This window comes from Schistocerca gregaria, chromosome 5 (assembly GCF_023897955.1).
Source record: "Schistocerca gregaria isolate iqSchGreg1 chromosome 5, iqSchGreg1.2, whole genome shotgun sequence".
Lineage (NCBI taxonomy): Eukaryota > Metazoa > Arthropoda > Insecta > Orthoptera > Acrididae > Schistocerca > Schistocerca gregaria.
Genome location: NC_064924.1, coordinates 183,192,867 through 183,337,045, shown reverse-complemented (window position 1 = coordinate 183,337,045; position 144,179 = coordinate 183,192,867). Strand labels below are relative to the sequence as shown.

Below are 144,179 nucleotides of genomic sequence, written 5' to 3'. Positions count from 1 at the left end.
AATTGACACAGGGCGAAGATGTGATAATGAAAGTTTAAAAAAAAGTCCAGTATGGATACGTCCGCAAATTATCCGCTTGTGAGATAACTGCGGAATATGCTGTTAGTAAACACTACTGACTTTAGCATGAGCTGTTCTTGTAGTTCGTACAAATATATTTGAAATGTAGTCTTTTCGATTAAATATCCATCTAATTAAGTTCAAATTTCATACCTAGACCACCTAACATTGAGTATTGATGCATGACAGACCATAGGCAGATTTTGCTGGTGATACAAAACATATGGCACGTGATAGGTCGAGCATATCCTGTACCTTGGCCTCCGAGGTCACCTGACCTCAGTCCTCTGGATTTTTGTCTCAGGGTGTAACACCTAATTTTGTATCTGTATCGATATTTCTATGTCAATATCTAGTATTGCTTATGTATAATGTTCTATCTGTCATCGGAATTCTTTGCCTATGTATACATGTTTCAGTTATATTAATTTCTCAACGATGTTGTTTAAATTATGCGTGTGGATTCAAATAACTACTGAAATGATTTTTATGTAATGTACTATAAATGACTTGGTCTATAGTTAGGGAACGCAGGGTTGAATGTAAAAGATGTAGGGAAGCCCCACAGCTACGGAAGAAGCCTGGTGGAGTGGAAAAGGTGTGATCGGCTCGCAAGTGGCAACTCGTCCTTTGTGACGAAGGAGTCTGGGGTTGAGCAGTGCCGTGGTTAACACCTCGCTAGCAGCAGCGGATAGTAGTGGCTCATATTTCAGGAGTTTTGAGGTCAGAAGAGCTTAAGGGCAGTACTTATGGGCCTCGGGTGCTGAATTTGGTGATACCATTATCATGGCTTGGTTTTTGGGCCTATAAAAATATTATTTCGACGCCAAGAAGATCAGTAATAGGGCGAGGTCAACAGTACTGCCACGACTGCATCCCCGGCAGGTTAACAGCCACTGGCCACTGCAAATTGCGCCACCACTGCCACCAGCCTTCCAATAAATTGTTTTGTATTTGGAACTCTGTAAATGGACCAGGTATTTGTGAAATTCGCTTAATTTTAATAATAATCGTGGTGTTTCTAAAAACTATCTCACACCCGTGATTAACGCAAGTCACAAACCTGGATAGGATTCCCATCCTAGTGACTTTAATTCCGAGTGTACTAATTTATTATATAAAAAATAGCTGAACTTGAATTTAACGTTTTGTTGTCATTTGGACAGCCAATTATGGTTTTGAGTAGGTCAAAAGTCTGCTTATGAAAGCACATTTGTTATTTATTGAGTTATTGTTTGTTGTGCTTTACTTAGCTAATAATTAATGATAAGAATACTAACCTTTTCTCATATATACTGGTGCAGTTTCGTTAATGAGCATGGTTCTTCAAACCATGAAAGGCTATGGGTACTCATGGACCAGCCTAGTTACTCTATGACGCAATGCAAACGCTACTTCACAGACTGTGTAGTTAGATTTGCATTCTATTTAGTTGCTTCAAACAGGGGTTAAGAAAGAACTTTTTACTGTGTTATCTATGGATAAAATGGCTCTGAGCACTATGGGACTTAACATCTGAGGTCATCAGTCCCCTAGACGTTAGAACTACGTAAACCTAGCTAACCTAAGGACATCACACAAATCAATGCCCGAGGCAGGATTAGAACCTGCGACCGTAGCGGTCGCGCGGTTCCAGATTGAAGCACCTAGAACCGCTCGGCCACAGCGGCCGGCTGTCTTATCTATTCTGATGCAAGTTGGTTAGTGCGCAGGCACAGAGACCCTGTATTAGGCAATGGAGTTATAGATAACGATCATTAGTAGACTCTCTGATTTAAATTCTGAAATATTTCAAGCTTTTCCCTGTTCAGTATTGCTACTAGTTTCATGTGTGTCGGTATTTGGTTTAATAAACTGTTGCACCCAGTTCTTGAGAGGGATATATTGCTGTTTACTTCCTCATTGGTGGCCATTTGCTTATTTGACTTACTAGTTAGTAGCATATTTATTTGCAAGGATAGGTCACTGTGTTGTAGTATGGACAGATATAGGGAAAAAGTTAGTGTGTGTCAAGGAAGGATACGTTAGCGTAAGCACTGCCTTCTGCTTTATCATTTTGCGTGGCACAAGAATGCGTAATTAGGCTGGCGACCTGTTTTAATATGGAATGTTACAACCTGCTTTTGTGCTGGGAGAGCGTCTGTTCCAGACCCACCGTTTAGTATTGTTTATACTCTGCTGGAGTACTTCGGAAACGAATCAAATTCTGATTGCTCTGTTTTCATTAGGTTATCTCGCGGTCACATCTTAAAAATTCCTCGCAGAGGTATAACGTTAACACGGATTGTCGTTTAAGGTAGTCGGTGGTAGCGTTACAAGCGGTCACGTCAAAAGTGAAGTGTTCAGCACTCCCGTTGATAGTGTTGAAGAACTGGAGCAGTGAATTGTTCTATCTATTCAAGATTCATGAGATGATTTGGAAGGGTTTAAGAGAACGTCGCAAAAATGTGCACTAAATTATAACACGTAACTTGCTGAAGTAGTACTCTATTTATTGCTGAGGTAGGCATTTGTTCGAACTTCAGCTCAAGTAGATGGAGACTCAATCGAAAAGTTTATACCTCAAAAGCATTTTTAAACTCAGTGAGCATTCGTAATCAAACATTCGCAGTTATCTCGCAAAGGGCTTGTTTAAGACCTATGTTTACTGATACGGTTTTGCTTCTGTTACTGTATACATTCATTCGCAGCAGGTTCTGCTTTTAATTAATTATGACACACTTTGTAGACAAATTTTGAACTCTCAGCCCGGCGCTCCAGAACCGGCCACTTGGGTCGGTAGGGCCTTAAACCAGTCCTGCCCGTAACACGTTTGGAACGTGCGGTCTGCTTCTCGAAACCTGAGTCGTGTGTGGCATGCTGATGTAAGTGTTTCAGATAACCCCGCCAAGGGGGCCTCATGTCATAACACGATATCTCTATTATTGTTTTTTCGCACTTTATTCTCAGAAGAGCATTGCAGTGTGACGAAAGACGAGAGACGTATCCGTGCAAATATCGTGTGCTCCCTTCTACCCATTCCTCCCCACCTCCCCCTTTTCCTTTACTTCCCTTACGTGCGTGCCTCAGTCGACCGAATTCACAACAGGAAATCAATCTCTATTATAACGCAAAGAATAATAAGTGCAACTTGTTATGTACTTTATTAGCTTGTTGATGGCGTGTCACAGAATACTAAATTTCTGATGAATTAATACGAGATTTGCACATTGTAATTTTGTACGTGGTATGATGGCGACAATCTCGTTTCATTGGCATCGTCATTAGTTTCTTTGGAGAATTTTGATAGTTGGGCACCTTTTTGGCCTGTTTTACTTAGCCGGCCGGGGTGGCCGAGCGGTTCTAGGCTCTACAGTCTGGAACCGCGCGACCGCTACGTTCGCAGGTTCGAATCCTGCCTCGAGCATGGGTGTGTGTGATGTCCTTAGGTTAGTTAGGTTTAAGTAGTTCTAAGTTCTAAGGGACTGATGACCTCAGAAGTTAAGTCCCATAATGCTGAGAGCCATTTGAACCATTTTTTAAGTCTGGAATATGCTTAATACCGGGATGCTGATCCATATTACGAATAACAACCGGCCGATGGTGAGAAAACCAAATGAAGTTCAGTAGAAAAAGCACAGGTGTTTTCAAGAACTGCAGTCGAGACTTTACCACACAAAAGACATGGCGTTCACCGTTCATTCCTGTGCCAGGCTTGGGAGATTTAAAGACGGTGTATCTAACCATGTTTACCAACCAAGGCGGCAGGAAACAGGTCTAGTCGAATTCCAAAGTGCACCCAATACCGCAAAGGCAGAAGGAAGCGGCGACTTTCCAGTTGGAGTAGGCGCGCTCCCCGAGGTAAACATCCGCCATCCAAACGCAACGAGCGGATCTGCACAACTATACTCAGTTCATTAAAAAAAAAAAAAAAAAAAAAAAAAAAAAAAACTGATGTAAACGTTACACCATGTATTCTTCCGCGTTTGCTTGAATCTCATCGGATTTCGTTTCACGTGGAGTGGAAGCCAAGGTGTATCTAGTAGAGTCAAGCACGGTCTTAAGGATACATTTTTTGCTGTGTCACACACACATACACTGAGCGATAGCGCGGGGCAAGAGCTTTATTGGCTCATATAACTTGGACAGCACTGACCAGCCAGCTAAGCTACCTAACCTGCAATGATGTGAGCAGTTGCACTTCAGATGCAACAAAAAGGCGAGCGGAGAAACAATATAGCTCTGATTTTTTTAAAATTTTTTTTTACGAGAATGAAATAATAGTCGCAGAACTCCAGCACTACCACACTACTTCTTAGGTGACCAGACGAAAAGTACAAAATGATATCTCTCTCGCCCAACTTAGTATTCCAATTTCAAACAAGAGTGATAAAAATTCCTAATTTAAACATGGGTAATTTTTCTGAGCCAGCTATGTGTCCTGCAAAAGCATACTGCAGGGATTTCACCGAATTGTTTAATGAATACTGAAGCCACTGAAGGCATTAATTAAGGTCGTCTGGTAATCTCTTAGTTCCTTCCTTATCCGGTTCCGAGAAATACATTTCAGTCCTGGATCTGTCATTTGCTGCGCTGATGAACAAAAGAATCCTGGAAGCCACCCAGGCGCCGCATTTTCTTCTTTTATGACGTGCCGTTCTATATCCCGCCAGCATGCGGCAGTGACATGAGAAAAAGCTGCTTGCGTTAGTTCCAGTAGTCCTGGCAGCTTAACAGTCTTGTTATTTCTGTCGACAAATCCATTAACTTGGCCCCAGATCAGCTTTGTTGGGTTCATATTGTAATGGTACAGCGGCAAATGTAAAAATACAGCATTGGTATGGTGTATGCTCGAAGCTGTGAAACTGATTGTTTTTCATATTTCTACGACACTTACCACTCTGGTTCGTACGAGACTACATATGTGGTATAAAAAATAGACATAGTCCACATAAAGAGTATTTCATTTTTCATTTTTATCGTAAAAATTAAACTGTTATCTATTATTAATTGCCGGCCGGAGTGGCCGTGCGGTTCTAAGCGCTACAGTCTGGAACCGAGCGACCGCAACGGTCGCAGGTTCGAATCCTGCCTCGGGCATGGATGTGTGTGATGTCCTTAGGTTAGTTGTTTAATTAGTTCTAAGTTCTAGACGACTGATGACCTCAGAAGTTAAGTCGCATAGTGCTCAGAGCCATTTAAACCATATTTTAAATTAATTTAAGCAACCTTTATTAACAATCTTTCATAAGATATCGGTAATGAAGAATTTATATTTGAAATGAAAACAGGAATTTTGCGTGCAATATGTAATTAGAAACAAGAAGACGTGCATTATTCGTAAAAATAATTATTAATTTTACAATTGTCAGATGTAGGTATTACAAACTGAACGAAAAATAGGGATGAGTGAGGCGTGAATCGAACCAGCGATGCATGAACTGCAGTAATTTTTCAATCTACTGCGCTACCGATTCCGCTATATATTCGATGGGTATTTGTATTACGACTGGGTCAAATGCACTCCCTCGGGCAACTTAAAAGCCGGTTTTTCTTGTAAATTTATGAAATACATTAAGAACAACATAGTTATCGGCACTTTTTAACCGTGTTCCACAGGCGTGTTTCACCGCGGAGCAGGAAGCAGCTCAGCCATTTTCATACAGCGTGTTAACAGCACGACAATCAGTCACAACAGTACAGAGACTTTGACTGTACACGATTTTTGAAATCAAAACTACATTGCTAAAGCGTTATTGAGAAAAATATTGATGGCTGTTAATACATTTGAATATCTTAAAGCTTCTTTTAACGTAACTTTGTAATAAGATATCTAATATAATTAGTAGGGCCTACTTCCAAGAGGTTAACAACACCAGTGTACTTATGCTACGGCTTCGGAGAAATCAAAACATTGTCCACATATTCTTCTTTTTAAAATAATTGGAAAGCCACGATCACTTCAATATCGTTTACTAGATGACCGGTTTCAGCACTCTGAAGGTGCCATCATCGGACCTGTGAAGGTATAACATAACAGATTTGAGGGACGGCTTACATAGTTAACTATATACATTACAATTACAGAACCACAAACCTGAAAATGGATTAACATTTATAAAACCATATGAACATCATGGCACATGAGGCAGACCATCTGATAAAATCATTGTCACAACCAATAAAAAATAAAAAAACTGCTCTCATGGTCTTTCTTTCCATAAAATACAGAGTGTGTGAGGAATGTTTCCTGAAAGTTTGGTCGTACCTTTTTGTTGTTGTTGTTGTGGTCTTCTGTCCTGAGACTGGTTTGATGCAGCTCTCCATGCTACTCTATCCTGTGCAAGCTTATTCATCTCCCAGTACCTACTGCAACCTACATCCTTTTGAATCTGCTTAGTGTACTGATCTCTTGATCTCCCTCTACGATTTTTACCCTCCACGCTGCCCTCCAGTACTAATTTGGTGATCCCTTGATGTTTCAGAACATGTCCTACCAACCGATCCCTTCTTCTAGTCAAGTTGTGCCACAAACTTCTCTTCTCCCCAATCCTATTCAATAACTCCTCATTAGTTATGTGATCTACCCATCTAATCTTCAGCATTCTTTCGTAGCACCACATTTCGAAAGCTTCTCTTCTCTTCTTGTCCAAACTAGTTATCGCCCATGTTTCACTTCCATACATGGCCACACGCCATACAAAAACATTCAGAAATGACTTCCTGACACCTAAATCTATGCTCGATGTTAACAAATTTCTTTTCTTCTGAAACGCTTTCCTTGCCATTGCCAGTCTACATTTTATATCCTCTCTACTTCGACCATCATCAGTTATTTTGCTCCCCAAATAGCAAAACTCATTTACGACGGCAAGTGTCACATTTCCTAATCTAATTCCTTCAGCATCACCCGACATAATTCGACTACATTCCTTATCCTCGTTTTGCTTTTGTTGTGTTCATCTTATATTCTCCCTTGAAGACACTATCCATTCCGTTCAAACACCATGTATAAAATTGAAGTCATCATACGAAACTACCACTGCTCACCTAACACTGGTCGGCATTACTACTGCCCTATTCCTCGCAGGCTTACCTGCTGTGTTTTTAGCTGTTCACAACCGGCTACCAGATAGCGCTGTCCCAGCAGCGCACACACAGCCCCACGGTATAACCACTCATTACTACTGAAACACAACTTTACTATAGCTGCTTGTCACATACCCGTGCAAAGTCCACATTTGAGCTCACATTTTCTGTACATGTGGTAGTTTTCGTGGAATGTATGTCACATACTGGCCGTAGGTGCCACTTTCATCTGTATACTATTCATTCTCCTGGTAGCTCAGTAGCTAGCCAGCACGGTAGCTCAGCGTGTTCGGTCAGAGGGCTGCGTGCTCTCTGTAATAAAAAAAACTGAGTAAAGGGACCAACGATCAGTTTGAACGGATGTCTTGTGACGTCCGCCCCGATCAAACACAAAGAACTATATCGAAAAAAATGAGAAAAAAAAAGTGGTCATCGCGATGGAATGTCATACCTAACGGCCCGGGTTCGATTTCCGGCTGGGTCGGAGATTTTCTCCGCTCAGGGACTGGTTGTTCTATTGTCCTTATCATAATCATTTCATCCCCATCGACACGCAAGTCGCCGAAGTGGCGTCAACTCGAAAGACTTGCACCAGGCGAACGGTCTACCCGACGGGAGGCCTTAGCCATACGGAATTTTATTCTCTCTTTTGAGAACTCTTGTTAACAACTGGGAAGCAACATTATAGGCTCTGCCATTTTGCTTCACATCCACTCGTCTTAATTTTCTCAGTGGAGGAGACGATATACAGTACAAAGGCCGTGAATGACCTCTTCATTTTTATTTCCTCCTTCTGTCAAAAAAATCAAATCCTGAAATCAAATTTATTTATTTAGAGTATAGTGACTGACAACGACTGGCGTGAAGTACCATGTGTGTGCTCAAAGATAGTTCACTTCCCCCAATGTGTGGGAGAAACTGATGGGAAGCATGTAGTCCTACAGTGAGAGTTAATTTTACAATTACGAAGGGTCATTTAACACTGAATCACTTGCATCGTTGACGCCAGTTAGAAATGTTTGTACGCAGATATTGCCTGCCAAAGAACAATTACAGATGGCAGTTTATTTGAGAACAGACCCACAAGTAAACTAATGTTAAAAAAAGAAACTAAACTTGTCACAAAGAAACTACCTTACGTTTTCGTGCATAAAGCAATCCCGAACAAGACATGTCCAAGATTCAAAAGAAAAAAAATTGACTACATCTTATTTAGTGCTGGAATGGGTGTAGATAACACATTCAGTATTAAGGCTTCGGTTTTTCGTGTCTTTGGAAGACCTATGTTGTTGCAACCTCAGAAGATACGAACTGTCAGTCTTGCAGCTGCTTGTCCCGTTAATTTCTTAAAGTGAAATGATGATGGAAGGAACCAATAGATGCAAAAAGGAAGATTCGATTCGTATGATTTACAGGCAGATCAGATGACCACAGGAACATGGAGACGAGATGACACTGCATCCATTGTCACTGCACCTCAGAATATACCAAGGAAAGCTTCTAACGTACTTAAACAAATTCGACAAGAGTTTGCAAATTATTTTTCAAGCTAGCAAAGAAATTTACCGTGGCAAAATAACTAGGGATGATCTTTATTGTAAAGTATAAGATACAAATAAAGATAATAAATCATAGTTTTGATGATGATGAAGTCCATTACTCCTCCACAAATCGTAGGGGACGACGCGGGAGACCAGCGCAGCTGTACTAGGCAACGTCGTAGCGGAGGTGGTTCGCCATTGCCTCCCTCCGACCGTAATGGAGATGAATGATGATGATGAAGACGACACAACAACACCCAGTCATCTCGAGGCAGGTGAAAATCTCTGACCCCGCCGGGTATCGAACACGAGACTCCGTCCTCGGGAAGAGAGAACGCTACCGCGAGACCACGAGCTGCGAACAATCATAGTTTTTGTACGTCATTGTACACAGTGTGTCTAGTTTCCTTCACCTCTTAAACATCATTGATGATGATGACATTTGGTTTGTGTAGCGCTCAACTACACGGTCATCAGCTCCCGGTAAACATCATCGAGAAATTGGAAGAGCGGATAGCCGAACGAAGTGGTTGGCAGAGAGTGTTCGCACTACAGCTTTTCACTCCCTTTCTCTTTTTCCGTCGATAAGTTACGACAAACGACCTTGTTTTCTTTTCTATGCAGTACCAAATGCAGCAAAACGTCCTGTTTTTTTCTTGCTGTTCTTGTACTGCTTGTTTCCTCAGCCTGGTGCAGCGATAGTAACTCCAGAGTCTAAGGCTCTTCAGTCCGGAACCACGCGGCTGCTACGGTCGCAGGTTCGAATCCTGCCTCGGGCATGGATGTGTGTGATGTCCTTGGTTAGTTAGGTTTAAGTAGTTCTAAATCTAGGGGACTGATGACCTCAGATGTCAAGTCCCCTAGTGCTTAGAGCCATTTGAACCATTTTCAGAGTCTGCTGCCTCGACTGCTCCATTTTCTTTCGGTAAGATTTCCTACAGCAAGCGAAAACGCAAAACTTAACTACTCGGTACAGCAGACTACATAACGCGACATATAAATATTATAGATCGCACTTATAACGCGGCCGTCGGAATTTACTATTTACAGGGTGTCCGCAATTAGTTTCAGTTTCAAAACGTTGCAGAAAGAGAACCACTGCTCAGAATGACGTCAGACCTGAACAGCATATTACTAACGCAGAGGGAAACGTCCTGGAACGAAATTGAATTAAAATTTTATCACTAGATTCACGCCTGTCGCGACACCACTGGAGGCGGGCTGCACGATGCTGGGGCGTGAGCGGAAGACGGCCTAACGGTGTGCGGTACCGTAGCCCAGCTTCATGGAGACGGTTGCGAATGGTCCTCGCCGATACCCCAGGAGCAACAGTGTCCCTAATTTGCTGGGAAGTGGCGGTGCGGTCCCCTACGGCACTGCGTAGGATCCTACGGTCTTGGCGTGCATCCGTGCGTCGCTGCGGTCCGGTTCCAGGTCGACGGGCACGTGCACCTTCCGCCGACCACTGGCGACAACATCGATGTACTGTGGAGACCTCACGCCCCACGTGTTGAGCAATTCGGCGGTACGTCCACCCGGCCTCCCGCATGCCCACTATACGCCCTCGCTCAAAGTCCGTCAACTGCACATACGGTTCACGTCCACGCTGTCGCGGCATGCTACCAGTGTTAAAGACTGCGATGGAGCTCCGTATGCCACGGCAAACTGGCTGACACTGACGGCGGCGGTGCACAAATGCTGCGCAGCTAGCGCCATTCGACGGCCAACACCGCGGTTCCTGGTGTGTCCGTTGTGCCGTGCGTGTGATCATTGCTTGTACAGCCCTCTCGCAGTGTCCTTGGCAAGTATGGTGGGTCTGACACACCGGTGTCAATGTGTTCTTTTTTCCATTTCCAGGAGTGTAGCTTTACCAGCAGCGTGCGATCCTTCATGGAGACAGTAATGCTACGCGCAAACTAACGGCCGTGTGCCTGCGTCTATTGGCTTAGTGATCTGACGCTTGCAGTGCAATCTAAGGGAAAAATTTTCGTTCAGTTTTATTCTATGACGTTTCCCCTGCTTCAATAATATGCTGTTCAAATCTGACATCATTCCGAGCAGTGGTTCTCTTTCTACAGCGTTTCGAAACCGGCACTTTAAGTACGGACACCCTCTACTTCAGTAGCAAGCGGTGTAAACTGAGAATATGGGTCTCACAGGACGCGTGATAGGGTAGTCCATGTTGTTATAGTGACCACTGTATCTGGATGGCAAAGTGGTCAGGTCAACTATGTAGTACGCAAGAGACCCTGGTTCGAATCCCGGTCCGACACAAATTTTGAACTTGCCGCATTGACATGAATCAATTTCAATCGGCAGAAAATGTCTTTAATTACCTTGTGTCTTGATTTACTTTTTAATTATATCGATTTATTAAAATTTTGAACGTGAATGCATCGGATTATCCATCACCACGTTATAATAAAATTTCAAGTACACACGGTAATTATATTTCACATTAACGTGCACGTACTGATAATTTGAAATTAGAAAGAAATAAAACACTTAAGACAGTTGAAAAGGTTGATGTAGGTGTTTCTAACAATGTAACATACAGTAGCACTGAATGAAATTGTAATCGAGCGTCGTGACAAATATGGTAATCGCTCACACAAATATACGCTACCCTCCGTAAGTTTGGAAACATCGAGTAATTACAGACAATGGAAAAGAAATACAGTTTTTTTCAAATGTTTATTAAGCTCAAATAATATAGGGGAAGATGCAACAATTAAATTATCGATTCCTCAAAATAGCCATCCTTTGCTTTCATCACTTCCTTGCACACACTCGACATGCGCTGCGTCAGTTTTGCCAAGGTTTCAGTTGGAATTAATCCCCATTCTTGCTGCATTACCTCTCACAATTGTGACCCACCCATGATTTCCCGTTTTCGGATCCTCCTGTCCAGTTCATCCCACAGCAGCTCGATTGGATTACAATCAGGGGATTGGGGCGACCATTTCATATTTTTCAATATTTTACTAACCTCTAGAGACTTCACACACTTCTGACACAAGCGAGATGTATGTTTCGGGTCGTTCTCTTGCTACAGGACAAACCCTTTCACAATCAGACGCAAACCAGTCTCTTTGCAAGTCGCTGGAGAATGATAATCCTTTTGGTTCAATTTTCCATCTATTTTAACCAAATCTCCGACTTTATTCTCTCCAAAGGATTCCCATACCATCACAGAACCCCCTCCATGCTTTACAGTTGGAATTACGCACTGAGGATTCAAGCGTTCAGAGGGTAAACGGCGTACAAAGTGACGGCGTTTACTTCCAAATATTTCATCAGTGAGTAAGGCTCTTTCCCAATCCCCCACTGTCCAATGTTGTGGTGTGTTAGCCCACTGAAGCCTTTTCTTCTTATTAACAGGGCGCAACAGTGGTTTCCTTGTTGTTACATAACCTCGAAGGTTGTTGCCTGCCAGGCGTCGTCTCACTCTTGACTCACTCACCGGTGTATCCCTCGTTGCGTTTAGTTCAGGAATCAATTTACGGACAGTTTTTAATCTGTTACGTTTACTGGTCACTACCAAAAACTTTTCATGGCGTTCATATATTTTCCTGGGTGCTCCTGAGCGAGGACGATCTGGATAGGAGACTGTTTCTTGATGCTGGTGTATTGTTTTGACAACTCCGCTGATGGAAATCATCAGTTTCTTTGCTATTTGTCGGGCACTATTGCCTTCTTGGTGCAAAGTGATTATCATCTACATCTACATCTACATCCATACTCCGCAAGCCACCTGACGGTGTGTGGCGGAGGGTACCCTGAGTACCTCTATCGGTTCTCCCTTCTATTCCAGTCTCGTATTGTACGTGGGAAGAAGGATTGTCGGTATGCTTCTGTGTGGGCTCTAATCTCTCTGATTTTATCCTCATGGTCTCTTCGCGAGATATACGTAGGGGGGAGCAATATACTGCTTGACTCTTCGGTGAAGGTATGTTCTCGAAACTTTAACAAAAGCCCGTACCGAGCTACTGAGCGTCTCTCCTGCAGAGTCTTCCACTGGAGTTTATCTATCATCTCCGTAACGCTTTCGCAATTACTAAATGATCCTGTAACGAAGCACGCTGGTCTCCGTTGGATCTTCTCTATCTCTTCTATCAACCCTACCTGGTGCGGATCCCACACTGCTGAGCAGTATTCAAGCAGTGGGCGAACAAGCGTACTGTAACCTACTTCCTTTGTTGTCGGATTGCATTTCCTTAGGATTCTTTCAATGAGTCTGACATCTGCTTTACCGACGATCAACTTTATATGATCATTCCATTTTAAATCACTCCTAATGCGTACTCCCAGATAATTTAAGGAATTAACTGCTTCCAGTTGCTGACCTGCTATTTTATAGCTAAATGATAAGGGACCTATCTTTCTATGTATTCGCATCACATTACACTTGTCTACATTGAGATTCAATTGCCATTCCGTGCACCATGCGTCAATTCGCTGCAGATCCTCCTGCATTTCAGTACAATTTTCCATTGTTGCAACCTCTCGATACACCACAGCATCATCTGCAAAAAGCCTCAGTGAACTTCGGATGTCATCCACCAGGTCATTCATGTATATTGTGAATAGCAACGGTCCTATGACACTCCCCTGCGGCACACCTGAAATCACTCTTACTTCGGAAGACTTCTCTCCATTGAGAATGACATGCTGCGTTCTGTTATCTAGGAACTCCTCAATCCAATCACACAATTGATCTGATAGTCCGTATGCTCTTACTTTGTTCATTAAACGACTGTGGGGAACTGTATGGAACGCCTTGCGGAAGTCAAGAAACACGGCATCTACCTGTGAACCCGTGTCTAAGGCCCTCTGAGTCTCGTGGACGAATAGCGCGAGCTGGGTTTCACACGACCGTCTTTTTCGAAACCCATGCTGATTCCTACAGAGTAGATTTCTAGTCTCCAGAAAAGACATTATACTCGAACATAATACGTGTTCCAAAATTCTACCCGTGATTCATGAGGAATCTCTCACTTTGTGGCCATTTTCAATTACTTCCGCGGCATGTTATACCTTTATGCAAACGCAACTACAAGTGAACAGAAGTGTAAACAACGTACCACTACATAGCCATGCAATCTACTCGCGCCACCTGGCGTGTTTAGTAGAACTGCTTGGACAGGTAACGTTGGTTTACATAAAACGGAGGAATACCAGTATGTTCCAATATGTATGTGTATGTACAATAATTAAGTGTACAATACTGTATGTGGCATTATTAGCCGTTAATTGAGTCTGCTATTCCGTATTGTAACCAATAACTCACATAGATACCACCCATCTTGCTCCGTTGTAATACGCAGCATGGTGATTCCAAACTTATGGGTGGCAGTGTACGGTGAACTATACTACCAGCAGTGAATTAATATAAATATTTATACAGATGATACTACGCACTTTATAAATCTGTTAATTTGCTGGAATGGCGGAACAGCACGTTTGTAAAGGAACCTCACACTTGAGTGCAAAAATATTTTACGATGATGGGTTGAAAAAAAAGCTAATAAAAGAACGAAATTGTCTGGACCATATTTAATTCTTGAATTGTAGAACGTGAACGAAACGAGTTATCGAGAAACTGCACTTTACAAAAAATCAGATTTACTTCGACTGTTATTGAAGAAGTCGTGGAGCAGTGACAAGCAAACAGCTTTCATAGTTCTCCCTCATTCCTTCAGTTGCAGTGTTACGTTGATTAGTCCATTGTGGGGGACTTCCTCTACTGGTATCTCTGTGTATAACAACATTACTGCACTCATGCTCATAAATTACGGACAATTGCAGAATGTGGTACTACACAACGTGGCACTACACAAAACTGGCGCTAATAGCATAGGCACATACGGAACACACAGACACAGATCTGTAAGACCACGGTATTGGTGGTAAGTTGAGAATACCGTCCCGAAATACATGTGCTACAAAACGCCACTGTTTCCTGCGCATCAACCCCGACATCAATATGGGATATGGTCACCATGCACACGTACACAGGCCACACAACGGGTTGACATACTCTGGATCAGGTGGTCGAGCAGCTGCTGGAGTACAGCCTCCCATTTTTGCACCAGTGCCTGTCAGAGCTCCTGAAGTGTCGTACGGGTCTGAGAACGTGCAGCGATACGTCTATCGAGAGCATCCCAGACGTGCTCGATGGGGTTTAGGCCTGGAGAACAGGCAGGCCACTCCATTCGCCTGATATCTGATGTTTTTAGGTACTTCTCCACGATGGCAGCTCGGTGGGGCCGTGCGTTATCATCCATCAGGAGGAAGGTGGGACCCACTGCACCCCTGAAAAGGTAGACATACTGTAAGGTGTCAGGCAAATCCAACACCTTCCATGAAAACCCTGACATGATAAGCAAATCCAGTAGTATGTCACATAGCTCCGAATAAATCGTGACATTAAATTAACCAATGTAATACGAGTAACGAGTGAGCAAATGGAATACCACAGACTAACACAAGAATGCCAAAATGCATGTCATACCTTCCCACCATGAGACAGATGCAGTTTCGAGGGGAAAAACGAGGGCAGAAGCCGAAAGCAGAACCGTGTTAAGCTAGAAGGCCCTACGATAAAGGACGGACTGGACACCCACGTCACCACCTAACCACTAGGACAACCCCAGCTGCAAGTTTTAGCGTGAGACTTTTTCGCGTCTCTGTTACGTTAGGACCACCCCCCAGCCCATGTTAAAAGATAGAGCCCTCCAGAAGAACAGTGTAGATCTTACGATAACACTAAAGGACCGCACCAGCTGCAAGTTTTAGCGTGAGACTTTTTCGCATCTCTTTTATGTTACAAACTTCAAAAACATTGCCCTATCACAAAAAGTATAACGTTTATCATTGGATAGACAGAATTTTTGCAGGCGGAGATTAAGGTTAACATTGAGACCCTGATTGGTCAGATGGAAACACAGCCAGATAGTTTTTTTTAAACTAACTTCGGTAAATTGTAGTAAGGAGAAGTTAGGAGAGAGTTGCTTCCGAGACAGCGAGGTGAGCGGAGCTGTGCTGCCCGCCGCCCCCTGACGAACACCGACAAGGTAATGAAAGGACGCGATGCCGCTTAACAGCGCATAAAGCTTCACTCACAACTGCAGAAGTCTCATCTGTTACACCCTTTTTACGTAAAAGTAGTGTCGATCGTCAATTAAATCTCATGGTGTTCACATTTGCCACTTGAAGTAAAAATCTGAAACGCAATGATTTTTCGGTTATATAGTTATTGAGAAGCCACATCATCCACTGTAATTTACGACAAGTTAAATAAGTAATTAAAAATAATTGAAGGTCACTGTAGACCATTTTGATAGTTTTCTCTCTTGTGAAACTTGATTTAAACCTAGATTATAGATGTGATATGGCATAGGTCATCCTTCGATATATTGTAGAACATGGAAACCATTCAGGGAATATTCGTTCACATTTTTGTTGAACGCAGTTGGTTTTTGCCATCCTGTATTAAAACATTTCCTTTTATCAATAGCGCAATTTATAAACAATGTTTTGTGAGTAGAATAAAATTTCCAATGGTAAACTTAACTGCTTTTCGACGTTATTTTACCAGCTGACTAAGAATGGGAAAGCCTTGAACTCCTTCCGCTAAATTTAGTTAGTATTAAGATTCTTTTACAGGTAGTGCAGTGGACCTGACGCTGAAATCATTAAGTATTTGGTTATATCATCACTAGTCACACTGAACTCTTCTGAATTCTACATGTCATGTATGGTCTGGCGTCTCCTTGCCAGCAACAGGTCCCAGGTTCAAACTAGTCAATGCCCTAAAAACATGCTCAGAGCGTCGTTGCGCGAAAGTGGTAGGGAGACATGATATAGAACAGACAGACACCACACATAATGTTAGAATACTGGGGCAAAATGGTCTGGATGCACCTGACCTGCAGTTCATCTGTAAAGACATGCAGGGGTGTACGTGCACCAATCATAATCTCACCCACACCATCAAATAACGACCTCCATACAGGTCCCTTTCAAGGACATTAAGGGGTTGGTATCTGGTTCCTGCTTCCCTCCCAGATGAAAACCCGGCGAGAATCACAGTTCAGACTACACCTGGTCTCGTCCGTGAACATAACCTGGGAGCACTGTTACAATTACCATGTACTGTGTTCTTGATATCAGGCTTTACGGGCTGTCCTGTGACTAGGGGTCAGTGAAATGTACCTTGCAGGTCTCCAAGCGAATAAACTATGTCTGTTCACTGTGTCAGGAGACAACTGTTCCAGTGTCTGCGTTAAGGTCCTTGAGCAAGGCTACCTGCATGACTCCGTTGCAACCTGTGGGCACTGATGGTGAGGCCGGCCGGAGTGGCCGAGCGGTTCTAGGCGCTACAGTCTGGAACCACGTGACTGCAATGGTCGTAGGTTCGAATCCTGCCTAGGGTATGGATGTGTGTGATATCGTTAGGTTAGTTAGGTTTAAGTAGTTCTATGTTCTAGGGGACTGATGACGCACCAACACACCTCTGTGTATGTGGAGTGCTGCCAGCGCCACCGTGCGCATGGTCATACCGCGAGATGATTAAAACCCGCAAACCACCGACCAGAGCGCTGTTTCACCATGTGTCAGCATTATCCTTAACTTATGAGCATGAGTGCAATATTTCTCCACATGCTTTCCCTTGATCATCACAAACGCACACAACTACACTATGAACACACACGACAACAACGACAAACTGCCACAGACTACTTCTGTCGATGCTGTTATGGCAAACAAAGCCTCTGGCTAATTAGTGCGCTTCTCTTATAGACGTAACAGTGTTTTAAAAACTTTGTGTCCTTTGATTACACACGCTACATTTTTTAGTTACTTACTTTTTAGAAAATGGATTACAGAAATAATATCTACAATTACCAGATTTATGAGGCAGGAATATGACAACATGTACACATATAGATCCTTACACTAATAACAGATGGCGTTACTTGTTACATTTACGGAATATACGCACGCTTTGAAATATCTCAGATTGGACTATCAACTGGAATTAACAATTACACGAATGAGATTTATGCCGTGCTTTCATGTTTCGAAAGTGAGTGTCTTTAAAAGTATGTTACTGACTCGACTTACCTGTGTCTTTACACACGCATCGGCAACTTGTCGTAATTGCCTGAACCATTGTTTTCTTTTATCTGTTTGGACGCTGCTACTGACAGCTGCTTCCGTGTTTCGAAATACATTTCCAAGCTATATCCTGATGTAGCAGCCGGAAACATGTTTTGAAAGCACGTTTTAAATTGGGTATGTTCGCAGATTAACTTGCAAGGCTGGCAAGGGAGCTAGATGCGGATAGAATACGTGCGGCAGATTGAAGACCTTGGCTGGTGTACAAACCACCCTACATATGGACTTTATGCCCTTTCCCACGCTCGTTTACACAAATGCTGGACTGGTCTCCAATTTATACCTCACAAAATACCAAACACAAACAGTTAAAATACGATCACATACAGAACAATGATTACACATTTCACGCACAGTTGGCGTACAAGAATTTCCTACCTTAGGTAACTGGGACTGCAACGTCAGGAAGGGCATCCAGCTGCAAAGTTAAATAAAAATAAATTAGCCAAGTGGACTGCAACGTCAGGAAGGGCATCCAGCTGCAAAGTTAAATAAAAATAAATTAGCCAAGTCTTGAGAAGAGCGGACCCTGTACTAACGGGATTAATGCTCAGTAAAAAAAGAAGAAGATAATGTGAGCCGGGCCACACGTTGCCGTCTGTGTTTCGAATAAACGCAAAAGTTCCGCTGGGAAGCCCTTACTCATCCTCCTTACCGTTCCGGTCCCTCCGTATGCGATTTCATACTTTTGGAGCTCTGAAAAAAGACTTTCGTGACCGTCGATTTATTTCAGACGGAAAGGTGCACGCCTGGATACAATTTTTTTTGTTGAGTCATTTATCTTCTGACAAGTTTGATATGGCCTGTCAGGAATTCCTCTCTTGTGCTAAACTTTTCATCTCAAAATACCACTTGCAACCCACGTCCTCAATTATTTGCTGGATGTATTACAATCTCTGTTCTCCTCTACAGCTTTTACCCGTTACAGCTGCATTCGGGAGGACGACGGTTCAATCCCGCGTCCGGCCATCCTGATTTAGGTTTTCCGTGATTTCCCTAAATCACTTCAGGCAAGTGCCGGGATGGTTCCTTTGAAAGGGCACGGCCGACTTTCTTCCCCGTTCTTTCCTAATCCGATGACCTCGCTGTCTGGTCTCCTTCCCCAAACAATCCAATCCAATCCTATTACAGCTGCCTCTAATACTGTGGTCTTTATTCCCTGACGCTTTAAAAAAATGCCATTCTTCTTGTCGTCAGTGTTTTCCATACATTCTTCCTCGCCATTTCTGCTGAGAATTTCCTCATTCCTTACCTTATCAGTCCACCTAAATTTCAGCATTAGTCTACAGCACAACGTCTCAAATGTTTCGATTCTCTTCTGTATTTCCCTCAGTCCATGTTTCACTACCATACAATCCTCTGCTCCAAACGTACATACCCAGAAGTTTCTTCCTCAAATTGAGGCCTATATTTGATACCAGTAGACTTCTCTTGGCCAGGAATAGCCTTTTTGCAAGTGATAGTCTGCTTTTTCATGTCTACCTTGCTCCGTCTGCCATGGGTTATTTTGCTGCCTCGGCGGCAGATTTCCTTTACTTCATCTTCTTCGTGATCACCAATCCTAACGTTAAGTTTCTTGCTGTTCTCATTTCTGCTACTTCTCATTACTATCTTCTTTGACTTATCTCCAATCCACATTATATACTTATCAGACTGTTTATTCCAATCAACAGATCCTGTAATTCTTCTCCACTTTTCCTGAGAATAGCAATGTCATCGGCGAATCGCATCATTGCTATCCTTTCACAATGAATTTTAATTCTACTCTTGAATCATTGCTTCTATCTTGTATAGATTACGCAGTAGGGGCGAAAGACTACTTCCTTGCCGCACATCCATTTTAATCCGATCATTTCGTCCTGGGTCTTCCACTCTTATTGTGCCCTCTTAGTTCTTGTACAGATTTTACTCTGCAGTCGTTCCTCGTAGCTTACCTCATTTATCTCAGAATTTCGAGCCTTTTGACCCTTTTACACAGTCAAATGCTTTTACAGGTCGACAAATCCTATGAACGTGCCTTGAGTTTCCTTCAGTCTTGCTTCCATTATCAACCGCAACTTCAGAATTGCCCCTCTGGTAGCCTTATCTTATCTAACAGATTCTCAATTTTCTTTTCCATTCTTCTGTAGATTGTTCTTGTGAACCTGGAGGAATGAGCTGTTTAGCTGATTGTGCGATAATTCTCGCACTTGTCGACTCTTACAGTCTGCGGAATTGTGTTAAAAAATGGCTCTGAGCACTATGGGACTTAACATCTGTGGTCATCAGTCCCCTAGAACTTAAAACTACTTAAACCTTATTAACTTAAGGACATCACACACATCCGTGCCCGAGGCAGGATTCGAACCTGCGACCATAGCGGTCAGATGGTATATCGCAAGACTACGCACCAATGTGAATAGTTGTTTTGTTGCTACTTCCCCTTTGATTTCAGAAATTCCGATGGAATGTTATCCATAGCTCCTGTTTTATTTGATCTTAAGTCTTCCAAAGCTGTTTTAAATTCAGACTGTGATACTGGATCCCCTATCTCTTCTTTGTCGACTCCTGCTTCTTCCTCTATCACGTCACCACACAAGTCCTGCCCCTGATAGAGGCCTTCAATGTCTTCTTTCCACCCATCCGCTCTCACCTATGCTTTTAACTGTGGAATTGCAATTGAACTCTTCACTTGATCATCCTTCATTTTAATTTCACCGAAGGTTGTTTTGACTTTCCTATAAGCTGAGTCTGCTCTTCCGACTATCATTTCGATTTCGATAATATCTTCATGTATACATCCACAGCTCCGTTGCATCGTTTAAATGATGGAACAGTTGTAACCACCTTAGTTTGTCAGTATTATCCCTTTAACTCACTGTGCATGTAAATTACATGACTGGCCAGTTTCGGCCTTAGGCCATTAGCAATCACATTAACAGTATCTTCCGTCGGTTCTTGGTAAAACAACATTATAATAAATGAAAAGCACCAGTTTGCTTTTGTTCTACAATATTACTTCTATTGTAAACCGGTTTTCGGGTTACAAGGCCATCTTCAGACATCAGCCAATACTCTCCCGTAACACTTTATATTACTCCTTCCCCTACGTCTACATCTACATCTATGTGATTACTCCACTATTCACAATAAAGTGCCTCGCAGAGGGTTCAATGAACCACCTTCAAGCTGTCTCTCTACCGTTCCACTCTCGAACGGCGCGAGGGAAACACGAGCACTTCAATCTTTCTGTGCGAACCTTGATTTCTCTTATTTTTTCGTGATGATCATTTCTCCCTATGTAGGTGGTTGCCAACAGAATATTTTAGAAATCAGAGGAGAAAATTGGTGATTGAAATTTAATGAGAAGATCCCGTCCCAACTGAAAACGCCTTTCTTTTAATGATTACCACTCCAAGTCACGTACTATGTCTGTGACACTATCTCCGCTCTTTCTCCGGTAATACAAAACGAGCAGCCCTTCTATGAACTTTTTCTATGTCATCCGTCAGTCCCACCTGATGCGGATCCCACACCGCACAGCAGTACTCCAGAATAGGGCGGACAGGCATAGTGTAAGCAGTCCCTTTAGTAGACCTGTTGCACTTTCTAAGTGTTCCGCCAATGAATCGCAGTCTTTGGTTTGCTCTACCCATAACATTGTCTATGTGATCGTTCCAATTTAGGTTATTTTTAAAGCCGGCCGGTGTAGCCGAGCGGTTCTAGGCGCTTCAGTCAGGAAACGCGCTACTGCTACGGTCGCAGGTTCGTATCCTGCCTCAGGCATGGATGTGTGTGATGTCCTTAGGTTAGTTAGGTTTAAGTAGTTCTAAGTTCTAGGGGACTGATGACCTCAGAAGTTAAGTCCCATAGTGCTCAGAGCCATTTGAACCATTTTTGAACATTTTTGTTCGACTACCATTTATAATATTAATTGATAGTCTAACAGGAAAAACGTTTAGACCCCTCCATCCGATAGTCCGCCGTGCACGCATGGTATCTGTGGTATTTCTTGGCTGGAGAAAATTAGTTTTGATACTGAAACTGGCTGATTTAATTAGCGAGCTTCTTAATCAGTCAGATGATAAGTCAGTATTTACTACCAATGTACTCGTCATCTCATCAGCATCATGAATCGGTAATCGGATTATGTGGATTAGTTTTATTTCACTTGCTCGCTTTGTTTTCTGGTACTGGAAAGGGCAGTCAAGGTGACTTCTTCAGGTACTGTGTCTATCCACGAAGAGCCTGTGGGTTGCAATCGCTGCAGACATCAGAATTTCTTCACAACAACAATGGGAACTTGTACAAAATAGCCAGAGCAAGTAATGATCCTGAAATACTTTCATTTTATAATAACAGTCTAATATATCGAAGAGGATATAAAAATGTCGGAAGTACGCATATCTTGTCTGAAATTGATAGGTCAATCAGTAAAATCAAATCAGTATGGAATATTGTTAAGATTCGGAGGAAGAAGCTGTAGAAATTGACATTACTTCTGTTAAGGAGGAAGGAAACAATGTAGAAGACAGTTCATGTATAGGAACTATTTTTAGTGAGTACTTTTTCAAAATAGGTGAAAAAATTGGCGCAAATAGTTCAGAAGAGAAAGGAAAGGGGTAAATTGAAGAAATAATTCATAAGACATGTAGTGAAGTAAAAATTAATCACACTTAACCACCCGAAAAAAGGTAGACCATCGTGACCGTACAAAGAAAAAAAGTTCATGTGCGTTGGCTAATATCCCAAAGAAGGCACTGAAAAGTTGTAGCCATATAACATGAATGTAGCTATAGTCACGTACTGCATCATTAATCCCTGATCTTTTCGAAACGGATTGGAGTTTGTCGTTACTAGGCAGTTCTATAAAAGGGTGAGTCAACTGGTTTCAATAACTACAGTCCATTGTCACTCCTTATTTTTCTAAAATGTTCGAGAATATAATATAATTCAAGGTTGTCACCAACCTATACAGTAATAGGATACAAGCCAGTCGCGATCTCAAGTTCAATAGGGCCATTCTGCTGAGGCAGCTATTTATACACTCTGCATGTTACCAATTCGAACACTTCTTGACGTATTGAAGGCATATCATTGTGTGAGTCACAATATTCTATTAGATAAGTTAAGCTTTTATGGAATACATAGTTTAGCATAGCAGAAAATCCTAAAAAAATTTGGTCCTATGTCAAAGCGGTAGGTAGATCAAAACAAAATGTCCAGACACTCTGTGACCAAAATGGTACTGAAACAGAGGATGACAGATTAAAGGCCGAAATACTAAATGTCTTCTTCCAAAGCTGTTTCACAGAGGAAGACTGCACTGTAGTTCCTTCTCTAGATTGTCGCACAGATGACAAAATGGTAGATATCGAAACAGACGACAGAGGGATAGAGAAACAATTAAAATCGCTCAAAAGAGGAAAGGCCGCTGGACCTGATGGGATACCAGTTCGATTTTACACAGAGTACGCGAAGGAACTTGCCCCCGTTCTTGCAGCGGTGTACCGTAGGTCTCTAGAAGAGCGAAGCATTCCAAAGGATTGGAAAAGGGTACAGGTCATCCCCGTTTTCAAGAAGGGACGTCGAACAGATGTGCAGAACTATAGACCTATATCTCTAACGTCGATCAGTTGTAGACGTTTGGAACACGTATTATGTTCGAGTATAATGACTTTTCTGGAGACTGGAAATCTACTCTGTAGGAATCAGCATGGGTTTCGAAAAAAACGATCGTGTGAAACCCAGCTCGCGCTATTCGTCCACGAGACTCAGAGGCCCATAGACACGGGTTCACAGGTAGATGCCGTACTTCTTGACTTCCGCAAGGCGTTTGACACCGTTCCCCACAGTCGTTTAATGAACAAAGTAAGAGCATACGGACTATCAGATCAATTGTGTGATTGGATTGAGGAGTTCCTAGATAACAGAACGCAGCATGTCATTCTCAATGGAGAGAAGTCTTCCGAAGTAAGAGTGATTTCAGGTGTGCCGCAGGGGAGTGTCAAAGGACCGTTGCTATTCACAATATACATAAATGACCTGGTGGATGACATCGGAAGTTCACTGAGGCTTTTTTCAGATGATGCTGTGGTGTATCTAGAGGTTGCAACAATGAAAAATTGTACTGAAATGCAGGAGGATCTGCAGCGAATTGACGCATGGTGCAGGGAATGGCAATTGAATCTCAATGTAGACAAGTGTAATGTGCTGCGAATACATAGAAAGGTAGATCCCTTATCATTTAGCTACAAAATAGCAGGTCAGCAACTGGAAGCAGTTAATTCCATAAATTATCTGGGAGTACGCATTCGGAGTGATTTAAAATGGAATGATCATATTAAGTTGATCGTCGGTAAAGCAGATTCCAGACTGAGATTCATTGGAAGAATCCTAAGGAAATGCAATCCGAAAACAAAGGAAGTAGGTTACAGTACGCTTGTTCGCCCACTGCTTGAATACTGCTCAACAGTGTGGGATCCGTACCAGATAGGGTTGATAGAAGAGATAGAGAAGATCCAACGGAGAGCAGCGCGCTTCGTTACAGGATCATTTAGCAATCGCGAAAGCGTTACGGAGATGATAGATAAACTCCAGTGGAAGACTCTGCAGGAGAGACGCTCAGTAGCTCGGTACGGGCTTTTGTTAAAGTTTCGAGAACATACCTTCACCGAAGAGTCAAGCAGTATATTGCTCCCTCCTACGTATATCTCGCGAAGAGACCATGAGGATAAAATCAGATTATAGCCCACACAGAAGCATACCGACTATCCTTCTTTCCACGAACAATACGAGACTGAATTGGAAGGGAGAACCGATAGAGGTGCTCAGGGTACCCTCCGCCACACACCGTCAGGTGGCTTGCGGAGTATGGATGTAGATGTAGATATGGTTCTTACTTAAGGAACAGAATGCAGAAAGTTAGGCCAGACTGTTCCAATAAAATAGAGGAAGTAGCTACGTCCTCTGCATGGGGTGAAGACAGTATGAGAGACCCACAAGGTTCGTCATTGGCCACTTACTGTTACCGACCTTCCATTTTATTTGAATCAGGAAGCTGTTTTAATCATATTTGCAGTTGATACAAGCATTGTTGTCAAGCCGAGCAAATAAGCTCAACAGAGGAAATGGCAAATATATTTGTGACTGTTACGGACTGGTTTTGCACAGATGCGCTGACGTTAAATGTAGAAAAAACACAGATTATCCACATCTGTACTGTCATAAATACCCAACCATTGACACGACGTGCTTTAAAATGAGCTGAAATGATTGTATTACGCATGCTGCGGCACGGATTCCAGGCTGGCGCGGGTTTGACGACTGTCGAGATGGTGTGGTGGCCCACGGAACGGCGTGCCTAGCAATAAGCAGAACTGGCAGGTCTGTGCGCTCTCCGGCTGCGACGTCACATCTGCCCGGTTGTAGTCACAAAGGAACGAATAGCATTGTGCTAGCTCGCGCACGTGCAGCACAAGCTGTTATAATTACAGAAAAGCACACTACACCGTTTTGAAGAGGAAAAATGGACCAATCAACAAATGTGTATAGACATACTATAGAGATGATATGCAAGAGAAGTTACAGCGCTGAGGATTTTCTTTTAACGGAAAATTAGTAAACAATTAATAACTATTGTTACTTCAATTACAGAAAAGAAACTGACCCATCAGTTAGAGGCGCTTGTCAATATGAATCGAAAAATCTAGTTTTACGTTCTGTTACTTAAATAACTAAACTCTGAGACACATTTTGATTGGACGTTTGATTAAAAGCAGCATATTTTGTAAATCAAAGCAGTTAAACTGCCACAAAGGCAGTATGTGTCGACAGAAGTCCATAAACTTCACCTATAATGTTTAGTTTATAAGTATTTGAGTTTAATTATTATATGGATTACTTGTTTATTATTTTACATAGCTTTTCCATTTAGTTACAGTTGGTCAGAATTAAATAATTCTGATAGCAGAAGTAGAAGGAACGGGTCAGTTCCCATGAGAAAGAGATGCCAAACATGTTTCTACACTGGCGGAGGTTCGAGTCCTCCCTTGGGCATGGGTGCGTGTGTTTGTCCATAGGATAATTTAGGTTAAGTAGTGTGTAAGCTTAGGGACTGATGACCTTCGCAGTTAAGTCCCATACACACATGTTTATACAATAATTATTGAAGGAGCAGAGAGCACAAAGTGGATTTGATCACTGCAGTTAAAACACGCATTTGTTTAATTTGTGGGCAAACTACTCTATGTAGAATCAGATGTAACAGGTCAATTTATTAACACTTTTAGAGTGCGTCTAATGGCGAATCCATATTTACGACTTGATTATTGTAAAAAGAACTGTAAATAAGTCGAGTGACTACACTACTTGATGGTCGGAACTCCCAGGGAAGGAGATTCCAAGCTCACAAAAGGGGGTGGCCATCTTCCCTCAAAAATACTGTTCCAGACGGAGTTGTAGGGGGAAGACATATGTCAGTTTTGGCTGTGATCGAGCCACGCACTTTTGAAAGTAGAAGTTTTCCTTTATGATGGTCACGATACTTGAAATTATTCTGCGGTAGTTCAGTGGGATGTTAGAAAAATCGGCAGTGGTCGATACTCTAATTTATTTGGCAAGTAGTTGAGTGAAACATGGCCGGCCGCTGTGGTCTCGCGGTTCTAGGTGTTCAGTCCGGAACCGCGCGACTGCTATGGTCGCAGGTTCGAATCCTGCTTCGGACATGGATGTGTGTGATGTCATTAGGTTAGTTAGGTTTAATTAGTTCTAAGTTCTAGGCGACTGATGACCACAGATGTTAAGTCGCATAGTGCTCAGAGCCATTTGAACCATTTCTGAGTGAAACATGTATTTTTGTGAGTTACGTCGATCGGACTTGGAGTTATATACACTGAATCTAACTTCAACTTAGTGTGCTAACGGAAACACTGTTTATTTCAGAGCTGATTGACATTTGAAATACTTACATCGAGTGTCTACCAGACTTGAATTTTATTGTGTTAGGGTTTATTTGGCTTCGAACAATCTGAGCGACAAACATTGCTGTGCTTTTCAGTTGTTTTAAGTTCACAGTGTGTTTGCTAACCATTATATTGGGGGTTCGAACTATTTTCAATTCGCTTAACTTTGTAATTGAGTATAATCACTAGCCCATATGCAGTGCGTGCAAAAAAAGGAGAATATAACCGACATTTAAAACATTGTAGCTGGGGAACTTTATTTAGATCGCTGCATGTATCAGGAACTATTTTATTAATTAAATCGACAGTAACTGTTTTTAGTTACCATCCTCTAGACAACGAGATTAGCATCGCTATCGCAGTTATATACATTTATTTCATACATCTCCTATAAAACTAATATAGCAACAAGAAATGATAAACAGGGCAGAAAATTCTAACTTCGTAGGTGTGAATGTTGATGAAAGCCTGAATTCAAATAAAGCATTTAGGATACCTGTTGAAACCCCTAAGTTCGAATAAATTTGACATAAAAATGATTACCAAGTTGGGGGATACAGTAAGTAAGTTAAAATATTTTGAACTCTTACATTCACTGATATCTTATGAAATAACAATGAAAGGCAACTACTCATTTAGGCAGAACGTATTTATTACACAAAAGAAAGTAATGAATATTATATGTGGGTTTCACTCACAAACTTCTTGCAGGTATCTCTTTAAGCAGCTGGGAATATATCCACAGCCTCACAGGACAGTTATTCTCTTGTGAAATTTGTTATCAACAATAGATTTTGGTCTGAGACCAACAGAGAAGTTCACAACACTAGAAGGAAATGTGTTCAGAATTATCGTTTTATAGGTCTGACTTCGTCACAGAAAATGCTAATATACTTAGCTACAAAGCTTAATGGCGTTCTGCTCATGTATACAAAATGACAGATAGCACAAGTGTTTTCAAATGTAGATTAAAACTGTTTCGCCTTAACAACTCCTTCTATATCTTAGAGCTATACCTGAATAGAAACATTCACTAATAAATCTCGTGTGAATGTCAAAGTCTTGAATGCTTGGTGCCCCGCAACTTGAAGATTTGTTAAAAGACATCTTGTTGTAAATATTTAATTGCCAGACCCGTATTTGGGTGTACTAATGCCACTTATGGGCTATATGCCTGGATACGGATGTGTCAAGTATTTTACATGCAGCTCATTGTGTACAGAAAGATGTCTTTTAACAAATACGTATTTTAGCAAGTAATTGTCAATTTTTACAGAAAAACCTGTAAATGACCAATATGTAGCGATACAAATATTTCTTTTCATTTTCTAGAGATATACACGTATCTGTGTTCTATGTTTGTTCCCTTGAGACGTTCCACATTGTAGCGTTTACCGTGAGTATGACCTAAGGCACACATAAGCAACTAACTCTACGTGTAAAATGAGGCTGAGCAACAGAATATGTTTCCGTTTCCTTCAGTTGTCCCTTGGTTTAACAAAAGAGAGAAATCGACTGTTGCGTGTAATTCCTACTTGGTCCACTGCTACGCAAGCTCTGTCGCTGCTACGTGGTCAATGGAGCAGTGACAGAAATTGTGGCCATGAAATCAAAATTCCGATGTACTAACAAAATGAAGCTAAATGTTTGGGTTGAGGAGGAGATCATTAATTACGAAATTATTTAGAATTCTAATGTATTGCCTGTGATTTTGATAGCCGGATCCTTTACGTCATTCGCAGTAATACAGGTGGAAAATATGTTGGCAGCTGAGGAGAAACAAGCATGTCTACATATAAAGAAAAATGATAATCTAACAGCAGTATCCTACGCAACTATATGTAGCATCACATACATGACAATCATACGATTATTCGTACCTCATCAGTCACTATCCTTCTTTCGCTAGCCTCTCTTCTGCAGTTTGGAATGTGCTTCTAATGAAAAAGTTAAAACAGAAGAAGAAAGACTATATAAGATAAACACAGCAAGATCTCTACATTAAAATAAAATACCCAATACTTATCGAATAAATGGTTTATTGTTGTGTGCTGTGGGAACTATGGGACATGATCATTTTCTCAATTCTTTCTGTTACATATACATTTTGTTATATCTTCAAGCAATGTACTGAAGAATATTTCAAGCTGATACCACACTCTTCTGTTGTACTGGGTCTTTCTAACCACATCTCTATGAACTCATTTGTATGTTTAGTTTCTAAACTGACTATTTAGTGTTGAAATTATATTTGTGATTTAAAAGAGAAACAGTCTTCCGTCTCCAGTTCTTACGTTTCGTCTGTGGCATTTATCTAAATTAGCACTCTGAGTGTTCTGCTTAAAAGCTTATTTATTTGTTCGAGTAATGTTGTCATTGCAGGACTGCTCCCGTACAATGTAATTGAAATTCTGAGTTCCCTTCTTTTCTTTCTTTTTTTTCGCAGTTGCTGATTAAAGAGAAGAAGAAATAAGAGCTAATGAATTATGAGCTCTCCAGAAATCCTAGTAGCAGTTGTTTGCTGCTGAAGTGAATATTACGAGCAATATGAGTGTGCACCGTCATGCTGCTTACGAAATACTTTGTTATATATGTTTACTTGTTCGTCATCAGCAGGCAGTGGTATAAAATTCACTTTAAAACATATATCTCCGTCTCTAAATTACGGTATTTTGGTTCCACGTTATTACTATTATTATGTGAAAACTAGACTTTTTATTGCCCAAATATTTTTCAGCTTACTTGTGACTTCGTGAATGAGTAACGATTTATTCAGGTCTCGAAAGACATCATAAAAATGTAAATGTCGTGTGACTAGAGTCTGCCGTCGGGTAGACCGTTCGCCGGTTCCAAGTTGACGCCACTTCGGCGACTTGCGCATCGATTTGGGGGGGGGGGGGATGAAATGATGATGATTAGGACAACATAACACCCAGTCCCTGAGCCGAGAAAATCTCCGACCCAGCCGGGAATCTGTTTTCTTTGTTTTTTTTTTTTTATCGTTGCGGACGTCACGTCACATGACATCCGTTCAAGTTCGTTTTGATCCTTCCACTCAGTTTTTTATTACAGAGGCCAACCAGCTGAGCTACCGGGAATCGAACCTGGGCCCTTAGGATTGACATTCTGTCGCGCTGACCACACAGCTACCGGGGGCGGACAGTACATAATGTTTTATGTAGTAACTAGCTGGGATACCAAGCTTCGCTCAGGGAGTTGATACGAGATTGTGTAGTAGTTGGAATAAAAGGATAAACTGATCATTAAGCGATAATCACAGAACTTCTTGGAAGGAAACTTTTTTGTTTGTTCCTCGCCTGCTTCAAGTTGGATTTGTTTCACATTAAAATTATATCCGTCCTCTATGTGTACAAATGTTAATGGATATTGAAGGGCACCATATGAACGACGTGTCTCTGCAATGCGTTGTAGTCCTTCTCTTCTTCGTTGTGCAATTAGGTCACGACTTTTCCACAATTACAATAGCGAATTCTTCTACCTGAAGTGCATTAAATCGACGTTGGTGTTCTCCATGTTGTCTTCTTTCGGCTCGAATTATAACTTTATAGTCATCAGAAATAAATCTGTCTACTGCTGCTGTGAATTAGTTGATTGTATTCGTGTAAGATCCTCTGTAAACCTCCAGCTACTTCTCGCATCAGTCCACTGATATTTGTACATCGTTGACAAATTTCTGTGTCTTCATTTCCGATGAAACATACTTGTTGAAATTTATGATCTTCGTTGGACACTTATAGTAATGGTCCTATGTTGTGATAAATTTGTCCTTGGATGGAGAAAACATAATCGATTTCATTTCTGTTAGTGTTAATAGAAGTGACGCCGGAAGAAGTCATTTGGAAACAGGCGTTGTATGATTTTATATTTTGAAGAAAGTGTTTTACTCTGGAGTTTCCCCTGTCATGTAATGTAAAAAATCCCTGCGGAGGTGCTTTCAGTGGTGTAATCGAATTTGGTGTTTCTCTACTGAATTGTTTCGCGTTGAAAAATTGGCAGATATCAATTTTTCCACTTACGACGTGTTTGCGTTTCTTATATTCTTTTGACGGGACGTAGTGGAGTGCTGAATTTGTTAGATTGTACCGTCTGCTTGTCCTCGTCCGCGTATCTCGTAGGATGATATTTTCATGGCTGGCTTGAGTTCGCAGTCTTTTATGATAAGATTGTGTTGCAATTCTTGATTCTTCAGCCAGTACATTTCGTTGTGCTTCAATTTCTCTGCTTCTCATTGTCGTTGGGGAAGTTAAACGTGCTTCGATCTATTCGTCAGTTTCGTTTTTTCCCTGTTCTTTCTGTTTTCGCTGTATTTGTTCAGAACTGGCAAGACCTCCTCCTCCTTTAAGTTTCGGCACTGTCTAAAATATAAATCAAATCAACTTTTTAGTAACAAATACCCTGAATACTCTTTACTCACTTTGCACACTTTATGTTCCATTTATATTCAGTCATTGTATCACTTTGACTACTCACACATCACTGTTTGGTTTTACTCATTCACTAGACTACTTTTTCGGTTACTCCCTACATCACTGACAAGAAACTGGTGTTCGAATCCACGACGGGTCTTACTTTACATACCCCTGCCAATGGGTAGCCCCACCAGTAGCGAATTCCAGAACATACCAAAAAGGCTTCCAATGCTCCACCATGTTTCAGAACATTCCGCAACATTATAGGTTGTTCAGGAATGATCCGCAATTGTCTGTGACGTTCCGGGATGTTCCCGAACATTCTGTATTCTTCCAGAATGTTCCAAACTATTGCCGAACATTCCAGAACATCCCGCATCATTGTGGAACATTCCGTAACATTCTGGACTGTTTTGGAATGCTATCGAATACACTCGAATGTTCTGAAATGATCTCAGATACTCTCAAACGTTGTGGAATCTTCTAGAAATTCTCGAGGAGGTTAGGATTCGTAGAGCCTTTCTTAAGCACCAACATGATATTTTTAAAATGTGAAGTTGGTTAACAAGTCTGAATAACCTCTCTTTTATCAATCGCAATTTCTTTGCCTTAAAGCATATCACGATGATAGTTTGTGATTACTTACAGTCCATGTCCTCATATCGATGTTCCTCTCTTGCAGAAACAGTTGCAAAAATGTGTTAATTGTTATTTTAGTGAACAGCGCTTAAAATTAAAACAATAAACCCGAAAAATATTAGGATCTTATTTCTTTTATGTACTTTGGTCCTCTCGATGTTCAGCTGTTTTGTGTTTTCTGGCGCTTCGTTTGACATAAGAATACCTATTTTTCTTTTCTTAAGACCTCCCTCTTTCTCTCTCTTAACATGTTTAGTGTTATTCCTTTTTTTTCGATGATTGTGTTGTCTTTTTTCTACACAGGGTGTTACAAAAAGTTACGGCCAAACTTTCAGGAAACATTCCTCACACACAAAGAAAGAAAATATGTTATGTGGACATGTGTCCGGAAACGCTTACTTTCCATGTTTGAGCTCAGTTTATTACTTCTCTTCAAATCACATTAATCGTGGGATGGAAACACATAGCAACAGAACGTACGAGCGTGACTTCAAACACTTAGTTACAGGAAATGTTAAAATGTCCTCTGTTAGCGAGGATACATGCATCCACCCTCCGTCGCATGGAATCCCTGATGCGCTGATGCAGCCCTGGAGCATGGCGTATTGTATCACACCCGTCCACAATACGAGCACGAAGAGTCTCTACATTTGGTACCGGGGTTGCGTAGACAAGAACTTTCAAATGCCCCCATAAATGAAAGTCAAGAGGGCTGAGGTCAGGAGAGCGTGGAGGCCATGGAATTGGTCCGCCTCTACCAATCCATTGGTCACCGAATCTGTTGTTGAGAAGCGTACGAACACTTCGACTGAAATGTGCAGGAGCTCCATCGTGCGTGAACCACATGTTGAGTCGTACTTGTAAAGGCACATCTTCTAGCAGCACAGATAGAGTATCCCGTATGAAATCACGGCGGTGAATCGAGGACGTACAGTACATGCTGACGAAACTAAAATGAGCTCTAACATGGAAATTAAGCGTTTCCGGACAAATGTCCACATAACATCTTTTCTTTATTTGTGTGTCAGGAATGTTTCCTGAAAGTTTGGCCGTACCTTTTTGTAACACCCTGTATTTAACTCAATGTGCTATTAGCTAGCTTAGTTGTTTATAATACGTTTTCGTATGTCGTTGTCCACTGTATGTAGAAGTTCTCTTCGACATTAAGCTTTCAATGTAAGCTGTAGCTGTTGAATTTTTAAATATGTGTCAGTTTTAGTTGGATACTCTTTACCATTGTAGTATAGGCGATAGAGCATTACACTCCGATCCTGGAGAACCAGGGTTCAGTCCCGAATAGAAACTCGCTCTACTTCCTACGAGACGAACCCAGACCCACTCAGACTGCTCTTAAATGTGTATCGGGCATCTTTATCGAGGATAAAACGTGGCCGGGGCGATGGGCCCGCCACCCAACCCCTCCTAGTGCCGTGGCGAATAAAGGCACTACTCTCTCTGCGGTCAGGCCAAAAGCACAACCAAGGCATGGGCCACGGCCTTTATTTTTGCCTCTACCTTAGTGTTTATGGACAAATGTGGTATTGTTTTTAGGACTGTGAGGTGCCCTGAATACCTTGTTGTACGTAAAATATCTCCTTGGATGTCCTATGTACACCCCAAGGGAATAAAAAGAAAACAAAAAGATGCACCACGAAGGAATCATCTGAATGGGACGGAAACCGGTAGATGACATGTACATGTAGAGACAAACAAGTGAATACAGTTTCAGAAAAACTGAATCATTTGTTCAAGAGGAAGAGCTTCACAAACTGATCAAGTCAATAATGCGCTGGCCCACGTATTGCCCGTATGCAAACAGTTATTCGATTTGACATCGATTGACAGAACTTTTGTATGCCATATTCTGTCCAATGGGCGCTTTAGACAAAATTTCGAGTTAGTTGGAGATCCGCGTCCATACTGCTCCAGACGGTCGGTCTCACGTAGGGGAGATCTGGCGAGCTTGCGGCCAGTCTATGGTTTGGCAAGTACAAGGCAAGTAGTATAAACCCCTCACTATGAGCGGGAGAAGACTATCTAGCTGAAATGTAAGTCCACAATGCTTGCCGTGAAAGGCACTAAGACTGTTAGTAAACTATCGTCGATGTAAAGCTCTGCTGTAAGGGTGCTGCGGATGACAACGAAAGGGGTCCTGTTATGGAAAGAAATGGGACTACAGACCGTCACTCCTGGTTGTGGGGCTTTTAGCGGGCGATAATCAGGTTGGTATCCTATCGCTGTGAGGAGTGTCTCCAGACAGTCTTCTACCTGGAATCTCAGTGATGTGTCCCGCTTCGAACTAACCAGTGAAGATGTGTCTGGAGATTTATCGGAGAGGCACCAATCTGACTGTCACCCGCCGTATGGAGCGACAACCAACAGTGATGATATGGGAAGCCATTTCTTCTCGTAGCAGGATTCATTTGGTTGTTATCTGCGGCACCCATACAGCACTGCGATGATATTCTACGCCCCGTTTTGTTAGACTTCACGACAAGCCATTCTGGGTTTATGTTTCAGCGAGATAATGCCCTACTGCAGAAGGCGAGAGTCGCTAGTGTGTATTTTAGTGCTCTCCAAAACCCAACCTTTGCCGACAAGGTCGCTGGATATCTCCCCTATTGTGAGCATTATGGGCAGGGCCCTACAACTAGTTCGGGCTTCTGACGATCTAGCGCAATAGTTGGAGAGAATCCCTCAGGAGGACATCCAACAATTCCATCGATCAATGCCAAGCCGAATAACTGCTTGCGCAAGGACCAAAGACGGGCCAGCGCATTATTAACTTGCTGGAATAAAGTATCAGTGTTTCGGAAACTGTAATAATATGTTTGTCTGCACATGAACACCACATCTACCTATTTCCGCCCTATTCGGGCAGTTTCCCTATGGTGCGTCGTCTTTTTTGTCTTTGAGTGGATACTGACAGTCAAGAAGTAGCCAAAAGTCGGTATATGTGTGATCTGTTAAGTTTGTGAGTAGATGTGTCCTATGTTCTGACTTTTTTCGGCGTCGTGTTGTTTTTCCCGCATCCTATTTCGAATTCCTTTTTTTACTTGTCTTGCTGACTGTTCTATTACTATACACAGAGGAGCCAAAACATTGTGACCATGGTCCCCCTGCGATATTGACGTCCGCCGGGTGACGTTCTGGACAAGTGAGGGGAAAAGGACAGTGTATACGTGGAGCAGAGACGAATGAGGAATCATTCTAGCGACACTATTGGCCACAAATGGGGAAATCCACTGACAAAAGTCCTGGGAATATCTCGGAAACGGCGAAGATACCTGGCTGTTGGCGTGTTGCTTGCGTGAGCATCTGTGGGAACTGCTTGGAGGAGGCTGAATCCACGAGTAGATGTCAACCCTCTGGACGTCAATACCTCATCACAGAACAAGGTGGAGGACGGAAACTTTCCCGGTAGTCTACCATACGCCGTCATTCTGCGAAAAGCGACTCCAATCACACACCACACTTCAGACTCAGGCCTATAGGGGCGGTATTATGTTACAGTCTTCCATGGGACTCGTGGCAGTAACCGAAAGCACCATGACAGCTGTGAACTGCATTAACATGCTGACCACCTGCATCTCCTAGAACTTGATATCTTCCATGACTGCGATGGTATCCCACATCAGGATAACTCTCCGTCTCAAAAGATCATAATTATGGTGCAGTTGTTCGAGAAGATGATAGTGAACTCACGATGGTATTTTGGCCAACAAATTTGCCTGGTCTGTACCCAATGGAGCGAATCTGGGATACTTTCGAGAACCAGCTTGGCGACCACAAACCATGACCAGTAACTTTGGGGAAATGCGTTCGAGACCTGTGTTCAAACATCTGGTGCCTCATACCTGCGAAAACGTACCAAATACTTGTAGAATTGCTGCTGATCTGCGTTCCATTGGTGGACCAGAACGCTAGTAAGAAGATGATCGTGGGGTTTCGTCTCTTCAGTATATATATTACGTGCCATTTTGTTTTGTGTGTGGATTCCTATTCTACTATATCTTGTGTGCTGTCATTGTATTTGTGTTGAGCTGTTTTGTGCTACTGTGCAGGGTCTTGAGTGACCAATGCCAGGGACAGATTTCATCTCGCCTTTCAGCGTTCCTAGATTTCATACAATTTTAGCTGCGCTACAAAATCAAGATACCGCATTACAGATAACGTAATAATGCAGTTATAAGAAACAAATCAAGGACGCCACTCTCAAAAACCATGTCTAATGCTTGAAGTTATCTTTCTGCTATTAAAAGGAAAACTATATCCGAAACATGACTTTACTATATCCTTGTCTCATTTATCGAAAATATATATCTTCCTGCTTGTTTTGTTTGTCCCGTGTACTTCGGTAATTTTGAATCAACTGCCTCATATTCACTGATACCAGTTTAAATGTGAACATCGTCAATGAGGTCAAGTCTGTATGTTGCCATTAGGTCTAAATGTTATAAACATCATGAGTGGACTTCCGAATTATGCGTTCTACACAACTTTCAGTAAATGAACTTAGTACTGTTTCGCATTCTGTCTTGTCGCATCTATCGCAATCGATTGTTAGATGATTCAAGTCTCCTCCAATGATGATTGGAGAACGTATGCATTAGCAGCTGCTATTTTCTCTACAGTTTTGGGGTACAACTGGGTGGAGTAATTCTGGCTCTTGATAAAAGAAATCAACCATATAAATATGTTTACGTCCAGCCCTGACAGTTGCTCAGACAATCCCATATGCAGTTTTAGCATCTATAACGGTATACTTGAGTTTCTTGTCTACTGGAACGAATACACTTCTATTTCCTATTAGCTCGAATTTTCGATGCAAAATATCTTACTGCTCTCAGTTTCGGGTTTCCGCCGTTATTCTGTACCAAGTATTACTTGAACCCCAATGACTTTTGGGAATGTTTCGAACTTCTGATACTTCTATGCGAATGTTTCGCCAGTTGATCACTAGAATTTTCGTAGTCTCGTTCATGGGGGTCATATTATTTCTTTGGGTGTTACACTAATATATCGGGGTCACGTACAACTGTCAGTATTTGGACTGGGTGGAGAATCGTCCAGTCTTAAAAAAAAAGAAAGAAAAGACCTAAAGACCTTCTTTGTAGTCCACACACGATTCGCTACCTGGGTGTTGGCATAGCATCGACCCCGTAGTACACACTCTACGCATTTAGGGAGACTCTGCAATTTTAAATCCTGTAGCGAGGTTCATAGGACCAAGCCTAGCTTAGAAACTTTGATGTTTCTAGTACAGACTCAGAACTAGAGGGTCAAGATCAGTGCTGCGGAAAATGCTGGCCTTCGTCCCAAGGAGCGCCGCAATCGGAATTTCGTTGCACTCTTTCCTGTAGGCGATATGTCTAAGAAATTGGCATATTGCGAAATATTACTCCAAACGAACTCTTCTCACAGTTACTCAGTACTAAACGGTTCACTCTAGAGCCTATACATCTCCCATACCGCCACAAACCTTAGCCCTAGAAACCAACCACTGTAACGTGTCGGGGTAATTTCATCCCTGACAGAGGGCAGCGCTGTCGCCAGCTTTCTACTACAAATCGCAGACGGTTGCAGGTCAACAATAGCTGTATATACTACCACAGAGGCATCTACAAAATCGCGCAAAGCGATTGGTTGCAGGTGCGCCGAGCCCAGTGCAGCTGTCAGGGAACTTCTTACAGCGACTCGATTACAGTACGCATCTCGGAAGCATACTTGTGGTGTAAATATGGTAACCAAAAACCCAATAGACCCTGATTAAGGCTAGATTCTCATTCAAAATGTCGACAGTTCGATTTTTTTAGTCCATTTTCTTAAGTGATTTGGTGAATACAACGTTGGGACGAAAAGGTTTTTTAGTTCGCGCCGTACAGAAGTTTCTGCAGCCCATTGTTCAAGCCAGCGTCACGACCGTTATGGGACGCTCTCAGCCGGAGAGCCCCGTTAAGGAACTTGTCGTGCAGTGACGCACGTTCACAGAACAAATTATATTCCAGTATGCATGCAAACATACTCGCCGAAAAAGCTGCCGAAGGAGGTATGTAGGCTGCCGAACGCCGCATATTCGGCCCAGCCAGATAGGTTCTTCTTGCGAAGAAGAACGACGGAATTGCTCTCCAGGAGCAATTCGAATTAGAGGAATGGTTGATACACGGCCATGGAATTGCAGACTAAACGTAAGTAACGAAAAACAATTCTTTTGCTCAGAATTGATTGAAACATAGTTTTCGGTCCTCCATATTGGAATCGCCATTTCGAATTTTGAAAATCTAATTCAGTTTTGTGTTGAGCGACATCAAAAATATATAATAACATGTTTTTGTGCAAACTGAACTAATAATACATGCAAAAGTTTTCTCTTAACTTTAAACAGCTTTTTCTGGGGAGACGAGTTTTCAAAACTGCGTGCAGCATAAAATAAAAACTGTTCAACCTATTAACTTCTTTCTTTGACCCCCGAAAAGTAAAGACTTTGCTTGGGAAAAAATGGCTGTAAACACTATGGGACTTAACATCTGTGGCCATCAGTCCTCTAGACAGAACTACTTAAACCTAACTAATCTAAGTACAACACACGCATCCATACCTGAGGCAGGATTCGAACCTGCGACCGTACCAGCAGCGCGGTTACAGACTGAAGCGCTTAGAACCCCTTGGTCACAGCGGCCGGCTTTTCTTGGGAGCTTATACCTGTAATATATGAAATGGTTCACATGGCTCTGAGCACTATGGGACTAAACTGCTGAGGTCGTCAGTCCCCTAGACTTAGAACTACTTTAACCTAACTAACCTAAGGACATCACACACATCCCCATTCCGGACTGAAACGCCTAAAACCGCCACAACGGCCGGCAATATATGAAATTGTTAATATTAACTATTTTTTGTAAAGCCACAAAAAGTGAAACAAACCTCCAAAACTCGAACTCAAAGTTCGAGTCAGCAACACATTGTTAAATTTAAGGCTATTTAATTGTTGTTAGGTATAAGCACCCATCAATTTTGATTTCAGATGTCTCCTGAGGGTCTACAGTGTACACAGTCGGCGTACTTGAAACTCACAGGCTGTTGATCAAACCATAATTAAGGGCGCTATTCTGTTCGTTTTTGTATTGAAAATCTAAAATAAAGTTCGAAGTGTGACCAATCATAATCCCCAAACAGATCCTTTTGATTGAGAAGCTAGCCTTAAAGGACTCGGCGTTGTCTATTGGTCAGTTCAGACGCGCAGTTGCAGCCCAGTCGGTCGTTAACGCGTTCGTGAGTTCGCTCTTTGTTTAACACGGCAGTCGATATTTATGCAAGCTCAGGCTTCGAGATACGGGTATCCCACTCTTTATCTTGGAAAACCGTCCGTAGTGCAACTCGAAACTTCTGCGTTCACAAAATTTTTACAGAGCTGCGAATCAAAGCTATCACAACCGTCAGAAAAAAGGATAAGGATGTTAAAAAAATTGTGGATCTTAGTAATGCTTTCGTGCATTACGTTCCTTCAGAGCTGTATTGTCAAGTTGATGGCGGAGGACTGTATCCTAAATACATCAGCTCCTAGTCGCTCGCCCCCTTAAAAAGTCACATAATCACAGAAGCAACCTCCTGTATCAGCAGTGTGACAAAGTAAATTTCATGTGTAGTCTAAACGGAATTATCTGTTTACGTTTTGTTTATCAACGGATTAGTGATGTCCAATAAAAAGCACATTGAGATAATCTGCCTGACGAAGCAGTAAAAATGGAAAGGGTCGTCTTCGTCTGCCAAGGGTTACTTTATTCTTGTTTTTTATGGTGTCTTCTGTGCACCGCACTGCAGAGTTCGTAGCATAAAGACTAGCACGTGGACGTGAGTAGCGAGGCTTAACTGTTTCAAATTTCAGTCAGCGAAGAACTCAAGCTTATACTGAAACTGTTGCACCTGGAAGCCCTTTTTTTTGGCCATAAAAGGTAAGACGAAAAATCATCTTGGACTGAAACTGATTGAGGCCGGTGCTGAGTTTATCCTTTTTGCAAGGCAGATGAATACTTAACAGTGAATGTGAGGTGCGGAACTTTATTTTAAGATCCACTTGTCTGTGTCGTCTTGGTGATACTTGTTACAATGTCGTGGTTTTTTGTTCTTCTCGTATTCTCTCTATACAAAAGTAAATATACTTTATATGGCATTGTTTCTTTCTCCTTATCATTATGTTAACGTTGATTGATAATTTATTTGATATTCCTTTACATTTATTATATTTGAATATCTGCGGAGAACTACTCAGTTAATCAGTTTATGCAGTCCTGAACTTTCTTCTTCATCTATTTAAATGTATTAGTCATCTAAGCAACTAATGCAGTGTGAATCACGTTATAAGATCATTAGTGTTATATTTTGAACAATATCTTCTTTTACAGGCACAGATTTTTTTGGAATGTTTTATCAACTCTTATTTTCCATTTAGACTGTCACGTACTTCATTATTCTTCGACATATATGAGAAGAATTTTATAAAAGAGAAGGTATTGAACGATGGTAAAAGTGTAAGAACAGTCAGCTACGACAGAAACAACAGAAAATTACCAAACTGCAAATCCTGAAACCTTCGCCAACAATACTAATGTTTCATAAACGACGACGCACGTCGTGGATGGTTAAGATTCTTCGAGTTTACTGTGCAGATATACGCAAATCTTAAGATTTATGTTTCAACAATTATGGCAATTTTCAAATGGGGTGGAGTGCACCGCTTTATTTCCTTCACTGTAAATTCGGAAAATGAGGAAGACATACTTTGAGGCGCTTCAGCGCACAGTATTTCAATTAGAAACTCTAGCTTTGTGGGGTAAATGACTTGTGACACATTACTAAAATCGTATTCGGCAAACGGAATATTAATGGAGGTCATGAATGCAAATTAAACGAACGGACTTTACAAGGGATTTAAACTGAATCATTTCCTATATGTTGTGTATGTGAATGTATTGTGAAATTCGTTATCATTTAAAACATTAATATAAGATGATGACATCAGAATCAAATGACTACAATGCAAAAGACAACTCAATGATCCACAGAGACATAGTTAATAACGGTGCCGGATAGTATACATTTCTTAGTTAAAATTCTTGATGATGATATATATGCCTTCAGGCCAAGAGTGGCCTATCGGGACCATCCGACCGCCGTGTCATCCTTGGTGGAGGATGCGGATAGGAGGGGCGTGGGGTCAGCACATCGCTGTCTTGGTCGTAAGATGGTATTCTTGACCAAAGCCGCTACTGTTCGGTCGAGTAGTTTCTCAATTGGCATCACGAGGCAGAGTGCACCTCGAAAAATGGAAACAGCGCATGGCGGCCTGGATGGTCACCCATCCAATCGTAGACCACGCCCGAGTGCGCTTAACTTCGGTGATCTCACGGAAAGCGGTGTATCCGCTGTGGAATATATATATATATATATATATATATATATATATATATATATATATATATATATATATATATATATATATATATACCCTCATACCAAGAAATTATGTGCCATTTATTTCGGCAGTAATTTGTAATGTAATTACCATACGACCATGCTGATAGTAATATATTGACTGATAATGCGGTTCATAAAAATAAACCGAATAAACCGAGGTACGATTAATGAAAAACTAACTAAAATATATTATGCTCTCTTTCATATATGCTTGAAGTGTGGAATATTAGGATAACTATTTTTAACTAAACAGATATATTTCTTAGAATGTATATTTGTTTGTTTAAGTAGATCAAATTAAATAACTTATGGAACAATATTATTAGTATCCCAAACCCATATATACCTTAGAAACTTGTTATGGCCGAAGAGAATGAAACAACAGAAAATTACCAAACTGCAAATCCTGAAACCTTCGCCAACAATACTAATGTTTCATAAACGACGACGCACGTCGTGGATGGTTAAGATTCTTCGAGTTTACTGTGCAGATATACGCAAATCTTAAGATTTATGTTTCAACAATTATGGCAATTTTCAAATGGGGTGGAGTGCACCGCTTTATTTCCTTCACTGTAAATTCGGAAAATGAGGAAGACATACTTTGAGGCGCTTCAGCGCACAGTATTTTAATTGGAAACTCTAGCTTTGTGGGGTAAATGACTTGTGACACATTACTAAAATCGTATTCGGCAAACGGAATATTAATGGAGGTCATGAATGCAAATTAAACGAACGGACTTTACAAGGGATTTAAACTGAATCATTTCCTATATGTTGTGTATGTGAATGTATTGTGAAATTCGTTATCATTTAAAACATTAATATAAGATGATGACATCAGAATCAAATGACTACAATGCAAAAGACAACTCAATGATCCACAGAGACATAGTTAATAACGGTGCCGGATAGTATACATTTCTTAGTTAAAATTCTTGATGATGATATATATGCCTTCAGGCCAAGAGTGGCCTATCGGGACCATCCGACCGCCGTGTCATCCTTGGTGGAGGATGCGGATAGGAGGGGCGTGGGGTCAGCACATCGCTGTCTTGGTCGTAAGATGGTATTCTTGACCAAAGCCGCTACTGTTCGGTCGAGTAGTTTCTCAATTGGCATCACGAGGCAGAGTGCACCTCGAAAAATGGAAACAGCGCATGGCGGCCTGGATGGTCACCCATCCAATCGTAGACCACGCCCGAGTGCGCTTAACTTCGGTGATCTCACGGAAAGCGGTGTATCCGCTGTGGAAATATATATATATATATATATATATATATATATATATATATGTATATATATATATATATATATATATATATATATATATATATATATATATATATATATATATATATACCCTCATACCAAGAAATTATGTGCCATTTATTTCGGCAGTAATTTGTAATGTAATTACCATACGACCATGCTGATAGTAATATATTGACTGATAATGCGGTTCATAAAAATAAACCGAATAAACCGAGGTACGATTAATGAAAAACTAACTAAAATATATTATGCTCTCTTTCATATATGCTTGAAGTGTGGAATATTAGGATAACTATTTTTAACTAAACAGATATATTTCTTAGAATGTATATTTGTTTGTTTAAGTAGATCAAATTAAATAACTTATGGAACAATATTATTAGTATCCCAAACCCATATATACCTTAGAAACTTGTTATGGCCGAAGAGAATGATAAAAATCAGGTCAATTCCACACCTACGAAATTACAAAATTTATTATGAGAAAAATTCTTATCTTAAACCAGGTAACATTGAAAATAAATAACGCATACAGCAGTAATATATTTACAACGACGTACCAAATGACACGAATAAAACATATCGCTTAAAATGGTAGAAAGTACTCGATGATGTTATTGATTTGTTAAGTAGTACCATCATTATCATCAGGCATTGGACATGAACTGCTGGATAAACGCCTGATCTAGACTTTTCCACGCAGTACAGTCTTAAGTTATACCCAACTATACACGATGAACATTAATAAAACCGACGAACTGCAAGGGCGTATTCCTGACTGGAAATAGAGGAAAAATAATCCTATTAACATGTGTATGGTAATGCATCGTTGCCATGGTAAAGGGGGCTGACAAATGACAGTTCCTCTGACCACGTGCCTTGTTTTCGTTGTGTGTTGCACGTTGTGTGATTGACGCCGTATACTGCAAGCAGCAGAATTGTCCGGTATTCATGTCGGGAATGAGCCGAGAATGGTGTTTGGGTACAGCCAAGTAGATGGAAACGGTCGAGAGGCAGCAAGGCCATACCAAAACAAGTACCATCACAGGCACTAACCACGTCATACCACATTTCAATCCCTTTTCGGACAGACTAACGTGCAGGGAGGCGGCGGACTGTGTGTATACCAGGTTTGAAGGACCGGGTTCTGCAGAATACTGGAACGAATCCTAGTACAAACTCCAGGCAAGTGGCCTGCCAACATGGTGTAAGCCTGCGTACGATTATTTGTACCCTGCACGACAACCGCTGCTGTCCCGATCACCTGAAACGATTGCACTGGTTACCAGCAGCGGATTTCCCTCTACAGAAAGGATTTTGTCGATCGTTTTTGCACCAGACCATAACAATTATGGGAGTTCTGTCATCAGCCCTCTTTACCGACGAAGCAATCCTTACAGAAGTGGCATCATCAGGCTGCATAAAAGTCACCTGTGGGCTATAGACGCGGAACGTGGTCAGAGGAACTTTAATTTGTCAGCGGCGTCTACCGTGGCAACGATGCATTTGTGGACACATGTTCGTAGGATCTTTTTACCTCCATTTCCAGCGAGGAATTCGTTCCTGCAGTTTCTCGGTGGAATTAATGTTCACTCCGTGTTGCCACTGCATGTTTTCTGTTAGGTATTGAGCGTGCATTAGGATGTAGTCTCGTACTTTTCTTATCTCTTGGAATGTAGCAAAGAACTTCCTTGGTCCATTCACTACCTGTTCACCTTCTTTCAAGTACCACCCATTTCCATTTTCATTACGCTTATGATTATACCTCAGTCTGTCTCGCGGAGCATTTGTTGTTCTCATTGTCTCAGGTGGTAATTCCCTACTTGTATCCCTCCATTATTAACTTACTTGTATCCCTCCATTATTAACTGAGCAGGCGTCGGTATTAGTATTGTTTACGCCTTAAAAGTCTACGACCTATACCCACAAATCAAAACTGTTAAAGCACACTGATTGTAAATTTTTCTTTTCAGATGTAACTGAAACTTTATGGAAAACCGTATGTAGCGTATAAAAAGTATACTATTCTCACTATCCCGTTTCTTTCTTTTACTGACTTCAACTGCTCTATACAGAAAAACTCGACATATTTAGTCACTTAATTGATAATTTTTGCCATAGGATTTTTTCATGCTTTCGCTATAAATTGTTTTAAACTTCTGTAATTTTAAGGCGTACTGCGATATTTGCTGACCGTTTCATTTATTGTTGTGGATTAGCTGTTCTAGGGACTAACGAAGTTCTCAGTAAAATGGAGTCCAGATATGTTCCACTGAAACGAATTTTCTCTTGTTTCCCCAGTTCAACAATATAAAAATGTCCAGCAGGGTTAGTGGGTGTAAATTTGCTGATATGGAATTTTCTTGTCTAGCCACTATCCTGATGAAACCTAATGGAAACTGTTGTCTTGTACAGTAGAACTCCAACTACCCGGATGAGCCGATCCGAATGACCAAATATCCGGATAAAAAAATTATGAAAATAGGGTACTTTTTAAATAGATATTAGTATAATATTAATTTAATGACTACAAAACAATGTTGTTTAGATTTTGTAGAATACTGTACTTATAAACAGTATCAATACTAGAAAGTATTCGTCAGAGTAAACTGCTTTGTTGTTTTCAGTCGTTTCCGTGCAATCAGATCTCCGTTTGATGGTGAACATCTGTACATGGTCACACTCAGCCTCCTGCTCCCTACACATTAGCGCAATGTCATGACACGCAAGACGCCTCACTCACTAACGGTCCAGCATCTGGTTCAGTGACAATGTCATCTTCCTGGCCATCAGTTTCTTCTCTCACAATTTAAATGATTTCATCTGCACTGACAATTTGGTATCCACTGTCCGAAGAGTCGCAAGCGAGCCACTCGCCTTCATCCTCTGCACTGCATTCAGAACGTCTAAGAATTTTCAAAAGGATGTTTCTTATGTCCTCAAGTGATAATTCGTCCTCCGTCGTTTCTGTTTCATCATCTCTACACCTCATCTTTGGTAGCAATGCCTTGCAATTTATTCCAAGCTCTTTTTTAACGTGGATGTATTCACCAATGTCCATGCTTTCGCCACCATGTAGCAGCGGCCTTTAATTTCAATTTTTGGTGATAAACAACAATGCCATCTTTATTTCCATCCTCTATCAGAAGCTTCCTCAACAGTTGTCTTCTGCAATGTGGTTCATGGTTTCGATAACCGATTGATCTTCTGGTCGCAGCAAACCCGTTATGTTTGGGGTCGGGAAGAGTGCTCTGAAACGTACATCTTCTCTATCAAGAGGGCTTTCTGTGGTGTGGGTGGGTGTATTGTCCAGAATTAACATCACGTTAGTGACTTCTTTCCCAATGGCCATTTAGTATATCTTTTATTTTCCAGTATGATAACTGAATCGTTCCACGCGCAAAACAGTGTAGCAATCATCCTGACCTTTAGTTGATTCTTGTAAAACATGGGAAGTTTTTTCATATTTTTAAAACGCTGGGGTTTTTGAATTTTCCAAGCAACAGAAGGGTATTTCGTAGTTTCCAGTAGACTAAGCACGTTTCAATACGGTATCGCGGTGTTTACTAACTTTACGGTCAGGAGCCCTAGTTTTCCTAGCTAAAGTTGTTGTAGTAAGACTTCCAAATAAGGCCTGTCTCATTTGCGTTGTATAAAAATCCAGGGTCATAAGATTCTGAACTTTTCAATAAAATTTTCTGCTGCTATTTTGTCTGCTGATGGTTTTCTACCACTTAAATCCAACTCGTGAACACCATGCCTTGCCTTGAAATTCTGTATCCAACCATTGATCACTTTAAACAAGACAAACTTCCGATTTTATCGCCTGAAAGATCTAATTTTTCGTAAGCAGTCGATTCTGAAAGTGGGTTACCCAATGCTCGCTGCTACAAAAACCACGTGAATACGGTTTCTTCAAGCTCTTTGTTTTCTGCCGTTTTGATTGCTTTTCTCGACGAACTATCTTCATTCTCATAGACAGACAAGCGTTAAAATTGAGGTTATTTTGTCTGTCAGTGATAAGACAGCCGTTTCCTTTTAGAAGACATATATCTCCCAGTGAAGCATAACACGTGCACAAAACAAAACAAGATACGAAGACGGAAGATATAGGGAGAAATCAATGTGTACGTTAAGGTCACGATACAGACCGATGTAGGCCGCATTTAATGAAGAACACCGAAAACAACAAGCAGCGTAATGTGCTTAAAACAATACACATACATTATTCATTTAATGCATGCGCTGCGGATTAAGTCTAGAACGACAAATAAATGTACAGTGTTCCGGATACTGCATTAACTATCGAAGAAAACTAACAATTTTTGTCATTCAGTATAATTTTCTTTTTCCTCGAAGCGATCTGGATAATTTGTGATACGGATACTTCGACTTCGGATAATTAGAGTCTACTGTATATACATTCTTCAATATAGTATTGTAAGTTGAGCCCGTACCTTGTTCTTCGAAACCTGTCAGTAAAGATTTTGAGAAACTCCAACATTGCGTTTGTAAAAGCATTAGCACCAGCCTTGTTCTTTTATTTTTCCGTCTCAGTTGCATTGAAAACATGGGGTAATGATGACTTCTTTGGAAGATCTCCGTTCTGCATCAAACGATTGCCTACCTTAAAAGTACATTATTAGTCAAAATGTAAAACTCACATGTTAAAATGTATAAACAGCTTTCTATCACCATTCAAAGTAGGACAGTAATCAATATATAACAAACATTCATCACAGTATATAAACTGTTTTATGGTACGTTGAATGTTCATATGACATTATTTGAAATCCATTTTTATCGAAAATATGTATAGGTCGAAATTTTGTTATACATTTTTGCGCTGTTAATCTGCAAGTAACTGCGCTGTGGAGTCCATGTGCGTGATTTTGTTTTACCATCTGTAGACAAGACCGAGTAATTTTCAGTCATGATCTTTCTCTGATAAAATACTGAAGTCTTATGGCTTAATTGACTCGAAGATCCCCGAAGGTGTAAGGGGGGGGGGGGGGGTCGGCCGCCTCGGTGGATAGGGTTTTCTTCCGCCGCTTCTAATGGCCCCTTTCATTGCTGAAATGTGAGGGGTGAGTCGTTCGTATATATTTAGAGTGTATCATGATGATGATGATGATGATGCTGAGAGAAGGGAGGGGATAAAACCGGGTAGCGGCAGATAGTCTAATCCTCTCGAATAGCATCAAGGGGACCGACGAACTTAATGTCTCCATTCGATGGGCAGATCAGTAGTGTCACAGGCTCTCAGTTCATGAGACACTCGAGAGATTTAGTATTTAATCCAGGACATTGGCGCCACCACCTCTCCTGCCCTTTCCATCCAAATACCTGCTGTGAATATTGCATCCACGACCCTGATTCGAAGCGTCTTACCTCCGTGTCGAGCGCCACTGCACATGTACGGAGGCGGGTTGTCTTCTGATGAAATGTCGTGTAGCTAGGGCCTCCCGTCGGGCAGACCGGTCGCCTAGTGCAACTCTTTTTAATTGACGCCACTTCAGCGACGTGCGTGTCGATGGGGATGAGATGATGATGATGATGAAGACAACACAACTCCCAGTCCCTGACCGGAGAAAATCTCCGACCCAGCCGAGAATCTAACCCGGGCTCCTTTGCATGGCATTCCGTCACGCTGACCATACCAGCTATCGAGGTGGACTGTCTTATGATAAATCCGTTATAAGACGTTTCAAGAGTAATGATTAAAAAAAAAAAATTGTCCGTTTTAGTCGAATGGTTTTGTTAGCTCCTTGTCTGGTTTCATTTTAATAAAACAGCGAATTTCGCCCGCTGCTAGGTGTCTGCCTGGGGGAAATCGAACATCTTTACCCCTTTTGTAAAATATTTCATCTCAAAAACATTTATATTGTGTTTCTTTAATTAATGTCTTAGATAGAAATAACAATATAAAAAGAAAGTTTCCATCCGTTTCGGTTTCCATGGTGATTTGAGGTGAGGGGAAGGGGGGTGATAGGACATGCATGACCATTCATAAGTACCTCCAGGTTTCAGAAGATGACTGCAAAAAACTGCAAGATATACTGAAAACAGGCACACATCAGTAGACAGAGCATTTCGCCAGGTCTGTTCAAATGGCTCTGAGCACTATGGGACTTAACATCTATGGTCATCAGTCCCCTAGAACTTAGAACTATTTAAACGTAACTAACCTAAGGACATCACACACGTCCATGCCCGAGGCGGGATTCGAACCTGCGACCGCAGCAGTCGCGTGGCTTCGGACTGAGCGCCTAGAACCGCTAGACCAGCGCGGCCGGCTCGCCAAGTCTGTAACTGACACTACAGGTGCTAAACATGGGCTTCGTTTATGATGTGGCAAGTGTCAATACGTGGGTGCAAGTTGCCGACACGATGTGTGCAGGAAGGTGCGAAGGCAGCCCGCATTCCGGATCCAGTAACTGGGTTGCCTATCTGCAGGTGCAAACTAATTCGATGTGACAATACGAACACGAGGGTTAACAATGAAACTTAAGGAGAGCACGGCCTACGGGTGCAATCTGTAATTGTAAGAATTCTGATAACCGTTAGTAGGCTTCCCTTTACCAGTCGGACACAGGTACATGGAACAACCTCAGTTGGATTGTTTGGGGGAAGAGACCCAACAGCGAGGTGAAGGAAGACGGCCGTGCCCTTTCTAAGGAACCATCCCGGCATTTACCTGGAGCGATTTAGGGAAATCACGGAAAACCTAAATCAGGATGGCCGGACGCGGGATTGAACTGTCGTCCTCCCGAATGCGAGTCCAGTGTGCTAAAACCTCAGTTGGTTCTCTGATAACCTATCGTGCCACACATACGTACCGGTGGGAGTCAAAGGGTTAAAGAAAGATAAAAGCTGCTTATTGCGCTGGCTTACTCATAACCTTGTTGTCGGTCGGAGCCCATAGTGACGGGTTGTCGAGCGCGGATCTGTATCGATAAGGAAGAGCACACGATTATAGGTCAAGGGCCAGGGCCAGCTCCGTAGGGGGCCGCAGCTTTCTGTGTATGTTGCGCCAACTCGCGGTGACGTCTATTGTGACGCTCATATAAAAGAGGGTCCTTGGCGGACGACAACAGTTTCTGTAGTCCAGTAAGCTTGAGCGCCGCGCTACGACTCTGCACCAAAATGCAATCCAGGTACGTTGGCAAGTACTGCAAAGATAACACTGATGAAAAGCTCCGGACTTGTGTTCCCTTCTCAGGTAAAATTCGCACTTATCATGTGATGTGACGTGGAACACGCTTTTTCCGCAGCGAGTTTTAAATGTACTTCGATGTTATGAACGTCAGAAATTTAGCTAAATATTTTATAGCTGCCTTAACTGTGACGTAAGGAATGGTGTGTGCAATACTGTATCGGGAATTATAAATTGTGCTATACTCGTTTATGAATATAGTAAATGAGCTCGAAAGTTGCAAATCACAGTACCTCCTGAGAAGACAGGTTTTCGAAAGAACCTGAAAACAGGCTCTGTCGCTAGCTGAGACACTGCTGATCGATAGATTGAAGGTGCTAGGTGAAGCGCCTTCCAGCTATCGTTGCAGTGACGTAACCACAATGACGCGATGACGCGTGCGTTACGCGCAGACAAAATTGCTCTGTGCTTTCGCCCTTCAGTTCGCTTTACATTACTAACGGTGTTACTATCCGCATATCCCTACTTCAGCTGTAACACCTTAAAAAACAGAGTAGTGCAAAACCGAAGGGTTACAATTAAGATTTGGCAGGAACAATACTGGAGGAGCCACCGCCTCTCAAAATCTTACATACGAATTTCGTTCTGAAAACTGTACAGTTGGGTTTTAATAACGACTGATTGTTTTACTGATGACACACAAGTTTGTAGTAAGTTTGTAACTGGACTTCATTCAAGAATATGGGAAATATTCCGCAGAAAACAGAGTTATCTGAACATAAAAATGTCAATACGTATGTCAGCTGGATCAGAAGTAAGATAACCACTTGTAAGTAGGCTGTTTAGGTTTTTATGTTGGTAACGCCACGTAGCGCTGACTGTGCTGTTTGCAGTCTGTGGCTGGTTTGCATTGTTGGAATATTTGCTATTGTAGTGTTGGGCAGTTGGATGTGAACAGCACGTAGCGTTGCGCAATTGGAGGTGAGCCGCCAGCAGTGGTGGATGTGGGGAGAGAGATGGCAGAATTTTGAGAGCGGACGATCTGGACGTGTGTCCATCAGAAAGAGTAAATTTGTAATATTGGATATGATGAACATATATATGACTTTTGAACATTATTAAGGCAAATACATTGTTCTCTATCAAAATCTTTCATTTGCTAATTATGCCTATCAGTAGTTAGTGCCTTCAGTAGTTAGAATCTTTTATTCAGCTGCCAGTATTGGCGCAAGCTGTATTGCAGTAGTTTGAATAGCGAAGATTTTTGTGAGGTAAGTGATTCATGAAAGGTATAGGTTACTGTTATTCAGGGCCATTCTTTTGTAGGGATTATTGAAAGTCAAATTGCGTTCCGCTAGAAAAATATTGTGTGTCAGTTTAGTGATGATGGGAATAAGTAAAGAGAGAAATGTCTGAGTACGTTCAGTTTTGCTCAGCTGTTTGATAATCAAATAACGTAGAGGTTTTCCAGCACTGTCATTTATAAAATTTTTCTAAGAGGATGTTTCACACTGTTCTCCAATTTTATAGATTGCGAAGCGGTGGTAGAAGTGGAATTTTGAAGTCGTTTTCTGCACAGTAGTGTCCCAGTGTGAATTATGCAGCTTGGAAGAACCTCGTACATAGTTAGAGACTCAGGAAATTTTTGGTGCCAATTTGCTTTGGTAATTGCAAGGACAGCAAATTAAGCCTCAATGATAGTATCTGGGAAATCATAGGAGTTTCCAAGAAATAGACTCGTCGCTGATGTGATGCGTGTATTACATAAAGCGGGCTCTATGGTATCTTGGCTCACGTCCACAAAATATTTAACGTCAGCGTGTTGATACACCTGAAAGTCTTTACGAAATTAGAGGTACGAACGTAGAGATCCACAAAAGTGCTTTCGTCTTTAATTCTCAAAGTTTTTATACGATAGGTAATGCGTGACGGTTACGAACCTTTAAAGAAATCCTCATCTGTTGTTACAAATTTCTTTTTGAAATTTTTTTTAGAGCGCTATATTCAAGTGCTTATATTTTCGCTCTCTACTACTATAATATGTATCATCATTATATGCTTTGCTATTTAATTATTAAATCGAGAAGATTGCGAAGAACTGCACAAGGTTATCGTGTTTAGCACGTCTAGAGTTCCTGATTATCAAGAAATCCAACAAACGAAAATTTTGCACTAAGCTGGAAATGGTCCACTTTCTTAGAGCACTTTTTTGAATGGGTCCGATTTGTTTAGTTGGGCACGATACATTTTGTAGTGGTCGCTCTAGTTGTTGAAGCAGGTCACTACTCTTTCACCGCAAAGAAGTGTCTGGATATATCACTCGAATTGTTGAGGGAATTTTTTGTGCCATTTCTCCGCCGCAAACAGGACGCTTTGTTACATTCGAGTTGCGTCACTACGCCGTCATCTTCCCCCACTCTCCCGTTCTGACTCTTATCACACAAGTGACAGCCGGATAAGAACCAGTATGACTTTACAAAATTGAGACATTAATCAAATTTTACGAATGGGAATCCATACATTTATCATACATAAGAATGAAAAATAAAAAGAACGTAGCTATTAACGTTCAAAACTTAAATATGCTTTATACTCTAAATTCTTCCGGATCGTTGGGATTGGTAACATAAATTTTGTTAAAACTTTTATCAAAAATACGCAACATCGCAGATAATTACATGTACAGCCTGTGGCTATATACACTAGTGTCCAAAATTAAAGCAACAAACCACTATCTCTCCGTCCTGTGTCTCATTCACGATATAATCATACAGAATGTCAACAGATATCCGTATGATCGTGTCCTGCACGGAAGATGGCATTCTGGTCAGCGGACAACCACGCCAACGATGATGTCTGGGCACCTATCAAACGGGATGGTGTTTGCCGGGTAGTCCCGCATCCACAATCGCTGTGTACACAGTCACAGACGGTGCAGTATGGCACAGAGAAGACGCCTAGCAGGCTCTCTGCGGTGGACGGCCATAGGAAGAATGGAAGCAGGACAATTGCAAATTGATAAGGCCCTATGACTTAACGTGAATCTGTCTGACATGAGACTGATGACATCATTCACAGCATGCCCCGTAGTTTGTCAGGGATGCATTGCTGCCAAAGATGGTCACACTTCATATTGACTGCATTGACCAGTCGTCGGAATGTGGGTGTAAATCCGTTAAGTTGGAAAAAAAGAAGAACATTTTTGTGTACCGTTATGCAAGTTGCAGTTGTTTACGTACTGCATTCACATATTGATTCTACTTTACTGTCACCTGATTATACTGCTTTGTGGTAAAATAAACGCAAGCTTCCAAAAATTTCGGTTTGCTGCTTTCATTTTGGACACCAGTGTATCTTACAGCAAGCGCCAACTGCGAGTGTGGTAATGGAGGCTCTCATACATACAGGTACTGTTCCTTTATTACAGGATTTAAGAAATTACTGTTACGTCCGGTACTCCTCTTCGTTAATTCTCAAACAGTTATTTTATCTATTAACAGCAATTATTTTGTAATCTAGATGCTGCCTTTCTCCGCGCTTTCTTCTTCCCTTTAATAGAATTTTTGTACTACAGGCAACGTCTCCCTAAGGAGATGGATGTCGGGTATTGAGCGAGTATCAACAGCATAATCACTGCGATGAGAAACGCCTTCCGAAGGCGTTAGCAAGTTATTCACATATGAAGAATTTGCTCAGACGCTTCTTCACAGTAACATATCTTTGCCCAACAAAAAATTTCATCGAGAATATTACTGAATATCGTAGGAATTAAACACTCTGGGTGTGAGAAGACAGAGACACCACCAAAGGCTTTCCAGGTCGTGAGCACTATAACGTTTCAAATACGTCGAGATGAATTTGAAAATACAGAATCTTCCTCGTCCTCATACTCCCCCTCCTCCCTCCACACACACCCACTGATGGGTTCATATCAAGAAATTCAATGCCAAGTCACGTTTCAGTGCTGTGATCACCTCGAAATCGGAAGAACCTTGACATCTAGCACTATCATGACCCCTCTCCTAGAACCGACATTGCCTATGAGGCATAACACGTGATGTACAGTAGTTACACAACCGTATAGTCGGACGGTTTGTTCACAATTTGCACATGGCTAAAGTAACAGTTTATCCGAGCTGCAAGAGATATGTTCTACATCTACATTTATTCTCCGCAAGCCACCCCACGGTGTGTGGCGGAGGGCACTTTGCGTGCCACTGTCATTACCTCCCTTTCCTGTTCCAGTCGCGAATGGTACGCGGGAAGAGAGACAGCCGGAAAGCCTCCGTGCGCGCTCGAATCTCTTTAATTTTACCTTCGTGATCTCCTCGGGAGGTATAAGTAGAGGGAAGCAGTATGTTCGATACCTCGTCCAGAAACGCACCCTCTCGAAACCTGGACAGCAAGCTACACAGCGAAGCAGAGTGCCTCTCTTGCAGAGACTGCCACTTGAGTTTGCTAAACATCTCCGCAAAACTATCACGTTTATCAAATAACCCTGTGACAAAACATGCCGCTCTTCTTAGGATCTTCTCTATCTCCTGTCAACCCGACCTGGTACGGATCGCACACTGATGAGCAATACTCAAGTTTAGGTCAAACGAGCGTTTTGTAAGCCACCTCCTTTGTTGATGGACTACATTTTCTAAGGACTCTTCCAATGAATCTCAACCTGGCGCCCACCTTACCAACAATTAATTTTATATGATTATTCCACTTCAAATCGCTCCGTACGCATACTCCCAGATATTTTACAGAAGTAACTGATGCCAGTGTTTGATCCGCTATCATATAATCATACAATAAAGAATCCTTCTTTCTAAGTATTCGCAATACATTACATTTGTCTATGTTAAGGGTCAGTTGCCACTCCCTGCACCAAGTGCCTATCCGCTGCAGATCTTCCTGTATTTCGCTGCAATTTTCTAATGCTGCAACTGTATACTACAGCATCATCCGCGAAAAGCAGCATGGAATTTCCGACACTATCTACTAGGTCATTTACATATATTGTGAAAATCAATGGTCCCATAACACTCCCCTGTGGCACGCCAGAGATTACCTAAACGTCTGTAGACGTCTCTCCATTGAGAACAACATGCTGTGTTCTGTTTGCTAAAAAACTTTTCAATCCAGCCACACAGCTGGTCTGTTATTCCGTAAGCTCTTACTTTGTTTGTCAGACGACAGTGCGGAACTGTATCGAACGCCTTCCGTAAGCCGTAATCCAGCATCTACCTGGGAGCCTGTATCTAATATTTTCTGGGTCGCATGAACAAATAAAGCGAGTTGGGCCTACCACGATCGCTGTTGCCGAAATCCATGTTGTATCGTACAGAGTAGATTCTGGGATTTTACGCTAAAGGGGAGCTGTTTTCGGGAGATGTTGAAGTGCGTGAACTGTTTCCAACCATTTGTGGCGAACGTGTATCGTGAGTTGAATAACGACAAAGAAACTAGAGAATGGCCATGTCACTGATGTACGAGATAAACATCGTCGACGACGTTTTGTGAAGTCCAAGCATACACGGACACAATAGAATTCCCACAGATCTGTAGATTTACATTTACGTCCATGTTTTGCTTGTACCAGATATTAAAGTTTCTTTCCGTTCGTTTTGCGTGTTGAGTGGGGGAAGAGCGGTTGTTTAAAAGCCTCTGTGTGCGCTGTAATTAACCTAATGTCCTCTTCCCGGTGGCTATTCAGCGACAAGTAGTGGGCTGTTGTATATTGCAGCGTGGTATACTCCATTTAATACCGATTCTTGAAACCTTGGAAATAGGTCATTTTGTGTACTATTTCGTAGAAAACGGTAAGGAGAGGTGGACTACAGAGTGGTGCAGAAGCTGTCATCGTAGGGAAGGTGGACAGGAGTAGAAATTATTAGCGAACACTTAAACACAGTAAACAGAAGTTTTACTTAACTTGTAGTTTTCTTCAAGCGTTTCGAAGGAACTTTACATTCGAACAAACAGCAATAAAGTCCAGCAGTTACAAGAAGCCAACTGAAGAGTGTTGTGCAGCGTCAGGTTCCTTCTACTAGTGCAGGAGTGAACTGTCGAAGGCTTAGAATGAAGACTGAGATGGTGCCGTCTAGCTGCCGCCGGCCAACCTATGTCACGGCGGCGGAGGGCGTTCGCAGTGGGAGATGCTGAAGGCTGGCACGCATCATTGGATCCACCGGGTCCCCACGCGATCGATATTGGCGTCTGTCGGAAACTTGCGTTTCCACTGCCAACTGTGAGACGCCGGTGAAAGTGGTTCACATGGCTCTGAGCACTATGAGACTTAATATCTGAGGTCATCAGTCCCCTAGAACTTAGAACTACTTAAACCTAACTAACCTATGGACATCACACACATCCATGCCCGAGGCGGGATTCCAACCTGCGATCGTAGCGGTCGCGCGGTTCCAGACTGAAGCGCCTAGAACCGCTCGGCCTAAGCGACCGGCCCGGTGAAAGTGGTATTGATTTATGACCACAGATCATTGTTAAAATGTCAGCTCAGCCACCTATTTACAGTGTAGAATGTACTAAAATTTACGCTTTTCGAAGGTCAGTCCTTCATCTTCGGAAATGCTGTGCATGAATCTCTTAAAAGTGGCCAAAATGAAATATAAACAAGCACAATAAAAATAAAATAACGTGGTTACTTCCCTTACAACCACAATCTCATATTCATTATGGATAAAATCAATACCTGTAAGCGCCGGCCGCGGTGGCCATGCGGTTCTGGGCGCTGCAGTCCGGAGCCGCGGGACTGCTACGGTCGCAGGTTCGAATCCTGCCTCGGGCATGGATGTGTGTGATGTCCTTAGGTTAGTTAGGTTTAAGTAGTTCTAAATTCTAGGGGACTGATGACCTAAGATGTTAAGTCCCATAGTGCTCAGAGTCATTTGAACCATTTTTTGAATACCTGTAAGCAGGCTTTCACAGAGTGACCTCCTTGGAATGATTTTTGCCTACAGCAACAGTTCAACGAACTCCGCTCTGTTGGTGTTCCGTAGCAGACGATTGGCGTATGTGTGACAATGTATTGGCTGAAACAAGAGCTACAGTACAGCAGACTGAAGTACTACTGGCTGATGACAGTGTCGACTGGAATACACTGACTGAAATACAGAAAGGAGAAAGGATAAAATACATAGAGTGAAAGGTTGTCTACAACGTAAATAGAAACCAGATTGCAGTTTCGGGAGCCAGTGGACAAGGAACATTGTAGAGAAGTGAAGCAGATAGGATTGTATTCTACCATCTATGTCATTCAGTCTGTACGTCGAGCGAGGAGTAAAGGAAACCGAGGAAGAAATTGGTAAGGGACTGAATGTCCAGGGACCAGAAATGAAAGCTTTGAGGTTTCTCGATATTATTGTAATACTGTCAGGGACAGCAAAGGACTTGCAAGACCAGCTGAACGGGAAAGATAGTGTCTCGAAAAGATGTTATAAGAAGAACATCAACAAAAGTAAAACAACGGTAATGGAATTAGTCAAATTTGATCAAGCGACGGTAATGGTTTCAGATTAGGAGATGAGACACTGAAAGTAGTAGATGCTCTTTGCTCCTTGGGTGGAATGCAACTGACAATGGCCGAAGCAGAGAGGGTATAAAATGCAGAGTGACAAAAGCAAGGGAAGTGTTCTTGAAAAGGAGAGATTTATTAGCATCTGATATAAATAACTCTTTTTCTGGCAGTATTTATCTGGAACGTAGCCTTGTACAGAAGTGAAACGTTGGCGATAAGCAGTGCTTACAAGAAGGGAAGACAAGGTTTTGAAATATCTCCGGAACGCAACACTGATCTTTAATCATTTACGACAGTTTAACGCCTTGCGTAGCTCCGTAGGAAACGAAACTATAAAGCTCTCTCAGTAGTTACTCAAGTTTTAATATAGAGGGTGAATCACCTAAAACTTGCACTGCAAATACTGCGGAAAGGGAAAGTGCTACTGATGTGTGATTATCACAGAATGGATTGTTAGTCAGCGGTTCGTATTGTTAGCCAATAAACACATTGTAATAATACTTAGAGTATTTTTTGTTCAAACATATACTTTATTTAAATGGAACAATGCCTATTGACACTAACAATCTAAAAGTAGGATAAATTAGAATTTCATTAGTTTATGGAATATCCTATATTGAAAAGTTTCCACATCGACACTTGTTTCTGTCATTCAGTCGGCGCACTTGTGAGGTACGATGTTATCATGTTCGCTTGCAGTCTTGAGTGCATTACTCCTTGCCAGTCAGTTTGTGGTAATTCAAGTAGTAGATCGTGAGTGGACGATGAGAGTCACCAATGCAGAAAAAGCCGACATGCTCATGGTGTATGGAGAGGGTAGGTAGAATGTAGTTCGTTCTTCTACGGTGTATGCGGCAAGATATCCCAGTAGACGTGAACCATCTCGGCAATTATTTATAATCTTCTCCACCAGTTACGTGAAAGTGGTAGTGTAGCACATAGATAAAGTAACGGAAAGACTAGGCGCTCAGTCCGGAACCGCGCGACTGCTACGGTCGCAGGTTCGAATCCTGCCTCGGCCATGGATGTGTGTGATATACTTAGGTTAGTTCGCTTTAAGTAGTTCTAAGTTCTAGGTGACTGATGACCTTAGAAGTTAAGTCCCATAGTGCTCAGAGCCATTTTTTTAACAGAAAGAAACAAGTGACGACAGAAGAGGAGGAAATTAATGTTCTTGCTGCTGTTGCAGTTGATCTGCACGTTAACTCCCACGCAGTCGCACGAGAAAGTAGTATTCTCCATCGACATAGGTTCCTTCCCTATCACTCTCTCTCTCTCTCTCTCTATCAAGAGCTGCATGGAAACGATTATGGGAATCGTGTGAACTTCAATACATGCGTATTACCACAGTTTACACCCGATGAATTGTATATCTCGTTTAGTTATAAAGCTACATTTACCAATGATAGCCCGATAACTCGCCGGAACATGCACTGTTAGTGTGTTGTCAATCCCAGTTAGCTTCGTCAGGTAGAACGTCAGTGGCCATGGAGTGTAAACGTGTGGCGTGGGATAGTGAACCATCAGATCATATGTCCGTTTTTCATAGACGTAATACTGAACGCACACAAGTATCACAGCCTCTTAACAGACAATCTGCCACAGATGCTAAACGACGTTTCCATGCAGACTAGAGGATTCTGTAGTACCAACATGATGGCTGTCCAGCCCATAGCGCACTAGGTACTCCAGCATGTCTTCAAGAATTGCTTCCAAATCGTTGGACTGGTCGCAAAGGACCTACACCTTGGCCAGCCCGTTCCCCGGATTTGACGACTGTAGACTTTTTTCTGTGGGGAAAGCTGAAAGACGTGGTCTGTAAGGGCATACTAACTACACCCAATGACATGCAACGACGTATTACTGCAGCCTGCTTGAACACTAGCACGTATGCAACAATCGTTCTACACTGAAGAGCCAAAGAAACTAATTCAAAAATACAAATCGCTCTAAGCACTATGAGACTTAACATCAGAGGTCATCAGTCCCCTAGACTTAGAAATACTTAAACCTAACTTACCTAAGGACGTCACACACACACCCATTCCCGAGGCAGGATTCGAACCTGCGATCGTAGCAGCAGCGAGGTTACGGACTGAAGCGCCAAGGGCCGCTCGGCCACAGTGCCAAGAAACTGGTACACCTGCCACACCCGGGAGCACGCAGAAGTGCAGCAACACGACGTGGCATAGACTCGACTAATGTTTGAAGTAGAATCCTGCTGGGCTGCCCATAAATACGTAAGAGTACAAGAGTACAAGGGGGTGGAGATATCTTCTGAACAGCACGTTGCAAGGCATCCCATATATGCTCAGTAATGTTCAAGTCTGGGGAATTTGGTGGCCAGCAGAATTGTTTAAACTCAGAAGAGTGTTCCTAGAGCCACTCTGTAGCAATTCTGGATGTGTGGGGTGTCGCATTATACTGCTGGAATAGCCAAAGTCCGTCGGAATGCACAGTGAACGGATGCATATGATGAGACAGGATGCTTACGTACGTGTCATCTGTCAGAGTCTTGGCTAGACGTATCAGGCGTCCCATATCTCTCCACGTGCACACGGCCCACACCAGTTTGAAAAGTCCCCTGCTGACATGCAGGGTCCATGGATTCATGAGGTTGTCTCCATACCTGTACACGTCCTTCCACTCGAAACAAATAGAAACGAGACTCGTACGACCAAGCAATATGTTTCCAATCATCAACAGTCGGTGTTGATGCGCCCAGGCGACGCCTAAAGCTTTGTGTCGTGCAATCATCAAGGGTACACGAGTGGGCCTTCGGATCCGACAGCCCATAAGGTGATGTTTCGTTTAATGGTTCACACGCTGACACTTGTTGATGGCTAAGCACTGGAAGCTGCTGCAATTTGCGGAAGGGTTTCGCTTCTGTCACTTTGAACGTTTCTCTTCAGTCGTCCTTGCTCCCATTCTTGCAGGATCTTTTTCCGACCGCAGCGATGTCGGAGATTTGATGTTTTACTTGATTCCTGATACTCACGGTACACTCGTGAAATGGTTGTACGGGAAAATCTCCACTTCATCGCTACCCCGGAGATGCTGTTTCCCATCGCTCGTGCGCCAACTGTAGCAACACGTTCAGTCTCACTTAAATCTCGATAACCTCACATTGTAGCAGCAGTAACCGATATAACAACTACGTCAGACACTTTTTGTCTCATAGAGGCGTTGCCAACCGCAGTGCCGTATTTTGCCTGTTTACTTATCTTTGTATTTGAATGAGCATGCCTATACCAGTTTCTTTGGTGCTTCAGGGTATATCAGACCGGGAGCGTGCATTGCCGCTATCGGTTGTCATTTTGAACACAACCTGTGACGATTAATTGTCTCATTGCTGGTCAGAATCCATGTAACTAGTGTACAAAGTCGTTTAAGTGTGCTACCACAGGTATCATACAACTGACGGCGTGGGAACTTTTCAAAATACGTTCTCTCATAAATGACTTTTCACTAGAATCCTGCAACGAACACCACTGACTTACTAATTTACACTACTTTTAGTCTGTTAATGTTAGTAGGCATTGTTTCATTCAAAAAGCGTATGTTTGCAAAAAAATACACTTTCTAACTATTATCACAGTCTGTAGCATGTTGTGTTTTAGAGCCTGCAGCCACAGCCGAACTTCGACATTGTTTCAAAGAAAATTGCACACTGTCTGTGCGAACGCTTTTTATTAAATCTGCGACCAGTTTCGCACCACTTGTCGGTGCATCCTAAGGCAGTCTTTACAAAAAGTAATATAATAAGAGCTCATATAAGCTATTCGATCCCCCAATTCTAAGTTGTAAATTAAACTTTTAGATAGCCAGTTTCATTCAAAATGAAACTGGCTATTTCATTCATTTTGAACGAAACTGGCTATTTAAAAGTTTAATTTACACCTCATTCAAAATTAAACTGGCTATTTAAAAGTTTAATTTGCACCTCAGAATTGGGGGATCGAATAGTTTATATGAGCTCTTATGAAACTGGCTATTTAAAAGTTTAATTTACACCAAAGAATTGGGGGATCGAATAGTTTATATGAATTCTTATTATATTACTTTTTGTACAGATTGCCTCAGGATGCACCGATAAGTGGTGCGAAACCGGTAGCAGATTTAATAAAAATCATTCATACAGCCATTGCGGAATTTTCTTTGAAGAAATTATTACAGTCTGTTGATTGCGTAACAACACGGGCCCCTGGCTAGCAGTCCACTCTGTGAAAACCGCAGATCAATAGCACTTTCCATTTCTGCAGCATCTGCGATGCAAGTTTTAGGTGATTAATCCTGTATACGGTAATCACTAAAATTCGTACATTTGTTTTGGGAGCTCGGTAAAGGTTATTACAAATTTCAAATAAATTTGGGGCGAATTTATGGTCAATAGCTACATTACAAGAAATATTCTCATACATATCAGCTGCAGCTACGTATACTACTGCCAACTGCAATTGTGATAAGGATTAGTTTCAAAATATACGCATCATAGTGGGAGTACGTACATCTTCTACCGCACTGATAGATCCCTTCGTCATCAATATTTTATTCAATGTGCTCACTGTTTTAAGAAAATCCTTGGAAAAAGAATTACACGTTTACCAGTCCAAGACAGACAATATCACGGTTCCATTAGATAGTTATGAACAGAGGCGTAGGTAGTTCGAGAACGCACGTGTACTACGAAATGCACTATTGTCTATCGCAAGTAATGATCCAAAACCTACCCACTCACAATAAAATTAGTGTTTCCCGCTCAGAATCAACACCAGTTAACATTTTTTAAAAGAACTTTACTGCAATATGCACTGTAATCACTCAAAAGTAAATCACAAACGTATGTGACAATGGTACAGCCTTAAAACACAATATGTTTATGTACAAAAAAATGTTCACTGAACTCAGAAGGGAAAAGTCCAGTCCATACTGTCGAAAGCTGAACCGCAATTTTTTATACAGGAAGAATACACCGAAAGAAGCACAATGTCAAAATTTACGCTGCCCATATACGCTGCAAACACTTTTTTTATAAAAATACATTGAAAATTGCCGAATTCGTAGTTCGCCAGGCGTTTGGAGCAGTGGACACCTTTGCTATAGCTACAGCAGGGCGCACATGCGCAGCACGGCAGGCATATAACATTCACCGCCACCACTTCAGTTAACAGATAACACGACACGACACGATCGTAATTTGTAAAGCGAATTTCAGTTTCCGTTGATAATTTCTCTGATAGTTGTTCAGATACTATCGCTCGAATCTGGAACTCATTCAATATACAAAACAATTAGCAGATGCTAATATTTGTAGTGACACCAGTGAGGGCGCTGTCGCCTGGCGGTGTGGTCCTTCTGTCACTGTGACTCGGACACATTTGCGGCAATACTCTCTGCGCAGTATACAAGGAGAAGTGGAGAACGTCTTCGTCAGTCTTCGATAGCTCACCTGAAGATGACTGGTAGGTGTCCAGTCGAAATATCGTGGAGTGAAGTTTAAGATGACCGGCTGCAATCCCGTAATTTCCTCGAACATTTAATTCATAGGGAAAATTTAAAATTTCACAAGTTTTAAGTGCTTAAAATTAGCGTGTGTGACGTTATGACTTTGCGCTACATTTCTTCAAAATGGCTCTGACCACTATGCGACTTAACTTCTCAGGTCATCAGTCCCCTAGAACATAGAACTAATTAAACCTAATTAACCTAAGGACATCACACACATCCATGCCCGAGGCAGGATTCGAACCTGCGACCGTAGCGGTCGCTCGGCTCCAGACTGCAGCTCCTAGAGCCGCACGGCCACTCCAGCCGGCCTACATTTCTTATCACGGTTGCGTTTGATTATTCCGTGAGTCAGGCGCTAGGTAAAAAGGACTTTGCCGGCCAAGGAGGCCGAGCGGTTCTAGGCGCTATAGTCTAGAACCGCGCCACCGCTACGGTCGCAGGTTCTAACCCTGCCTTGGGCATTTATGTGTGTGATGACCTTAGGTTAGTTAGGTTTAAGTAGTTCTATGTTCTAGGGGACTGATGACCTGAGAAGTTAAGTCCCATAGTGTTCAGAGCCATTTGAACCAAAAAGGGCTGTACAAATCGCTGGTTTAAGCGCCTGTTCGTGCGGTACAAGTAAGTAACGTTAACATGTTTTTAAAAATGTTTACAGATCGTCTTCGCAGGTAAAATTTTGTAAGTGCATTTCTTTTGGTGTATTCTTCCTGCGCGTAAAATTTCAGGGTAGGTTTCAACATGTCGGACTGGACCTTTCGCTTGTTAGTCATTAAGATGTTATCGAAGTTATTATTATAATCCTTTTTATACTTAATAGAATGGAACAATACAGAAGCTAAGCGCACAAAGCCAAACTGTACAAATAAAGCAAAACCCACAAGCATATAAATATCAACAAAAATGTTTAAAGTGACCGATAGTTTTTAAATGAAAATTGCTGAGACTGAAGGTCTCTTATTCATGTAACTCAATTTTGAACCAATTCTAAATCAAAGGCTCCAGTTACTAAAGTGTATCGAAAATTTCGTAGTATATGCATGATTCATACATAACGCAATTACTCAATATTCCACAGTTAACGGCAGTCGGAATTCTAATTTAAGAGAGAAAAGTGTATTCAGTGTATGTTACTATGAACAAGTAATTGTAATTATCAATTACAGCATGCTTAGGGTGCTCCCCCTAGGCTTCCGAGGTCAGTGGTTCGAAATTTGGGTTCCGAAATGAAGGCTAAGGGATTAGAGATGTAAAGTTAGCGCTCTCCAAGAAAAGAAAATGGAAAGGCGATGAGAATCGTGTCACGACATACCTATTGTGCTTTTTCCTTTCTGTTGTGCTACATCTAGCCAAGAAGAGGCATAAGACCTATTTTCCGATCACCTGAGAGAATGGAGATGCTACGTCCTTATATGGACAATACTGGTCGCGTAGTTCTTGGAATTTATTTCCTTGTGAGTGCGGAAACGACTACATCGAGAAGTCTACCTGTAACGTTACTAACTGCTACGCAAAAGAACAAAGGTGTATTAAAAATGGAGAACTTGAGAAATCAGTAGTTGCTGAATACAGTCTCGCAAATAAACAGGGAATAATGTTTGATGAAAGTAAAACCTTATCCTACGTTTCTGCACATTGGGATTCTGTTGTGGAAAAAAAAGCAGAAATAAGATCGTACGAGTATATTTTCAACAGGGACAGCCGTCATAATCTTAGTGCTGTGTGTAAACGAGCTCTTGACGCTTAAAAGAGAGAGAAATGCGCTGAATTGTTTACGCTCTTACGAGAGCATTGGTGCCCACCAATGCAGAAGTGCACTCTCTCTGACAGCATGACATAGTGCGGACGTATACCGACGTATCACAAGCCGTCTATGGGCTGTAAATGATCACCGTAAGAGCAGCCATGCCAGTCAGCTGTTCCTGACGAGACGATGGAGGATTTCGTTGAAAACTCGAGATTTGACCCAGACGTGACGCGCAAAGTAACCCGAGAATGTTTTGTACATTAATTTTGCCGCGACAAAATTTCGACCTCATTTGATACCTTATCTCTTGTACTTCTCGGTACATTCTGTTACACAACTAAGCGTCCTCTCTTAAACAAACTCGATGCAGGAACAGATGATGATGATTTTGACGGTGGTGTAAAAGTAAGAGTAACAGTGACGGTAACAATAGTTCTACAGGTCTGTGGCAGTTTTGACCATTCTGTCTCGACGAGACAATGTCCTCTCAAAGTTTCGTCAGCTCTTAATCGCATCAGAACCAACTGTGGGAGATGCGCCGACTCCTTAGACAGATGGGGTAAACTTCCTTCTGCCGCTTGCGACTGTGGCGCTGAGAGACAGACGTTCTAACACATCGTGCAGGAATGCCCACTAGGGGCATACGAGGGTGACCCACAGGATTTCCCAATGGCGACCCAAGAGGCAATCGACTATTTATTATCTAAGCTGGACGTCGGCTTGTGATTGCTCTTCTGTGAGTGTAAATTTACAATTGGCGGTGTCCTTATATACAAACTGTTATTTATTGCTCTGTTTATGCATACGTAATTTTTTTAAATCGTCTTGTTTCTGTAATTTTTACTGTGATGTTATGAGCCATACGCTAAATAAACAAAAACGTCCTATTACTTCCACCAGAGAAATCGAACCACAAAGCAAAAAAGAAGCCAAGAGCAGCGAATTTTGTTGCTTCTCCAAAGAATCTTTGGAAGATACTTTACTTCTAACATTAAAATTATGCTTCAGTCCTGTCATGGCCCAGTGATGTGATTCACAACAATATTTTTAAGCATTTCACTACACAAGAAATCTGGGAAAAACATTTGAAATCAGTGTTTCACAAAAATTTGACATTAGTAGGTAAATAAATCGAAATGAAAAAAAAAGCAAGTACCGTCTATGCCATTTAGTTTGGAACGTTGCACGATTACTATGAATAGTAGCAGGTTTTTATAATAGTGTGACCAGACACTTAATTTACTCTAAAAGAAAAAAGCCAAGTAAAATGGTACCACAAAGCCGATACACTTGTCGGAATTATTGCTAAATAAGACTTCAAGAGGTAACAATTCTAGATCATTTCCAACCTAAATGTTTTCTCTTAATTTGCATGTGAGCTACAATTTATACTGATGTAATAGAAGGAAAGCGAACGATTGATTCGTATAGCATTAGTTGTTTAACAGTCGTAAGGAAAAACTGAAACCAACGAGAGACACACAGTGAAAGAATAACATAGTCAAATTGTAAGGAGTGGGCTGTGGGAAGGTAAACAGAGAACAGAGGGCAGTTTCAGAGCGCGTGGGACCCAGGAAGTTGGAGTGCAGTGTGAATATTTGGGCGCCGCAGTTGTGTACACTGTGCCACTTAGCGCACGAGAGCACGGTGATATGAACAGCCTGCGAAAAAAACGAATGAATGACTCGCGATTGGTGCAGGTCTCCGCACATTCGCAATCCTCGACCGTAATGAACGGAAGTTAAATTCTTTTCCCCGTCCTCTCTGTGTTTTGAATATCACTGTAAAATTTTAGTTCGTGTGAAGGTTGGAAGACGTTATTAGAAGGAAGAACTTTGCCATTGTTGAGGATGGTGTAGAGCGTGGAACAGACACCCCAGAATACCGAAACATTAGTTGCTGGAAGCAGCAACAAAATAATAACGGCAATAACCTGCATATAAATGAGAAACAAGTGGGAAAAGGCGAGAGGCAAGTAAGAAGTGTATTTTACCCTGTTAATCAAATTGCATTTTGAAGGGAGATTTTGCACCGACATACATTACGAACTGTAGAAACTGAAAGTGAATGTTTCACTTCCTGCTTTTAGCAAATGCGTACTGCTAACAAGTTTATTGTTATTATTTACGAAGTAATATGAGTGGCTACGTCGTTTTTGGTTATAGTGGCCAAGTTAAAATTGATATCAACTGCTCTATCAATAAAGGCCTCAAGGACTGACTTAGGTGTCAACTCACCATTAGAGTTTGATTCTGTGACGAAAGATACTGACTCACGATAAAAATAATTCTCTTTTCGATACTTAGGTGCCCCGATACGAATGCGCTAGACACATACTTTAGTGTGTCGTTACAGAAATGCAAACGAACTCAGCCTTCTCCATGACAACGCAAGGCATCAAACAAGTTCGTGCATCCGAGAGGAACTCACAGAACTTACCGGACTGTTCTTCCTCATCCGTCCCGTCTCAGACCTTCCGACTTCGACCAGTCTGACCCAATTAAGGATGTACTTCGCTGGAAGCAGTTCGTGGATGACGGGGAGCTTATTGATAAGAAAGACGTTGGTTCTTCTGTCGACCAGTACGATCTGGGCATACAGGCGCCCCCAGTAAGGTGGCGTAAGGCTGTCGCATTGAATGGATATTATGTTGACAGATAGGGTTTTGTAGCCAGAAGTACGGGGAAAACATGGTGCTTTTAAATCGTCAAAAAAAAAACAACCTATCTCCAGAAAAAAAGTGTTGCATTATTTATTGAACGGCTCTCTTATATTTGTAGCCAAATGCGTCAGGAATAATATTCAGGAATCCTGAATAAAATACAACGCCTTTTTCGGGAAGCAGTTTGGTTTTATTCTGGTTTCTAATACATAATTTTATTCCCCACTCCTATGGTTATGAACCCCCCCCCCCAATACACACACACACACACACACACACACACACACAAACACACACACACACACACACACACACGCAAAATATGGTTCTGAGCACTATGGGACTCAACTGCTGTGGTCATCAGTCCCCTAGAACTTAGAACTACTTAAACCTAACTAACCTAAGGGCATCACACACATCCATGCCCGAGGCAGGATTCGAACCTGCGACCGTAGCAGTCGCACGGTTCCGGACTGCGCGCCTAGAACCGCGAGACCACCGCGGCCGGCCACACATATATACGGTGGTACATTGATAGTGACCGGGCCAAATATCTCACGAAATAAGCATCAAACGAAAAAACTACAAAGAACGAAACTATCTAGCTTGAAGTGGGAAACCAGATGGCGCTATGGTTGGCCCACTAGATGGCGCTGCCGTAAGTCAAACTGATATAAATAGCGTTTTCTTAAATAGGAACCCTCATTTTTTATTACATATGCGTGTAGTATGTAAAGACATATGAAAGTTTTAGTTGGACCACTTTTTTCGCTTTGTGATAGATGGCGCAGTAATAGTCGCAAACGTATAAGTACGTGGTATCACGTAACATTCCACCTGTGCGGACGGTATTTGGAGTAGCAGACAAATTGCGCGAGAATCAGGAATCTCAAAAACGCCGGTATTGAGAATGCTACGTCTATTTCACCTGTACCATATTTCTATGCACCAGGAATTGCATGGCGACGACTTTGAACGTCGTGTACAATTCTGCCACTGGGCACAAGAGAAATTACGCGACGATGAAAGATTCTTTGCACGCGTTCTATTTAGTGACGAAGCGTCATTCACCAACAGAGGTAACGTAAACCGGCATAATATGCACTACTGGGTAACGGAAAATCCACTATGGCTGCGACAAGTGGAACATCAGCGACCTTGGCGTGTTAATGTATGGTGCAGCAGTATGGGAGGAAGGATAATTGACCCCCATTTTATCGATGTCAGTCTAAATGGTGCAATGTATGCTGATTTCCTACGTAATGTTCTACCCATGTTACTACAAGATGTTTCACTGCCTGATAGAATGGCGACGTACTTCCTACATGATGGATGTCCGGCACATAGCTCGCGTGCAGTTGAAGCGGTATTGAATAGCATATTTCATGACAGGTGGATTGGTCGTCGAAGCACCATACCATGACCCGTACATTCACCGGATATGACGTCCCCGGATTTCTTTGTGTGGGGAAAGTTGAAGGATATTTGCCACCGTGATCCATCGACAACGCCTGACAATATGCGTCAGCACACTGTCAATGCATGTGCGAACATTACGGAAGGCGAACTACTCGCTGTTGAGAGGAATGTCGTTACACGTATTGCCAAACGCATTGAGGTTGACGGAGATCATTCTGAGCATTTATTGCATTAATGCGGTATTTACAGCATGCGTTCTCAGAAATGATAAGTCCAGAAAGGTACATGTATCATATTGGAACAACCGAAATAAAATGTTCAAACGTTCTGTATTTTAATTTAAGAAACCTACCTGTTACCAACTATTCGCCATATGTTTGTGACTATTGCAGCGCCATCCATCACAAAGCGAAAAAAGAGGTCCAACTAAAACATTCATATTTCTTTACGTACTACACGAATTTGTAATAAAAAATGGGGGTTCCTATTTTTAAAAACTCAGCTGATATTCGTTTGACCTATGCAGCGCCATCTAGCGGGCCAACCATAGCGCCATCTGGTTTCCCCTTCAAGTTAGACAAGTTTCGTTCTTTGTAGTTTTTTCGTTTGACGCTTATTTCCAGAGATATTTGACCCGGTCACGATCAATGGAGCACCCTCTATATGAATTACGTATCGCCTGTTTATATAGATGTGTGTGTGTTACTGAAAGTAATTTTATCATGTTAACATACATAGCCAATTTGAGATGATTTAACAGTAATTCCACTGTGTAAACTCTTTTGTTGAAATTTGCTGAAACATTTAAAACGCAGTGCTAAACCGAAGGTGATGTAAATTAACGATTTTTAAGTTTTAAAAATATTCTTGTAAGATCCATTTTTTTTTTAATTTTTACATAACTGTATGTAATAAATCCATACTACATAACTTGTTTAAAATGTAAATAACTTAGGAATTAATAATTAGGTGATACACAGTAATTTTTCGGCTGTTTAGAAAAATTAAAGGCAGAAACAGAACTTCTCTACATAAAAGGACAAACCCTGACCCACAAGCACTCACACTAACACTTTGACTGTCGCCGCCCTGTTTCGTTGCACAAGTATGGGTGCCCAGCGATACTGTAACCTATACAACTGGCCTGGTTCACTTTTGCCACGCGAGCTCCTCTGACTTTATGCTCCTTCTGGTGGCACATTCGTATACTCTGAAATACATAGTAGGCCGGGGAAGAGTTTGGTTATCCGGGAAATAAAAACCAAACTCTTCTGGCAAAGCAGATAATATTTGTTAGACCATTCGGCCCCTAATTAACTCGATCTAGGTGGGTACCTATTTCGAATCAAGGCGGTATATGCGAAACACCAGAAATCAAGGGGCACAGCAACTACTAGTTCAGAGTAATCGTCCTCACGAACACCCAAGGGAAATAAAACGCTCCGGCGAGTATTATCCACACACATTTATTAAAACTTGTTAAAATATTCTGCAACATGGATTATAAGCATTACGCGCCAGGGTACTGAAGTACGTTTGGCAGCGTATACTAAAAGGTTCTCCACTTCAGCCACTCAGTCGAGACAATAAGTTCTTCCGTGATGTTCTAAACGACACTGAGAATATCACGCAGCAGGATAGCATACTCCCACTTACAGTGGCGAGTGGTGACACAGCGGAGCAGTGATGGTTTTCTTCATTATTGGCTAACCACGTTACGGCTTACGCGATTTTCATGTTTGACTTGGCAACAAATTCACCCTTTGAGTCCCAACAATATTTAAAAAAATATAATTTTAATATTTTTCACAAAATTAACATTTATTGCCATTGTAAATAAGGAATAGAACAACAAATTGTCAAAAAGTAAACAACCAAATTTTTATGGTGGTTGTTTCACTTGGGTACCACCGGCACTTTACATTAACATTTGGTTCGACCTCTTTAGAGAGGTCATGCTCAGCTCTTTATTTGTAAGATGTAAACCATATTATTTGTGAGTTTATCATCGTAGAATCATCTCGTCATCATCAACATCATCATGATCTGCATTTTCAATGAGTAGTTCAGGACATGGCAAAGTTGTACTTGTCCGTTGGAGAACATTCAGAGAAGCACCCTCAGGGTCCCTTTCTGACTCACATGTCTCTGAATCCCTATTAGTCGTTCTCATTTTTCACGCACTTGGACGTATTATCCGCTGTCTCATGGTTTCGAGTGGCAGCATTGGAAGTACCTACTTGGAGCTCGCTAGTCGGAAACATGACATCCGCTCGTCACCTCCACTTCGGGCGAATAATACGAGTAGCAAACCCTTTTTCCATCGTCCCGTCTTCTCCTTGCTCATCCTCTCCAACGGCAGCATCGGGAGTAATCGGAGGGGACATCCTAATCGTAAACTCCGAATTTCTCTCCTGTTAGCTGCTTCTGCTATCGCCAACACCACACCGCCATCTTCAGTTGCACAGTCTCCGTCGATTACGCATTCACATTGCTGTCGATGTCCAGTGATATACGAACTTCAGCTTATCAAAAGATATGAACCTTAGTGGTTGTTTCAACTGTATTTTAATCGAATTTTACGTCGAGAACTGTTTGACCACCATGTTTCAACTACATTTATAGCGAACTCTCCAGATTATCGGATTGCTCTTCGTAAGAGAATGTAAGACACTCATGCGTTTTGTGAAACGGAAATTGATTTAGGTGGCCGATTACGTTTCTGTCTTCAGCCTACGAAGTGCTTCGGTTCAGTGAAAAATAAATTCGTCCGATATCTTTCTTTCTTGCCTCCACGACGCCTAGCCCCTTCGAGAATAGCAGCGAAGGCGGCGTTCTTAAAAGGCAGGGATTCTCTGCTTGATGACGCGTGAAATAGGCCGCCCGTACGTGTCAGCCTCCCAGTGGGGTAGTGACACCGCTATTTGTGTCGGGGGGAGGGGGGGGGGGGGGGGAACGTCAGCCTGGAGGCGAAGTTTCAGGGGACGGAGGTATTCTACGGAAAGCGAGAGTGAAGCAGCTGTCCCATGCCGCGTAGAATGCCCACTGCACACTGGGGTATTCCGACCCTACTCCTAAATGTGGCCCCATACCGCCTTTGGTGGGATTACAGTAACTATGTGGAACCGGAGCTGGATGAAGTCGGCCGTTATCATAATAACAGTGCCTCACACCGTTACCACGCTGAGTTAGGGGTGTCCTTTATTTTCCGCCTTCAACAGTTTTGAGCGCTCATCCTCCAATGTGGTACGAATGACTATGAAACATGCATGCAGGCCGGCCGCGGTGGTCTCGCGGTTCTAGGCGCGCAGTCCGGAACCGTGCGACTGCTACGGTCGCAGGTTCGAATCCTGCCTCGGGCATGGACGTGTGTGATGTCCTTAGGTTAGTTAGGTATAAGTAGTTCTAAGTTCTAGGGGACTGATGACCACAGCTGTTAAGTCCAATAGTGCTCAGAGCCATTTGAGCCAAACATGCATGCACAAAATGTTATTGCGATCGAAACACTGTAACCCGTGTTAACTTGAACGCGGAAGTTCATGGATGTCGCGCTGACGTCACTTGAGCTTTTCAGTTTGCAGTGCAGCCACTTGTTTATTTGCTACCCATAGTGTCGCACGTATTTACGTATTTTCCATCCGCTGTCTAAGATGTTGCTTCAGTTACGCAATGCCGAAGAACGGAAGTCTTTAGCAGGAGGTATATCACGCCAAATTATTGCACAAAATTTGCTATCAAATAGAGAAGTGCTGGAAGTTTTATTTTATACCACACGGGGACTAAAATTAACCGCTACTGAAAATCTTGCGGTTCCCTAGTGCGTCATATTTCAGGAGAAGAAAGCAAGAATTCCGACAAGAGCTAATCAGCATTGTTCACAAGTAGTTACTAACTTGCATTCGGAATAGAGAGAATAGAGAAAATTGCAAAAATGCGAAGAGTGTCAATATGTGTTTAAGTGCCGTCAAGAGCAGCTTATAAATAATTAGGATAGTTTATTTGATATTGCACTTTCCAGCGCCCTACAAACATTAAAGTTGGAGTAATTGCAGGGCAGCAACTTGTGTTAATCAGTACAAATCTGCATGTTTTGAAAATGGGTCCCGACCCGAAACTAGTTATAAAGTAAATAAAAGTGAAATTTGCAACTTCGGCTGTTTTTCGTTGTGTTGAGAAGACAGGATGTTTTTACTTCGACAGAAATAACCAGGGTGTAAAGGCTACCTTGCAGGAATAGACCGAATATTTGTGGATAAAGAAGAAAGAGCGAGGCAGAGAAAATTGGAAGAGGAACAAAAGCGCACAGCATCTACATCTACATCTTTTGCTGTACTTTCTTCTTCATCATGTGAAAAATCTAATAATGAATTTCTAGTTCAGATGAAATTGACGTGAGATGTTGAGTTTTTAGAACGTATTTCTGAGAGTAGTTCATTGGAGGATGCTGCAATGCGATGTACCAAAGATTTTATTACAGAAAAATTAGTGCCGTCTTTGGATCGATGCGAACTGATTGTAAGAGATTCTGTCTATACGACGGTTGGAACTTTAATAGTGGAAACTATTTATTTTCAGGTCTTCCAAAATAGATACGTGTTTCAAAGTTTTACTGACCCCCGAAGTAGTCACCAGCATTGTGTATAACCCGTTGCCAGCGATGTGGAAGTCGTAGGATACTCTGAGCAGAGCCAGTGGTCTATTGCCCGACGGATTTGCAGCAGTTCTGAAGCGAATGCCGTGGAGTGTTTCCTTGAGTTTAGAAATCCAGTCAGGGGAGTGTAGTAGTTGGTATAGCACTTAGCAGCTACATCAATCAGACAAATCAGTAACAGCTTGCACTGTACGTGCTTGAGCATTGTCCTGCAAAATGATGGTCAGGTGCTGCAGAAAATGTCATTGCTTCTGTCTCTAAGCTGGTCGTAGGTTGTGTTCCAAAAATGAACAGCATAGAGGCAGAATTAATGCAAGGGTTTCATAGACTACTGATTGTGGATGAGGAGCACAATGAATTTGTGTAATGCTGTGTTCAAGAACATCATAGACTGTACCCAGATTGCAAGAAAGAGAAACCATTCTCTCGATTACTAAGCAAATACTGAAAAGAAAATGGTATTTAATGTTGATTTTATGCAGTTCTCAATAACCTTTAAGCTGACTAAAAACTACAAAACTTGAAATTCACAGTATCAAAATTTGGCGCTCTAGTCCGCAGGTTTAACGTCGTCGTTTTGAGATGACACTTTTTTTCCAGTACAATGAAAAGACTGTATTCTATACAAACATTACTTGAAGGCCAACACTTTCTCCTATATTTCTGTACAGATGTGATGTACTGTACCTAACATATTGAGAATATGTAACACACATAACCACAAAACATCACTAATGAAAATATAATTGTTCCACTTTCGTACTTTGAAGAAATAACACACATTGGAATTTAATTTTCTAGTTTTCTACACTCACAGCAGAGACAGCGTAGTTTAACTTTTTAAAGCCGTTGCTTTAAATTTAAAATGTAATACAGTAAAGCCTACTACAGTTTATGGTTCTACTTAAGGTATTCATTTATCATTGTTTTATTTTTGCTGTAAGATGAGCGTATGCATTTTGTGCTTAGAAATACATTCGTTTCCAACGCCTGATTTGAAACCAACAATCTGCGGAAAACAAGAGTTCGAAAATTAACGTTACATTGTTGTTAGTAATCCCCAAATATGTAACAAACAAAAATGAACATTGGCTGTAACAGCCGATATATTTCTTCTAAAATCTGATATAAATAAGTAGTTTTATACGATAAGTCGCAGTAAGTGATGTCGTACTAAATGACTTTTGTTACATTTCGGTGTTTCAGCCAATATGTCTTTAAAAGTGGTGTTGCTGTGAACAGTATCGACTGTACTTACACTGTCAATGACCTCCTGAATATAGCCACTATAGGGGAAAAAAGAAAGATCCAGTCCTTTAGAATCACCCGCAGTGCTATCTCTGCGCCGACTGTTGCTTTGGACTCCATTAGCGACTGACACAGTGCACTACATTCGTAGAAGTACTTCATTGTACCAGTAGATATTCCTTTGTCTTGCAACAGCAAGGCGATGGCACTTAAAAAACATTAAGGCAGGCTGACATAACTTAGTAGTAAAGTACTTCACTTTTAGTGAAAATTTTTTTGGTGCAATTCAGAAGGTCTTGATTATTGATTGCGTTATGTTGAGTTTTTGTTTATTTAATTATTAATAGAAATAATTTTATTGTATATGTTGTCTTGGTATATTTTATAGAACTGATTTTTTATATTATGTATTACTGGTAATCTAAGTGATTTATGAGATACACTGACACTACAAATATTAATAACTATATCACACATCAAGAAATAACAATATCTTTAGAAAAAACTGTATAATAATTGAACATTTATTATTACAGTAATAATAAAAATTTATCGATTTCTAGCATTGTTAGCAGTAGTCAAAATCAATAGCATTAATCAAGGATCTATTCGTAAAATAAGATAATTATACTAATAAATAAACCTAATGATTAGACAAACTTCAATTAAAATTATTAATAACTCTTTAATTGATTTACCTGCCTCAACAAATATTTCATTATAATGAAATTTTGGATCTCTATTGAGGCTATGTTTAGTAATTCGAATTGTAGCTGGACTGTTTTTATCCGTACACTGCACCTTAAATATCGAGATATAATTTAGTGCTGTAGTACATATCTGTCGAGATGTAAATAATGGTTGAATTAATCTAAAATTGCATACAAATGAAGAATCCGTGTTTTCTATTAACATTTTTTATTTGTACTTTTTATTTGAATTTGCAGTTGCATGTGGTACGAGTAATTTATTACCGACCTTATATACTCATAAGGATAAAAAATATCACACATCAAGAAATAACAATATCTTTAGAAAAAACTGTATAATAATTGAACATTTATTATTACAGTAATAATAAAAATTTATCGATTTCTAGCATTGTTAGCAGTAGTCAAAATCAATAGCATTAATCAAGGATCTATTCGTAAAATAAGATAATTATACTAATAAATAAACCTAATGATTAGACAAACTTCAATTAAAATTATTAATAACTCTTTAATTGATTTACCTGCCTCAACAAATATTTCATTATAATGAAATTTTGGATCTCTATTGAGGCTATGTTTAGTAATTCGAATTGTAGCTGGACTGTTTTTATCCGTACACTGCACCTTAAATATCGAGATATAATTTAGTGCTGTAGTACATATCTGTCGAGATGTAAATAATGGTTGAATTAATCTAAAATTGCATACAAATGAAGAATCCGTGTTTTCTATTTACATTTTTTATTTGTACTTTTTATTTGAATTTGCAGTTGCATGTGGTACGAGTAATTTATTACGGATCTTATATACTCAAAAGGATAAAGGGACAAAACAGAAGACATGTATTGCCTTTTTAAAATTCTAAAGCGAAAATGTCCTTTGTATTTTCTGTTTCGAGCAAGTGTATCGGATGGACTGAGTATCGGTTGTACGCTGGTAGCTGGTCCGCTGCAGCGCCTGCGCACACTGAAGCGCCACGCGCTGCTGCGCAATTACGCGCCTTATCTGCAGACACGGTGCGGCGTGCGCCTCAGGTCCTTGGCGGGTGCGCGCCGCATCCTGTGGCTGCTGGCTCGCCATTGGCTGATCACAGCCACGGGGAGCCGGCGTGGTCGGCCAGAGAGTTTCGCAACCCACCATTGACCATCTTCAAGGAAACTCGGGACGAGGCACGCGACCGTCAGAGGCGTGCTTCTAAAACACACACACGCGCAGGCAACACACAATAGTCCGCACGCTCCAGAATAGATCTTCGCGTATTATAAAGCACTGCTTAAGTAAATAAGTACAGTGCGTCCTCTGCGGAACTGGTCAGACTTACACGGATGAGCTGAAACATTATGGCCACCTGCTTAATAGCTTGGTTGTCCGTTACTGAAACGAAATACACTACTGGCCATTAAAATTGCTACACCACGAAGAAGATGTGCTACAGACGCAAAATTTAATCGACAGGAAGAAGATGCTATTATAGGCAAATGGTTAGCTTTTCAGAGCACACACACAAGGTTGGCGCCGGTGGGGACACCTACAACGTGCTGACATGAGGAAAGTTTCCAACCTATTTCTCATACACAAACAGCAGTTCACCGGTGTTGCCTGGTGAAACGTTGTTGTGATGCCTCGTGTAAGGAGGAGAAATGAGTACCATCACGTTTCCGACTTTGATAAAGGTTGGATTGTAGGCAATCGCGATTGCGGTTCATCGTTTCGCGACGTTGGTGCTCGCGTTGGTCGAGATCCAATGACTGTTAGCAGCATACGGAATAGGTAGGTTCAGGAGGGTAATACGGAACGCCGTGCTGGATCCCAACGGCCTCGTATCACTAGCAGTCCAGATGACAGGCATCTTATCCGCATGGCTGTAACGGATCGTGCAGCCTCGTCTCGATCCCTGAGTCAACAGATGGGGACGTTTGCACGAACAGTTCGCCGACGTTTGCGGCAGCATGGACTATCAGCTCGGAGCCCAAGGCTGCGGTTACCCTTGACGCTGCATCTCAGACAGGGGCGCCTGCGATTGTGTACTCAACGACGAACCTGGGTGCACGAATGGCAAAACGTCATTTTTTCGGATGAATCCAGGTTCTGTTTACAGCATCATGATGATCGCATCCGTGTTTGGCGACATTGCGTTGAACGCACATTGCAAGCGTGTATTCGTCATCGCCATACTGGCCTATCACACGGTGTGGGTGGTATCGGGCGTCATTGGTTACACGTCTCGGTCACATCTTGTTCACATTGACGGCCCTTTAAACAGTGAACGTTACATTTCAGACGTGTTCCGACCCGTGGCTCTACCTTTCATTCGATCCCTGCGAAACCCTACACTTCAGCAGGATAATGCACGACCGCATGTTGCAGGTCCTGTACGGGCATTTCTGGATACAGAATATGTTCGACTGCTATCCTGGCCAGCACATTCTCCACATCTCTCACCAATTGAAAACGTCTGGTCAATGGTGGCCGAGCAACCGAGTCGTCACAATTGCCAGTCACTAATCTTGGTGAACTGTGGTAGCATGTTGTAGCTGCATGGGTAGCTGTAACTGTACACGCCGTCCAAGCTCTGTTTGACTCAATGCCCAGGCGTATCAAGGCCGTTCTTACGGCCATAGGTGGTTCTTCTGGGTACTAATTTTTCAGGATCTATGCACCCAAATTGCGTGAAAATGTAATCACATGTCAGTTCTATTATAATATATTTGTCCAATGAATACCCATTTATCTCTTGCGTTTCTTGTTGGTGTAGCAATTTTAATGGCCAGTAGTGTACATCACTGATTCTGGGTACCGGGTATCAGGGGGTTGGTTGGTAGGTTTGTGGAGGTATGTTGCTCTAATGTCTACGCACAATCACGTAATTCGCCGCTGCTTTGCGTACGCGGTGATGGCGCCCGATAGCGTGCCAGAGGTTTCAATGCGATCTACATCAGGCGAATTTTGTCGCAGGGACATCAATTTCAGTTCATTATAATGCTCCTCAGACACTGTAGAACAGTTCTAGCTTCGAGACAAGGACAGTTAAACTACTGAAAGATAACATCACCGTTGGGGAAGAAAGGAAGCATGAAGGGATGCAGGTGATTCGAAGCTATCAGCGTGTCTTCGATTTTCTACATGTCCAATGCAAGCGCAGGAGAATGTCTCCCTTAAAATAATACTGCACCCACCAGCTTGAGTCCGTGGCGCGCTGCACATTTCGAGCCGCCGTTTCCTGGATGATGGCGTATGTGGAGACGACCAGCGACCTACCTTAGCAAATACGTTATTCACCAGAAGAGCAAACACGTTTTCATTGATCGTCGGTCGAATCCCGATGGTCTCGTTCCCACTGTAATCGCAACTGACGATGTCATTGGGTCAACATGTGAACATGTAGGGATCGTCTGCTGCGGAGCTCCATGTTCAACCCTATACAATGAACGGTGTGCTCTGTAAAACGTGTATGTTAACTAGTATTGTGCCACAGATCACTATCTATCCTGCTTTACAGAGCAGAAAAGTCTCTAAACCGCATGTTTGGTGAAGAGTCGTGGTCGTCCAGTCATGTAGCGCCTAGTGGTAGCTTCACAGTCCTTCTACCGCTTTCTGCAGATGCTCACGACAGTAGCACATGAACATTCTACCAGCTTTGCCATTATCAAGGTACTCCTTCACAGGCTCTGCGTAATAATAATTCACCCTTTGTCAAAGTCGCTTCTCTTAATGGATTTTCCAATTTGCAGCCCTTATCTTTGCTTACATACTTTTTTTACCAGTGTAGTTCCCTTAACGCTATCAGGTGGCATTCAATGTCGCTGTGGGCAATGGTCATAACGTTTTGGCCTATCAGAGTAAGTGAATGAGTTCAGTGCATCCTGGCGAAACTGGCCAAAATTATTACAGAGAATCAAGATTCGCCAAAGCGTGAAATGTTGCCTTAAGGAGTATTTATGTACCGAGGGCTAACAGGGAGACGTGTGTGTGTGATGAATTCATTACTCTCATCTCGTCTTGAGACACATGCCACGTCATTATCATCATCATCATTAACATCAGTGTTCGCCGGCCGCGGTGGCCGTGCGGTTCTGGCGCTGCAGGCCGGAACCGCGGGGCTGCTACGGTCGCAGGTTCGAATCCTGCCTCGGGCATGGGTGTGTGTGATGTCCTTAGGTTAGTTAGGTTTAAGTAGTTCTAAGTTCTAGGGGACTTATGACCTAAGATGTTGAGTCCCATAGTGCTCCGAGCCATTTTTGAATATAAGTGTTCAGCCCAAAGGCACGTTTTCACGTTGTAACTTTCTACTCTCTCCCGCCTTCTGCCATTCGATTTAGGTCCGCGTAATTCCTGCTTCTCTTCACGTCGTCTATCTTTTTGTATCTCCTCCTTCCTCTCAATGTCCTCCGACGAACTACACCTTCCAAAGGTATTATTAGCAGGCACTCCCGTCCAGTGAATGTCCCATCCAGTTTTTCTACCATTCTCTTATAACCTGCAATAGTCTCTTCCTCTCACCAACACTTTCCAATATTCTTTCGTTACTTACTCTTTCCATCCAGCTTGCCCTCTCCATTCCCCTCCCAATACACATCTCAAATGCTTTTAGGCTTTTCTCGTCCTCTCGTCTCAGTGTTGATGTTTCTTCCTCCACAGAGTGCCACACTCCAGTCAAAACACTTGCCAAGTCTTTTTCTTCAATGTTTATCTAGTTTGCCAAATAATGATATCCTCTTTCTATGAGTATCTCCTTCGTTATAGTAATGAGAGTTTTCACCTCCTGATACCATCTTAAGTCTTCAGAAATCCTATTTCTACGATATATAAATGCTCTTACGTGTCTTAATATGTGCCAGTCTTCTTCCTTCGCCGATCACTATACTCTTTCTTTTTGCTGTACTGATTCTTATTCGTATTCCACGCAAGTATCATTCAGATCCTTTAGCATTTTATTTACAGTTCGTTTCTTTCAGTTTCTAATACCATGTCTTCAGCTGACTGTATACATTCTATTCTATTCTCTTTCACCAACACACCCTCCTCTTTGTCAATCCAAGCCTTTTGCCGCAATCTCTTCCAGCTACAAGTTGAACAATAAAGGACAGAACAACAACCTAGTCTAACACCCCTTCCAATGCTATTTCCTTGGTCCACTTAATTTCCAATCCTTATTCTTACTTTCTGTAGTAAATATAGGTTCTCTAGTTACAACCTACTCCTTTCCTCTTCAAAATATCGATCATATTCTTCTATTGTACTCTCTCGACAGTGATTAGGAAATTAGTTACTTTGTTTCAGGAATCGAGCGAGCAGTTTTTTAGATGTTCCGGTGTTGAATAACCACCTGATTAGATGGTATCCAGCTTCAAGATACAAATCTGCGACACTGTCGCATCAGGTATTGCTTGCAGGCCGCCACAAGAGTCCTGTGCTATCCACGGTTATACAAAATCGCTTTTAAGTCACTATGAACTGCAAAAATTGTCCAGGTGCGTGCAGGATTCACGCACTGAGTTTTCCTTTCAAACTTAATTATGTATGTAGACAGTTCATCCATCTCGGGAATCAATAATCTAGAGCATTTTTGCTTCTTATCGACACTGATACCGGCAAGATATCGGCTGAAGTGATTCCAAGATTCTCATGAAAGTTTTATTTTCAAAAATATAAGTGTGACACATAGTCATGATGGAGACAGGTGACCATTATTATAATAATCTGCAGTTGTGCAACCAGGCTGACAGACTAGTCTGCGAATGTTCGTTTCACATGTAACTTGGAACGCCATATCTGCGTGCAGTAATCGCTTTTGCATACCTGATGATGGATAAATTTGGAAACGCGTCATATGAGCAATAAAGTCATTCCTTGTCTGATGTTTGAGTTTGAGCATTGCGATCTAGTCAGCCCGAATGCAGAACTACCGACTGCTTGAACATCATGTTTGGTGTCATACTACAAATGCCAAAAATATTTTCTTCGTGTGGTATAATTACAAATTAATAATTTTCAAATTTTTTCCTTTACTTGTACTGTGAAACCTTACTTCTAGCCATCAATGGGAATTATCCTACAGGTTTTGATGAATAAGTTTACGAGTATCAAAGAATGTGACATAAATGACTATACCTCTTGTCTGCACTGACTTAAAAGCTAACGTTTATTATACAGCCAGACCTTAGTATGTGACATAAATTTCAACTTGATAGTCTAAGCCATTCCTGAGTAAAAGGTTATTTAACCGACAGACAGCCGGATAACAAACGAAAAAACAGTTTTTTTTCATGTGATATAATTACAGTTTTTTCGGACTTTTTTCCTTTGGTTGTACTTTGAAACCTTGCTTCTTGCCAAATTCACGAGTCTAGGTCAATGGGAAGTACCCTATAGGTTTTGAAGGTTGAGTTTGCGAGTATCAAAATCTGTGATCTAAATGGCCATAGCTTTTAGTTGCTTTGACTTAAACGTTACATTTATGACACTACCAACGGCCTATAGATCTTGGTACGTGATATAAATTTCAGCTTAAGAGTTTACTCGTTCCCAAGAAAAAGAAGTCTGAAGAGAGTGATGGACAGACACAGAGTCAGATAAGAAATTGGCAAAATAAAATTTCGTGTGAAATATTAACAAATTTACAATTTTTCGGAATTTTCTCTTTGGTTACACTGTGAAACCTTTGTCTTAGCCAAATTTCGTATCTCTAGGCCAACAGTAAGTACCCTATAGCTTTTGATGAGTGTATTTGCGTCTACCATTAGAATATGTGACCTATGTGACCTTATCTTTTGACTGCATTGACTTAGAAGCTTCAGTTTTTATTCACCGCCAAGAGACCACAGGCTTCAGTATGTGACAAATTTCAGCCTTATATATCTACCCCTTCCTGAGAAAAAGTGTTGATTCAAATGGTTCTGAGCACTATGGGACTTAACATCTGAGGTCATCAGTCCCCTCGAACTTAGAACTGATAAAAAACCTAACTAACCTAAGGACATCAAACACACCCATGCACGAGGGAGGATTCCAAACCGCGACCTTAGCGGTCGCGCGGTTCCAGACTCAAGCGCCTAGAACCGCTTGGCCACACCGGCCAGCTGAGAAAGTGTTTTTAACGGACATACAAATGTACGTAAATACATACTGACAGATAATAAAGCGATCTTATAAGGGTTCCGTTTTTCCCGACTCAGGCACAGAACCCTAAAAATCACCTAAATACTGAACTTCACATATGATAGGCACATAGATATCTGGGTGTGTTAAGAATTTGTTTAAATTTTAAGTAGAACCCATGTGACTTTAGTTTCTTGAATTTGGTAAAGGTTAACGCCTTGGAAGCAGCTTGAAACTTATCCCTATACAGGACGAGCCTAAACCTCTTTGGAACTCAGGAACGACATAGAAATTTGTTGAGATAACTCACAGAATGAGTAGATTTTTTAGCAAAGAAACTCAAGTTGGCTTCTCGTAGTACATCGATATTCCACGCTGCCACCAAGAGTGCCACTTAGTGCACAGTTAAAATGGCTACCTTCTTTCAATGGTGCAGAACGTACACGATATGTGTTTTGTTTTCATTAAAATAACTGTGCAATAACTGCTTGTTGTAAATTTAGCACTAAGTAGCATAAGGAACCTCCAATCAGGCCTACAATTTACTCTTGGCACAAGAACTTTGTTGAGACGAGTTATTCAATGCGATATAATAAATCACCAGATCGCCTGCATGTTAATGATTATGTCGAACAGGTTAGGGAGAGCTTTGCCTGCAGTCCACAAAAATCAACGCGAGACTGGAATTCCAGAAAAGACTGTTTGACCAGTGCTGCACAGACACTTACATTTGAAATCGTACAGATTACCTACGACACAACACATTACTAATGCAAATGAGGTTGGTCGTGAGGAACTCTATGCGGAAATGTCGCATGAGACAGAGGGCGACGAGACATCCCTGAACACAATAATATTCAGTGATGAATCAACATTTCATGACAGTGGCATGTTGGACTCCCAGAAGTGCAGAATATGGGTCAGCGAAAATCCACATGCAACTCTGGAACACGTTCGTGGCAGCCCTAAAATTAATGAGTTTCGTGCTCTTAGCAAACTGAAGGTGTACGGCCCTTTCTTCTTCACGGAAAAAACTGTCACAGGTATGGCATATCTGGGCATTCTTCAGAACTTTTTAATTCCACAGATCCCTGAAGATGACAGGTATGGGATGGTTTACTACCAGCAAGAAGGTGCAACACCTGATTTCCTCAAGAGAATTCGAGGTTCTCCTGTCTTTGGTTTTCTCTCAGTCCGTATTTGTGTTCAGTAGACTGATCTTTCCATTCAAGACACCCTATAATTCTTTCTTTCGCAGAGAAATCAGCCAGTCTTATCATTGATATCCGGTCATCCGAAACTTAATTCCACTTCTGAAACTTTCTTTTATTTCCTTCAATGTAAAGGTTGATCAGGATAGGAGACAGACTGTCTTACACCCTTTTTAATATGAGAACTGCACTCTTGGTCCTGAACTCTTACCATACCCTCTTGCTTCTGGCATATACTGCACGTTACTCGTATTTTCTCGTACGGTATGCATATTTTCGTGCATATTCAAAACTGAATTACGTTCGTCTTGATTTTTCCTAAGACTTGCATCCATTAACAAGAAGACCGTTTATGGTGCCATTGCATTTTCGAGAGCCAAGCAACTACTGGATCCACAACTTCATTTCCCTTTATTCTGATCAGCAATATGTATGCATGAGTCGTCAAGCCTTTGGTGTAATAGTTCTCGCATTTATCTGCTCTTGTTGTTTATGGATCGTGTGGACGATATTCTTTCCAAAGCGACAGAGTGTATGTCGACTCTAATAAATTCTATTTTCTAATCTGAATAATCATTTCATTACTTCTTCTCCGAATGGACTTAGAAATTCCAAGGGAATGTTATCTTTCACTGCTGTCAAATTAGAACACTACTGAAACAGATTTTTAGTTTAATACTGTCCCGCAAATCGACACTCGTTTCTTCTTTTGCCACATTATCAGACTCTTACTCCGCCTTGTAAAACCACTCAGTACATTCTTTCCAACTACCGGCTCTATCTTCTGCTTTTGTTAGTGGAAGTTCTCTACTTTGCAAAACTATTTTCACTCTTTGTTTCCTGTATCTGTCCTTCCAACAACCAATTTAACTTCGATTTCTTCACTTTTTCCAGTTAGCTTTGACTTTCTTGCACTTCCATTTCTTAGTATTGCTGTATTAATTTTTTTCCTGTACCTTTTTAAATTTCTTTTTTCTGTTGATCTATTGAAATATGTACATCTTCCGTTATCTACGATTTCGTCGCAGTTGTCTTTTCTCTCATATAATTGTCCAACTTCTGTGATTACCATTTTAGAGATTTCTATCCTTCCTGAACCTAACCAATTATTATCTTCATTATAGTAGTGTTCACAGCCTCAGAGAATTAGAACGCACATCATAATTCCTCAGTATTTCAATATCCGACATTCTTACTCGTTGATTCTTCCCAACGATTCCCTTAAATATCAGCCTCCCCTTCATCATCACTAAATTTTGAACTGAATACGTATCTGCAATATCTCATTTCGGAGTCTTTCTCACAGTGATGAATTTTTTTATCAAAAATGGTTCAATCGGCTGTGAGCACTATGGGACTTACCAGCTGTCATCAGTCCCCCCTAACTAACCTAAGGACATCACACACATCAATGTCTGAGGCAGGATTCGAACCTGCGACTGTAGCAGCAGTGCGGTTGCAGACGAAGCGCCTAAAGCCTCTCAGCCACACCGGCCGGCAAGTTTTTTATTGTACTGCTTCTTATACAACAAATGAATTAAATAATGTTTATTAATGTTTTCCAGGACTCTGGGAGTTTTTCTCCAACTACCGACTCCGTATTCTCTCGTCAGTCCGTTTTCTCTTCCTTATCATGCTTCAGCGAGCGAGTCCCCCATGATTACTAGATTTTATCTCCTTTTATATATTGACTTCCCGTTCAGTTCCCTCATATGGTCTCTGTGTCTCGTTGTCTTCTGTTTGTGACGTCGGAATGTACACTATGTGGTCAAACGTATCTGCACACCTGGCTGAAAATGACTTACAAGTTCTTGGCTCCCTCCATCGGTAATGCTGGAACTCAGTATGGTGTTGGTCCACCCTTAGCCTTGATGACAGTTTCCGCTCTCGCAGAAATACATTCAATAAGGTGCTGGAAGATTTCTTGGGGAATGGCAGCCCATTCTTCATGAAGTGTTGCACTGAAGATGTCGGTCGGTGAGGCGTGTCACGAAGGTGGCGTTCCATAACATTCCAGAGGTGTTCTGTAGGATTCAGGTCAGGACTCTGTGCAGGCCAGTGCATTACAGGAATGTTATTGTCGTATAACCACTCCGCCACAGGCCGTGCATTATGAACAGGTGCTCGATTGTGTTGAAAGACGCAGTCGCCATCCCCAAGTTGCTTTTCAGCCGTGGGAAGCGAAACGGTGCTTAAAACATCAGTATAGGTTTGTGCTATGATAGTCCAACGCAAAACAAAAAGTGGTGCAAGGCCCTGCCATGAAAAACACGACCACATCGTAACATCACCGCCTCCGAATTCTACTGTTGGCACTACAAACGCTGGCAGATGATTTTGAACCGAGCAATCGCCATACTCACACCCTGCCATATGGTCGGCACGTTGTGTACCGTGATTCGTCAGTCCACACAACGATTTCCCACTGTTCAACAGTCCAATGTTTACGCTCCTTACATCAAGCGAGGCGTCGTTTGGCATTTACCTGCGTGATGTGTGACTTATGAGCAGCCACTAGACCATGAACTTCAAGTTTTCTCAGCTCCCGCTTAACCGTCATAGTACTTGCAGTGGATCCTGATGCTGTTTCGAATTCCTGTGTGATCGTCTGGATAGATGTCTGCTTATTACACATTACGACCTTCTTCAGCTGTCGGCACTCTATGTCAGTCAACAGACGAGGTCAGTCTGTACGCGTTTGTGCTACACGAGTCTCTTCACGTTTCGACTTCACTATCACAACGGAAACAGTGACCTAAGGATGTTTAGGAGTGTGGAAATCTCGCTTACAGATGTATGAGACAAGTGACACCCATTCAAGTGACCGCATTCGAAGTCCGTGAGTTCTGCGGAGCGCTCCATTCTGCTCTCTCACGGTGTCTAATGGCTACTGAGGCCGCTGATATGAAGTACCTGGCAGTAGACGATAGGACAATGCACCTAATATGAAAAACGCATGTTTTTGGGGATGTGCGGATACTTTTGATCACATAGTGTACAATTATCTTTCGGAAATTAGGTATAAATCAGAATATCATTATATCTTTGATGTTTTACATAAGAACAAGTGAAATTACCGATAGGTGGCGAAAACAAAGTAGAAACAATAATTTATCCCGTCACCCTGGGTACTTTTTATTGCACTTTGAGTGTTTCAATAACGCGCACGCCCTTGTAAGGAACTATACTGACCATTTCGTGAGGACTTGTATTATGTGAAGTCAGTACTCTTGGAAAATATTTATTTTAATCTGCAACAAACATTTAGTATATGTTTGAACCCGTAGTGTTAGTTCTGTCAGTTGCAGTAGCATCGAAAGGGATTAGTACACTGGCAGAGCGTATCGTAAAAAGAATAGTGCGCAGAAGTAACTGGTTTCAACTGGATCACGTAGTGAAGATAGCCTTTGACCGCTGCACGCGTCTCATATCGGTTGGCAGAATGGTTCAAATGACTCTAAGCGCTATGGGACTTACGATCTGAGGTCCTCAGTCCCCTAGACTCAGAACTACTTAAATCTATCTAACTCGACATCACCACATCCATGCCCGAGGCAGGATTCGAACCTGCGACGGTAGCAGCAGCGGCGCTTGGCAAAACTCGAAATGTGGTGTGTCATAGGGTTCACTATCGAGGTTATTGCTTTTTTTTTGGGTGGTTTGTTGACGGTCAGAGCTTGCTAAAAATGAGCATCCTGTCCATAAGCACCAAGTTATTAAATGGGCGTTATTGCACAAAGGCAGTTTCGAAATGATGGTAAAGAAATTGAGTTGTTGGAAAAAAAAACACTAACGTAGTGTCCATCCGCTGCTACACGCTTCGGCGAATTTCCAATTTTTTGTTCATCACCCACATAAATTAGATTTCATCAAAATCTCCAACATACTTCGTTATTGGAGTGACCAATTCTTCCTTTGATGAAAAGTCCTTGCCATCAAGTCAAATTTTCTCCAGTCTCCACTCTATAGTTTAGATGAAGTTCGCCAGCAAATTGGACGCCACAACTGCCTGCAGCTTTCGTTTGAAGTTTAATAACAAGATGGACAACGCTGTGGAAGTTTAAGTTATCTACCGTTATGAAATTGCTTCTACCCAAAAATTACTATTGAAATATGTTGCAAATTTGGCAAAAGCAGCTACTGTTAAAATGGGGCAACAAAAGAAGTAACAGATGAAATACTGCGGGAAAATTGTTTGCAGGAACTGTAGTGAATATTATTTTCCTTCACTTGAATATCCTGTCAGGGAAACAAATCGAATGTGTAATATAATAAAATATCCTTAAAATCGTGTGGCGTACCTTGAATAAAAGATATTTTGTTGAAAGTAACCAAGCCAGCCTGCTGAAAGTTTCAGTTTTATTATTCTGCATCTTGTTTTGACCTAGAAGTTGTCAACTCCAAACTGAACAATAACTAGCCATAGACAAGGGACACGTATTTCATCTGCGATAAGGAACAATGAATTACAGTCTAAAAATTTTGGACATGAGTTATTCACCTTAGAAATTCTAAAACCTTCTGCCAATTGAAACATTTACGAATATGATGTGATAATTTGTAGCAAATATGAGTCCAAAAAGTTTCGAGACTGAGTTAATAAAAAATATAGAAACGTTAAGACGGTCGTTTTGGTGCTTCCGATGTTCTACAGAGTCTTCCCTTACTTGAGCACAGCACATAGAACGTTCATACAACTACGTGAAACTAACATAAAAGCCGTTTGGCATGTTTTCAAGTCGCACGTCATTTTGGCTTGAATATGGGTTATGTAGTCAAAGGGTAGATCCTTCATGTGAATTTCTGCACCATGGCCTTTTGTGTGAGGTTCGTATTGATAACACCGAGTCTCGTTACACGTGACGATTTTTTTTTCAGAAAATAATTGCCCACGTTTTGTATTTAAATCAATGCGCGGCAGGCGTTCCCCTGTCGTTTTTGTCAGGAGATGGTATGTGCGGGACAAACTGTGCAGACTCTTTTCTCTTCTTCAAAACATTCTGGAGAACGTCCTGAACACTTGATTTAGAGATAATGCTCCAGTGCAATTTGTGACACAACAACTTTAACCACCTCGACACCACGTCCACCACTTAATTGCCTGCCTGCTCACAAGTGACGGATCGAATGCACATCTGTTGTTTACAGTTCAGGCCGCCACGTTAGTTGCTGATCTATCGTCGTTACTATGCCAATAATAAAATCAGTGTAGATGGACGGTGTACATTCCAGTGTAGGGCAAAACATACAAATATTTGTAGGGTGTACGAGTAGAGTGGGGGGGGGGGGGGGGAGAGGGGGGAGTGGTCAAGGGAGGAGGGTGATCATGGTGAGGATCCTTTCTACAAGTATTAAAATTAATATCAAAGCAGGCTAGGGTGAGAATGGTGTCCTTGTTGCACAAACGATAAATGCAACAAGGATTCGGCAAATTCTACTGTTCCAGGTGTGATCCTTTTTTAATATAGGTTCTGCTGACAATCAGGAGTTGGAGTTTTCTGCTGATAATTCTCACCTCAATAACAAAAAAGAAAGACGTATGGAAAACTATTTAAAATGAATGATGGAAATAAAATGTTTAATACATTACGCGACTGAAGTTAATTTCATGTTATCTGCTAAATTGTGAAGTTAGTAGTTGTTTAATTCTGTTGTAAAAATGAGCAGTATTAGTATGCAACGACTCGCCCCTGCCAAGGATCACTTAACTAGCTAAATAACCAACTACTTCTTGTTTAAATAACTGCACCAACCCACCGCTCCCTACCTCTAAAGTGCCATACGATTGTTCCCTACTCCCTAGATATAGCGAGTAACGGGTGTAAGTGCAGATATTTCTATTAGTGACTGATGATGGTGTACTGAACAACATTACATCAGTATTAACGTCATTTGCAGACTAATGATTATAGCCAGGACAAGTCGTATTTTCTTAGTTTGGTTGGTACCTCCAACTACTTGTGGCAAGCCCAAGACATTAATCCTTCTTCTACCGTGAGTGGTAAAGTGTGGACGCGTGGATGCAAGATGATCAGTCTGTAATGAAAGCTGAAGTCCACTTAATGGTGCACTTACGCCCGTGCAAAAAATACGAGGTAGTAAAAGTTTGTAACGTATTTGTGGGAAGGCTGTTCGACGCACAGTAAAAGCACTGATCTTTGTGCATATTAAGGTACAAAATATGAAAATTTCTGTACTTATAGCCGTTAGAACCTGTAGTTTTTGAAGCTTTCATAGAATACCCGTACAGAGACAACTTCGAGACATACGTGTGCGAACAATATGCAACTGGAGCGCCTACTTCTAATTGGCTGTGAGCGATGATATACGAGGGTCAGTCAATAAATAAGTCGCGAACGTCGGAATACTGCGATCAGTTTTAAATTTCGCACCTGTGTGTTTCTGAAATGTGACAGCACATGTCGTACGGAAGACAGCCGATACACGACATACCACAGTCAACGGTTATCGAACTTCTGCAAGATGGCAGTTGTGCCACAGGAATGCACCAGACTAGTGCTCATTTTTGTGGCTCAAGGGAGTGTCCACAAAGATTATTGTAAGAAAAGCCTTTTGTGCATGGCAAGAACAAGGAGCATCGGTGTCGTCTTATGGATTTTTCCACAGATGAAACATATGGAAGAAACTATGCTTGAAGGTCGTCGTGTTATAATCGATGACGTGGCGAGTGCACTACTTTGTACTCTCGGAAACGCAAACAACGTAATTCATAAACAGATGAAATTTCGAAAAAATGGTCTATGTTGGTTTCCACGCAGCTTGACTCCAAAGTACAAATAAAACGGAATGGACCTATCTATGCAGTTTCTCATGCACTGAATTGGAGAACGAAATGATTTCGTAATGCAAATCGTTGCAGGGGACGAATTTACCATTGCCAGCTTCAGTCAAATCGGTGCTCCGTGTAATGGAAACATCTCTTCTTCACAGAAGAAATAGAAAGGCGGTTCAGTTGGAACGCAAGATTATGGTGTTTTGGAACGTTTCTAATATGACACTATTAACGCCGCACTCTATCGTACAACCTTACGGGAACTGCGGCATGCTATACGCTGCTAACGTTTAAAAAAATGTGTGTGAAATCTTATGGGACTTAACTGCTTAGGTCATCAGTCCCTAAGCTTACACACCACCTAACCTTAATTATCCTAAGGACAAACAGACACACCCATGCCCGAGGGAGGACTCGAACCTCCTCCGGGACCAGCCGCACGGTCCATGACTGTACCGGCTAGACCGCTCGGCTAATCCCGCGCGGAACGCAGCTAACGACCTGGATTCCTGACAGCAGGTGTGATTATTGTGGACATTAACAGCCGCCGTCCCACAGCAAGAAATTCGCAAGTGTTCTAGCAAAATTTTCATTCAGAAAGCTTGCAAATCCACCGTTCAGCCCCGTCTGAGCTTCTAGTGATTTTCATTTGTTTCTACCCCTTAAGCAACACCCCGCAGAGAGGTCATGCCTTCGATGCGATACTTCTACAAGAACTCATTATAGTAAGCTATTCGAGGCCGTGTGAGACGACGGGATAAATATTTTGATTTACGGAAGGTCTAGGCTGAAAGGTAACATCAATTTCAGGCTTGCAGTTGCGACGCATATGTCACTATTCCTTTTTCTGCACCATCTATCACCCTCACGGTCCCAGTGTGGTACTATAAACCCAGAGAATCCTAGACCATTGTGCTAACTTCATTCAGACTGAGGTGGGATATTGACAGTTCGAGACCACAGACATATGGAGTCTACCGACCCAGATGATATAAGTAATATTACGAGAAAGTAAACAGTGAGCCAGCCAACTGGACCAGACAGCGCCGCTAATTTTAGAGCTTCCGCCAAGCACGCAGTGTCCAAGGTCCTGCGGTGATAAGTGGTCACTGTTCCAATGCATGTTCGCAAACCCGGGGTCGACAACTCAGTCGTAGTGTTTACGTTCCAGGAAAACTGCAACATTGCTTGTAGCTTTCCGGTAAACACTGAGGTATTCCACACATAAACTAATAAAACACGTGAGTTCTCTTTAGAGTTGTTTCCGCCTTTCCAGATTCCTCGCATGGTGCAAATTTGCTCATTATGATTTTGTGCTTTGACCAGTTTACGCCTTCACCTACGTCAACATAGATATTCCGCAAGCCACAGCACGGTGTGTGGCGAAGGGTAAGCTGTACCACAACTTGCCATTTGCATTCCTGTTCCACTCGCAAATAGAGGAAGGGGAATTTCTCATGTCTTATCTTCGTGGTCCTTATGCGCAGTATATGTTGGCGGCAGTAGAATCGAGTTCAAAGACTACGCCTAACCTAGGGGAAGACGGTCGTGGTTGGTAGGGATGGGGAAAGCATTTACTTCGCCTTTGTCAATAATTCAAATTCGGTCATATATTGTTACTAAAGCACTGAAGAAATATTCATTCAGACAATCACGACCTGTTACTATCTCACATATAAGTACTTTTCAACTTAGTATGTCTCTGGTACTGCACATCATTAGCATCTATTAGATGAAGATGTTCGTATTATAAATCTATAGGCAGAGAGACTGAGTACTGACGTTCCGCTTTATAATGGAAGCAAGACTTAAGAAAATAAAGGAAATTGCGTAGGATTTTTCGACCAATAAAAATCGTTAGACAATGTAAAATGACGCGATATGTTCAACATTCTCAGAAAAGTAAATGTAAGCTACACGAAAAATATGCAGTATGTACAAAAACCGAGAAGGAACTATAAGAATGGAAGACCCTGAACTAAGTGCTCTGAATAAGTAGGGAGTGAGACGGGGACGCAGCCTTTCGCCGCTACTGTTCAATCTCTAAATCTAAGAAGTGATGACGGAAATAAAAAAAGAAGGTTGAAGAGTGGGATTAAAATTCAGGGTGAAAGGATACCAAAGATGAGACTCATTGGTGACGTGGCTATCTTCAGGGAAAGTGAAGGAGAATTACAAGATCTGTTGCATGGGATAAACGTGCTACTGATTAAAGAATAACGGTTGATGCTGCAACGAAAAGAACTGAAAGTAATGAGAAGCAGCAGACAAACTTAGTAACAAAACTGGTGGCCAGGAAGTAGATCAACTGAAGAAACTCTGCTACAAAGAAGAATAACACATGATGGACGAAGCAAGGAGCACATGAAAAGCGAAAGAGTGCATTCCTGCCAGAAAATGTGTACAAGCATCAGAAATCGACCTAAACTTGAGGAAGAAATTTCTGAGAATGAACGTTTGGAGCACAGCGTTATATGAAAGTGAATCGTGGACTGTGGGAAAACCGGAACCTAAGAGAATTACGGTGTTTGAGATGTAAATAGAAGAAAATGGAAAATTAGGTGGTAAGGTAAGAAATTAAGAGTTTCTCCGCAGCTATTAGGGTAGGTTGAGATGGTCCCACACATGTAAGGCAACATGTGGAGGGGCACCGTCATGCTGAAAGTACATTCCAGTTCGCTTAGCAACGTCTTCCAATAGTTCCACAAATGAATTTTCCAAAACATACAGGTCTCTCTCTCTCGTCAGTCGCTGATGAATAATAAATGTATGGAAGCAAATGACTATTCACAATTACTCAGTGACAGAATTGAAGTCGTTGAGCATTGTCGCCAACGTGGAGATTTTGTACACGCTGTATGTGAAATGGATACAGGTTTTCCGCGTGTAATGTTTCCCGTACACGTGCCTGTTGGACATTCATACGCAGAGACATTCTACGTATGCTCGTACTGGGAGTTCGCTCAACACTTGCGATAATTTTCTTCCTGTTCTTGCAAAGTATGTTCACGTGCACGCTCAGACGAAAAATGTCTACTTTGGTAAACACCCTGCGATCAGATAATCATCGAGTCGGAAAGCTCCTGTGGTATTCTTCTCTTGCAGCGATAGCACTACCTTCCCAGAAGCCATAAACATACACCATATCTGCGTATTCCTCATTACTGTAGACTTGTGGCATTGTTAGCAGCGCTTCTATGAACACAGTTAACACCATACACTACACAGCTAACCGATCTGTCGCCGGTACAGTACACAATGCAGCTTACACGGCACAACTACGCAAACAACGGGTGATTGTACTACGTACGTCACATGACCGTAGTACGTGGTAGGTTGCATAGCGTAAAAATGGCATGTACCCATGCAATGCTTGCAAGGAAATCGCATTACGGTCCAGTTGTATTGCGTTTACGTTCACGTTGTGCACATCAATTTTGCGGAATTAAAGTTCCTTTCAATACCTATACCTCCCTAACGAAGCATTTGCGGACCTATGTTCATATAACATTTTTTGTTCAGAATTACTTATACTATCACTGTTCAAAATGTTGACCTTTCCTCCCCAAACACCCTGTATATTCACTAAGAGTTCAACTTAAAAAGAATTTCATTGCAGTATTCATAAACTATGCGTATGGCTTATTGTATGCAACATTTTCCCATGGCAACTGTGGTAATAAATGACAATATTTGTACTGCAGAAAAGCTAACATATCCTCAAAAAAATGTTCTTAACGTAACTGATAGTTGCAATTGAGGACAACCGATAAAGCAAAACTGTGACAATACATCTACTGATTTACAGGTGATAAATTGTAGCAATACTACCTACTTTACATGAGTGAATATCATCATCGGCCATTTTTCAAATGTTCTCGGATAAGGTGCCTTCTGATTTCTTCATATGTTTCAGTCTTTAGCTAATATGATCTCCCTGTTTCCTGACGCCGTTTTCAGTAGATGTTGTGTGCCTAATTCCATGTCATCAAGAATACAACAGATTATCTGTAGTCGGCCGTGGTGGCCGAGCGGTTCTAGGCACGTCAGTGCGGAACCACGTGGTTGCTACGGTTGCAGGTTCGAATCCTACCTCGGGCATGGATGAGTGTGATGTACTTAGGTTAGTTAGGTTTAAGTAGTTCTTAGTTTAGGGGACTGATGACCTCAGCTGTTAAGTCCCATAGCTTAGAGCCATTTGAACCATTTGATTATTATCTGTAGCAGTAAACTACTAGTAAAAATTAAAAGTTTATTTATATGCACTACATGCCTTCCTAGGTTTACTAATGGATACAATTAAAATCAGTCTTGATCGGAAATTTATTTAATTTTATTAATTTTTATATAATTTTCTTTAATGTATGTAGTCCTCTGATCAGACTTTCTATTTGACTTCTAGGTCTGAAGACTGTCGTGGTCGGAACAGATTAGCAGAATAAATAAATTCGTGATCTAGACTGATTTTAATTAGTAATAACTTTGATCACTGTCTGCTCCCACGATGTATTCAAAAGTAATCTATGTAGGTTTCTTAGCAATTGTCAACTGATACTTGCATAGTCATTTGATCCACCCCTTTTTCAAATTCACTAGTGCAGAAACAGTGTCGACGCAAATTTATTTGCAAGTACTAGCTGACAAACACGGCATTGCCCAGGTATTCATTTTGCCAAGTTTCTATTAGAAACGAAAACAAAAAAAGAACTGTATTTCTAGTGAAGTATAAAAAACAATGCATCCGTGAAAGCACCTTTGAAATTATGAAACAGTTGTACAAAGGAACAGTGTACAAATTAAGCAACCGACGTTTTTCTGTACGCTGTGCTTAGCTGCTTCGCGTACAGTATCTACAATGCGATTCTGTAAACGCCTCTATGGCAACACCTCTTCACAGCTTTATAGACGGCCATCATTTTCAGCTACAGCCGCTTTTGCTACCCTCAAATTGACTGGACTGTAGCAGTCTCTTAGTAGTGAACAATAAATGTAACTTCATGTATGATGCGACATTTTTTCACGCATCTGACTGTTCTTGACATTATATCTCTTGAACTATGAGTCACAATTTATGTAGGTACATTCAGTGGCATAAGAGGATATTGTCAGAGAAATATGTTTCGAATAGAGTTAGTAGCAAAGGAGGTGATAGATTTAAACGTAGTGCATAAAGCGACAGTTCATAACGCATCTCAGTATTTATGACGTCGTATTTACTGAAATATTTTTGGTAGGTGGTTCTTATATCCACAGCGATTGTTGTCTAACAGTAAGGGATGTGTGTACCAAGCTTGGCTGAAATGGGTCCAGTGGTTTAGAAGGAACACACACACACACACACACACACACACACACACACACACACACACACACACACACACACGTACGTACACATACGTTTTTATATGTAAGTATTACTTGAAAATTGCTTAAAACGAAACAAGCCCTTAGATAAAGTTAGTAAATTTTTAACTTTGCAAAGCGTTTTCAGCCCTGGTCGATTTAATAGTTTTAACCTGTAATAAATTCTTAGTGGTTGTGGAACTTTATATCCTAAGGTTGTACAGACAATACATCCAAACCATAGACAAAAATGCACCAGATAATGGACGTATAATCCACCGAAACGGGTATTCGAAAGTAAAAATACGACTGGTTACCGTAATTTGTAATTTCAAATGATGTCGATAACGTTTCCGGTCGTACCTGACGTCTATTTGCATTTAATGAGTTGTCACTTGTCACTTTTAACTGATTTCATGAGGTCAAACTGTTTCCGTGTTCCTTTTACTTCTATTTGTTCCTTTCACTTAATTTGCGTAAAATGAGACTACGATGGAAGTACAAAATTTATTATTTTTAAGGATTTTCTCGAGAAGCAGTTCTCTTGGATTGTGAAGTAAGGTCGCTGTGTAGACTACTACATCATTTCATCAAGAACTTACTAACGGAACTTATCAGTTTGAAACGAATAGTTTACAGAGAACAGAAGTTTACTATCGAAGACTGTTTGCTTGAGTTGGTATTAAGTTGTTATGGAAGTCTTTTTTCACCATTCGTTTTCTTATCCAGCATTAACATCCAAATCGTTTGACGTTATATGAACTTCAAGAAACAAACAACTCCTACAATTTACAAGAGTGGACTTGTTTACCAATTGCCAGTTTCTTTCTCAGATTTAATGCATTGTATTGCTCTTCTGATACTGTCGCTATAACTTTTCCAAATTCATTATCAGGTGAAAACGCATTTACATCTTTAATTAAGTCATCCATCAGTAATTCGAAGAAGAAGATAATAATCCCAAACTCAATAAGAAGTCACAATATAGTAGGACCGCATAAACAAAGATATCGTTTTTAAATTGAGAGTTTATATTTTCTTTTGCATCGGTTTTGTTTCCTGACAGCTAAATAAAGTTTCTGAAGCTTTTGATGCTGTTCAATTGCAGCTGCGTGTCTTTTCTGTAATGTTGTATCTTTATCTCAATACCTCGTACACTTTTTTTTAAAGGGATGTAGGAAACGTTATCAGTTACATGATATTGTACACTCATGAAAACAATTGGAGGTGTTTCGTAGAGTAATTACTGTGTTCGTGTTGTGGTATAACACGCTGTTCCAAATAGGTAGCTACTCAACAAACCGATCCCTGAGAAGATGTTGTGCAGTATATAGTCGCTGCATATTGAGCGATGTATTTTACCAGTGTCATGCACTGAGTAAAGGGCGATGTTTTTTGTATGTACTTACATGTCACGAAGACACGAACAGCTCAGACACTAGTAACGGAAAGACATACTCTTTTGTACCGTGACGCTGTTAGAGAAATGCAGGTGCATGGGAGAAGGCCGTTGTCGCTCATTCCCACAGTACAGAAGTGCTGTAACTACGGCAGGAAGCAATTTTCCTCCGTATAGCTCTCCGTGATGTGCATTTATACGTGCATGCAGCTTCAGAGGTTTTGATGGTAGCAGCAGTGGTTCATACCCGTGCGAATATGGCTTGGTTGCCTAGTTTACGAATACAGCCAAGATAATTTTGTTTTTAACTCCCGTTAACCTATGTTTATAATTGTTTCTAAGTGACTCATCTTCGTAATGCATAGTGCAGCACAACATGAATGTAATTTAATCTTTTTTTGGTATCGAGTGTTATTGCGCAGAGGTTAACATACTGAACTCGTGTACGGAAAGATGCTGGTTCAAACCCCCTCCAGATGATTCAGACTGAGTTTTCCGTGGTTTCCCTAAACCGGTATGGATCCTTTGAAAGGGGACAGCTGATTTTCTTCCCCAGTCTGAGCCTATGTTTCTCATCTAATGACCTCGTCGGTAACGGCACTTAAACATCCATTTTTATTCATTCTTTATTTTTGCTCGTATTGCAATTTTTTTCCTTGTGTTAAGAATATACACGATGGCGGATCTGTCAGGGACCGTACTTTATCACATTTACACTTCCTTCACAAGACAGTGCTACCAACACTGGCCTGAACGGTGGCCTGTTGCTATGCACCGCCTCGCGCGGTTTCCGATGTACTTGTGTGCAGACAACGTGCAACACGAGTCATCATATCTGGACGAGTTTTATCATGATCCTACGTGAAGAGGCGGTGTTCCCATTCTAATTCCTGTTTTCATGTTATACTATGTATAGAAATGCGGGCGATGGCATCTGAACTCCGTTGCGAGTAGGTGGTTCAGGATGGTATGACTGCTCATAGGTTCCTGTTCCTGTCCATTATTGAATTAGCAAGTGATTTGCTGCACTACAATGTGTCGTGTAAAGTGGAGGCACCACACGATTTTTTTCTGAGTCCCTTGCTTTTCTTGATACATCTCAATGATCTTCATGACAGATTATTCAAAAATTTTCCTCATTCTTGGAATGTAATACAAGGAAATGGCTTGTAGAGAACAGACTGCAACGAAACGCAGTGCATGCAATTTCTGACAAGGAATTTTTGTAAAAGCGAAATTTTATTCTCCCAAGGTGGCCAAACAGTGAAGTCGACCATTTTAAGTTCCAGCCTGTATCACGACGTCAGAATTGTGCTGCAGTGGTCTGAGGAACATGAAACTAGAGTCACGTTGATATCTTGGCCACCAAATTCGCCTGAGCTGAACCCGATGGGACACATCTGGAACGCTACCGAATGTCACCTCCGTGTCCAAAAATCTCCAGTACGCAAATTATGGGAATTCCGTGACCTGTGCGCAGACGTCTGGTGCCGCATACCATGTAACGTTCGTCTAGAGATGGTCTTCGGAGTGGTCGTTGTAGTTTCTTAACGTAAAATAAACACTAATAAGTAAACATTGTTGTATTATATTGATACAAAGAATGACAATAACATTAATTCTTTTCGCTCCGGAACGAAATGGCAACACAACAGGTTAAGGTAGAGGAGGCTTTTTCCTGCTGTTTTTGGTGATAGTTGGTGTCATCGTTAAACGAGCGAAGGACGCAGTCGCTGTAGCTTACATAACAGTGGACTTTGGTGCGTACTCGGAACTCGAATGCAAACGTTGTGACCCATTTTGATGAGAGTCTGTGCGATAATTTAAATTTTTGTTTCCTGCATGTAATGTATCATTTGTGTCGTGAAAATCTGTTTGATAAATATTTGATCATTGTAGTGACGAATGTGTGTGACGAATGACGATGAGCACAGAACTACTCCCTGTCGAAAAGCACCAAAAGGATCATTGAATATACGGAGCTCGTCAGACGGACAGAACACTATGTAAATCGTTACGTCTTACCCAGTGGAGTAGATGGTATGGAGAGCTATTGGTTTGAAGATTCCACATGAATGAACAGCCTAATGATGAGAAAGTTTCCGCTAGCGCCTCGCCACCCACAGACACGAGACACTTATTGTTTATGTAACATATTACTAGCACAGCAGTCAGTATTAACAGTAGCCTCTAACGTTTGGAAATGATCCAGTTAAATGTTTCAAATGGCTCTAAGGACTATGGGACTTAACACCTGAGGTCATCAGACCCCTAGACTTAGAAATACTTGAACCAAACTAACCTAAGAACAACACACACATCGATGCCCGAGGTAGGATTCGAACCTGCAACCGTAGCAGCAGAGCGGTTCCGCGCTAAAGCACCCAGAACCGTTCGGTCGCATGATCCAGTTAAGTATAATGTTATACTAACTGGAAAAAGCTGCACAGGTACACAGGAAGATCTTGATAATATTCCAAAGTGGAGCAAATATTGGCAAATTGTTGTAAATGCAAAACTGTGCACTCCACTAAACGCGGAAAAATAGTATCCTATGAGTACAACATCAATGAGCTGCTGCAGGAAGCAACCGATATGTACCTGGGAGTGGCAGTTCCTAGGAATATGAAATGGATAGATCACCTAGGCTCAGTTGTAGGTAACAGAGTTGGCAGACTTAACTCATTCACAGGATATTCGGAAAATATCGACAGTCTAGACAGGAGGCTGCTTACAAATCACTTTTTCATCCCAATTTAAGATTATTACTCAGGTGTGTAGAACCAGTACCAAATAGGGCACTGAACACACATAAAGCAGGATGGTAAGAATAGGTTTAGGTTTGCATGAGTTGCGGTAGAGCGTCAAGAAAATTTTAAAAAATTTGAACTTGCAGATGCTTGAAGATAGACACTAGTTATCAAAGTGATTCCGCTTGCGTAGTACCGAGGACGAGTATTAAGTGAAGAATCTAGATATGTTCTTCCCCTCCTCCCCCACTCATCCCCCCCCCCCAACAAGTACCGCTCCGCTAGGGCTGATCACAGCATATACAAATACATTCAATTAATCATTCCATGCGCGAATAGAAAGAAACCCTAAAATGTAATACCATGCTAAGCACACTCTACCATGTACTTCACTCTGGTTTATGTAGACGCAGAAATACAGGATATTTATTCTTCGTCAGCATGAGAAATGGCCAGTGGACATATGCGTTAGCCTGGCCTCTCGGTTATGGATGTAAGAGGTTTTGGGAGTAGCAGAGCCACATCGACGTTCTGAAACCTTGAATTAAGTCTCCTCTAGCACCGCTAAACCACTTTAGGTGAAGATCGCAATTCAGACCCCTCGAGTGTAGCGTGGCGGGCGGCCTATGCCGAAAAGCTCTGGGGCTAAATGGTCATCATCGCCACTGCAGTTACGAGCGCACACCAACAGGCGTGAGCAGCGTCGCTCCAAGAGGCTGCAGTCGGTGTGGACCTACCCGCCTCCTCCTTACCGATTACTTTTAAATGGATCTCTCCGTATCCTGACGACTCCGGAGTGTGGCTACGGCTACTCATTTCTCCACGACCAAGCGCCCTGAGCCTGACTCCTCAGTCAGAAGTTCTCCTTGAATCACGACGCGGATTGTCGTCGGACAACAGTCCACCGGGTTAGCATCTTCTCCGGCGATGCTACACTGAGTCGCCAACAGTAGTCCTCGAGTTATGCAGAGACATGTTTTATACAGCGTTGGCCTCCTGGAGTGGTATATTGACCGACGCAGTGTTTGTGTGGTTATTGGTTCAAATGGCTCTGAGCACTATGGGACTTAACATCGTAGGTCGTTAGTCCCCTAGAACTTAGAACTACTTAAACCTAACTAACCTAAGGACTGTGTAGTTATTCAGCTCCTCGTGAACCAGTACTTTGACTTTAGTAATTGTGATTCAGTTTCCGTGGACAACAGCCATTGGGCTTACATATCTCACCCATTTCAAAGACAAAGACTTAGTTGTGAACTACTGCTTATATTCTGTAATTGTGCTCTAAAGAAGAAGAAGTTTTATGTTGATTTCAATAAACTTGATTTTCATCGTCTACCTGGGCTTCAGTTGCTCTACATCGAATCCGGCGTTCGCTACTTCAGTTTATTCAATCAGGCTATTGCTGGGTCCTCCACCATCTTTCTCCAACTGAGCCAGTATTTTTGTACCACGATTCACAGGTATGAGGCACAAAGCATGATAAAGAAATCCACAATTTGATTGCCACTAACGTGATGTCAGTCTACACTGAGATGACAAAACTCACAGGATACCTCTTAATATCCTTTGGTATATCCTTTTGCCCGGCTTACTGCAGAAACTCGACGTGGCATGGACTCAGCAAGTCGTTGTAAGACTCCTGCAGAAATATTGAGCCAAGCTGCTCCCTATAGCTGTCCATAATTGCAAAAGGAAGTCGTTTCTGTAAGTATTTGTGTGGAGTGTAGCCACGTATAGAAGTGAAACATGGACGATAAATAGTTTAGACGAGAAGAGAATAGAAGATTTCGAAATGTGGTAATACAGAAGAATACTGAGAATATGGGTAGATCACATAACTAATGAGGAGGTACTGAATATAACTGGGGATAAGAGAAATTTGTGGCATAACTTGACTAGAAGATGGTTAGTAGGACATGTTCTGAGGCATCAAGGGATCACCAATTTAGTATTGGAGGACAGCGTGGAGGGTAAAACTCGTAGAGGGAGACCAAGAGATGGATACACTAAGCAGTTTCAGAAGGATGTAGGTTGCAGTAGGTACTGGGAAATGAAGAAGCTTGCACAGGATAGAGTAGCATGGAGACCTGCATCAAACAAGTCCAGTGACTGAAGAACACAATAACAACAATTGCGAAAGTACTGGCGGCGCAGGATTTAATGCAAAAACTGACCTCTCGATTATGTCCCACGAATATTCGATGGGATTCACGTCGAGCGATCTGAGTGGCCAAATCAAAAATGGTTCAAATGGCTCAAGTCATCAGTCCCCTAGAACTTAGAACTACTTAAACCTAACTAATCTATGGACATAACACACATTGATGCCCTAGGCTGGATTCGAACCTGCGACCATAGCGGTCGCGCGGGTCTAGACTGAAGCGCCTAGAACCGCTCGGGCACACAAGCCGGCGTGGCCAAATCATTCGTTCCAATTGCCCAGAATGTTCTTCAAACTAGTAGCGAAAAATTGTGACCCGGTGACGTGGGGCATTGGCATGAAGTCTATGAATGAATGCAAATAGTCTCCAAGCAGCCGAACAGCACAATTTACATTCAATGATCGGTTCAGTTGGACCAGAGAACTCAGTCGATCCCATGAAAACACCATTACGGAGCCACCACCCCCTGCCGCCGGAGGTTCGAGTCCTCCCTCAGGCATGGATGTGTGTGTTGTTCTTATCATATGTGATGATGAGGTCCCCTACTCCGAGGGGCGTAGGGGACGATGCGTGAGATCTACGACGCTGTACTAGGCAAGGTCCTAGTGGAGGTGGTTGTTCTTAGCATAAGTTAGCTTAAATTAGTTTAAGTAGTGTGTAAGTCTAGGGACCGATGACCTCACCAGGTTGGTGTCTTAGGAATTCACACGCATTTGAACATTTGAGCCACCACAAGCTTGCACAGTGCCTTCTTGACGACTTCAATCCTTGGCTTCGTGGGGTCTGCACCACAATCCAACCATATTATTAGCTATTACCAACTGTAATCTAGAGTCATATGAGCAAGCTTCTGTTCCCCGGTCGTCTAGGGTCCAAACGATATGGTCACCAGTCCAGGGGAGGCGCTGCAGGCGATGTCGTGCTATTAGCAAAGGCACTCGCGTCATTCGTCTGCTGTCCTAGCCCATTAATGAGAAATTTCGCCGTACTATCCCAAAGGATACGTTAGTTGATTTCTGTGTTTATTTCAAGCAGTGTTGTATGTCTGTTAAAGCACAGCAAAGCACTCCGTTGTCAGATCGCAAGTGACCCATCGAGACCATCCGACCGCCGTGTCATCCTCAGTTCAATATGCGGATAGGAGGGGCGTGTGATCAGTACTCCGCTCTCCGGTCGTTACGATGGTTTTCGTTGACCTGAGCCGCTATTATTCGGTCGAGGAGCTCCTCAGTTGGCATCACGAGGCTGAGTGCACCCCGAAGAATGGCGACAGTGCATGGCGACCTGGACGGTCATCCATCCAGGTGCCCGCCACGCCTGACAGCGCTTAACTTCGGTCATCTGACGTAAACCGATGTATTCACTGCGGCAAGGCCTTTGCTGCATGTCTGTTAGCACTGAAAATTCTACGCAAACGCCGCTGTTCTCGGTCGTTAAATGAAGGCCGTTGGCCACTGCGTTATCCGTGGCGGGAGGTAGTGGCTGAAATTTGGTAATATTGGCACACTCTGACGCTGTGGGCCTCGGCATACTGAATTCCCTAACGATTCCCGAAATGAAATGTAGCTCCAACTGCCATTTCGCGTTCAGTCTGTTAATTCCCGTCGTGTGACCATAATCACGTCTCAAACTTCTTTACATGGATCACCTGAGTACAAATGATAGCTCCATCAATGCACCCGCCTTTTATACCTAGTGTACACGGTACTTCCGCCACCTATATTCGTGCATATCGCTGTCCCATGACATCACCTCAATGTATATAAACTGTACATGGCAAAACCTCAGCATCTACCGGTCATCTGCTACATAATCTCATTCTCTCAATAAATGACAGTGAAACAGGAATAATTCCAGAACACTGTACTCGTACAGCAGAATATCTCTTTAGGGTAGGAAGAGTTAACTTGCCGAAGACTTGCTGCTCTCAAAGAATACGTGCACAGGTTACATGAGAAGGCGTGGATAGATGAGAACGCTTCCAGCAGTCATTGTGAACGCTTTTACGGTGGCTTCTTTTTGTTCTCCAGTGTCAAAGGGTAAATGACAGGATGCAGGGAAGTCTGAAAGGGGCGATCGCTTAATTAAAAGGCGGTGTCTCTCTAATATTACGGCTCTTTGTCTGCTGAAACTAAATTACCGTCCGTCCATAGTGTCTGTTTGGCAGGAGGTGCCGCCATCAGCAGCGCCTTTTATCCTCTCGAGGTCCTCCGTCGTTTTTGTTGAAACGCCGTCACCTGTGTACCCTCTGATAAGCCGTTTTGGTAAAAGAATTTTCGCATGTGCAAAACGTCGTACATATTTCCACAGGGTAGTTTCTCAGACAAGATGTTGTAGATAAATTGTAAAAAAAAAAAAAGATACTGGAGAGACGTTATTTTCTATCCCACAGATGCAATAATTTTCAATAATTTAAACATCTTTTGAATGGTTTTCAAATACCATATCTGTTGTGTTAGAAATGACAGAACTGGCGTGTCCAAGACGAACGACTGTAAATGCTCAAAGTAAGAGATCCACTCCAATTGTCTGAAGACACATGAAATATTTAATAATGTGATATGAAACTTACTTCGGTTTTCCTGTAATTCAAAAGAAAATAAGTCTTCACCGACAACCAGTATTTAACTTCCAATAGGGAGGTCCCACAGTCACTGGTCGCAATTTCAATGAAAAAAGCAGATTAAAGGTTTCCAGTGGTCCATAGCCCATTCCACCGGAAAAAAGAAGTTGTTAAAAATTTCTTAAACGAAAACAGGCGTATCGAAGTAAAGTTAGAACAGTACAACTACGTCAGGAAGACCTAGTTTCTTTTTAAAAAAATTAAATTCTTTAATAGAATGATGATTTTCTAATGAGACCATGCTAGCTATCCTACAAAGTCGGAAAAGTTCTCTAGCTTTTATTTGGATGAGGTCATGTAAAAGAAACCAAACCTCTACTCTTACTGAACGTCGACTTCTCATAACGTTAACTATAACTTTAATGACAAAATAATATTCATTTCGATATTTATTTAAATTTCAGTGTTACTTAAATGATTACGTTTTCCTCTGTAAACTTTCTCGTCTCCCTGTATTAATACTGTCTTCAGCTAAGACGATAGTTAACGATCTATGCCTACGAATATTATTATCAATTTAGTGTAGCTTTAATAATCTGAGTACCTTGCGTCACAGCGGTATCGGTTGACAAACCAGGTTAGGTTGTATACACTATGAATATGCCAGGCTACCGCTACGGTCGCAGGTTCGAATCCTGCCTGGGGCATGGATGTATGTGATGTCCTTAGGTTAGTTAGGTTTAATTAGTTCTACGTTCTAGGCGACTGATGACCTCAGATGTTAAGTCCCATAGTGCTCAGAGCCATTTGAACCATTTGAATTCGCCTGGATGCAATATGTATAATTTATTGTCCTTGATACGACATAAGTGCACTAAAACTCCGCCACTTTTTCACTCAGTCTTTGCATCATACGTGATGGTTCAGGTCTTTAACACCGTAGGACATCCTTCTAATTAGTATATTGAGGTCCTGATGTCATCTTGAGAAAAGAGGTCCCATTCCATCTGGGGGACTCTAATAAGACATGAGAGTGTCTGTGATTGTAGACGATAAAAAAGCTTTAAAACTGTTCCATAAGTTCTCAATGCAATTCATGTATATGGAATGAGTCTGCCATTTCCTATGGTTTATACTCATCTCAGACAGACACAAAGTTCATGACTGATACGTTTGGACGAAGCTAGTTGCTGAAAATATTTCAACATCCCATTTCCTGCGAAAGGGTTATCCAAATGATCGAAAAATGCCATTGCTGTACCATTTGGCAGTTAACATCCTTTGATTGAATTCATTGAATTCAGAGGTGTACGACCTACTATGCATTTTCCCAGTCCAAAACAAGATACCTCAAACTTATCGACCTCTTGACCATTACTGCATCCTTTAATCTGTTACAGTTTTATTTGTCTTGTATCTAGGCTTAGTAAACCCGTTTTTAGTCTGCAAAAAGATATTATGCAATACACCCAGTTCCAATTAAGATTTCACACTGTCTCCTTGACACAATGATGATGACACTGAATCGATTGCAAGTATCGTAATTAGGCTCTCTGCATCCTAACGTGTGTACCCACGGCGCCCTTATAAGATCATCTGGTGAGCTGTCTGAGTTGGCCTCCTCTGCTCCGTTACGTTAGTCTGCCGATGTGCGCAGTATCACCGTTGGACGTCCCTCCCTCCGTCATTCATCTACATCTACATCTACATGAATACTCTGCAATTCACATTTAAGTGCTTGGCAGAGGGTTCATCGAACCACAATCACACTACCTCTCTATCATTCCACTCCCTAACAGCGCGCGGGAAAAACGAACACCTAAACCTTGCTCTTCGAGCTCTGATTTCTCGTATTTTATTTTGATGATCATTCCTACCTATTTAGGTTGGGCTCAACAAAATATTTTCGCATTCGGAAGAGAACGTTAGTGACTGAAATTTGGTAAAAAGATCTCGCCGCAACGAAAAACATCTTTGCTGTAATGACTTCCATCCCAATTCGCGTATCATATCTGCCACACTCTCTCCCCTATTACGTGATAATACAAAACGAGCTGCCCTTTTTTGCACCCTTTCGATGTCCTCCGTCAATCCCACCTGGTAAGGATCCCACACCGCGCAGCAATATTCTAACAGAGGACGAACGAGTGTAGTGTAAGCTGTCTCTTTAGTGGACTTGTTGGATCTTCTGTCCTGCCAATGAAACGCAACCTTTGGCTCGCCTTCCCCACAATATTATCTATGTGGTCTTTCCAACTGAAGGTGTTCGAGATTTTGACACCCAGGTACTTAGTTGAATGGACAGCCTTGAGAATTTTACAATTTATCGAGTAATCGAATTCCAACGGATTCCTTTTGGAAATCATGTGGATCACCTCACACTTTTCGTTATTTAGCGTCAACTGCCACCTGACACACCATACAGCAATCTTTTCTAAATCGTTTTGCAACTGATACTGGTCTTCGGATGACCTTACTAGACGGTAAATTACAGGATCATCTGCGAACAACCTAAGAGAACTGGTCAGATTGTCACCCAGGTCATTTATATAGATCAGGAACAGCAGAGGTCCCAGGACGCTTCCCTGGGGATCACCTGATATCACTTCAGTTTTACTCGATGACTCAGTGACATAATTCGTCTTACTGTACGTTTTCCACATCTTTGGTAAGCCAATTTGCGTAACGTCTACGACGAGTGATGCTGCTGCATATGTATGTTCGTTGTTAATCATTGACACAATTGTGGATCTGTTAAACTACGAAATACGGCCAACGGCCTTGCCGCAGTGGTAACACCGGTTCCCGTCAGATCACCGAAGTTAAGCGCTGTCGGGCTGGGCTAGCACTTGGATGGGTGACCATCCAGTCTGCCAGCACTGTTGGGAAGTGGGGTGCACTCAGCCCTTGTGAGGCAATGAGGCAAACTGAGGAACTACTTGATTGAGAAGTAGCGGCTCCGAGTTTCTGAAACTGACATTCGTCTGGGGGAGCGAACTGCTGTCAAAATGCCCCTCGATATCCGCATCCAGTAACGCCTGTGGGCTGAGGATGACACGGTGGCCTGTCGGTGCCATTGGGCCTTCATGGCCTGTTCGGGAGGAATTCAATAAAATGGCTCTGAGCACTATGGGACTTAACATCTGAGGTCATCAGTCCCTCGGGAGGAGTTAAGTTTTTTTTTTTTAACTACGAAATATACGTTGTATATGAAACGGAAACACCTGCTGAAGGTCATATTGCACGGTACTCCACGTGAAATGAGTGATGTCACACCTGTGCTCAACGCAAATCTTGGGAGGTGTGAAATGCTGTAATGTGAACAAGCAATTGCAGTACGCGTGTCTACGTATCATCGTCTGTCAGCTTTATTTGGGCTACACGCGAACGCTTATGCATGTGTGTAATCCTACAACATGTTATACATCTTTAGACTTTTAACGTTCTCTTACTTACGATAATTTAAATCTCTTAAAAGTCACTGGCACTAGATATTTACGAGGAAGGGCAAAAACTGAAAGTTTAGCTGGCAGCGAGGTCATTAGGGACGAAGCGGAAACGCAGTTGGACAAAAGGAGGGAGACGAACTGGCCATATCTGGCATGAGCCATTGTGACCGAGCGGTTCTAGGCGCTTCAATCCGGAACCGCGCTGCTGCTACGGTTGCAGGTTCGAACCCTGCCTCGGGCATGGATGTGTGTGATGACCTTAGGATAGTTAGGTTTAAGTAGTTCTAAGTCTAGGGGACTGATGACCTCAGATGTTAAGTCCCATAGTGCTTAGAGACAATAAAAGGAAATCAGCGGAAACCTGCAACAGGATAACAGGATAGGCACTAAAGACTGATCCCTGGTCCATGAGTACGCTTCTTTTCTATCGCGCCACGTAGTCACGGAATATTACGCCTTACATGTGGGTTTGGAACGAGCCGAAGTTCTTCCAGAAAGTAGGAGAACAAATAGCGATAACGACATTTATTGTACATTCTAGTACGAATGGCCACTTCAGATGGAAAGTGTGTCTGGACATAAAATTGTGCATTCAGGTATAATTTTAAGTTTAATTTATCCTTGGATGTGAGGATTGTAGCAGGAAAGGCGAATGACCGACTTTGGTTTCTTGGGGGAATTCTAAAAAAGTGTCTTTCATCTGTAAAGGAAATCGTATATACGACGCCAGTGCGACCTGTTCTTGAGTACTGCTCCAGAGATTGGGGTCCATACCAAGTCGGGTTAAAGGAAGACATCGAAGCAGTTCAGAACTGTGCTGCTAGATTTGTTACTGGTAGGTGCGAACTACACGAAAGACTTACGGAGATGTTTCGGAAACTCAAATGGGAATCGCTGGAGGGAAGGCGACATTGTTTTCGAGGAACACGGCTGAGAAAATGTAGAGAACCGGCGCTTGAAGCTGACTGTAGAAACATACTGACGCCTCCAACATACATTGAGCGGAGGACCATGAATATAAGATACAAGAAATTAGGGCTCATGCGAGGCCATATAGACAGTCATTTTTCTCTCGCTCTACTTGCAAGCGGAACAGGAAAGGAAATGACTAGTAGAGGTACGGGGTGTTCTGGCGTAACCACAAGTGAGGAAAGGGAGATGAAGAACGCAAGAGACGAGAAGGCGGTGAGATGACGTCGGCCAATGGTGCGCTGATTAGGACGGCACCATGACAGGAGTGGCCTCTACAAGAGGAGAATATAAGGGCCGCTCCTGCCAGTCTCGGCAGCACAGTATTCAGACAGTGCTCAAAAATGGTTCAAATGGCTCTGAGCATTATGGGACTTAACATCTGAGGTCATCAGTCCCCTTGACCTTGAACTACTTAAACCTAGCTAACCTGAGGACATACCACACTTCCATGCCCGAGGCAGGATTCGAATCTGCGACCGCAGCAGCCACGTGGTTCCGGACAGTATTAGCACGGCGTAGAAGAGGGTGCTACGATAGCAGTGACGTGTGATAAAAAAAAAAATGGCTCTGAGCACTATAGGACTTAACATCTGTGGTCATCAGTCCCCTAGAACTTAGAACTACTTAAACCTAACTAACCTAAGGACATCACACACATCCATGCCCGAGGCAGGATTCGAACCTGCGACAATAGCAGCCGCGCGGCTCCGGACTGAGCGCCTAGAACCGCGAGACCACCGCGGCCGGCGACGTGTGATCCATATCAATTAGTTGTCTGATCATTATATATGGGAAAGAACACTTATTTGCAAGCCGCCCATCACTTGCGACCACTTGTTGAAAATACAAGTTAAGTATTGTCATTCTTCTTATTTGTAATAAGACTATTAACGTGTTTTTGCTTGAATTGTTCTATGGCATTCCGAGAACGCAGCATCCTTTATGCACCCTATACGAGACGAGTCGGCAGGACCCCACACGGGGTACCCTGCACCACGCGCCGTAAGGTAGATTACGAAGTATCGATGTAAATGTAATTGATACATTGATGGGGAGAACAATACGAGCTTAATACAGTGGTGTGCAAAACATGGGGATGAAAGCAACTTTAGCTTGATGTGTCACCACCAAATAACGTATGTCAATGACTTTGAGCATACATAGTAACAAATGCTACACTACAGCAAAGAAAGTAACTGAAAGAAACACGCAGTGACACGAACAGAAACGAGGTATTCAAACACAATATTTACACTGACGTCACCGACTGATGTTGGTCCCCTGCGTATTACAAAAAGTGGGACATGTTTCTTAATAGGGCGTGTGAAAATCACACATGCTCTGCAACATGCTCCCATGCTGGCCACACGATTCGTAAGGTATTCTTCTAGCAGGGCGATACATTCCTTCTCCACCGTGGTCGACAACCGAAGACCCAATCGTGTACCCTGGGCCTGTCAACACTAACATTGGACTGTGGATGACTGGATAGATGTTGCCTGATCGGACGAGACTCGTTTCAATTTGCATCGAGCGGACGGACGTGTAGGGGTATGGAGACAACCTCACGGTGTCAGTTCCCTCCAGCACAACTTCAGACATTAGTTGAGTCCATGCTACGTCGTGTTGCGGCACTTCTGCATGCTCGTGGGGGCCCTACAAGATATTAGGCAGGTGTACCAGTTTCTTTGGCTCTTCAGTGTATATATCCCGTGCAAGTTTGCTTGAAAGTAATCCACAGAATAGTTGTTCACCGAGCTAGTACATCTCCATCTACATTTATACTCCGCAAGCCATCCAACGGTGTGTGGCGGAGATCACTTTACGTGCCACTCTCATTACCTCCCTTTTCTGTTCCAGTCGCATATGGTTCGCGGGAAGAACGACTGTCTGAAAGCCTCCGTGCGCGCTCGAATCTCTCTAATTTTACATTCGTGATCTCCTCGGGAGGTATAAGTAGGGAGAAGCAATATATTCGATACCTAATCCAGAAACGCACCCTCTCCAAACCTGGACAGCAAGCTACACCGCGATGCAGAGCGCCTCTCTTGCAGAGTCTGCCACTTGAGTTTGCAAAACATCTCCGTAATGCTATCACGGTTACTAAATAACCCTGTGACGAAACGCGCCGCTCTTCTTTGGATCTTCTCTATCTTCTCCGTCAACCCGATCTGGTACGGATCCCACACTGATGAGCAATAAGTATAGGTTGAACGAGTGTTTTGTAAGCCACCTCCTTTGTTGATTGACTACATTTTCTAAGGACTCTCCCAATGAATCTCGAGCTTGCACCCGCCTTACCAACAATTCATTTTATATGATCATTCCACTTCAAATCGTTCCGCTCGCATACTCACAGACATTTTACAGAAGTGACTGCTACCAGTGTTTGTTCCGCTATCATATAATCATACAATAAAGGATCCTGCTTTCTATGTATTCGCAATACGTTACATGTGTCTATTATGTTAAGGGTCAGTTGCCACTCCCAGCACCAAGTGCCTATCCACTGCAGATCTTCCTGCATTTCGCTACAATTTTCTAATGCTGCAACTTCTCTGGATACTACAGCATCATCCGCGAAAAGCCGCAGTGCTTCAAAGAGTGGGAGTAGCCGGAAGGTCGCGTCATACATTTAATTATTTTTCAGGCACTCCGGACGTGATTTCTTCATTGACACTTTGCGAAGTTATTGTCGATGAGCTGCAGTAATAAATAAAAAAACAACAAATTGAAAATGGAAATTTTCGGTCAGTTTCATGAAATTTAATGTTCAGGAGACAATCATAAACGTCGGTGACGTCAGTGCCATTATTGTCTTTGAATGAAAATGTCATTACTGTCTTACATGAAATGTATTCGCAGCTGCAAATATGCATAAGCATCACGTGCACAATGGAACGACGACGATGAAAATTTGTGCCGGACCGTATCGTTATTTCCGTCTCATTAGGTTTTTCTGTTTGTTGCCTTCTGTACTATACTACAGCTGTCATTTCTAGCTAAGTTTAATCGAACTACGTCACTTGGCAGTGCCACATCATGTGAAAGTCACTTTTGTCCTTCAGTTTTGCACACCAGTGAACTCGTATATTATTCTTAGTTTCCTATCTTGACTTTTCCTCAAAATGCCCAATCCGGTTTATTCGGCAGTGTAGCACGGCGACATAGTGCCTTCCTCGTGCTAGGCAGATACCCCATTTGGTCAGATGACACATTACGCCACCTTTCAATGTAATCGTTCTTGAGTCATTTAGCGTTGCGTAGGGAACAGGTTTGCCTCAGTCCCGTCGTAGAAACTTTCCTCCTCAGATGATAACCAACTGATGTCAGTTTCTTTTCCTGGAAGATGTAACACAATGCCGTCATGGTGAAACGTCTGTACTGTGTGACCGGCGCATCGATCTTTCCCATGCACTCTTGTATCAATTTCGTCGTAAGGCCCTTCTCGTCCTCCATCGTTCACATTCACGCGCCTGAACTGAGCATTCGCACACACCAACAAAATGTTGCTTCACTCGTTGCGTCGCCTTGTAAGTGTCACGTAGTGGTCAATGAATGTGTTGTAAACGTGACATCTCTCATAGTTTACATATATTGTTAATCACCTGAGTTGTTAATCACAAATATTTCTGGAATAATTTAAGATTTCCTAATAAAATTTTTCATCCAGATGATTTGCTAGATATTATCAACGAAATGACTTATTTTCTTTTGCCATAGCACTATTGACCATAGAGATATATCTAAAAACTTTACGTTTTAAAATGGAGCAATAGTACTTCCCACTGCTAGTGTCATTAGAGACGAATTCAACTGGGTTTTACTCTTACAAATCTGTGTAAGCAAGTCCTGTGAACTTGCAGGACTTACAAGTTAATACTTTCCTGGTCTGAACATATTATGTCTTATAAATAAGTTCCTGATATCAGAAGGAAATGTTACGCTAGCCTGATTGGTAATTCCAGTTCGAAGTGGCTAAGTGAGACTGATCACACATTCGAAATTATGGACAGATAAAAAAAAAGCGTCATTTCCTCCCTACCCCATTTACACAGGCTTCCGCGCGGTGCTAACATCTCCTTCTCTTTTCTCTTTTCATGTATTTTCGTACTTGGGTATGCAGTCATTAACTTACACATAAGGCAGTTCAAAACAGAATTATTCTGTTGTGATTCTTTCAACACTACTTACCGGATTTCGAAGAGTAAACCGGCGTTGGATTTTTGTCTGTTAGATGTATGACAGAAACAGTATTTCTTATATCAGGTGAAGATTTTGCTGCCGTGAGAGGAATCAAATTCAGTTTGTTGCTAAATTCAGCCCGCTGCAAGAACAACGAGAAATACCATTTTAAGTGTAATTTAATCAGTAGCTAGATTTACGCAATAGTTCTATTATTTTCAAGCGAGAACGCTATTCTGGAGGGAGGGAAATTAGAAAATTTTTCTTGTGAAAACAAATTCGATGTTTTTATGCCGACGTATGTTAAAAATTATTTTTTAAGATCTTTTTTTTTTCTGTCTGAATGAAAACACGTTACCGAGGTAGTTCAAAACAAAACTGACAGCTACACTGCAGTTTCACCTGCATTCATCAACGGAAATTATGTTCCTGATGCTATCAATTGGACAGAACTTTGCAGTGTCCTTTTATTTTTTTACTTTGTCCTATTTATAAACAAGTCTTTGAATACATAGCATGTTTACTTAATAATAAAATTTTAATACGGAAGTACAGCTTCCTTTTATTTAGTTATTCGTCCCGGGTAACTGACATACACGACATATATTGTTTATTTGACATATATCGTTTTCACTGTAACACTAGTAAACAATCCCAAGTAAAGCTGAATGGAAGTTACTCTATGTTTTTACATGGTACTGAACACACAGATCATTTCAGTGAAGTTACTCATGTCGTTAGTTGAAAATATTTACTGTTGCACACGAATGTTATCATTACAAGCCACTGCCCCTGTTGACAATTCCGCTGAGTCAGGTATTGCAGTGGAGGCTGATGACAAACGCGGCCTTGCAACCGTTCATTCCTGGTCACTTTCCGTCGCTGTTTCCTTATCTCGGTCCCTGAGAAGCTAGTCATCCCAGTGAGTGTATTGAAAAACTGATAAATATCACTGATTCAATATTGATATCAATTTTGTATGCACTGTTATCGCAAGGAAATTAACAGAGAAGTTTCCCTAATACGGTCCGAGGCATTCACATGTACTACTTATAAGGCTCTCAACAGTCGAACATTACAACGTGAAGGAGAGCTAGCAAGAGACCGCTGTGAAAGGACTGCTTCATAAATTAGGTACTGGTTCACAGTAGCATTTACTGTAGCTCTTGCGCTGTTTATTTTGACTATTTTCTTTACGTCCTGCGCGGTTGAAACATGTCACCAAAATGTAATTCACTGGTGCTAAAGTCAAAGTCGAATATTACTTTTTGTCTCCCGAGTACGCTTGTCCAAGATTCCTCATACGTACCTTAAAATGTTTTGGCGCCTACAGAGGTAGTCATTGTTTTCCATCTAGCTTTCATCCACGTTTCCTGTACTTGCTACTTTAGATGATACGTTCCCTCTCTGTCTTCTTTCTCTTCCCTGCGTGTATGTGTGTGTTTTCCGCTGCTACACTTCGTAATTTCGGCGTTTCCCTCCACCTTTATAATAGATTTTAGATTATACTTCTGTAAAAAAAATAGCAGTCCGGTTTCCTCATATTTCAATCGTAAAATCTGATTTTCAAGTATTTTTAATGAACTCGATGGTGAGAGGACTTCAGAAAAACGGAAAAAGAAAACATAAAAATTGCATATAATTGGGTATAGAACTGAATGCTATGATAACAACCATTTTCCAGATAACGGGGCGTGAATTTGACTACGTTCTGTCATCTCACTGACGTAGACTATTATCAATAATGAAGGCAGAGATCGTCACTCAACACGGTATAGGCGTTAGCTACGTCTCGTCGAGATACAGAGTGTAAATTCAGTACGATCATCACAGCAATTCGTGTTACTCATGTACGAACGTCGTAGAACGCGTTGTTGTATTCTCTGGCAAATTTGTTATTTACGGACGATTTGAGAACACTTGCAAGGACTTTGATGCGGTTTAGACTTATCATGAGACAGTTGTAGAACCAAAATTATTTTGTAATGGACGCATACGGGTAGTTCCAAAAATTGCTGTGGAGTGGAGGAACAAACGAAAGGCAAACTTTGCACGAATTACATACTACAACCGACGTCTCTTCTTCTGCTGATAGCCTGTGTTCTATTCCACGATTATAAAAAATGGTTCAAATGGCTCTGAGCACTATGGGACTCAACTGCTGTGGTCATTAGTCCCCTAGAACTTAGAACTACTTAAACCTAACCAACCTAAGGACATCACACACATCCATACCCGAGGCAGGATTCGAACCTGCGACCGTAGCAGTCGCACGGTTCCGGACTGCGCGCCTAGAACCGCGAGACCACCGCGGCCGTCCCACGATTATAAAAGCTCTTAGATATTTGTCGTTATACCACATTAGTTGACTCTATATAAATAAAATCTTCTGATGTTGGCAAACAGTTTTGAAACGAATGTGACTGTTAAATCGTTAAACAACTGCGAGCGAGTGTGCTTATCCATAGCATTGTTTTCATCGACACAATAAACAGAGAATGGTCCTCTTCCATTTGTCGATATGCGTTGTGCTGGTACGAAATTGAAAGCTGTTTCGTGAAATCCACATTTACATTGATTGTACGGTGTCTGAACCTTCACAACAGTAAGGGGTGCTCTTCATTCTTTGTGACAGACGCTACACCCTATCAGTACAAAACGTTTCTAGTGTAGATTAATAAAAAAATACGAAAAGTTAAGATGGTCATTTTAGTGCTTTAGGTATACTGCATAGTTCCCCTCCACTTGAATACATCGCACAGAAAGTTGTTTGGGACGTTGTTCACTACATTTCTGTGGTAGGTTCCTAGTCGTAACAGAGAGTCACGTCATCCGTGATTCTTTTTTCTGAAGAGAAATGTCTGCGTTTTGTACTTGAATCATTGTTTTTGCAAGACAAACTTTGCACAATAAATTTATCTTCTTCAAAACATTGTGGAGAACGTCTTGAACACTTAATTTAGAGATGTTCAGTTCGTTGCTCCATGGCAATTTGTGGTACAACAACGATGACACACTATGGTCGCACCTCCACTACTTAAAACTGCCTGCTCGCAACTGATACTCGAATGCACAACTGTTGTTTAGACACGTTAGTTCAAGCTGCCACCGTAGCAACTGGGCTTACGTCGCTTCTACGGCAGAAATAAAATCAGCCTTGGGACTTCCTGACGGGCGGTGTATGATTGTAAAAGCTGCGATGCCGCATAGTCTGTTATTAGTTATGACTATGACATAAGCAGGTAGGTTATATTTTCTTATTGTATAGTTTTGCTTACGGTGAATATGCTGGATTCACATTTTGTGATATATATCTGTGAGATCAAAAGTGGGAAAAAAGGAAATTTCTTTTTTTGATCAGCAACTTCTGTGGTTAATAAGGGATTATTTACACATTTAAAACTGTGAGACACTGCCTATAGTCAATATGTTTCACATATTTTCTTGTTATAAGGCGAGTTAGTAGTAATTATTAACTCTGGGAGCATATGAATGGAAGAAAGTGAATTTGTACGATGATGAAGCCTATTTATTACAAGCATTAACTGCTACATTAATTTTTTGTTTCTTGAGCACTAGACCCTTGTCCAAGGCATAATTCACTGCCCAACGTTTCGCCTTCCAGTGCTCGAGACATCATCGGAGGCTATAAAGGCTCAATATGCTACCTGATATTCGAGGGGTCATTCAGTTCCTATCGCTGTGTAAGGAAGCAGGTTTTTTTTAAATACAGGGGTCCTAAACCGATAACTTTGACATAAAAACTAATGCCCGGACATAAATATTTGGTTTGTGTGTTACGCTTTATATCTGCGATGCTCTGGTTTTCCTCTAAAAGAAACTCAATGACACTCTCTGCTTGGAACGCACCTCCGTTGCAGACGCCATTTTGAAGACTACCTACTGTGCCGCCACCTATCGTAACTTCATGAAACAGTAGGAGCTGAAGCGGGAATATTTCACAAAGTCCGACAAGAAAAACCTCATTTTCACAAACGATATCGGCCGAGGACAAAAAATGCGTTGCATTATTTATCGAACGTCCCTCGTAATGTCCGTTATGGAAGCGGCACCACAAACACGAAAGATCCGTCACAAATGTGAGGTTCATGAAACGGCCCCGTTAGACCAGATTCTATAGAGGTGTCCGAGTACTATTGAACAGGTAGTGTACGTGCACGTAAGGGCTATAACCTACACTTGAGAATGGCCGCACAGCCGAAACCACACAATACAAGATGAAAGGATGGTTTAATCCCAACACTAACAGCCAGTTGCTGCGAACTGTTATTCAAGAAATTTGTCACGGCTGAGGATCCCTTGGAACTAATATATTGAATTTCATAACAATAAAAACACCCAAAAAGGAATCAACTTCTAAAAAAGTATAACGAAGGAAAAAGTCGAGAATGATGAAGTGTTTCCAAAAGTCCTATAGCTGTATGAAGGGGCTTTTTCCAAACTACAGCTTTCACGACAGTATTGACGCATTTCAGGTTTATAATGGTTATATTTTCATAATGAAGATGAAGAGTTACAGGTTCCCAGCATTCTGGAAGTTACCCACGTTAAGTGTCAAACCAAACTAGTAGTCTGTCGTAATGAAAGTGATGCTTGTCAGAATGTGAAAAGCATGACTGCTGAATGAGTGAGGCCGGATAACACCCCGTAGGGCAGGGGTTCCCAACAAAATTTTTTCGAGGACCCTCTCATCGAGCATGATTGGTACCTTGTCATATAAAGTACCTAAAAAAGTCAAATTAAGAGTCTTTTTAAATGTTTTGCTACTCAGGAAAAACGTTGACATATTCATTATTGAAAAAAATATTGAGGGGCAAAAACAAAAAATCTGTTATTGTACGAAATATATTTAATATATTTTTTATTCTAATAGCATCTTGAGGACCCCTCTGGCATAGCACGCGGACCCCTGGGGGTCCTCGAACCACCTACTGGGAACCACTGCCACCTATTGGGAAGCACTGGGAACCACAGGGTATATTACAGGGTCCGATAGACAGCAGCTGTATATACGGCGGAGGTACGCACATCACACAGGACTTTAATTTTTACTTACCCACCATTGATTTATTATGACAAACCACGACTGTGGTTTGACACTTAACTTGGTTAACTTGCCGAAAACTGGGACTCTGTCTGTCTACAGTATGAAAATATAATCATTATAAACCTCAGAATGCGTGTTTACTGACCTGAAACAGGTAGATGCAAATATAGCACTTTCATAAACGTCGCTTTTGTAAACACCTCATCATTCTTGACTTTTTAAATTATTATTATGTTTATGATAGTTTGAAACGTCATTGAATGTTGAGTGTTTTTTTTTTTAAATTGTATTCATTATGTCTCCGATGTGTGGTTGCGCTCCCCGGAAAGTTGTTTTTACTTAGTATCAAGTGTCTTTTCGAAATTGTAAGTGAATTTGCAAAAAACAAAAAAAAATGTTCAAATATGTGTGAAATCTTAAGGGACTTAACTGCTATGGTAATCAGTCCCTAAGCTTACACACTACCTAACCTAAATTATCCTAAGGACAAACACACACACCCATGCCCGAGGGAGGACCAGCCGCACAGTCCATGACTGCAGCGCCTAAGACCGCTCGGCTAATCCCGCGCGGCAAAAAAACACTCAACAGTATTTACAACAATACCATTTCTTCTGTTGCTGGATGTCTGTTCGGACTGACTACAGTACTACTGGCATCGGCGAAAAGAGTTAGTTCTGTTTGTTGTATAGTAGGCGGAAGGTAGTTTGTACAGCTGGTTCAGAGGGTGCACGAGGCGGGCGCCTGACGTGTCCCAGAGAAGCAGTACACGACCAGTTAGCTGCGCAGCAGACGCTGCGAACCGCCGAGGTATATTTATTGCAGTCGATTAGATTAGGGTGGCGACCCTGATCGAGCAGCCGATCCGGCTGCGAACCGGTCGGCGGCGGCCCGGGGTCAGCCGGCAGCGGCGCGGCGCGTGGCGGGCGCCCGCCCGTGTTTACACGAATCTCCCCCTATCTGCTGCCCGTCACAAGGCCGGCGGCGGCTCTCAACTTGCCCTTTGTCCGCAGCGACGCCTTCAAAACGGGGCGGCCGGTGCGGCCGGGCGACATTGCGCCTCCGGCAGCCTCGAGCGACCAGAAGGAGGCAGACGTCGACGATCAGCAGTCACCAGACACCATGCCCTGGTCTTACTCTGACAGGTCAGTAGCCCAGCATTCGTCAAGGCAGAGCACTGGTGACACATCTGGGTGACAACTCTGCATTTATTTATTCACTGTACTGTTTTTGACAAATTGAAAAAAGTATACATACTGTGCACAGCACAATATTTACAATATAACATCTTATAAACAATCATCTAGAGCATCTGTGTGGACTATCGATTTTGGAGTCGTCAGTAGGAGGCTTTCTGGTCTACCAACGTATTTGGGGGCACCCTTCTGTCATACAGTGAAGGCTTTCACGACCGGATGTTTCAGCTGCTGAGAATTCTTCCAGGTTGTATGGCCGTGGTCTATGGAACTCTTCTATACCTGGCGTTTCGTCCAAAACTATGTAAGTCATCTCTTGAGATGCTCCTGGTTGTGCTGAGTCTTGCCGACTTCTAACAGTCGGCAAGACTCAGCACAACCAGGAGCACCTCCGAAGACGTCCATCGTAACTTTGGACGAAACGCCAGGGATAGAAGAGTTCCATGGACCAAGGCCATATAACTCAGAAGAATTCTCGGCAGCATCCTTCTGTGATGTGCCTTATGGTCTGCTGTTCTCCGCTACCACTAAGTGGCGACCGTTACGTATCGCATTTGTGTAAAAAATGTTTGTCGTACTGTGTTCTAAATCTGTTTAGCGTTGACCACGTTTTGTGCAGCAAGTCAAATCCCGGCGATTTTTGGACGATACACGGCATATTATTATTTTGTGGCTCAATCCTTTTCTTTTACTTATTGGCTTTCGGGACGTGCCCATGCAGCTATCCCATTATTGGAAAGATGATACGTCCGTGTTTTACGACAATTCAGTGTATTCATTAGGGTTAAGCCATATTCTGGTCAAAGTTGCATAGGCTTAGTCTGGTCATATAAGCCGCAAGGACGATGAGGACAACACAACACCCTGAGTGGAGAATATCTCCGACTCGGCAGGGAACCGAACCGGGGCCCCTTCGATTAGCAATTAACCGCGCTGACCCCCCGGCTACCGAGGCGGACAGTCCAGTCTCGAGCCCATTCATCAGTAACATTGAATTCGTCTTCCACAGCGCCCCTTGCTACTATTGTTGATGGTCGTCTAGAGCGGAGTCCGTTATGGTTTGCATCATCGATTTCTTATTGGATTGTTAGATTTCTGTTGCCCGTTACACTTCTTAGCTCTTATGCCTTGTAGTTGAGGGCGTTAAATGTTGCTGAGTAGTAGCAAACATTCTGCAGGTGCTGATTTGACAACGCCAGCAATCGTTCTCGTGGCACTATTTAGTTGGATATCTATCTTTCGTGCATATTCGGGGCATACCATTCAGTCGTTGAGGAAAAAAGACTCAAAACAGAAGAATATAGGTTGGACGCCGATGCTCCCCATGTTACATCACTTAGCTACGAATGGTGGTGTTTCTTGCTTATAATTTTTCTGTTGATTTTGTCAGATGCTCTCTGAAAGATTTCTGTCGGGGATTACTCCTACATGGTTCAAATGGCTCTGAGCACTATGGTACTCAACTGCTGTGGTCATCAGTCCCCTAGAACTTAGAACTACTTAAACCTAACTAACCTAAGGACATCACACACATCCATGCCCGAGGCAGGATTCGAACCTGCGACCGTAGCAGTCGCACGGTTCCGGACTGCGCGCCTAGAACCGCGAGACCACCGCGGCCGGCTTACTCCTATATACTTTGCTGTTTTGTTAAGAGTAAGTGCATTATTTTCCAAACTATAAATTGACCATACTTTCTGCGCGTTTGCTATTTAGCTGAAATTAGGAAACCACAGATTTGATGGCTTTTGGGTGGAGTATCCATAAGCGAAAGTACATTCCCACTATATCAAGGTTCTCCTTAGGGTTTCTTCTACTGTTCAGTTGTTGCACACCTTGTTCCAAATACCCATTCGTCAGCGGAAGCAAACTTCTTTGATTTTGTTTTGGGCATGTCTGCAACCTACAAGTTGAAGAGAAGCGGAGCAAGATTACTAGATCAATTTCCTTGAGGTGCTGATATTGGATTTTATCCGATTGAATCAGACATCAGAGTTTCTTAAAGGCTCATTTGCGTATGGAGCTCGGTAAGGATACTGCTTAAATTCATGTGTATGTCCTTTAATTAGTGTAGTCTTTATAGTTCGTACTGGAGCGAAACATGCGGGACTGTATAATATTACGGAATTCTGTATAATATTACGGAATTTCTCGGTAATACTATTTTTTGAAATTTTGTACGTTTGCTTTTGCGGTATGGTCAGTGCCCAGCTTCAAGTGTCTGCAACTTCAAGATTTTCGATATTTCTCCGTTGCCCTGCCGAGGGTCAGACAGAACTGTGACCATTTGTGCCACCCTTCTTTGTATACGTTAAATGTCTCCTGTTCGACCTATTTCTTGTGGGTCCTGTATACACTTGAGCAATGTTAGGCCAAGGCTCGAACGAGTATTTTGTAGGCAGTCTTCTTTAGGGACTCATAGCATTTTCTTCCCATCTAACCAACAGATTGAAGTCTTCTTCCTTCTTTATCTTATCCTACGTGATAATTCTATTTCATATTCTTTGAAACACTTACACCCAAGTACTTGTATGAGTTGACTGACTCCAGTGGTGACTCACTGTTATTGTAGCCATGGGGTACTATGTTTTCATGTACTGCAAAATGCAAAATTTCCCATTTTTGATCATTTGAAGAAAGTTGCAAATATTTGCACTACTTTTAAATCACCTCAAGCTTCGACTGTTTGTATAATTTTTCTCCAGAGAGCACTTAATTGTAGATAATTAAAACATTTTTGAAAGGTATGAGGTTCCTATTAACCGTGACTTCATTTACTTAGAAGATGAATGACAAGTGTACAAACATATTTTCGTGCCGCTGCGTGAACTTACTTCTCGGTCTGTCTATGAGTCTCCATCCAAGATAACACACGTTCTCCATGCTTAACGAAGCAAGTTAGTGTTTACACACACACACACACACACACACACACACACACACACACAGTGTCAATTAGGAGTGATATGTACTTAGGTGGAGAAGTGAAGTGGCTCAAAAAATTTCTTATGCATATTATTTTTGGTGAAAATATCTGACGGAGAAGGACCCAGGAATGCTGCTCTGAGACTAGGAAATGTAATTATTGTTACAAAGACAAAATAAGCCTTACGGTAGTTATATAAGACCGTCATAAGAGCGTATACACTCATAAGAAAACCATCTTTTGATGATATGTACAGGATCAATCATTTCACGTATTTCTTGAATCGTTGAAGATATGAAAATCCAGTTTTCAGCCGTAAGAATTGTAAACAACTGCTTGCTGATCGTCGAATAGTGGCTTATTATTAATTTCGGCTATGTCGTTATCAACTTTATTTGTCAAATATAGCTATAATAATTGCCGCTGCTAACACTGTAAACACGAAAGTGACGAACATATCTCCGGAATCGGATCAGCCGTTTTGGAGAAGTTACGGTACTTAGAGTGATGGCTGTCTTGATTTTATACTCAAATAAGAACATGTATCATCTCGGATTATATGGAAATATAATGATGTACTGCACTGCCGCAGCCTGATATAAAAGAGAGAGACAAATGTAGCAGTGCTCATTGGGTTGCAAAATCGTGAACTGCTTCGTAAAACAGCAACTAGTTTGATCTACAAGATAAAGATGTCTTTAGTTCAACATACGGAAGTTACTCAAGAACTACTTATGGAATTTCGGAGAGTGAACTGCTGCTGAATTCGTTTTAACGGCAGAATTTTCTGTGGTTCTTTCTGAAAAATTCTGACACCGTTATCTTTATAAGCAATATTGATATGAAGGAAGACTACAGCCAACATTGTTTTTATTGTGGACCTTTTGACAGTTTATCTGGTGACAGAACGGATATCATATACGGCCTGGGAAAAATTTTACATGAAAACTTAGGTGACTCAATATTTATGATCGTTGTGTACTGCACCTGTACTAGAAGGTCATTCTTGCTTCTTTGAATTTCCGTATCTGAATATCTGTGAGATTAACGGTTAAAATGTTTGCAATGAACCAGATCTAGGCCTATTTAACTATCATCTGATGTGTCTGGTAAGGTCGAGTTTGGGCCCTTCATTAGAATGCTCGAGTCATCAGCAAACAGTTTATAAAGTGTCCTTTGAAATAACTTGTATATTTGATTTTAATCTATTTATCGTTGTTGATGATTGCATCTCAGAGTCAAACGGAGACATTGTATTTGATTATGTGAAATGCTAGAGACTTCTGCAGGCTGCACGTTACTCTTATGTATCTTTCCTGAATGGGGAAAAATAACATGTGAAGTCTCACAAGTATCGTTACTAGGTTTTCTCTTGTTCTACATAAATTATATTCAAATTCTTGCTGAAAAAAAGTAGAACCTGAGTAAATGTGAAGTTTTTCACATAATAAAATTTGAACGTAATTTAATTAGAACTACAGCTAGGTTGACTCTAGTTATACTAAAATTATTTTCAAATTTTATTATGTGAAAAATTGCACATTTTCTCAGGCAGTCAAACGATGCTTGTTGGACATCACATATTATGTCCGCTCTCTGTTAATACTGGGTGACCGAGAAATGTTGCGAGAAACTTCGAGAGGCTGTAGAAGATGACTTGAGGAAGAAATCGAGGATAAGAACCCGTGTCGAGAAACATCATCCAACACCAGTACAGTGTGTCGAAGATACAGGTGCGAGCGCCTGCCACTAGACAACCCCTTCAGCAGCAAACTTGACTTCGTACACTGACGGTCCATAGGCGGAACGTCTCGCAAAGTTATTTTTTACTCGTATTCAGTGATCCCGATTGACTGTCACAATCATCAGTGAATAAGATGGACGTCACTGCCGCTTAGACAGGCCTCAGTTCTTATGAGTGCGATGTTCTGTTGCTTCGGTGGGTGATAGTTTCGGACAGTGTGGTCCATCGGAAGTTTATTTTTCTCCTACAATCTCCAATGTTTTTCGATATACAGGAGAAAACTAAACTGCAGATCGAAATCGTGATTCATCAAAGGAGACAAGGCCTCTCTACTTAGCTGCTAATTCCATCTTCTCCCCGGGCGATCGTGGAAATCAGTCACGATTACTGAATAACAAACAACATTGCGAGACGTTCCGCCTATATAGGTCCATCAGCGTGCAGTGTCAGGTTAGCTGCTGAAGGGGTTGCCTAGCGGCAGGCGCCGGCGCCTATAAATTCGACGCTCTGTAGCGTCTTGGATGAAGTTTTCGGGCACAGTTTCCTGTCCTCGATTTGTTCTGTAAGACGCCCTCTACAATCACTCGAAGTTTGTCACAACGTTTTTGCGACACCCTGTATACATTTATATCTGTGATGCAAGGTATAAACATTCTGTTTCTCTCTGAGAGTCTGCCTTCATAGTTGAGTATGATATGAGAAGTCTGCGCTCGATTCCCGGCTGGGTCTAAGATTTTCTCTGCTCGGAGACTTGGTGTTTTGTTGTCTACACCATCATTTCATCCTCACCGACACGCAAGTCATTGAAGTTGTGTCTATTGAAAAGACCTGCACCCAGGAAGCCACTCTACCCAACTGGAGGTCCTGACCATACACACATTTCATTCTTTCCTTCGAGAAGCTAAGACACCGTCCACGCTGTTTACTGCCACAAAATTTTAGTCTCCCGAATACAATTTTGCGTCTCACACAGGTCACATAATGACCCAAAATAGCAATTTTAAACTGTTGGCTCTATCAGCACTGCATTTGCGCGGTCAGGTTTTGTGTCTTCTGTCGACAGTCTTCCTGACGAGTCTCTGGTCTGTGCAGGATGAACGGCGTGGGCGTCAACAAGACGCACCAGCACATGCGCGCCGGCGGCGGCCTGCCCGTGTCGGCGCTGGGCACGGCGCTCGAGGTGCCGGCGGCGGAGCGCCGCCCCCGCGTGGGCCGCCTGCCGGCGCAGCTGCCGCCCCCGGCGCCGGGGGCGGATCCGGCGCTGCCGGACCCGCGGCCGGCCGGCGACGCCGACGCCGAACCGGCGGCAGGGGAGGCTCGCTACGAGCTGCACGAGTACGGCTACGGCAAGAACTACGTCAAACTGCTACACGTCAAGCGCGATGGCGCCACCCACTCCATTCGCGAGTACGAGGTCAACACCCACCTGCGCCTCAACTCCAAGCGCGACTACCTGGCCGGCGACAACCGCCACATCATCGCCACCGACACCCAGAAGAACACCGTCTACGTGCTCGCCAAGAAGCACGGCGTAAGTACCGCACTCCTGCCGTGCTATTCCGAGCCTCCAGTCCGCGACAGACAGAGGCGGGTTTAGCCTAACCCTCTTACTACAATATTCGTCACCGCGCGGGATTAGCCGAGCGGTCTAGGGCGCTGCAGTCACGGCCTGTGCGGCTGGTCCCGGCGGAGGTTCGAGTCCTCCCTTGTCCTTAGGATGATTTAGGTTAAGTAGTGTGTAAGCTTAGGGACTGATGACCTTAGCAGTTAAGTCCCATAAGATTTCACACACATTTGAACATTTTTTTTTGTTATTCGTCAGTAGCTCTGAGAACTTCAGAGGACGGCTGGTTGAAGCTACAGACAAATGTAATGTATTGCGAATACAAAGAAAGAAGGATCCTTTACTGTATGATTATATGATAGCGGAACAAACACTGGTAGCAGTTACTTCTGTAAAATATCTGGGAGTATGCGTATGGAACGATCTGATGTGGAATGATCATATGAAATTAATTGTTGGTAAGACGGATGCCAGGTTTAGATTCATTGGGAGAGTCTTTAGAAAATCTAGGAGATGACGTACAAAACTCTCGTTCGCCATATACTTGAGTATTGATCATCAATGTGGGATCCGTACCAGGGGGTTGACAGAGGAGGTAGAGAAGATCCAAAGAAGAGCGCCGCGTCTCGTCACAGGGTTATTTGGTAACCGTGATAGCGTTACGGAGATGTTTACAAACTCACGTGTCAGAGTCTGCAAGAGAGGCGCTCTGCATCGCGGTGTAGCTTGCTGTCCTGGTTTCGAGAGGGTGCGTTTCTGGATGAGGTACCGAATATATTGCTTCCCCCTACTTATACCTCCCGAGGAGATCACGAATGTAAAATTAGAGAGATTCGAGTGCGCACGGAGGCTTTCCGGCAGTCGTTCTTCCAGCGAACCATACGCTACTGGAACAGGAAAGGGAGGTAATAACAGTGGCACGTAAAGAGCCCTCCGCCACACACCGTTGGGTTGCTTGTGGAGTATAAATGTAGATGTAGATGTATAGGAAACAGACACATGTCGTGGATAGAGCACGTCTCCAACATCCCAACTCAGAGTACAAATGCTCAATACTGACACGGTTTGTGAAGCGACACACGTCAATATGGGCGGAGGAGCAAGTGCGTGAAATTCATTGCTGATCGGGAAAGAGTAATGACAGTGGACCACTTTGTAAATCTCTTCATTGAGTTTCCTACTAACTCGATGCGGCAATATGGAGCAGCTGATTTTTCTACGTGTTCTGACAAGCTTGCTCTCTAGTGGTGCGCTTTGCAACTAAACTGCGGGGCATATTACAGATCGAAATTTCGATGCTGTGTGTCATTTTCCTCTGTGTCTTCTAATTTTCTGAACCCCTGGAGGAACCTATGAACGACTTTGCACTTTTTCAGCTTTTATTGAGAATATGTATTTTGGATCCACCTATTTCCTCTTCCTAACAGTTGTTAATACCAATTGTTTAGTTACAATATGTTACAAAGAGAGGAAGTCCACTCATAAAAAGCCATTGCTCAAAGCGGTCACCGGCCTAAGTGGCCGTGCGGTTCTAGGCGCTACAGTCTGGAACCGCGTGTCCGCTACGGTCACAGGCTCGAATCCTGCCTCGGGCATGGATGTGTGTGATGTCCTTAGGTTAGTTAGGTTTAAGTAGTTATAAATTCTAGGGGACTGATGACCACAGCAGTTAAGTTTCATACTGCTCTGAGCCATTTTTTTTCAAAGCGGTCCCCTTCAACAAGCCACGGACACAGTGCATGGACTCAAAACTGCCATTGTAGGCAGGCAGAACGGCTGTAAGAGATCACACAGCGCGCACCACCCACCATAAAATATTCAGAAATTGGTTCAGTTGTCGCATGAAAAAGTTAAAATAAATACCTCTTTATTTATCACTGCACACTTCACTTTTCCACTTTTCGGTCGGCGGCAGAGAAAAAAACGTACAGGCTTTTTGGGTCTGCCTTGAGGCGTTTTACATTGCGCAACACAATTAAAGGGTTACTTTTTTAAAACCCTGTAATAGTGTCCCCTTGCGACGCAGAAATTTGGAATTTGGCCCAAAAGTGTCTATAAACTTCTTCTGTAATGGTGCAAAAGCACGGCGCTCTTCAACATCACCATCGGACCCGGAAACACTTACGAAAACAAGGGGTCGAAACATGCTAGAAATAGACCACAGCTCAGATGTTCGTGTGAATTATAATGTGATATAATGTTATCATTCTGGCACCAAATATCACCACAGTTGTACCGAAAACCACTGTGAAGGCGTCACACGATGGGAAGGCTATCATAGCCCCAGTTACCTACATTTCACCACTTTTCTTGACGCCCTTGCGATGGAGGTAACACAAATAATGCTTTAAATATGCAAGAAGTTTGAACGAAAGAATAGTACTTCAGAAATATTTTCTGCGCTTAATGTCTCTGTATTTCCAGGACGATGATGCTTCTTTCTTGTCTGTTGTGGCTCACACAAACGTTAAATTACGGATTGGGAAACGTGTGACGCAGTCTTTGACAAAATGTGTTTCCGTATCGCAGGTGGAATCACCGGAAGACTTCGGGTTGCTGGTGTGCAGCCACTTTCTGTACACGTACCGACACGTGGAGGAGGTCTCCGTACACGTGGAGGAGTACCCCTGGGAGAGGCTGCAATCCGACGAGCGGCCTCACAACCACGCCTTCATCTTCTCTCCCACGGCCTACAGGTTCTGCACCGTCACGCAGGCCAGAAACGGTGAGCACAACTTCGAAAAGTACAAGGCACTGTGGCTGCATGCATGTTTCGTTACACAGTTTAATATCCTATCAGATTACAAACATTACTGTTTCGTGCTTACAGAACAATTTTCTCTAAGTAAAGCTATTTTCTTGAATACTTCCTTTCCTTTGAGATCTATTTTACGGTATTTACTTGCTTTATCTCCTTTGGACTTCTCCTTTTACATCTCCACCGAAGAGAAGTTGAGGAAAATAAGAACTATGAACCTACTTTTAACATATCGGTTATTGGTATCACAAGTAACTACTAGCAAGATTGGTTCAGAAAAAGACGAGAACGATTTTTTTTAATTTATTGCTTTAGAGGAATAATACCAGATTTTCTGTTAGTGTGATTTAGACAAACTGTAAGAAGCCTGTTTTAAGAAGTGTCGATAGGGATTTAATTATGCTAGTAACAACTGCAGCACCATTTCTCTCGATATAGATTCGCTCTGAATTAACAGTAACAATCAATCGATCGCAATAGGGTGGCGAAGTTATTCATCAAACTATTGTAAATTTGACACATATACGAAACTTCCAACGACTTACCAGCAAAAAATGTTCTTCTAAATTTACTCTTTTCGTTCAATCGAAAAATTCGCCATTAGTTAATTATTCAGTATACTTATAAGACAACTTTACTTGTCGATGTCCCCCCCCCCCAAACACAAATACACGTTTCATTAAAATAACTTTATACTCAGTGCTCCAGTTTCATTCATTTTACGTGAACCTTATCTCGCCAGGTTCCGCTCACTAAGCAAGCAATTATACTGTGTAGCTTTAAGCTACTTTTGCGTTCTCTTCTAAAGTCGTGCGATTTTTGATATCTTCACTCCTTGTAATTCCCATCTGATACCTTCCATTGGAACTAAATCGTAGTGTCTTTCTGCAAAACGCAGGAAACTAAATTAGCTCCTCGGTTACTCGCAATTTGTTTCCGAGTCTTGATATATTAAAAGTTGAATCGTAAAAGACAATAACTTTCCCTTTTAGTTTTCACCTAATCAGTAATCAGTGGAGTTTTTAATATCTTGGATGAAACATTCCACATGCGCAGAGTTTTACGTATTTATCGCTGTTGTACATACAATGCAACCGCCTAAAAATTACATCAGACTGTAAATTTTTATTGTTTTTAATAGGTACCATTCTGTAATTTTATTTCGTCATTATTCTGAAAGTTTCAAGCTAATTGATTTCTTCCTAAGATAACAGTGCTTACTAACTAAATTTATAAACTTATTAATTAGTAATTAAGATTTAGGTCCTTAGTTATAATTTGCTTCAAAAAAGATAGCTTGAGATATATGGCTTTCAGCACTAGGATTGCTTTCCTGAAATCTGGAAGACCACGACGAGGCTAAGAAGTTGAAATCCCGAAGCAGCTGCAGTGCTTATTAAAGTTCCCATTGATCAACAATACGTTGTCACAGTACCACTTTGTGCTCCCATCACCGCCGTACGTCCTCCGGCTCTGGAGTTGCATTCGTGTCTCCTGTATGGAGTACGGTGCTACGGCTGGGAGTGTCTGGCCTTCAAGTGTTGTCTGGTAGCTGTTTCGCAACATGTCACAGATGACAGCTCCGGAGCCCACGCTTAACACCCCACCAGATGAAGTTCAGCATACGTCTACGTCCAAACTTTGCTTACATTCTTTTTAGAGAAATTCTTTTTGGTAATGGACGCCGTCATTTTAACTACTAAAACAGCTAAGCTGCCGACGTTTCGACCGACTTTCTGTAATCCTCTTCAGGGCGGTGAACCCCCTTGAAGAGGACCGCAGGAAGTTGGTCAAAACGTCGATAGTTTCGATAATTTAGCGGCTTTAGTAGGTACAACGACGCGACCCAATACCCAGAATTATGTTCACCTCCCTGAAGAGGTCGCAGAAAGCCGGTCGGCAATTTAGCTGTTTTAGTAACTGCAATGATCCGGCCCAGTAACCGAAATTGTTTTATCCAAAATAACAGCGGCCGTGGAGGAGTCCGTAATCAGTTACATTCATTAATATAATAAATTCTTCATGGACCTCCGGTGTTGCTCCTATCTTTAAAGATAAATTTCAAGTTCTCTCCTGGATATATTTTCAGCTATTATGTTTATCTCGTGCCCTTAAGACGTGTTGTGTGCTGTCCCATACCTGTACTTCAGTACTTCAGTTCCTCCGTATTCAGTGGCGTTCTTAAAATGGATACAGCACCGAACGATATGTTTCGGCGTTCCAATTTCTTCGCAACTACTGCTGAGTCGACATCCTATTCTGTTCAGATATGAAGCGTAAGGCTACTGCCCTGTACGGAAACGGATCTTACCCCTAGAAGGTAGAATGAACTTCATTTTTAAGTCTTTAGCTCACAATGTTGAAGATCACGCAGACGCGTCGTACCCTTGAAAATGCATCTCCGTCTTCCTTCCATTTTCTCATAAGTGAGTACCAGTACTACCGTTACTTGATTCCAGGGGTAGCTTTTACAAGTTCCGCCACAGATGTAACTTACTTGAAACCCTGTTGTCCTTTTGCAGAGCGGCCCAAGATAAAGGGCGGGCTGCGCGACCTGCGTGTCCTCAAGACGACGCAGTCAGCCTTCAAGGACTTCATCCAGGACGAGTACCGCACGCTGCCCGACGCCAACGACAGGATCTTCAGCACCATCGTCAGCGCCACTTGGGACTACTCGACCGCCAACGGCGTCAACTTTGACAAAGTCTGGTGAGTGTGCCTGCTGCTGCGTCACCGGTGACCGCCTTTTCATGTTAACAAGTGGTGGAGACCATAGCTAGTTTGCAAGGATTTTGAATTTTGATTTTACTATTTATTGTGTAATACTTGGAGAGATTCTGGTGAATCCCGCAATTAGCTTAGCCTACTGATTACAAAATCATATAGGACGGATTAACTGAATACATAGCCGAGAAACATTTAAGAAGAACTCCGCTGACAGCTAGTAAAATTGTTGCTTATTAAAACACGGCAATTTTTCCTAAAAGTTTAGAACTATGTCAACTATCTCGGGGTGCGGGGTTAGTTGGCATAATCCTATGGATGAATTGGCATAACCTAATGTGGATACTTAGGCAGAACACAGTAGTTTTCAAGGAACAACATATTATTTTATCAAAACTTGCGATAACTTTCTTTTCAAAGAATAAATTCTTCAAAAACTAAATACCTTCTGACGAGATAAAACTTGAACAAAAACAAATTCTACGTAAGTTCATAAACAACTTTATGAGCCTAAGTATCTGACCGAACAATGAATACTTCAAGAAAAATAGGTTCTGCTAATTATAGATACTTGTAATTATTCAAATAGAATCAGTTCATTGTTTCAAATCTCCTACGAATGTAGAAGTTGGGTGCTTGTTCATTTGAACACGTGAATTCAATTTTCCCGCAGTTTTATATTGGTTGTACCAAATCGAATCATCGTCGTCTGGCCATCTCCAAATTTCCTCTTTTTGACCATAGTGGACACGCGAACCTCATTGTTGTCGGTTCGACAATCTTCACTGAATTCTAACTCGTATAGTAATTCGCCAAAACAATCATTTAAATGTATTTATGGTGATCTGGAGGTCCTTGAGACTGTGAGACATTCCTTCTCGGTTTTGTTCGATGTGAACTGCCGGTAGAACGTTGTCAACTGATCCCATACCTAACTGTGCCAACTGGATATCATAAACGAAGTGGATACCACACAATCCCATACATCAGAACAAAAGATTGTATTACATGCATGCAACTCCAGTTAACCTCACTTTCGAAAATTATTATCAGTAGTTTCTAAATTTGATTTACAGGTTCACAAGAACAAATAAATTTACAATCAAAAAATTTACTCACCAGTCAGAAAATGATGAAACTTTGGCCCCTTTTTCGTGACATTTCCAAGCAAAAGTATAGTGGATGGTTCGCCTTTATAAATACTCATTTCTAGCACGATAGAAGTGTGCTGGCTCCACAGTGGCAGGAAATAGAAGATGTGTGCCAGCTAGCCCCTTATGCCAACTAACCTCGGTCTCCCCTACGTCAGAAGGAATGAAAAAGGTTGCAGTCTAACATCTTGATGATGACAATGTTATCAGAGGTTTACCATCTAGAAGTCTGGAAGAGAAAAATAAATTAGCCAATCACTGTACAAAGGTGATTTAGAAACTCGAGGAAAATTTAAATCAGAATGTCTGGGCCAATACCAATCTCTTATCCTCCAGATAGTGTATCAGTTTTTGCTGTTCGAAAACGTGCGCAAGGCTAATTGGATGAAGGCTGTTTTGTTATTGACATATCATCACATGAAGGCCCGACGCACAAAAACAGTAGTTTAATTTTCTGAGCTCTTGCTAATCTTGGCAGAATTGAACTGACGGCTAAATTATCGTTCGTGAGAAGCTTCCTCGTGTAACGAATGGTGCTACGAATCCGCGTTTAAAATTAAATACAGATTTTAACTGAAACAAATAAAAACGCTCAAAATTATTTTGGTACAGACAAAAAAGCAGCTGTCATCCACACTTAGACCAAGTGGTCATGATCCTACTGAATGAAGTCTCAGGATATTTTGCGCTTAATTAACACTCGAATTTTCTGTAGAGAGATACTGACGTAATTTATAACTTATTTTTAAAGCAAAAGGAGTGCATTTGTTAAAGACCTTTGAGAGCTTGATAATAAAAGAGAAAGAAGATACGAAGTTCTTAATGTATGCCGTTAAACATTTCGATGAAAGAGATTGGGAATGTGCTCTATATGAAGACTTGCCGCTCTTCGGTTTTTGTATGTTTATTCGGCAATGGAAGGCGAAACTGAACTTGCTCCATTAAATTTCTGGTGTGTAACCTCATAAATTCAGCTTCTTCTTCTTCTTCTTCTTCTAATACTTCGGCTGTACATCGCTCAGCCATGAAGAAACTGAGATTTTCCGACGGCCTGCATTTTGCGTACTGTGTGAATAATTTCTAAAGCGTTGCTGCACTACGGCTGTCAAGGGCTTCAAGAAAACCACAATTTAAAAATATCATCAGTTAAGAAAATTAGGGGGTGTTATGTATCCTTAGCGTGCTGTCACTTGCGAAAGAGAGCGTTATTCATAAATATCTCCAGGATTTCATAAGACAACCGAGGAAAAACAATAGACAGACGTTAGCATCTCTCCATGTTCCTCACAGTATAAACTCTCAATTTAAGCTATATTACAGGCTGAAGAGCAAGAGAAATTCATTGGATTCCCCTGGGAAGGCGCAACAATTAAAACCTAGATTGTAAATCTTTTCTTTGGGTCACCTTTTATGAAACATCGCCTTAGGAAAATTTATATTTTGCTGTGCTGTAAAACCCCTTACGTTATTTGATTTTCAAACAGCTGAGCAGCACTGAACGTACTCAGACATTTCTCTCTTTACTTATTCTGATCAACACTAAACTGACACACAATATTTTTTTTTAGTGCAACGCAATCTGACTTTCAATAATCCCTAGAAAAGACAGGCCCTGACTAACAATAACCTACGCCTTTCATGAATCAGTTACCTCATAAAAATCTTCGTTATCGAACTACTGCAATAAAGCGAGCGCCAATACTGCCAGCTAAATAAAAGATTCTAACTACTCAAGGCACTAGCTACTGATAGGTATAGTTAGCAAATGAAAGACTTTGATAGAGAAAAAACAATGTTTTTACCTTAATAATGTTCAAAAGTCATCATATATATATCAGTTGACGATATACAGTATTACAAATTTACTCTTTCTGATGGGCACACGTCCAGATCGTCCGCTCTCAAAATTCTGCCATATCTCTCCCTACATTCTTCATTGCTGGCGGCTCACCTCCAATGCGCAACGCTACGCGCTGTTCACATCCAACTGCCCAACTCTACAATAGCAAATATTCCAACAATGAAAACCAGCCACAGACTGCACACAGCACAGTCAGTGATTTTCATACAGAGTGCTACGTGGCGTTACCAACATAAAAACGTAAACAGCCTACTTACGCATTCTACAGGCGTGAACTAATTCGAAGGGACAATACGGAGCAGATGACTTGTCTGCATGCTGCATGTTGCGACGCGCCTGCCCCATACAATTACACTAATTGTATTGTACCTACGCTACGGCGCGTATTACGAATCGAAACTTGGAGAGATGTTCTATCCACTGATATGGGTCATTTTCGGTATATCATGCAGTTTTCGTGGAGTCATTTCTGAAATCTTGGAGGTATATACGAATAATACTGTATATTAGAGGTGTCCGTATTACGTTACGCACCCTATATGTCGGTCGCAGGTCACGTTACGACGAAACTTTTTATGCAGTTGAATACCATATAACCTCAATAATGAAGTTCCTTAGATGATGTACACGTTTACTTAGGACACTGCTGATGCAGCAATTTTTACAGTAATATGTTATAAGAAACAGTCGTTATTTTCGGTAATTTAGAAGTGCACACATTTGGTATGCCGAAGGCTGACTTTCTTTAGGACGAACGACGTTGAATTAGTGGGTGAAAAGAAAGTAATTTTAGGCCTTAAATTTATGGCCACATTGAGACCCCTTCAGGCGGAGCTAGATGTGATTATTGTTTGTATTTGTAGGGACGCGGTGAAGGAGTGCATCCTGGACAAGTTCGCTGGACCGCCGGACACCGGCATCTTCTCGCCGTCTGTGCAGAACACTCTGTACCTCACAGAGAAGATGGTGCTCGACAAAGTCCAGCAGGTCAGTATCTACCCCTGTTCATTGTTCGAGAAATAGCACTGTTATTGGACTACCACAGTTCTAGTCTTCTACAAAATGGCCTTAACGACACATGTGGAAGACATGTACATAGCAGATTTCGCAGCTACCTGTCTCCCATATGTAAATTGACACTGCAATTTCGCATATTCTGTAATTTTTGGAATAATACATTCAGACTCATTGTTGGGTTCTCACATGCTTCATGTTGATCCCAGAGGTGTCTTGTTGAGCTTCTTAGGTTGTCCCATTCTGTCGGTCGATCATGCCCGGAAAATTATCGTTACTTTGCCTTTCTGTTCACAGTGGTTTGCAGAGTATACATGTGGATGTAAATATGTTTCAACTTCAGTTTGCAACACGAAAAATGATATGTAAAACTGATAGTTCATATGCTGTCTCAGGTGGGTTGTACAAATGACTCCGTATTGAGACGCGTTAAAAGGAGCTCAACAACTTATCTGTAGAAACAAATCTCGTGAGTAATTACTGTACTCTTCGAAGATTTTTTTAATTTATGCCAAATTATACAAATTATATTTCGGGACACCAAAATAAGGCTGTAAACAATAAACCTCTTCTAATCCATTTCACAGAGCTTTCTTATTTGGTACTTTTGAGAAACTTCGTGAAAGCTCTTGACGTAACCTAAAGTTTCTGAGATTTTTCCATATAGTAAGGACTAAATTATTCAGATCATCTTTTACACAGTCTTGCCAAAGAGTTCTAGTCTATATTTTGTCGTTTATTGATAATTACGATTTCGCCACTGTAATGAGTTTTCAAACTTTTATTGAACTATTGCAGATCCCAAGCGTCGCGTAGTCAGTTTCCGATGGCCACGCACGCCTACTTGAATTTTTTAAATCAAAGAGTAGTTATCAGTGTGTTTCCTTGTTTATGGTTTGGCCTTTATGTCACAGGGAACTGTCTAGAATTTATTTCATCCTCCTTAAACATGTTTTTTATCTTAGTATGTAAGCGGCTAAAAATATTTGTACAAACGGATTACTATACATTTATCTAGTTTGTCAAGGGAAATTATTTTTCAAACGATGAAACTTCCTCTGCATTCATATGTGTTCATTTTATTTGTGTTGTATTAATACTTGCCTGATGGTTTTAGGACCACTCATGTTCCTGTCTGAAAGTACTTGCGTATATTGACTGAGACAAATTTTAAGAAAACGTTTGCGTTTTTAATCCTACAGCAGTAGCCATGGTTAACTATAAATAGTAATAAAGTTCCTAGTTTCACATTTGATTGAAATATGAGAACATTTTTGGTACGAAAATAACGTTTTGCAAGTGTTCCTGACGATTCGCTTTACACACCAGGTAATTCAATTATCACAACACATGCATTAAAATTAGAGATCGGTAGATGGATATTCCCGACTGTATCTTCTGGTTATATTTCACTGCAAGAGAATGAGCGTTGTAGATAACGTTATTAACATGGATTTTATTTATTTTTGTGTTCTCCATGGCTTTGACCCATTACAGCGAAACAGAATTAAGTGGAAGCAGAACTTCCTTACTACAGTTTGTTTGTGCAGTCATGTGGCACAATTACGAAGAAGGATGAAGGAAGGTAGGGGTGTAACGTTACTTCGATATCGATGTCATTACGTTCAAAGTAAAAGCTCGGATTCTAGTAAGTTTGAGGGAGGAAATCGGCCGTGTCCTCCCTGGAGCGATACAGGAAAATCACGGAAAGCCTGAATCCTGATCGTCGGACGCGGATTTGAACTGTCGCCCTCCAGAATCCGAGTCCAGTATGCTAACCAATGTGCCACCTTGCTCGGCTACAGTTGCACCTTTACAAGACTGTATATGGGAATGACGATAGTGAAAATTTGTGCAGGACGAGGACTCGAACGCTGGTTTCCTGCTTTACGAGAGTGGTCGTCTTAACCGCTTCGTCCATCCGTGCAAGAATCACGACCAGACCCAAACTTCTATAAGTCGTCGTCCGTGTTTCACAACCCACACTCGAACATTACGTAAATTCCCGTCCACGAAGGACATTTTTATTGAGAGTCGACGCTGGTCTTGTCGAATAAATACGTAACAGCGGTGCCTGTGTTATTAAGAAGTACGCTGCAATGTAATTACGCCTCTTACCTCTGGAACAGGCAGCTTAAATAGTTGCAGAATGTGTCTAACTGCAGGCCAGTTACACAATAAGAACCATACATTTCCAGTCTTGGAAATTCCAATGTGGGGATTCCAATGTGGAAAACACGTATTATGGTACGTATTCTGCAAGTACTGAAAATGAGAGAGTGGTGATACATTTTCTGCCTATCCTACAGTTTCTGTGTTTCTTTAGATATTCCACAAGCAATATGTCTTCTCGTGTACCAAATACAACCAGTTATTTAATTTGGAAATGGATTTTCATTTTGAGTAATAGCATGACAAAGCAAATCACTCATAAACAATGACCGTCATTTCCCTCATACAAACAGTACTAATAAGCTTACTGGTGAGGAAGGCAGTGAATCTAAAAAAGGACGAACGGCGAATTATTGCCGTCACAGATTAATTTTCCGCGTGTACGGTAATTATCTACTCTGTACGGATGGAAGCTTTATGGAATTCGTCAGTGGGTGTTATATCGCACACGCCCCGAGTTGGCTTTTTTAATTACTCTCGTTTCGGGACGAAACCGCTCGCAAACACGAATGATGAGAGCTTGTGACAGGACATGGCATGAGAAGCGAGTGTGACCGCGATATTTCGTTCTCTTCGGCAGGAGAATTTCGCGATTGAGCTGTATGTTATTGCTGTATCTGCTTAATCTCACACAAATAAAACAATATTTCCACTACACTGTTAGGAAAACATATGTACTCGTCATTAGATGGATTAATTTGTGTTTTACGTCTTGAATTGCAATGTCTTCTCGTAGCCAGCAGTATGAGGAGAAGGTTATGAGAGGTCTTGCGTGCTTGATAGAAATATTGCACTCACTGTATGATGCCACAGCGCAATACATATCCCTCTGTTTGAGTGGCAAAATAATGCTGGTAAAGTTGATAGGATGATCCCAGGGAGATGCAGTGAGCTGAAAGGAGTAGCAAACGTGAAATTTTACTCCAGATTATTAGAGAAAGAATATAAGCTCATATTAACGATAAGTTAAGGAAATCTACATTCTCTTCGAGTAAGGAAACATCTTACAATTCTTCTGCAGTGGTTTTATGTTCTCAAGAAAACATAAATCGGGATGCTTAGGCGGGAATTTAAACCTAGGTCCTTCAGACTACGTGTCTAATTACACAACTGTTGAATCATCACATGTACTAAATCTGCAGTAAGGTGCTGGCTACACTGTAAGTTCACTTAAAGTTAATTAAAAAAAAAGAACTTAGTCACGGCCCACTCCGTTCGATGCGAAGCGAATTAAAAATAAGTGATGTGGCTAACGCAAAATGTTGTTCATTTTGTGCATTATTAATGAGTCTTAAATTTCACAGAGGAGATATGAATGAATAATTTATACACTATGTGATACCTGGTCCGATGGAAGAGGTGGCCTGTTGACCATAAGCTGGTCAGGCTAAATAAAATAATAAGTAATCATCTTGTGCCCACAGCGAAGTAAATATTCAGAGCTACTCCTTTTATGAAACGTCGCAAATAAAGATTCGTCGCTAAGTATCACAGTGGCTTAGAGTAAATTTTCTCTCTTTTGAGTCATCACACGACTGCTTCGACGTTCTCCTCCATTCATTTATATCCAGTGTTGCATTATGTATGCTTGGCTTCTAAGTCAATGTCTTCATTATATAGAGACGAGGAGGCTTACACAGAATACACCAGCGTGGAGAGTTCCATTAAACCAGTCTTGGGTGTGAAGACCACGGCAACAGAAATATGTGTAATCTGTGAACTACATCTCCCTCTTTACTGCTTTCTGTATTACCTAATGAATTAGCCTTAGATTGCTCCACTTCTATATCAATTTCTTGTAAGAGCACCTTGTAGACTGCTTCCCTCAAATGTTCTTTTTATTTGCTGCTCTAAATATCCACAGTGCTTCTCCACAACATCCACTATTGCTGACTTTCTATTGCCATATTTTCTTCTTTTCCCGCTGTCTACGTATTCTTACTACAAAGTGCTATGCTTCCGACAAACATTCTCGTAAAATTATCCATGTGTTCTAGTTTAGAAATTGATGACAGCAGTTCTGCTGGAAAGCTTCCTTCGCTTACATTGTTCTGTTTACATTTGCCGAACTTTGCCTGTTTTGTGCAATTTTGCTCTCCAGACACCACAGTTCCTTCACTTTTTCTGCTCCATCTTCTTCACCTGTGAGATTCCGCCACTGATTATGTTAGCCACAAACAACCTTATACTTGAAATGTAAGCCACGCAACTTGTTTGCACTACTTTATATTGCTTCTAGTTGATCGTTACTCAGCTAGAGGGGAAACGGCGTTTATGAGCCTCACCGTTTCTGTATTCGCCTATTACTTTTATTTTTGTTATGGTGTTGGAAGTTACAGTCGGCGCTAGTTGAATGAATTGTTCCTATGACGTTTGATTAGCTTTTATGGCAAACTAGCTTACCGCCCGCTGGTTCGCTTGCATTTAAGGCCGAAAAAGTGTAGTCCTTTCCAAATGTACTTCTGACCAAAAAGCGATTCTAATAGCTTGAGAAGGAAGTTCTTTTTAAGTTTTGCGTTCTGAGTTTTTGTGACGATTTTTCCATAGAAACTTTCGTCCCATAACACATTTTTCTGTATTTCGAACGGAGATAACGAAATATTTTCATAAAATATTTCACCCTCTGTTTCACCCTTTAGCTATTGAATTTCCAAGAACACTGAAACGCGTGTCTTTTTATTTCTTTCAGGGAAACCAAATACCAAATTTCACAGTTCTAGCTTCAAAATTGTCCCAATAGCGATAGCTTTCAAAAACTGTTATTCCCTATTTCATCCCCTTAGGGGTCTATTTCGAAAAATACCGAGAGAGTTGACGCATTCGGGAGAACGACGGTTCAGACATGCTTTCAGCCATCCAGGTTTAGGTTTTCCGCGATTTCCCTAAATTGCTCCAGGCAAACGCCAGGATGTTTCCTTTGAAAGGGCACGCCCCATCCATGACACAGAGTTTGTGCTCCGTCTCTAATGACTCGATGTCGACGGGACGTTAAACCCGAGCTTCTGTCCTTCCTTCGATAAAGCCATTGTTAAACGATGCCTACAGTGTAAGGTCAACACCCTCTCCAAATTTCGAGTTTCTGTCCTTACCGGTTTGTGCTGGGCGATGAGGAGTCAGTCAGCCGGAACGTTTTATTTTATATGCGGAGATATAATCAGTAGAACAAGGTGAAACTTCCTGGCAGATTAAAACTGTGTGCCCGACCGAGACTCGAACTCGGGACCTTTGCCTTTCGCGGGCAAGTGCTGTACCAACTGAGCTACCGAGCACGACTCACGCCCGGTCCTCACAGGCAAAGGTCCCGAGTTCGAGTCTCGGTCGGGCACACAGTTTTAATCTACCAGGAAGTTTCATATCAGCGCACACTCCGCTGCAGAGTGAAAATCTCATTCTGGAGTAGAACAAGGTGTATCCATTAGCCATTTTCAGATAAACTGGTGTTCGACGTAAGTAAAAGAATAAATTAAACTGTCCTAAAACCCAAATAATGATTATTTGGAGAGTAGTTTGTTTGGTTTTAATTTCTTCCTCGCATGGTTGCTTCCGCTGTGTAATGGTACCTCCTTGGCACACCTTTTAACGTAAGGTCTCTCTCTCTCTCTCTCTCTCTCTCTCTCTCTCTCTCTCTCTCTCTCTCTCTCTGTGTGTGTGTGTGTGTGTCTGTGCACCCACGAACGATAAAGACGTAAAAAAATAATTTTTGTCTAGAGTAAGGGATAACATTATCTCATAAATAAATTAAAGATAGTGCCAATCCCCGGTTCCGGTCAATGTTTTCGGGGGTTTCCCTTGGTTCTAAGGAAACTGGTAGGCGTCTCCCATTCATGCGCAATTAGGACCCCTCTGGGCTACTACCAACAGCTCATCTAACGACTGGCTGGAAATCCCTGAAACTCTGTCATGGGCTAGACCTCAAACATTCCACTGGATTAGAGAATGAAAAGAACAAAAATAACAAAAAGACCGTTCCAGTGAGGTACACTGCAACATACGTGGAGCAAGTCGTCAGTTTTACTCTGTTACACACGATGACAGACACATATGCACACACTACAATCTCATATTTTTTTTGATTGATGTATTACCCCCGAATCAAAGTAAGAGGAGTTCTAATCCACGGCGATGCTTTGCTGTAGACAACAGCATCAGCAGTGAACCATCTTACAGTGTTGCTGAGCTAGTTTGATAAATCATTTATGCATACTGAAAATACACTCCTGGAAATGGAAAAAAGAACACATTGACACCGGTGTGTCAGACCCACCATACTTGCTCCGGACACTGCGAGAGGGCTGTACAAGCAATGATCACACGCACGGCACAGCGGACACACCAGGAACCGCGGTGTTGGCCGTCGAATGGCGCTAGCAGCGCAGCATTTGTGCACCGCCGCCGTCAGTGTCAGCCAGTTTGCCGTGGCATATGGAGCTCCATCGCAGTCTTTAACACTGGTAGCATGCCGCGACAGCGTGGACGTGAACCGTATGTGCAGTTGACGGACTTTGAGCGAGGGCGTATAGTGGGCATGCGGGAGGTCGGGTGGACATACCGCCGAATTGCTCAACACGTGGGGCGTGAGGTCTCCACAGTACATCGATGTTGTCGCCAGTGGTCGGCGGAAGGTGCACGTGCCCGTCGACCTGGGACCGGACCGCAGCGACGCACGGATGCACGCCAAGACCGTAGGATCCTACGCAGTGCCGTAGGGGACCGCACCGCCACTTCCCAGCAAATTAGGGACACTGTTGCTCCTGGGGTATCGGCGAGGACCATTCGCAACCGTCTCCATTAAGTTGGGCTACGGTCCCGCACACCGTAGGCCGTCTTCCGCTCACGCCCCAACATCGTGCAGCCCGCCTCCAGTGGTGTCGCGACAGGCGTGAATGGAGCTACAAATGGAGACGTGTCGTCTTCAGCGATGAGAGTCGCTTCTGCCTTGGTGCCAGTGATGGTCGTATGCGTGTTTGGCGCCGTGCAGGTGAGCGCCACAATCAGGACTGCATACAACCGAGGCACACAGGTCCAACACCCGGCATCATGGTGTGGGGAGCGATCTCCTACACTGGCCGTACACCTCTGGTGATCGTCGAGGGGACACTGAATAGTGCACGGTACATCCAAACCATCACCGAACCCATCGTTCTGCCATTCCTAGACCGGCAAGGGAACTTGCTGTTCCAACAGGACAATGCACGTCCGCATGTATCCCGTGCCACCCAAAGTGCTCTAGAAGGTGTAAGTCAACTACCCTGGCCAGCAAGATCTCCGGATCTGTCCCCCATTGAGCATGTTTGGGACTGGATGAAGCGTCGTCTCACGCGGTCTGCATGTCCAGCACGAACGCTGGTCCAACTGAGGCGCCAGGTGGAAATGGCATGGCAAACCGTTCCACAGGACTACATCGAGCACCTCTACGATCGTCTCCATGGGAGAATAGCAGCCTGCATTGCTGCGAAAGGTGGATATACACTGTACTAGTGCCGACATTGTGCATGCTCTGTTGCCTGTGTCTATGTGCCTGTGGTTCTGTCAGTGTGATCATGTGATGTATCTGACCCCAGGAATGTGTCAATAAAGTTTCCCCTTCCTTGGACAATGAATTCACGGTGTTCTTATTTCAATTTCCAGGAGTGTATTATGGGCTTCATTTGGGGCGCATATGATTTCATTACTATTGAATATTTACCGTCCAATATAACATACTGGGATTTATTAATGACAACTTTATTGACAAATTCGCACATGTCTTAAGATACATGTGATCGTAGTTTGGTTATTGGCCGCCAGGGTAATTGTGCGTGAAACGCCTTTCGGAAACCTGAAAAGGTGGAGTCTACCTTTCCTGCTGTGAGGAACTAGAAAAGTGCGGATGTAGTTTATTCCAGCGGCGCATCACCGTACCTAACGAGGCTCTCCCGTTGCAGATTTCGCAGATCGAGATGTGGATGCCCAACAAGCACTACTTCACCATCGACCTGAGCAAGTTCCCGCGCAGCATCGTGGGCAGCGACAACAAGGAGGTGTACGAGCCGGTGGACAAGCCGTCCGGCATCATCCACGCCAAGCTCGCCCGCAAGGACCTCAAGGCCAAGCTGTGACGTCACCGCCGATAGCGACGCGAGATTCGCAGCGAGCACTTGTTGGCACTGTGCACCCAGCTGCCGCTTACCAGGAATGGCAGTTTCTTCTGCACCGGAAGTCTCGAGGGCGCTGTACGTTGCTCAGTAAAATGTATTGTACTTACATGGAACGGGGTTGCCTGCTGGACAGATTATGCAAATTTTTGAGCGGCGGAGCAACCATCAGTTATTGGCTAGTCTGTAAAAATAAGACTTCAACTAAGTATTGTAAATTTACACCCCTTACTAAGGAGGATTGTACATTTGTATAAAGATAGTTACAATAAAACTATTTATTAAAAATTACGTAAAGTCATTTCTATATCATATCAGTTGTATATTTCCATCCTTTAATTTTGAACCATCCTCTTAGATAAATTAAGAATGACTGTGCTGGAAATAGCCGAGCAAAACTGAACGTACTCTTTACTTATTCTGATCAACACTAAACTGACACACAATATTTTTTTAGCGCAACGCAATCTGACTTCCAATAATCACTACAGAAGAATGGCCCTGACTAACAATAACGTATACCTTTCATGAATCACTTACCTCACAAAAATCTTCGTTACTCGAACTACTGCAACACAGCGAGCGCCAATACTGCCAGCTAAATGAAAGATTCTAACTACTGAAGGCACTAACTACTGAAAGGCACACATAGTTAGCAAATGAAAGATTTTGATGGAGAACAAACAACGTATTTACCT

General features: G+C 42.0%; 1 protein-coding gene and 1 pseudogene across 2 annotated transcripts; both read left to right on the top strand.

Annotated features, from left to right (window-relative positions):
• Nucleotides 1-49,666: 49,666 nt before the first annotated feature.
• On the top strand, nt 49,667-143,772 carry LOC126272511 (uricase). 2 transcript variants are annotated; one of them, XM_049975409.1, is made up of 7 exons: nt 49,667-49,769; nt 119,251-119,382; nt 125,196-125,634; nt 128,197-128,392; nt 130,948-131,134; nt 135,025-135,148; nt 143,272-143,772. In XM_049975409.1, exons 1-7 carry the CDS (start codon nt 49,759-49,761, stop codon nt 143,443-143,445), a joined length of 1,263 nt encoding a protein of 420 aa, XP_049831366.1. In that variant the 5' UTR covers nt 49,667-49,758; the 3' UTR covers nt 143,446-143,772. The 2 variants fall into 2 exon arrangements, with proteins under 2 accessions (XP_049831366.1, XP_049831367.1); XM_049975410.1 differs by lacking the exon at nt 119,251-119,382 and having other exon boundaries at nt 49,706-49,769.
• On the top strand, nt 107,335-107,451 carry LOC126274565 (5S ribosomal RNA; annotated as a pseudogene).
• Nucleotides 143,773-144,179: the final 407 nt, after the last annotated feature.

What these genes read in the sequence shown, in the direction of transcription:
- LOC126272511 (XM_049975409.1), top strand. An exon ending in CCCTGGTCTTACTCTGACAG is followed by an intron (nt 119,383 to 125,195) that starts GTCAGTAGCCCA and finishes TGGTCTGTGCAG; the next exon opens with GATGAACGGCGTGGGCGTCA. An exon ending in TGCTCGACAAAGTCCAGCAG is followed by an intron (nt 135,149 to 143,271) that starts GTCAGTATCTAC and finishes CTCCCGTTGCAG; the next exon opens with ATTTCGCAGATCGAGATGTG.